The sequence below is a fragment of the Castor canadensis genome, chromosome 5, assembly GCF_047511655.1.
Source record: "Castor canadensis chromosome 5, mCasCan1.hap1v2, whole genome shotgun sequence".
Classification (NCBI taxonomy): domain Eukaryota; kingdom Metazoa; phylum Chordata; class Mammalia; order Rodentia; family Castoridae; genus Castor; species Castor canadensis.
Window position 1 is genome coordinate 40,685,293 of NC_133390.1, and position 144,179 is coordinate 40,829,471.

A 144,179-nucleotide genomic window follows, 5' to 3' on the forward strand; every position below is an offset into this window, starting at 1 on the left:
AAAAGAGCTACCTGTAACTATGATGTTAATCTGGTTTGACAGAATATATGTTTTTACACTGGTCATAAGGACTAAAGGAAGATACAACTGGTAGAAAACTAAAACTCAATTTGTAAAGTTCTTTTGATATTTTAAAATTACCAAATATGTCACTGGCTTACAAAGTAGGATGTGCTTTCAAAAACTTCTGAAACAACTTTCTGAAATTTATTTCTAAAAGTCACAAACTCTTAAAAGCCACACATACTAAACATACATGCATGAACAACAAAAAATCAGCACAGGAATACAAAAATGAACATAATAAAATTTTAATTATTAATACAGTATTCTGGATACAGGTAGAATAACCACTAGATAAGAACTGCATTTACCTCAGAAATCTATGATAGTATGGGTTCAGATAAACCAAGGTTTAAGATAGCCACTTCACTATTCACATTTTAATCAGTGCTGACCAGAAAGTAAGCAATTTTTTAGGTGAAGATTTTCAATGAAATTATAGTACTAATTTTCCATGTAAATGAATCAAATTAACATGCTCTAAGATGTTCTTTCCTCAATGGCAGTTGGAGCAAGTCAGCCCTTACAAAGTCAAATCTTTACAAAGAGTAAGCATCAAATTACAAATTGTGGCTTTTGTTTTGGGCCACCTTAAATTTTATTTTGCTTATATGTATTTCCATTAACGTTCATGTACAAATTCTTTCAGGCAGGTTTTAACATGGTACTTTCAGCTTGGAAATCTTGCCAACTGTACTTATAATAGTTTTTATGCAAATAATACTACAGAACAATATCAAGCTGACACTTAATGGTTATGAGAAGATGCAAAACATTTTCTTCAAAGTTTTCTGGTCCCTGAAAATTCTATAGGGCCAAAGGCATTAAATGGAAGTAGCATTTGTTTAAAAAAAGAAAAAAAATTAATCAAAGACGATAATGGATAAAGTAACTATATAGGCTCTCATACACAATCTTTCTAACTTTTCACCCTGTAAAAAAATGATTACAATGTCCTTCAGGCTTGCTATATGCTCAATATAATCAAAAAGAAACCAACAAGAAATTCAACATTTCAACAATCTAGAACTACTTACTGTAAGCACACAGTGAAATTCTGGAAGACATACTACCATACTTGGAGAAAACACTATTAACAGGTAAGCATGTGTTGAAGGCAGTTTATAAATGAAACATTACAAATCTTATGTTTATGCATACAACTTATAAAATAGAAAAAACCCCTATTTTTCAATAGTATAGCATCACACTAACACTATATAGTTAAGACTGAGAGCTTCTGCACACTTGTTCACTCTACCTCCAAAGCAGCACATGCCTCTTGGACACTCTAATTTGTTATCTAACATATGCTAACCATGGATCCACAAATTTGTACCAGTTTAAGCAGGCTAAAACAATCATTCTGTCTTTAGTTTATGAGACAAAGTTAACCGGTTTCAGGGAACAAAAATTTTATAATCAGCAAAGAAACATTAATATCAACTGCCACAAGATGGAAAGCTCATTCTGAGGACATGATACAACCCTAACAGAATGACTTATGCCCCTAGATATGGTCAAGGTGGGAACAGTTAGGAGCCTGGAAAAATACATTTATATAGAACTTAAATGTCCATCAGATCAGTAATACCTACCAGAAACTCAACTGTGAATTACTGAAGTTTTTCTGGTGTATTATCAACCAGTTTACTGTGCCACTAAAAGCTGTTTCTCCACTATATATTTATTGATAGTGCAAATTAAAAGGAAACAATAGGGATCAGTCTGAATTTTGCAGAATTCTAAAAAATCAGAATGATTGCATATCTTTTTAAAATTCTGAAAATTGTTCTATACAACTCAATTACTTTTCTAGCTTCTTAGATTTCCCACTACCTTGGATAATTCAAATTGAACATAGTTGCCTGCAAATTTTTTCCAAGAGGAAAAGCAAAATGGGTTTTGGTTGTTTTGCTGCTGGTCTCCTCATGTGTATGCTTACCAATGACTGCGATACTGTAGGCATTTATTGTGTAACTTTAACATAACCAAACATGAGAAAAATTCAAACTTCAAATTCTGACAAGTGATTTTCTTTTTGGTAGCAGGCTTTTTAAAATTAAAAACCAAAATCTAAACTCAAATGGTCACACTGACAACCTAAATTAGGAACTTGTCTATAAGACATTTGAGAGAATATTTTCTCTTAAAAATATGAATTGTATTATTTTTCTTATTCACTTTGGCTTTTTTTTTTTTTTAATGAAGGTTTGTGGCAAAATGACCTCAAAGATAACTCCCTCTGTGTCACATAGGGCATCACATCAGTTTCATAATAGAAATGTATCTTACAAATATTTCCAACTTGAGTGTTTTCAAATAATGTAAGATTTCTCATTAAAGCTGTAGTCTGAGTTTTTAGCTGTTAAATTTTTAAAGAATATAGTTTTGACCTCCGATGGGAGAGAACTTAGCTGGGCCAAACTATTACGATACTCTTCCTGGATAGTGATGTTCAGATACATGTAATTTACTGAACACGTATGACCTTTAACAGAACTGATTATTTCTTCACCCAAACAGCCAAGCAAGATACTGCTATATCTCCACAACAAAAATACAGCCAGATTTTCTGACAACTGTTACCATCCAAGTCCAAAAACCTTGTACCACAAGAGGCAAAGCATTGAAAAGTGAAAGTAAGTTGACTTGTTTCTAGTCTAGTCTATTTACCTAAATAAAACTCTTATAAAATCTTATGGAAAAGTTAATGTATAGAAAGCAATTTCCTTATTATATGATCTGTCAGCTGAAAAGTAACTAATTCTCTGTAAAAAGAAACTCAACCATAAAATGTCTACTTGCTTAAATTGTCAGTCCTGAAGGTTTCTTTTAAATACCAAGGTATAAAAAAGTTTGCAAATTTAAGATAATGCTTAAAATGAAAGCTATAGTTCAAAAATTTGTTCATAGTAGAGACTAAAATCTTGTCACTGCAAAATTCCCTATGGATTTTGACAAAGTAAGATTTTAGTCTTTTGGTCACTTGAAGCTGCTACTAAATACAATTGTCTTTAAAAAGGTGGAGACAGTGAGGAACTCAAGGGTTCATTATTTCATATACAAATAAAACAGTTTGAAATGAACTGTCATTTCTGTTAGATCTCAAGATATAGGAACAGTTTCCACCTTCTTTTCCATTTTGAAGAGGCTCCTCTACTCAGAAACAATTCCTTGAAGTTACTATGAATGGTGTTGTCTGGCAGCAGCTTCAATCTCATAGGCTACTTTTCAATACAGATAATTAAGTAATCTCACAAGAAATAATCATACATGGCAACAGGATTTAAAAAAGCAAGGTAGTTTTTCCATGCACAAACATCTTAGGAGAAAAACCATCAATAAAGATAACCATGAGGTTTCAGGCACCCTATACTCTATATACCTAAATTTTGCTTTATACCATTGGTGACTAAAATCATTAAGTTTTGCAGTGAGATTTTTTTTTTTTTGCCTGCAACTATATACACATTGCAAAACTATTCTGTATCACATGATTTTAAATGAAATAAATATAAAAATGAACCACACAATCAACACATAACTTTAATACTCCACATTATTTGTCTTGATTACAATGGTGATAACCTCCTTGTCAACAATCTTGTGAGTTGAGGAGCTGATTCTCATTCTCATATCCATCAGGCAGGTATGCTCTCCTCAGCTGGTCTGACTTAGGTATGGAGCCTCCATTCTTCACATGGCGAGACAGGAAAGCACGAACTGCTGGGTGATCAGCCTTCTCAAGAGGGATGTTGGCTTCCAGGCACATTTTCACAAAATCCTGGATAACACTGACTTTCTCTGTTTGCGCAGTACTGTTGCACTGAAGAGATGCAGTTAGGGGCCTCTGCTTCTTTCTCACATTCTGCTCTTCAAATTCTGCCTTCCTCTTCGTATGTGTCTTTGACTTGAGGTGGTCACTAATGGCAGACTTGCGAACATGATTCAGAACCACATTGCAAGAAGTGCAGAAGAGTTTTCCTCCATCTTCATGCAGCTCACCTCCAAACTCAGTGACTCGATCCAGGGGTGTCACATACAAAGCAGTCTTAGATCTGTTTCGAGCAGGTGGTGCTGTTACTACAAATCGTTCCATTCTGACTTTGAATAAGGTTCTTTCAAGACAAGAGAAACAAAGATAAGTATTATGACAATAGTTCATTCTGAAGTAGTTAATAGAAGACACTGTATAAGCATCTTAAGACTAAACACCTCACATAAGCTAATTCATTTAATCCCAAATACCTCTCTCTCTTACACACACACACAAATAAAACCTTAATTGGTAGGGGTGTGTTTATGAAATCTTATCTGAAATATTTAAGGGAAAGCAAAACTTTTTAGGGCAAGTGAAAGATCTTTAATTCAGAGGCAATGGATTTCAGGAACTCAAGTGCATAGTTTAACATGTGGGCCACTGAACTAGCCTAACTCTATATGAACATGGATGTAACTTCTAAAATTATTCTGAGAAGAAAAACAAGTAAAAACTAAAAAATAACATACACAAAACTAACAGCAACAAGGACATTAAATTTTATGGCCAATAGATCTCAAAATAAGTTATTTTTTCAAGCATGTATACCTTTTCTGTTTTCTGAAAGGTGATAATCAAGATATGCAAAGTGTTCTTTCTTCAATACTGGTTTTCTTTTTCCATAAAACTTATTTGCTAATAATTTTCTCACTATTAAGTTAGACAAAAAATCAAGAACTAATATGGTGCTATGCGACAATGATTAAAACCTGTTGATGGAAAAAAATAAATGAAGTGCTGGGGGATATAGCCCAGTGGTATAGTGTGCTTGCCCACCATGAGCTAAGCCCTGGGTTAATCCCCAGGACTGCCAAGAAAAAAAAAAAAAAAAGGAAAGATGCATCTAAAGAGCTTAATACTTTCTCAATTTACCATAATAACAAACTTATGATCATTGGACTGTCAATTTCATATCATTATGGATACTGAAAACCTGAGACAATGAATAAATAAGTCTGAATTTTTTCCCTAGTGCTTTGCCTTTGAGCTAAGCTCTTAAAGTAACCAAGATTTAAGATATCAACATGAATCTAACAGAATTCAAATGGAATTCTATTTTCTACAAATATGTTAAAGATGCTTGTTCTGAAGAATTATGCTTTACAAGTGTAATCACAAACAATGGAGCATTCCATTGCATTAACCCATAGAAAAGAATTAACTGCTGGGTAACATGAAATTTCTCTCAAAAGAACTTTAAATTGTCAACATGTTACACATCTGCGTACTCAAACCAAAAAGACTTAACAATTTATGAGAATTCTGGAAAGTATGAAATTTTAATAGGTTAGAATTCTGTTTATTCCATTACAATTTCTTTTGGTGAATGGCTCCCATTTACCAGATATTGTGTTAGTCTATAAATTTGCAATGGCAGAGAAAACATCTATGATTCCTCCCTAGTAGTGAATTATCATTACAGATGGTTGCACTTAAAGTTAATGGTATACACCTTATACTCCTGTAATAAGCCAGTCCTGATTATGACTAATGGCTCTAAGGTGGTTATGACAAACATTAGCTATCTGCATCCAGTAACGCTTAAGTTTTACTTTCTATGAGAAAAGTCTTTTATGCTTAAATATTTGAATTTCAAACTTTGAGACAATAAATATGTAATTTTTTGTAGGATAAAAGCTCAATCACTTCTGCTAATGGGAAAGGCCTATACTTTCCAACGTCTTGTAACGTGCATAAAGTCTGTTCATGTTAACTGCAGAGGGAATATCTACCCATGAGAGGAGTAGATACCAGTTTACATATCCAGAGAACGAAAGTGTTTTCAATAAAAGACAAAGATATTTTAAACAAATGAGGAAGTTAAAAAGTTGAGAGCAGGAACTTCCTAGCTAACAAAACAGAAGCAGCAAATAATTTACTAGAACAAAACAAAGCTTAAACAGAAGTTTTCAAGTTTAAATGTTTACCGGATTAGTTTCCAGTTTTTTTCTTGATACTTAGTGAAGGGTCTCCAGTGCAAAACCAGAGACTCATCAAATCCTGGCACTTGCTGTTAGTTCAAACCCTCAGACGCGTTCAAATCAGTTTTTCAACAAGTGGTGGTGGGAAAATAATTTCTGGGTTTGCACCCCGTTTTCCCTGAGGTGCCGGGAAGTCATGCCTTTACTGTAAAACACGAAAAAACAAATGGGAAAAATGGAGGAGGGGAAGGAGAGGGGAGTTGAGAAAAATTGTAAGAACATCAACAGCTACCACGCAGGTGTCTGTAAACTCGCTCTCGAGGTAACTGCACACCACAACCCGGCCCAACGTTTACCGCGTCCCACTTCCCGCCCCAGCACTTCTGGCTGCCCGCGCCGCCGAGCCCCCGCGCTCCGCAGGCCCGGGCTGGGGGCGGGGAGGGCGGGGCGCGGGACTTTCTGGCATCTCGACTCCCTCCTCCCGCGCCAAGCCCAGCAAGGCAGCGCCCCACCACCTCGACCCCGCTAGCCGGGGAGGGCCGCGTCCCAGGTGCCGGCAGTGGGCCCGGGAACTCGACAGCCAAGTTGGCGACAATCTCAGGGGATGAGGCGGCAGGCGCCTGGCGGGGGCGGCCTCTGTCAGGCGTCCCGTCTCCTCCCTCTTCCTCCCGCCGACAACGGCGCCCCGCCCCGCCTCCGGCTCCCACTTGGGGACTGTAGGCCCAGGGCCCACAGCCCCACTGCAACCGCCAGGCCCACCCTCCATCTCCCTAGCTCCTTGGTACCATAGGATCGGGGCCGCTGTTAGAGGAAGTGGTCGAGGCCCGGTTGGAAAGGAAAGAGAAAGGAAGAAAAGGAGGAGCAATGGTGTAAGGGAGGAGGAAGAGGACCGTCGCCGCCGCAGCCGCCGCCGCCGTCGTCGTCGGATCAAGCCCCGCGGCGGCCGCCGTGTCCCCCGCCGCGCCCCGTCCTCTTGCACCGCCTATGGCAGAGCCCGTAGGCAGTCCTCAGCAACCGCCGAGCAGCATTGACCAACAGAAGGCCGGCCTCGCAAACAGACGGCTGCATTGGCCAATAGTGCTGGAAAGGCGGGTATGAGTATGATTGGCAGTTAGGTTCTTCAATAAAAACTGGGGGCGTGGGTGGGCGGAGCCGGAAGTAGAGCCCAGCCGAGTGGCCCGTCCGGCTGGGGCGGAGGGAAGGGGGAGGGAACTAGAGGAGGAGGAGGTTAGCCGAGGCAGCTACAGCGGCGGCGGCGCAGGGGCTGGTACGCGCTGGGCGGCGAGAGCCTCATGGCGGAGGAAGAGAGCGACCAAGAGGCCGAGCGCCTCGGAGAAGAGCTCGTGGCCATTGTGGAGTCCCCGCCGGGCCCTGCAGGGCTTAGAGCTTCGTGCGATGGCAGAGGCGACGCTGGCCGTGGCAGCTGCGGTGGCGGAGTCGGGATCAGCAGTCGGGACTACTGCCGACGCTTCTGTCAGGTGAGGCGCCCGTCGGCCGCCCGGACTTGTCACCCGGGTCCTGGGCCTCTCTGCGTCTCTTGGCCTTCTGGTCCACGAATCTGGGCTGTGTCCGGGCTCCGATCCTGCAGCCCAACAAGGAGGGTGAGGGGGAAGCCCTCGTTGCCCCCCTGCCTGCACCTTCCCGGCTTGGGGAGGGGGCGGGGAGCCGGACGGGGGTGATTACGGACTTAGGGTTGCAGAGAAAGTGAGTTTGTTGGGGTAGAGAGGCTAGAGAGCCAGGGAGTCAGCTGGCCAGAACGCTGTCCTGACATGCCTCCCCTAGCCCAAACAGACCCCTTCCTGCCCGAGGGTCCCGCCTTTCCCGTTTCCTACCCTGCTCCTTCTCACTTCATTTGGAAGCTCTGGTAACATTTTCTGCGTTCCCTCCCCGCCTCTTCCCTCCTCCTCGCCCGGTATTTTGATTTTTTTCGGGGATTGGAGGCGTGCCCTGTCTCTACCGCCTCCTCTCCTGTCATCGCCACCTCTTCTGTGCTAGGGTCTCCTGTCAAGCTCTCCCAAGATGCTATTGGGCCCTTTTCCCATTGGCTTTGGCGCTGACCCATGGTTAGTTACTTTTTCTTGGCGCGGGGGGGTGGGGTGGGGTTAAGGGATTGCGATTGTCATCTTTTCTTTACCCCCTTCCCTTGATACATGCATTGTTTCCTAATTAACTGCTAAGAGAGAAGTCGTTTTCCTTAACTGTTGCTCCTGTTACAGCACTCCACCCATTCTTTAAATTACAATGTATTTTGTTTAGCATTTAAGATTCAGTGGTGGAGCAGTGGCGGTAGTAAATTACTTCCTTTACTGCCATTAGGATTGGATGTAGTTCCGTACCAGCCTTTTTTAGGGATAAAGTTTGAGTGTTCTTATCTACATACATTTGTAACTTAAGTGTTTTGTTTTCATTCACAACACTGTTGCTTTTTGCAAACTGCTTTGGAAAAAAATTCTTTTTTCATCCTACCCTTTTTAAAACTTGTGTATCTCAGATGTATAGGGTTCAAATTCTTCCAACCACTTTTTAGCTGGTTACACTCTTTGCCTTAATACAGGTTACATACACTCTTTGCCTTAATTTGCACTTCTATCAGTAAGGACAGTAGTTAAATGAGTAAATATAAAGTGTTTGTTTCAGTTAGCTATTAATTTCATTCTGGTAACAAGTATGAAATAAAGCTAGCAAGAAATAACCATCATATTTGCTGACATTTGGTTTTATGCTACTATAAGCATTGAAAGAAAAAGGATGAAGTTGATATTTTTAAGTTAGTTTTTAATGCTTAAATTTGTCTTGCTTTTACTTTTTTCACTTACGTCACAGATAAATTGGTTTGAAAGTTGAAACTGTCTTGGCATAAAGGATGTATGAATTTCTTCAGCATCGAGACACCATACTTTTGGTAGACTTTGTATCTACAGGAATTTTAAACTTATGAAAATTAGAATACAATTGGTATTTTGAATGTATTCAGTGGCAAAAATGTTTTTGCGTTTTTCTGTTTTGCTTTTTTATATCACTAAGGAAAAACTTGGCTCTGTTTACACTTTTCTTTCTTTCCTCTTTCTGCTGGGGATTGAAGTCACAATCTAAGCTGCACCTTTAGCCTGGTTTTGGTTACATTAGTTTTGTTAATTTATTGGATCAGGTAGCCCTTTTTGCTGAGAATTTGAAGTATTATTTGCTTACCAGAACATTTTTGGAGAACTTTTAACTACTCTTGTTTTGTTTGTTGAAATCAATTTTAAGGACAAATTTAGCCAGTGAAAAACAGTGTCTGCACTTGGGGAGACAGAGGCACTGGATGGTGAGGTCACCCTGGGCTACACTGCAAGACCCAGAACTCCCCCGCCCCCCAAGAAAGTCTGATTATCAGCAGTGAAATATTTTAAGAACAAATGAAACTGAAGATGTCATAAAATTCTGTCTCCTGAATATCCAAGGAAGTAAAACTGAACTTTTACTAACGTTTACCTGAAACCTCATTACACATTTTATAATACTCTAAATTAAATTATCTGTTATTTGTGTTCCTATTCTGGTTCCACCTTGCAGGTGAGCTTTGTGAAGTTCTTTTTTACATTTAGGATATATTTGTTGTACATTCGGGATTCGTTGTGACAATTCCAAATAGGCTTGTATTTATACATTGGTTAGATTGCCCTCACATTCAAACTTCTAGATGGAATAAAAGAATCATTTTTATCTATCACTTACTAGAATTCTACTGTAGTAATTGTTTTATTTATCAGTGAGGAAAACAGTGGGTTATATAGCCTAATTACCATCGATTGTCTCTTTTTAAAGACTGTTTTCTTAATATTTATGGAAGCTAATATTAAGTAACTTGCTTTCATTAGTAAACTACTTAATCATGAATAATCCTTAAAATGGGTAATATACACTTGGATAGGTGACAGTTAACTATATGAATTATATATACAGCCCATGGAATTGAAAAGAAAGGCTACAATTTTTGGAGTGAAGTATGAATCAAAGTTTCTTAGTAGTTGAATGAGTAAAGGGATAGAGTTAGGAAGTCTTCTTTTGAAGAGTTTCTTTCGTCTTTTATCAGAAGACACAGTGTGAAGTTGGATAACTGCCCCTATCACACCCTCTCTTAGCCCTTGACAGTAGTAGACTCTCGATAAATGCTTAAGTGTATTGTTCCTTAACTCATAGTTAATTTGCTTTGATGATGAAAGAGAAAGGAAGTAACTTTTATTGAGAGCCTATTAACTCTTAACCTTGAGGTATCAGTTTACATAGTTAAAAGTGAGGGGTGAACAAGTTAACTTGTCTTAGATTCCAGAGGGTAAACAAGCTGGGATCTGAACCCAACCTTCAATAGCTATTGAAAGCCAAACTGAAATTACAAATAAATCCTCTAATAATTATACAGTGAATTTTTTTGAGGGGGAGGACAAGTTGGTACAAAAGAAACAAGAACAATGTTCCTGAAAGTATTCAAGGAATCACAGCTAAAAAGTTTAGAAAGTACTCTTTCATTATGCCATAGTGGTTTAAAAAAAAATAATTTGAGAAACAGAGCATCCTTGTGTCTTTTGACTTGCTAGTTGCTGTAAACATTTCCTCAATTCCTGCAGGTAACAATAAATTGAAAAATATTTGTTGTCATAACTTGTAAACTAAGCAAATTAAGATACTTTATTCTTAGTTTGGTGCCAGAATGAATATAGTGAGTAAATAAATATTTCTGGAAACACTGTGATATGTTAATGAAAATAGACTTGAAAATTACTATGTACTACAACTGGTGCAATAGCCATCCCATTAGGATGTATAAAATGGGAGAATGACCATAAAGTTCTTAGTACTGTACCTAGCACATAGAGAGGCTTAAATAGATAGAAGCTATTAATATGTCAGTCATGTGAAATCTTCTGAGGGTTTAAGAGAAGCATTAGAGATACTCTAATCTGTAATTTATAGATTGTATCCCACACTAAACTTTAAAGAAAAATTAGAATGTAACAATTCTTAAAAATTCTATTCTGTTAATAAACATTCTGTTTATAACCCAGTGCTCCTGATGAAGCACAATGGTTTGCAAAACAACTACATTTTCTTTATGGCAAGTGTTTTTGAAAAGGAAAGATTTCCTTTCCTGAAGGGGACACTTTTCACCCTTGAAATATATATGGTTGTCATGACCAGCAGCTGGAGCATAAGAGGTCAGAGATGCTGTTGAACACCCTATAGGGCACAGGGTAGCTCCAAGAACAAAGACCTGTCTGGTCTAAAGTAACAGTAGTACCTAGTTGAGAAACTCCACTAAACCTTTACTTTAGGACTCTGAGTTCTTTATGTGTGTAATGCTATTTGTGGCAAAATTTAATGTTTCTTAAATTTTATGCAAGTATTGTGTAAGAGACAGTTTTAACAGAAAAAAAGGGTCTGCCTCACTGTTTTGTAAAAGATATGTGAATGTTTCTTACTTTGGAGAAATTTAAATTTAATTGTCTTAGAAAACAACTTATCTTTTGGTCTTTGTATAGAATTAATATATTTCTAGCCTTATAAATAGGCTATATAGTACATTTTCACCAATTTTGGCTGTTAATTGGAGTTACCTTTTAACTTAATTTTATCAGTGCACATAGTCTAAAAAAGTCACATAAGGCCTAAATATCACAAATTCTTTTTGACTAATAGAGACCTGACTTAACTGGCTTAAACACGGTAGGGATTTATTTCTCAGGTAAAGAGTATTGTTAATAAACAGTCAGGGATTATATGTTGACCCTGCCATTATTGTATTATCATTTACTCTTTCTTATCAATCATCCTTGTCTTCTAGACTTAAATTTGTTTCATGATCCAAGATAGTTGCTGCAATTCTAGCTATTACATCTGACTTCCAGTTGATTGGAACAGGGCATCCCTGTGGTGTAAGTGAAAAGGAGCTTACCCTAAGTCTTGCTCCTTCTAGCTTGTTTCGTTATGTCCATGTGAAAAGAACGTTAGGATGTTTTCTTTCCAAATTTTTAGGTTTTCCTGATCAATTCTTGCCTATGATTCTGTTAGTAAGGAAGGACGAAAACGGATATTACAGCAACAACCAGTTTTTGTTTTTTTTTTTGCTACAGCTTCTAAAAAGTACCAGTCATGTCCTATCCCTTTCCTTCTCTATTTATTCTTCATAGGCAATCACTCTTTTAGTTCTATTGATAATTTAGTTCCACTTAAAATGTTTTTTTTAATTGTACAAGTGATCAGTTGCCCTAGTTGAGAGAAAAGGTAGGGACTCTGTTACCACGTAGCTACTCAGCATACCCTTTGATTTTACCCTATTTTCTCTGTAAGATCTTTCCCCTCAAGTCTCCCTTCTCCAAGTTGTTTCTTAGTCTCTTACTGTTCAGTCTCTCTCTCTAGAGAATTAGGAGTTGTCATTTTGCTACAGGAGGGAATCTGAGGGAGAGTCTTAGCTGGTTTTTCTGATGTAGACTCTGCTTTCACTTCCAGTTTTAGAGGTATGTAGTGCATCAAATTTCTGAGATTTTCTGAGTTCTGAGGCCCTTTGAGCACAAATCAGTTGGTTCCTCAACTCTTTACACTGATGATTTGGGTTTCAGTTTCTCAGGTCTGTTCAATTAGTTACCACTCATCTATTTGATTTCTCGCTACCTAAATGATGGTCATCAAGCTTCCTTTTCCGTTCCTTTTGTCCTTTCCATTTGGGTCTTTCAAGTAAAAGCTTTTATGTTACTTTAGTGGAGTTTGCAGGTGGGAGCAGAAATATGCGTTCAGTCTGTCACATTTAGCTAGATGTTTGAAATTTGTATTCTAGCTAGTAAAGAATAATAGATATGGAACAGAAAAGTGTTAAAAGTAATTTACAGTGGTTTGTTTACTTTTGTAAAAAAGTATCCTAGTTCTCTATTTTGTAGTGAATATTCAGAGCTAGAAATAATTTCATTGCATTGATTTACTTTATTGCAAATTAAAATTTTTAGCTTTTGAAAGTTTTTTTTTTAAATAGTTTCCAAAATTTGGCACATTTAGGACATTTCCTGTGTTCATAAAAGGTGGACTTCATCAAAGAACATTAACTTATTATAATTAGAAAAAGAAAACAAAGTGAACTTTAGACCCTTTTTTTTTTTTTTCTTTTTGTATTACTAGGGTTTGAACTTAGGGTCTTGCTCTTGCTAGGGAAGCACAGTGTCTCTTGAGTCATACCCCAACCAATTTTGCTTTAGTTGATTTTCAGATGGTGTCTCTTGATTTTGCCAGGCCAGTCTAAGACCTCAGTCCTCCTACATCTTCTCACATAGGTGGGAATATGAGGATGGACCACCATGTCTGGCTTGTGTTTTTGAGATGGGATCTCCTAGCTAAATCTTCCCCCATCAGACTGGCCGTTGCCTGTGTCCTCCTTGGACTTTAGATCTTGATGGTCATCTTTGGGCAACTAAATGTTGGTCTTTAATGCTTTTTTAGGTTGACTTTCAGAGCTGAATTCTAATTGTCCATGATAATACTATTTGTAATAGCAAATCACTGAGAACTTCAATGACAGATGACAGAGGAGTTCTCATATATAATGGAATCCTATGATACCTCCCCTAAATCATGTTTATAAAGAGTATTCATATGGGAAGCTTTTTACAGGTTGAATATCTCTTATCCAAAATGTTTGGAACCCGATACAAATGTTTTTAAATTTGGAATATTGGTATATACATAAGATATACTGGTGGTGGGACCCAAGTCTTAACACAGAATTTATTTTATATTTCATATATACCTCCTATGCATAGCCTGAAAGTAATTACATATAATTTTTTTAGTGCACCTTCTATTTTGATTTTGACCTGCCATGTCGCCTGAGGCCAAATGTGGAATTTTCTACTCATAGCATCATGTCATTATTCAAAAAGTGTACTATTTTGGAGCATCAGATTTTGGATTTTTGGGTTAGGAATATTCAACCTATAGTTATAAAAACTGAGAAGACAGGAAAAAGATAGATTCCACTTTTGTAAATAAGAAAGACTGAAAATAAATATACACAATTACAAGCAATGAAAGATTTCTTGGTATGTTTATGGCAGAATTTTATAATGTTCTCTTATACCTGTTTACTTCTTTAGATTTTTTTTTATTAAACCTATACTATTGTAATCAATAGAAAAATAAAGTATAATTTTCATGTCCTTGCCTTACAGATTATTTTCAACAGTGAAATGCAGAGTTGCTTTGGGTATGATGAAATTTTTATTCCCTCCACCCAATGCTTTTTTTTAAGACAGTTGGTTAAGTGAATTTAATAAAGGTCATTTTAGGTTAACCAATGAGATCTTAAGCTTATTTATACAAAGTTCATTAGATATTTACTCTTGCTTACTAAATAACCACACATTACCTTGCTTAAAAAAACTATCTCAAGGGACGGGGCATAGTGGCACTGGCCTGTGATCCCAGTTACGCTGAGTAGGAGATCTGTAAACAGAGATCCAAAGCATTGAGATTTGAGGTCACCCTGGGCAAAAAAGTAAAGGCAGTGAGACCACCATCTCAAATAACAAACTAGGCATGGTGCAGCTTCCCTTTTAATTCCATTTACACAAGAGGCATAGTAGGAAGATCATAGTCTGAGTCTTGTCCCTGAGAAAAACTTGAGACCCTATTGGAAAAATAATACCAAAAGCCATATACATGTTCAACACAATTCCCATCAAAATCACAATGACATTCATCACAAAGATTGAAAAATCAACCTTAAAGTTCGTATGAAAGCACAAAAGACCGTGAATAGCCAAGTCAATACTGAGCATAAAGAGCAATGCTGGAGGTATCACAATACCTGACTTCAAATTATACTACATAGCCATAGCAATAAGAACAGCATGGTACTGGCACAAACAGGTATGAAGACCAGTAAAACAGAATAGAAGACCCAGATGTGAATGAACACAGCTAGACCCACCTAATTTTTGACAAAAGTGCCAAAAACATAGGATGGAGAAAAAGACAGCCTCTTCTGGGAATACAGGGTATCTGCCTGCAGAAAACTGAAACTAGATGCATGCCTGTTACACTGTAAAGTTTCAACTCAAAATGAATTAAGGACCTTAATATAAAACCCAAAACCCTGAAGCTAGTACAGTAAAGAGCAGGGAATACAATGGAAGCAAAAGACATAGGCAGTGACTTCCTCATTATAACTCAACTGGCTCAGCAACTAGGAGAAAGGATCAACAAATAGGATTACATGAAATTAAAAAGCTTCTGCACAACAAAAGACATGGCTTCTAAATTGAAGAGGCTATCCACAGAATGGGAAAATTTTTTTTCCAGCTATACATCAGACAAGGCACTGATACCAGAATACACAAGGAGCTCAAAAACTAAACTCCCCCAAAATTCAATGGCCCAATGAAGAAATGGGCAAATGAACTGAACTGAGTCTTTTCAAAGGAAGAAGTCCAAATGGCTAAAAAGACACCTGCAAAAATGCTCACCATCTCTGGCCAAGTCAAAACCACACTAAAATTCCACCTCACTCCTGTCAGAATAGCTACCATCAAGAACACAAATAACAATAAATGTTGGCGAGGATATGGGGAAAAAGGAACCCTCATACACTGCTGGTGGGAATGTAAGCTAGTACAACCACTATGGAAAACAGTATGGAGGTTCCTTAAAAAACTAAGAATATATCTGCCATATGCCCAGCAATACCACTCCTAGAGATATTCCCAGAGGAATGTGAATCAGGTTACTACAAAGGCAACTGCGCACCCATATTCACTGCAGCGCTATTCACAACAGCTAGCTATGGAAGCATAGCTAGATGCCCCACTTCTGATGAATGTATTAAGAAAATGTGATATTTATACATGATGGAATTTTACTCAGCCACTAAGAAGAGTGAAATTTTGTTATTTGCAGGTAAATGGATGGAACTGGAAAACATCATCTTAAGTGAATTTCACCAGGCTCAGAAGGCCAAAAGCTGCATGTTCTCTCTCATAAGTGGAATACAGACAATATAAATGCAGCAATATTAGTGAAATTATGAAACACTGGTCACATTAAGGAGAAGTCACATATGGGAGGGGTAGGGTATAGGAAGGAAACTAAGAAATTGAATATGGTTTATATATTCTCTATACAAGAATGAATATAGAAATCTTAAACCAGCTGAAGCCACCACAAGAAAGGACTAAGGTAGAATGAAGAAAATTCTAGGAGATAAACCAAATGGGGTTATAATACATATCACAAGGAAACTCCCTATTGTTTATCTCAAACAAGCAAAAATGTTATTTTTTTTTCTTTTTTCCTTCTACAAATTCAAAGAACAGGAGGGCAGAAGAGGTCCTGCCTGGGCGGGGAGGGAGTGTTGGTACAGTGGGAAAGAGGAGATGTGGGGGAGGAGGAAGAGGGTAAGATGGTGAATAAGGTACAACAAAATGTGTACCTACTGAGACAATTCCAGGAACTGGGGGAGGGGACAAATGAAAGCCATGAGGTGGTGAATTCAAGTATGATATATTTGATACGTTGTAAGAACCTCTGTAAATGCCACAATGTACCCCCATCCAGTACAACAAAGGAAAAAAAAAAGCACTGGGGGCGTGGCTTAAGTTGTAGAGTGGCTGCCTAGCATTTATGAGGTACTGGGTTTACTCTTCAATTTTAGTTTTGTACATAAAATGACAGAAGAAAATGTCTTGAAGTGGAGTTCATTGCTTTTAAGTTTTTAATGATAGCATCACTTCACAGTCCTGCCAAAAAGAAGGCCATTTAAAAAAGTTTTCCTTCCAAAATTTGATAAGCTATACCTTAACAATTACAAAGAAAAAAAGAGCATTTTAAATCAAATTTCAGAAATCTGTGTTAAAATATGTATCTGGCAAAGCATTTTAAAAATATGACCAATAAAATCTAGCCAATTGAATACCACTTTAAATGTGTATCAATATGAAATGGTAAGGACTTTAGGGAATGGTGAGACCCTAGTAACCACTTAAATATGAAAGGTGTTGATTTGTGTAGTATGTTATAAAGTGTACTACATTAATACTTTGTACCATGAACTCCAAAGTAGCTGTGCATAGGAAATTAACCGAAAGACTCCATCTGAACAGTAGAAAAATGACTGATGAATATACTGAAGCTAGTCACTGACAAAGACTCTGGGGATCTAGTGCTAAGCAAACAGCCATTGCCCCTATTTTTTGTGTACAGTTAAAACTTTGATTATTGCTATGAAGAAAAGATATACAATACTATAATGGTGGCTAATAGGCTTGACTATTTTGAAATTCTTAGGTAAGTTGAGCTATGTTGAAATTCTTTAGTTTGAACATGCTGAATTAAGATACTTTTGCCTTATCTAAGGAGAGCTCAGAGATAGCCGAATTTAAAGAAACCATAGCTCAGAAGGGAGGTTTCATTATTAGAGCAGTGTGAATATAAGCTCTCAAAAGAGAAAATAACAGAGTAGGAAAAAGAAGAGAGCTTAGAATTGAAGCTTGAGGAACTCCAGTTAAGTGGCTTAATAGCAAAAGATGGTACTTAAAATGAAGTTTGAGAGGCTTATAGAGATTGTAGAAAACCAGGAAACTGGTGTCACAGAAGGCAAGGTAAAAGAATGTTTCAGGATGGGGTGAGTGGTCACCAGCAGGAGAAAAAGTCATCTGTTGAAAGTGCATGTAAGTAGCTGTAAATAAAGAAGGGAGGTCTAAAATGGTAGCTGCTTAGAAAGGTAGGTTAAATTGATCTGCACGGCCCCTTGACTTGCCTGATTATGAATGTAAAGTGATCTCTAGTCTGCACCTTTGTTTATCCATGCTTATCTGCCTAGGTGAAGGCATGGAAAACATGATTCATTCATTCAGGACTGGGTGATACGCTATCTTTGAGAAAGAAGGGGACCTGTTCATTTTCTGGCTCCATTTGTGGCAAACAGCACAGGGAGGTAAAAGGAGAAGACACAGAAGGAAGAGAAGTGATTATATCAGTGGCTATTACTACACAGATGAACATCGTTGCTCTGTATTCTCTGAAAATATGGGCATATCTGTACTATCCCAAAAAGTATGTACTCAGTTTATTAATACATGTATTTTTACAATTAGAGTTTACTCACATTACCAGTATGTTTTGGGTATTCTTAAGTTTAAATTGTCTACATTCTCACTACCTACCATTACCTATTGTCTTAGTCTATTTTCTGTTGCTAAAATAGAACACTGCAGACAGGATAATTTATTAAGACAAGAAATTTCTTATAGTTGTGGAGGCTAGGAAGACCAAGGTTCAGGGGCTGAATCTGATGAGGGCTGAGTCAAATGTGGTAGAAAGCATTATGTGACAAGAGCAAGTTAGCATGTTTACTCAGGTCTCTTTTCCTCATAAAACCACTAATTCCATCATGATTGCCCCATCCCGGGAACCTCATCTAATATTCTTTATCTCCCAAAGGCTCCGCCTCTAAATACCATTAACATATGAATTTGGGAATTAAGTTTCCAACACATGAACTTTGGCACCACTAGTCAAACTATGGCACCACTAATTTTATATGTATGTATGTAATTTTTTAATATCAGGAAAACTTTTATAGGAATGTTCTATATATGTATATTACTCATCTTTTCAGTGTGTTCCATGGATCAGAGAGATCATAAGTGCTTTGCCTGTTTTATCTCATTTAATCTGCCACCCCATAGGGTATGTACCCTAATTCTCATTTTACAGATCTAAAATGAGACTAAGCCTGGGAGATTAAATGGCTTGACTAAGTCCTGTACCTGGTATGATCAGAGTGGAACCTCCCCAGTCTGTCAAAAGTCAGTCAGTTATTGCAGTAGACACAGCCATTTATTACACCTTATAATATGCATTTGATAGGTATTATAGTACATGTGGGTATGTATTTGTTATTTAGTCATTAAGATATATTGTAAGCACACATGTAATTGTCACAATATATCCCTCTTGTAGAATTATTACATGTTAACAAAAAAGCAATATTGAGTAGAAGTAATAGACACCAGTCAAAAAAAAAAAGGACAAAGGCAGTAAAAGAAAAAGATGTTCATGAATGTGAAAGAGAGAAAATGGAAAAAAATTAAATTTAAGCTCTCAGAAGTTCCTCAACTTATTTTCCTCCTAACCCATGTGAATGGGATATACTTATCTCAGAGAAGCAGTTCTCAAAATAAAAAAAGTTACCATACCTATCCTCACCCCTCCCTTGTGTGCTCTCGCTTTTATCATGTGCTCATAGTACAATCCCCTTGTTGTGTTTGCCCTTGATCTAATGTCCACATATGAGGGAGAACATACGATTTTTGGTCTTTTGGGCCAGGCTAACCTCACTCAGAATGATGTTCTCCAATTCCATCCATTTACCAACGAATGATAACATCTCGTTCTTCTTCATGGCTGCATAAAATTCCATTGTGTATAGATACCACATTTTCTTAATCCATTCGTCAGTGGTGGGACATCTTGGCTGTTTCCATAACTTGGCTATTGTGAATAGTGCTGCAATAAACATGGGTGTGCAGGTGCCTCTGGAGTAACAGTCTTTTGGGTATATCCCCAAGAGTGGTATTGCTGGATCAAATGGTAGATCGATGTCCAGCTTTTTAAGATTAGCCTCCAAATTTTTTTCCAGAGTGGTTGTACTAGTCTACATTCCCACCAACAGTGTAAGAGGGTTCCTTTTTCCCCGCATCCTCGCCAACACCTGTTGTTGGTGGTGTTGCTGATGATGGCTATTCTAACAGGGGTGAGGTGGAATCTTAGTGTGGTTTTAATTTGCCCTTAATGCAGAGAAACTAAAGCAGATACCTTAAAAGCAACTGAGGCCAATAGGAAAAGGGGACCAGGTACTAGAGAAAAGGTTAGATCAAAAAGAATTAACCTAGAAGGTAACACACACTCACAGGAAATCAATGTGAGTCAATGCCCTGTATAGCTATCCTTATCTCAACCAGCAAAACCCCTTGTTCCTTCCTATTATTGTTTACACTCTCTCTACAACAAAATTAGAGATAAGGGCAATAGTTTCTGCTGGGTATTGAGGGGGGGGGAGCGGGAGGGGGTGGAGTGGGTGGTAAGGGAGGGGGTGGGGGCAGGGGGGAGAAATGAACCAAGCCTTGTATGCACATATGAATAATAAAAGAAAAATGAAAAAAAAAAAAAAGTTACCATGATGAATACGAACCTGTTGTTTTATGTTTATTTCTTGTATTTTTAAAGCAGGAGGTATGGGGTTTGTTTTAAATATTGTTTATAAATGATTAAATTTAAAGTTTCAGTCTCCATGTTATTATTTTTGGTGACACTGGTGTTTGAACTAAGTGTCTCGAGCTTACAAGGGCAGGCAATCATACTGTTTGAGGCACTCCCTCCAGCCTTCTCCATATTATTTTGATTTAATCTTGGGAAATTCTGCCAACTTAAAATTGAAATGCATTTTTGGACTTTATTATCTGTCAATTTACCATCCTTTGAAAACTTTTGCCAAAGATTTCTCACATTATAGATCAGCACCTAAAATTTAGAGTAATATTTATTTAGAGTAGCATCTAAAATTTGTGCGTACTCCATGCTCATGAGGATGTGGTGAAACTGGTACCTCATTTTCATCTGGAAGAGAACCACAACCTTTGGATCACAAATCACCTGAAAAATAACTTGTGCCTTTTGACTTAGTCATTTTTCTTATACCATTCATTTCTTCGAAAATATAAACTTGGATATAAAGATAATCATAGCATTAATTATAATTAGTGAAATAGTTGAAAATTCAAAAATAAACAAACCCTTGAAAATAATGGAGTATTTTTTAACTCTCATAAATTAAAATATTTCAGCCCTAAAATGATGTTTTCAGCAACTATGTAATGACCTAGAAAAATATAATTCCAAAATTATGTGACAAAATTTGTAACAGGAATTACATAGTTTGACTATAGGCCAGTCCATTTCCACTGTACTTACATTTGAAATTTGGAGGGAGAAAAATCAGATGAACTGTTTCACTAGAGAATATCTATCTATCTGTCTATCTGTGTCATCCATTTGGCTGTACTGGCGTTTGAACTCAGGACTTTGTACTTGTTAGGCAGGTGCTCTACTTGAGCCACATCTCCAGCCTGAAGGAGGATTTCTTGATGATAATCCTTTAAGACCATTTGCATTTTTTAGGACAACTTTGAACTCTATTGTTTGTAAAAAGTTATATTTGCATTTTCTTTGTGAATAGGTCCAAGGTGTTTTAATCAGATTCCCTTAAATATTTCAGAACTTGACATAAAAATAAATACACCAATAATAATAAAAATACACCAAAATTATGAACTTTTGCTGTAAACCATTGTGACACAAATAGCACTGCCTGATTTTACCTTGTAAGTAAGCATTCGTGTAGTCTGCAGATTCATTTATTTTATGTGACTTCTTCCATGAAATAGCAGGGTTGAGTTAAGATGAAGGCTGTATGGCCCATAAGCTACTTCCTTGCACTTTAAGAAAAAAAAAAAAAAAGAAAGAAATCTCAGTCCCTGCCCTAGATTCTCATTTATTCTTTGTAACAACTTTATAAATACAATTTTTATCTTCATTTTATGAATGATATAGCTGAGACTCAGAAATGTTAAGCATCTACTCTCAAGACATCTAGCTAGAAAAGTGAAAATGTTAATTTGATGTTAATAATGGTTATATGGATGATTTTTTTCTTCAAATATTATGCAAATTTACATATTTATAATTTGTAATCGAGGCGAAGAAGGTATAAAATTGGAACAGAATTGTAAGAATGTTAAAACTCATTTGTTTTTTCTTAATTTATTTGATTTCCATGTGTCATCCTGTGTTTACAAACTTCGAGTAAATAAGGAATTTTACTTCTGATCCTGGCACATAATGAACCAGTGAGGATAGGGTCTAGCAATCTATGTTTTGCATAAACCTTGCATATTTATATATGCACTAAAGTTTGAGAACCACCGTACTAAACATCGTCTCAGAAACTATTTTGTTATGTGTTAAGTATATGTTAAGACTGGAAAATGTACTAGTCCAGATCTTGGCTTAGGAGTTTGAATTCTGTGAACATTTAAAGAGCTTAAGCTCAAAGCAGTCCTATTATAAGTCTTAAAATGTTATTTTTAAGACAGATGAGGGGAGATAAGGACTGAAAGCCTACACCAAAAAGGAAGCTATAGGGAGTATTTAGAAAATGCATAATTGAGAGCTTATCTGGGTGGTGGCAATGAAAAGGGAGAGCTAAGAACAATTATTCGAAATGTAGTGGAAATAAAGTACTTAGCATCTTATTGAATGTGGAGACAAGGCCCAAAAGAATTCTATGAAATTGCATTGGATTCTGATTATAAACATCTGGGAATATAGTGGCAGTTTTTAAAAATAAATAGTAAAAGAAACAATTAAGGGAGCTATATAAACAGTATACTTTTGGTTCTGTTGATTTAAAGAATTGGTACATTTTTTTCAACTGCCAAATTGATACATCCTTAAAAAAGGAGAGACAGAAATTGTTAATCATTAGTTTAAGGGTACAGTTTCATTGAAGATACCCATCCCCATTTAAAAGTAATGGATTTTTGAATCACTGATAATTTTTACTGAAATGTAGAACTTACTTGCTTTCTCCTTTTAGCAGTGCTTCAATCTGTAGCGTATAAGTTCTTTTAAAGGAGGCTGCTTCTGTGCTTCTGTGACTTAGCTACGATTTTTTTGTTGTTGTTTATTTTTGTGCTTCTGGGGATATCAAATCATCAGACATAATTTTGTTGAGCTTGTGCTCTATCACTGAATATATCCCCACCCCTGCCATGATAGTTTTTAAGTTTAAATTTCCTTTCAGGTCTTAATTTAGGAAATGAGCAGCTTTGATACAGGGGATTAAATGTATAAAATTCAATCACCTAATAATGTATCAAATTTGAACAACTGAATTATCTCCTATTACCAAATTTAAAGTCTAGAGTCCAAAATGGTTAAGACCCAGACTTCTTTCTTCCTAGAATATACGTTTATCTGAACCAAAATGTCTATTGTATTCCTCTATTATTTAGAGCTGAAGATTTTTCCAGCTAAGGCTTGGGTTATCTTCTTCTGATTGGGAATGGTCCTATTAAAGATAATTACTTAATCCCCAATCCTTTTTTGTTTTATATTTTTTAAAAGTTCAGAAGGTCAGTAGGCGAAGCATTTATTACTGAACCTAGTCCCATACTTACTAAGTTTAGAAACAGTAGTATTTCCCTGAATTTAGTACATAGAACAGTTGGCTCACAGTACTTTTGCCAATAGGATTTAACAATATCAGAGGGAAAATATAGGATACATAATGTATTAGCTAGCTATTTCATTGTGGTAACAAATACTTGAGAAAACAACTTAAAGAGAAGAAAGACTTATTTTGGCTCATGGTTTCTAAGATTTCAGTCTATTATTGGATGACTCCATTGCTTTGAGTCTGAAACAAAGCAGAATCATCATGGTAAGGAACACATGGCAGAACAGAGCTGCTCACTTCATGGCAGCAAGGATGGAAATGGGCCCAGGACATGATGCAGCTCCTAAGAATACACTCTAAGTGATCTACTTCTTTCAGCTCAGCCCTGCTTCTGAAAGTTTCCATTCCCTCCCAATCATGCCATCAAATCAGTGGATTAATCTATTGGTTTGGTCCAAGTCTTCATTATCCAGTCACCTCCCAATGATTGGATTCACCAGTTGGGGATCAAGCTTTCAATACATAAGCCTTTTGGGGGACACTTCATATATTAAGCATTACATACAGAAAATACTTTACGAAGTCATTTGGTTTTCTCAGCAGGGTGCCAGTCTGTTGTGTCTACTGCCAGCATCCATAACTTGTATTTAAATTTTACTAGAAAACCTAATCAAGTTGTTAATTGTGCCAAAATGTTGTAATTTTGACTAGGAGAGCTTACCAACAAACATTTCTTCCTTCTTAGAAGTAGTATCTATTGTGTTTTTTTTTTTTTTTTAACAAAGTTTTACAAATTTCCATGGATAGCAACCTTAGACACCAGTTCTTAATTGGTATTTCCTACTTTAGATTTCCTTCATATTAAAATCTTTGTTTTATCTCTTCTATATTATATTGGCACTCTTGTACTGAAAATAAATACTATATCCATGCAGTGGCATAGCTTCTTCTTTCTCTTGCAAAGTATGCACCACTTGTGGTGTATAAAGTTCCAAGCATAGTCATTGCCCTATAGTCTCCTCAGCCCCAATGTTTTGCCTTTCTTTCTGTATTTCTCTGTTACCTGGACTGTTGCCACTCTCCTGAAATTCTAAGGCCTACTGAATGAATTGTAAAAGCACTCTTCTTGTTCCCCACACTTGTGTCACTTATATAATAACCATCAGCAGTTACCTGAAAAGAAGTTGCTTTTGGTGTTTCTAAAGTTTGTTTTGAAGTCCAGTGAAGACAGTATCTCTTCTACTCCATGTAATTTTAGACCTTTTCTTTTACTGTTTTTAGTTGTTCTAGGTCTTACTTAATTTGAGTTCTTTCTTTTTTTTTTTTTTTTTTTTGTAGTACTTAGGTTTGAACTCAGGGCCTACACCTTGAGCCACTCCACCAGCCCTTTTGTTGTGATTGTTTTTTTTTGAGATTGGGGCTTAACTATTTGCCTGGGCTGGCTTCGAACCACAATCCTCCTGATCCTGAGTAGCTAGGATTATAGGTGTGAGCCACAGGCATTCAGCAATTTGTTTGATTTATTGACAGTATAAACATTCTTTTTGTCACATTTCTTTCAGCAATAGTAGGATATGTCATTTTAGAGATACACAGCTGTGTTTTATTTTTTAGGCTATTAAAATTTTGTCCACCCCTCTTATGTTCCTTTTCCTTTCTCTTTGCTTTTTGCTCCTTCAATTTTCTCTCGTTATTTTCTACAATTCAAGTCAAGGAGTTCTGAATTCATCAAAAAGCATTCAGTATCAAACAGATTTTACAACCTTCATCCTTCTGACTTAAGAAAAATCTTAACTAGCCCAAACATGAAACCCCGGACTGACCATCTACTTTGTTTCTGTTCAGTGCTGTTTCTTGTTTACTCCCCTGAGGCCTAGTTGAGTTCCTGGAATACTTTATTGGCACCAGGCTATACCACATATTACTGTTTGCATTACCTATAAATTTGAAATGCTTAAGATATTTTAAGATAATCTTCCTGCTTTATTATTTTTCAGATCTGTGCAGATTTTGAAAAATCTGTTACCTTGTACAGATTTTATGTTACCAATCTTAGTCTTCAAGGTATGGCTTTTCATCTGCTCTTATCAATTTTCCATCTTTTTTTAAAGAAGCATTTTCCATAGTTGGATTTCTAGTGTGGTTTATTCTTCAAATTTCTATCCTACAGTTAGCTTCTATGCCTCAGGTATCTTTGGAACCAGTCATCCTTTCTTTCTAGTAAGTAACAACTATCTACTTCTTTTGTCCTCCAATTCCATCTTTCTGAACAGTTAGTTCTGGAATATATCTCCTTTTTTCTCTCTTAATGTCTAGTCTGACTTTTTAAAAAAATTTCTTTTATTCATATGTGCATACAATGTTTGGGTCATTTCTCCCCCCTTCCCTCTACCCCCTCCCTTTCCCTCTGCCCCCTTCCTCTCCCCTCCTACCCCCTCACTACCAGGCAGAAACTATTTTGCCCTTATCTCTAATTTTGTTGAAGAGAGAGTATAAGCAATAATAGGAAGGACCAAGGGTTTTTGCTAGTTGAGATAAGGATAGCTATACAGGGAGTTTACTTGCATTGCTTTCCTGTACATATGTGTTACATTCTAAATTAATTTTTCTCGAACTAACCTTTTCTCTAGTTCCTGGTCTCCTTCTCCTATTGGCCTCTGTTTCCTTAAAGGTTCTGCATTAGTTTCTCTACATTGAGGGCAACAAATGCTATCTAGTTTTTTGGTGTCTTACCTATCTTCATACCTCCCTTGTGTGCTCTTGCCTTATCATGTGATCAAAGTCCAATCCCCTTGTTGTGTTTACCCTTGATCTAAAGTGTGCATATGAGGGAGGACATACGATTTTTGGTCTTTTGGGCCAGGCTAACCTCGCTCAGAATGATGTTTTCCAGTTCTAGTCTGACTTTTAAGAATTTTTTAATTAATTTTTTTGTGTGGGACTGCGGTTGAATTCAGGGCTTCATACTTGCAAATCAGGCATTCTACCTCTTGAGCAACACCTTCAGTCTATTTTGTTCTGGTTATTTTGGTGATGAGGTCTTGTGAACTATTTGTATGGGCTGGCCTCCAAACACAATCCTCCCAATTTCAGCCTCCCAAATAGCTACTAGCATTATAGGAATAAGAGTTTAGAGTGAATGCTTATTCTTCAGGAAGTCCCTGGTTTTTTTTTAATATATTTTAATCCTCATGTTCTCTTTTTATTAATTCTGCCACTGTTATTTTAATATAAGTGCATCATTTTTTTTTTTTAAAAAACAAATTTAGTTCATCTTGAAACTGAGCAAACCTGGTACCTCGTGTTAGTGTTTATTCATCTCTCAATTTTGTCTTCATCTGTTTCTCTCCATGCATATATTTTGGGGTTCCATTATCCAGGCACTTTAATGCTTATGAAGGAAGTGTTTCATGTATTATTCTCCCTTCTGACTTCAGAAATGAAAATTGACAAAACTGACAGAGATGGACATTTATTTAAATTTTAAAATTACTTTTTTTTATATAAGAGGAGATCTTAAGCTATTTCCAGGCTCTGACCTCACTCAAATGCAGTGAATGCTGAAAATTCAAGGTGAAGAGAACCAAAACTGTACATTAGCCTTGACCTTGAGCTGGTGGTTCTAAGTTTTGTTAACTTCACTTCTATAAAGTAAGTGAATTTTAGAGGAGGATGAAATTTGTCCTCACAGAGGTATTTTTTTAGGACTAAATTCCTACTTTACAAACAAGAATGGGGAGTAAAGAGAAAAAGTTTGCTCTAAACTCACAATATCCAGAATTTAGGTAAAGGACACAGATCGAAGAATCAAAATGGAAGAGGGGAATTCTGAATGAATTTTTGCTGTTTACCCTTCTCACCTCTATTTCATTCACCAATATACACATCCTGTTTTCTGACTCCATTTTCTGGCATGCAGAAAATGTTGTGGCTACAAAAAGAAGAAAAAAAAAGTTGTGCCATTAAAGTATATTGGAAATAAAATGTTCCTCATTTTATTTGAAAAACTTTCTATTGTGGGAATGCAAAAAAAAAATTACTTCTGTGATAAGGATTTGAAGTAACACATAGGAAAGATAAATGAAAATGCTATATACTGTTCATGTAAAAACTAGTAGAATGCAATTTAACAGAATATTTTAAAAAACTGAAGAAGTCGTAACTGATTTTAAATAATAACAAATATTTCAGCTCAAAGAGTTTCTTTATGGTGTGATTAATGGCAATCATCTGTCAAGCCAAGGCTGGTTTTAAGTATGGAGATAATTCTTTATCATCTGTATTATAATTTCCCCATATTCTTTCTTGACTCACAAGAGCTCCTTTATTTTGTATTTGTGTTTGTTTTGAGGTGAGTTTTGTAACTGTAAAAACTATTTGATAGCTCAGTTGCTTTTATGAAATGTATTTGAACTTAATATGATAGTGTTAAATGTGGAATCCTTTTATTAGCAAGTATAATACTCTGCATGTTTTAAACTTTTATGTATTTTTGTGTTGAACTAGTTTAGTATGATTTTGATATATTTTCTTTCCTCTTGGATGGGATGAATTCTTAAGACTTCATTTAATTTCATTCTTTTCTGTGAAAGTTTTTATCTTCTGTTAAAGTAGCAAATATGAGTGAAGGGGGTCAGTTTTCTGCTTAGGTAGAAAATAGAACTACTTCACTAAAAATATCTTTTCTAACAAGAGGATTTTCAAGTTAGGAATGAAATGTGGTTAAAAGAACTAAAGCCCTAAATAGATAAGGAATGCTTATAGGGTCTTTTTTAAAGTAAGTTTAAATTTTATCCTGGTATACTGTAGGGAACACTTTGCATAGAACCATAGTAATGTTTGAAGAATCAGAGAACTGAAGAATTGATGTTAGTCTAGATATGGGCAAGTATACCATTTTCCAAAATGGTGTGTTATGGGACCATCAACCACTAAAAGTAATATAATGTCAATTAAAATTACTAAGGTTTATTAAGTAAATGGTTGAGAATAGTAAGAAAAGCATATCAATCTCTAACTTTCACTATGGGTTCATTAAACCAGATTGTTGCAACTATTAATTTCTACTTTTTAAAAAATAGGTAATAGAAAAATCTGGCAGTAACATGGGAGATGTGGCAGACTTACCATATGTGGTTTTCAACTTTCATTTTTCTTCTTTGTTTAGCAAATTTTCTTATTATGAACAAATAGAGAAATGGGGAGTGGGTTTAATATGAGCAGCTGATTACACGTCCTTACTAAAAGGATATTGATTAATGGCCCGTAATGTATTATTGAAAGACCTGAACTTGGCCCTATAATCAGTCTGTGTGTGAATTATTTTTTTGTAAAATAAAAATGATGATAATAACTTTGATAAACCTCCCTCTTAGATTTATAGGTGACATGAACTGAGAGTAAATGCTAAATTAGGTAGAAATGCAGGAATGATGATTTGGGTTGACACTAAGAATAGGAAAAATGAAACTTAAGTTATGTAGAACTCGTTTAATAGCAATTTGTGTGAAAAAGATACAGCATTTTTGCTGACCCAAAATCAATAAAATAAACCCTCAAGCTGCATTAATATAATCATAGAGCCCCAAACAGGGATGTGATAGTGTCATTGATTCTGACTGAATTCAGCCTAGAGTCTTATGTTCCATTCTGGGATCTATGTTTGAAAGGAATATGGATGATAATTTAGAGCATGAACAGGATATGCTATTGAAAACTATGAAAATTTTAGAGACTACTGAGTAATATTTGAAATAGTTGAAAGGATGGAAGATACTTAATCTAGAGAATAAAGTATAATGAAGTATATGATAGCTGACATATAATATTTTATGAGACTTGCATATTTTTGTATCATTTTAGAAATCCAAACTAGAACTGATACATAGATGTCACAGTTTTTGCTTTGTAATGAATTTCTGATAAATGAGTATGTAAACTTAAATTGTCTTGAGGTGGTGAATTATGTATCAGTAGCAATTATTTATATTGTTAAACCCTCTGGGAATGATACATAATAGGTATTCATGTTCTAATAGGTTGACTAGATAATCTTCAAGATTCTTTTTAGCAGTCAGATATGAAATATGATTTAGATTTATAGTGCTTACTCCATTTTCCTTTTTGAAAAGGTTTAGCCTTACCTTATTCATAGAAACTATTAAAGACCTTCATATTGTAAAAATAGCAACTTTAAGGAGTAGTGAATTTCAAAGAGTTTTGCATACTTTATTAAGCACCCAAAGTACTGGGTTTCAGGCTGCTTGCTAGTACAGATTATGTCTTTTGCAGATACCAAGCAACTTTTAACTTACCAGAATCTATTTCTAAATCATTTTCGTGTTTTTAAAGTATGACTTTTAATTTTACAGTCTATCTACAAAATTATCCTGATGAGAAGGTCAAAATGACAAATGAGTTTTATTAAGAATTTTTCTTTAACTTCATTCACTGTTGAGAATTGTAAGAAAAATGAATCCTCAGGTATCTGTTCAGGCGGGTGTTCTTTTGGACTCTTTCCCATAGTATGGTATAGGTTAAATATTCATAATCAGAGCACTCATACTACTCTGTCTTAACGCTCATTTACTGACAGAATGCTTTGAGCTTTATAAATAATGAAATTAATAATGCATGATTATTTCTAGTTATTACTATATTCTATTGCTTAGCTATTTTAATTTTAATCATTGACATTTTCATAAAAGCTGGATGTGGGAAGTGAAAGACATTTGTTACAAAGATTGGTAAAGATGTGGTAGTTGAAGAGTACTGTTATTGATATACTGCATTTTTTTCATGTTTTCAAAGATAATTTTAGTTTCAGATGTATACCAAGAAAATGAAAATAGCACAGGACTTTTCCCTATAGAGATAGGATAGAGATAAGTCATCTGTATTTATGGTGAATTAATGTTTTAGAGTATCTCATAAATTACAAACACATTTTTAAACTTGAAAAGTTGGGAACATTTTCTATTCTAATTACTTTTTTGTATTGCTTCCCTATCAGGTAGTTGAAGATTATGCTGGAAGATGGCAGGTTCCTTTGCCGCAGCTTCAAGTTCTTCAGACTGCACTTTGTTGTTTTACATCAGCCAGTGTGTCATTTCCAGATGAATGTGAGCACGTTCAATATGTTTTGAGTAGTCTTGCTGTGTAAGTACTCTTTATTTCTTATAAATACATTGCTTTTTTTGTTGTGTTTGAGGATTGATTTTTTATTATTTTGTTTGAGGAAGAAACTTTTCCTTCAAAAAGAAATTTTCATTTCTTCACTTAAGTATTTAGATTTAATTTTGGACATATATAACAATTTTACTTTTAGCCTTAGGGATAAATGGAATTGTGATACATAGATTCTCTGGTCACTACAAGCACTTTATTTTTTATAGAATAGAAGTAAATGAGAGAAATAAAGCTAAAAGAGAATAGAGAACGATAATTGGTGAATAAAAGATGCCTACAATTTTCTGGAGCTCAGAAGGGAGAAAGGAGTGGTAACTGAAGCACAGGAGAGCAAGCCACAGATTCATCTGTTTATATTTATTTAGTGGATACTATTGTATCCACAATCCACTAAATTGTGGATTGTGAAACTATTTATCATCACTGCAAAATGCAAAGGAAATATCTGAATATGTTTCATTGAATAACTATTGTGAAACTCTTATCTTTAAATACATACGTAATTGATTATTTGCAAAACATTTCTAAAAAGCTATGTAACAGTTAATATAAGATTATCCTTTATTGTATAAGATAGGAGGAAACCTTTCTGCTTTGTCTTCTACTTTCCAACAGCAGCTATAGAATTTGAACATGCAAGATAGGAAACTGTGAGTAGGAACTGCAATAATTTCGGAGTGTATAGATAAAGTAGTTACTTGAAGATTTCTCACTCAGGCCATTCATCAGGCTTTAGGGCCACGGTGGAATTGGGGATTAGTATTACTGCTTTCTTTTCCTCTAAAAAACGATGTTGTAGCAGTAACATTTGCATTTAAAGATTCCTTCTAAAGTATCCAGTTACTTATTTGATTACCTTAAAAAAAAATCTCGTCAAGGAATTCCAGAAATGCTCACAAGGCTTCCGATTAACTGCTTATGTCCTTATTTTTAAATACTAATAGAGATTAAGGAATAATCAGACATATGAAGAACTCTTTCAACATGGAAAAAATATAGTGGAAGAAAACTGAAAAAGTTCTGAAAGAAGTATTATTGATTTTGGAAACCAAAAATTTTAAATGAAATAAAATTTATAATTAGCATTTTCATAGAGATTTGAGAATATCTTTGAAGGATGGAGAAGATATCTAACATTAAAACATCAACATTGTTCACATGCCCACAGCAGTATTGTGCTGTGTGAAAGGAATACTGAGATACCAAAAATGAGACTGAAGTTTAAAAAAATAGGATGGTTCAAATTTAAAGCTCTGTAGGAAGGTCGGAAAGTATAAAGCTGAAGAAATAAACTAGGATGTAAAACAAAAAAGAGTACATGTACATAGTGCCTCTTTAAAAATTGACTTTTATACATCTAAAATTGTAGGAGGGAAGAAGAGTTTAGAATATAGTATCATTTTTAGATTTATAAGTTATGCAGTATTTTTAAACTATTATTTTTTTTTAAAAATTGACATTCATTTTTGTGATGCCTAGAATATGGATCTATATTAGGACTTTTTGATTATACGTGAAAATTTTTACTCAAGCTAGCTAGAACAGGGAGAGATTTATTACATACCTAAACCACAGAAAAGCAAGAATTGTAGATTTAGGATCTTCTGAATCCAGGGAGTAAAAATTCATGTCTTCTCTTTTGGTTTCTCTCAGAGCTGCTGGTCTAGACTGAGCTTAGTAAACTAACTAAGGATGGAATAAGCTCCCTATTCCTATTTGCAATCCCAAAAATATCTTGGGAAGATCTCTGGCCTAGCCTGGGCAAATATCCACCACTTGGATTAGTCACTTGTGTTAGGAGAATGTGGTAAGATTTTTGACTGGCTGATGACAAGCCAACTGCACGGCTAGGGATGAAGCAGATACTACATGAACAGCCACATCAGAACCATAGTGATGTTGAAGAGCTGAGCTGTTGCCTTAAAAAAGCATGTGAGGGGACTGGGGGCATGGTCCAAATGGTAGAGTTTCTGCCTGGCAAGTGTGAGACCCTAAGTTCAAACCCTAGTACCACACAAAAAAAACATATGAGGAGGTAGTGTCAAAGAAAGATAGCTGGGGCACCAAAACCATTTTATTCTCTACTGATTTTTGAGGAAAATAAGTATTAAAAGACATAAATTATTTGTAAGCATAAGTATTCCTTTTTCCTTTTGAGATTTTCCCTGTATTCCTCCTCTGTATCATCTTTGTTAACTGTACTGTTGTGATGTAAAAGTGCTTTTAACTTTCAAAAGTATTTTTATTTAAAATGTTGCATATTGACTTATTTCATTGCTTGCTAACTTATTACTGCTGCTGCTCATATAAAAATAATATTAAGAAGAATCAAATCTTATATAACATGGACAATGCTAAGTGAAAGAAATTAGTTGTCTGGATTACTTAAGTAGTAATGTTTCTTAAAAGGAATACTTTCTAAGGCAGATGCAGTAGCTCACACCTAGGAAGATTGGGATTTGAAGCCAGCCCACGCCAAAAAAAATTTTGAGATGCCATTTCAACCAATAAAAGCTGAGTGTGGTGGCATGTGCCCATCATCCTAGCTATGTGGAAGGAGTAAACAGGAGGGTCTCATTCCAGGCCAGCCTGAACAAAAACACAAGACCATATCTCCAAAACATAAAGTAAAAAGGACTGGAGGTGTGGCTCACGTGACAGAGCACCTGCCTAGCAAGCATGAGGCTCTGAGGTCAGCCCCAGTAATGCCAAAAGGGTAATTTTCTGTCTTATTTGAATTTACCTTAAGAGAAAAGTGAAATATATTTTCCATACCAGAAGAAAAATGAGCAGATAGAAATATGGTGGTTCTATTAAAAAAAACAGGGAGTGTGTAATAGTATTTTATTTTACTTAAATATTTAACCAGAAAATTCTTTTAACAGTTAATCCATAATTATTTGTTCATTGATTTTTTTTTTTTTTTGTAAAAGTCTGTGCTTAGTTCTAAGAATAAAATAGGAAATGAGATTGATAGGTTCTGTTCTCAAAAACCTTACAGAGCTAAGAGACACTAAATAAGTAGTTATGCTACTATGTAATTGCAATTTTGTGAGATAATTTCAGTGTGTAATGAGAGAGCATAACAAAGGACTTGATCTGGTCTGGTATGCCAGCAAAAATTTTCTGGGTGAGCTAACACTTGCAGACCTCTGAAGGAGTAATAAGAAATAACTCGGGTGAAGGAGCAGAAAATCTTTCTGTGGAGATAGACATTCAAGGTACTTAGACAGGAAGTCAGAATTTAACAGACTTTATTATGTTTGCAAAATACATTATTTCTATCATGTATTTTTAAATTTTATTCATTTGACAAACTAAAATTATATATATAGGTTACCTATATAGTGTCTAAGATTCTGTCTTATACAAATATATAATTATTATATACATATAAAATGTTTAATGTAAAGTATGTACTTTACTATATTTTCATCACTATCATCTGGTATATATGTCTATCTTCATAAAAATCCTATACCCATGTTGTAATTACACATTTGTGAAGATCTGCCTTCTACAGTTTGGGAGGCTCTGAAAACTCTGGTTTTGTTAAGCTGATCTTTACAGGGAAAACTGATTCTATTTTTATTCATCCCTCAGTGTTTTTTCAAATGAAGAGTCTTATTGAGAGTTATCTTAAATCAGCTAATTATAATATTATCTAACTCTACCTGAGTTGACTCTTTTTAAGCTTTATTTTCTAAAGACATGAAGATTTGCTGTATGTATATATGTATGTATTTGAACAAAATGGACCTCAAATTCATTCCTCCCCTAGAAAAGAAAACAGAATTGAGAAGTTGGGAGACTTACATATATCTAAGTTAATTAAATTCTGACTGATCTTTTTCTGTTGTCTTCTTTTAGACTGGTTAAATACTGATACCTACATTTCACAGGTAACAAAGCCAAAACATCTCTCTTGGGAAGAGAGTATGGAGCTTGTTTTATGTAAAATAAAAGCAGATTTTAATGGTGCCTTCTCAACCTTCTTTTACACAAAGGAAAGTAAATGTTCATATATTTCAGCATGTCAGGCAAAGATGAGTGATGGGACAGTAGGTATTTGCCTAATAGCCATTAAGCCAACAAGGATCACTGAAGGAGTGAACTAGTTCTGCTAGTAGCATTTGCATTAGAATAAAAAGTATATGTGCAAATATGTCAATTTTCCTAGAAGGCCAACTCTTCTCTTTCATGGAACTAAGTGGGTCTAGAGTTTCAGAGAATTTGAGAGAATGCACACATATGTAATAGTAGATCACTAATCATTTCTGATTACGTTGCTTTATTGTACTATATTATAAACACAGCATTTGTACCTAACTTCGCATTCCACTATATTACAACCAAGTTGTTTTCCTTTTTATTGTGTTTGTAACTTAGATTTCAACCAAAAGGAAGAAAAGCTAATTATGAAGGTACATTTTGGGGGGGGGGCAGTAATCAGTATAACCGTTCTCTACAACATATAGCACTCTTACTGCTTCTTGACTCTTAATTATGTTGGTCAACTCTTACTTAATACCTTTTCCAATATTCCATCCATTATCTTTACCAATCTGTGACAGGGAAGCGTATTTATTTTAGAAAGAAATGTAGACTATTTAGTTTTCTATTTCTTTTTCTTTTCTCTGAGGAAGAGAGAGATGTTCTTCCTTTTTGGGGCAATTGGTGGTCTTAATTTTATTCCTTAAATCTCATCAGCACTGTTTTGCTCCTTACCATTTTATTAGAATACTTTGTTGTCAGGATCTGTACTTAAAGGCAAATATGTACATTTGTTTATATTGATTGTGGTTAGAAACTCAGCATTTCATTTGGTACTATTTATGAATAGCATCTTTTTCTCTAATTGTGATATTTATTGTACCTTTTGTTAGTTTTGTGAAGTAGTTGAAACTGTTGTCATTTTATGGGGAAAGAGAGAGGTTTAAGCTGTTGGCAAATTTATGTTGGCAGGGATGGAAAGTGATCAAGTGATGATATATTCTATTCCACCCACATTGGTATATATCAGAATGTAGAGGAATGTGAATGTATAATTTTGAAAAATATTATTTTTCTTGTACAACTATAAAGGAAAGAAAGCTTAACAATTCTCTTGGTCAGTGTAGATGCACACAAATGAGAGTGTAAAAAGAAGTAGACTAAAAATTACTGGTATTAGGAAGAACGGTTACTTTTTAAAAGAGATACTAGATGTATGTATGTACACACACATTTATTATCAAGGGTATAAATTCATATTTGAAATTTCTGCTATTTAAAAGGCTTAATCTTGTGCTGTCAGATCACTGAAAAACATAGAACTGAACCTTTTAACTTTTCTCATTAATATTTTTGGTTCACAGAACAATAACATACTGTCAGGTTTCACTGGAATGAAGAAAAATGAAAAAAAAATTGAAATTTTTTGTAATTGTTACAATATTTTGCTCATATCAAGGCATCAAATCATATATTTCTTAATATTTAATTTGTTGGTTTAAGCCTATAATCTATAGTTTTCCTAAATCTTGCTACCTTGAAAAAGTTTTCCCTGCTAATTTTGAAAGTGAGAAAAGTAGTAATTTTTTCTTTGCTCTGTAGCAATTAATCTTCAATAAATTCACTGTTGTTTCCTTTTTTTGTTGTTGTTCTGTTGGTACTGAAGTTTGAACTCAGGGCCTTGCACTTGCTGGGTATGTGCCAGCCCTTTTCTATTTGATTAAGATACAGTTCAATTAAGGTCTAGTTAGGTAAATGTAAACCATGCTAGTTAATTCAATAGACAGAATATAATTCATAGAACTACTTTGAAAGGTATTAGAAGATCTGTATACATAGTGTGATAAACCCATATATTAGCAGTTAAAGCAAGGGAAATGGGAGGACAAAGAAGAATTACTACTGGCTACATCCTGAAGATGATTGATGAGGGGAAGAAGCACCAAGTAGTGTGAGAGAGGATCTGTAGTGCTATGGGATGTCGTGAAACAGAGGGGCAAGGGAGGTAAACCTTCCTTTCTCCCTCCCTCCTGACTTCCAGTTTTCCACAATTTCTTCCCTTTAGTCAAATCTAACAAAGCAAGCTGTATTCTGCTTAACTGACAAAGACCATTGTTTTGAAAGATAGTTTCACTAATATTGAATTCTAGGTTGACAAGTTGTTTTGTTTTCCTTCCAGAACTTTAAAGATCGCCATACACTTACATTTTTTTTTTCTGATGAAAAATCAACTGTCATTCATTTTTTTCCCTCCTACCTCAGCCTCCCAGGCATTATAACACTCAGCTGCTGCATGTGGCTGTAATGTGTTCATGTTCACTTCTATATAGTATTGTATTGTGTGATGCCATTATTTACCCACTTGTCAACAGACATTATACTTATTTCTAGTTTTTGCCATTATTTACAAGGCTTCTATGAAAATTCTTGTGTATATTTCCTGGTGTACATGAGTGAAACTTCATCTAGGGTATATGTCAGGTTCATTGCTTGTTGGATAAGGGTAATACTGAATCTGTAGACATCAGCTTTCATTCTTAGCTGCTTCCCTGTATATAATATGACCATTTATTGGGGTCTTTATTTTTTAATTTAAATTTTGAGTAGGTAATATATGATCATGGTTCAAAATTCAAAAAGAATGATTAGTATGCAGTGAGATACCCTTACCACATATCTACCTGTTCCTAGTTTGCATTACAGTAGTAAACCAAAGTAATTTTTTTGTTTCTTTCCAGAGATATTTTATGCATGTCCAAGAAAAAAATTCTATTTTTTTCTTCATTTTACACAAAGCCTAATGTACTATACATTACTAAATACTGTGTACTATAACTATTTCACTGTTTTATAACTCCTTTTTTTTCACTTGGCTATCTTTTGCCAGTGGCAAAGAAAGGGCTTCATCACTCAATAAATTGGCTGTAGAGTATCTGAGTCTTGAGAGAGACATCAAAATTTAACCAGTGCCTAACTAATGAGCATTTCGTTTTTGTTCCAATATTTTGCTATTATCAATAATCCTTTAATAAATTACCATGTATGAATAGTTTTTGGAATATGCAGAAGGATATTTCTATACATTAGAGGGGTAGAATAACTAGATCAAAGAAGACAAAGGTTTGCCATTTTGCTAGAAATTGCCAAATTTTCTCTAGAGAGATTGAACCAGTTTACATTCTTGCTAGCAATATAAGAGAATATTGGTTCCCTCATACCTTTGTATAGTGGCTTTAAAAAAAAAACAACACACTATCATGACAATTTTCAAACATACACAAAAGTAGAAGGAACAGTATAAAGAACCATCCTTAACCTATCACTGAACTTCTACAATATACTGTCAGTCATGCTTCATTTGTACTCCTACTTATCCATTATTAGTTATCTTTTTATTTGAACTTTAATGGGTGAATTTAATTATATTTCTTGATGTACGATTTTTAGTAAATTACAGTTTTTGCAACTATCAATACAATCTAGATGTATGTCATTTTCACCCCAAAAAGTTTCTTCATGTTTATTTGTAGTCATCACTAGTACCTACCCCACCTAAGGCAACCACTGATCTACTTTTTCTCTCTAGAATTACTATTTCTGCACGACACATAAATAACAACACAAAATGTAGTCTTCTATATACTGCAATGTATACAATATGTGAAACTATTTAAAATGGTTTTGTAAAACAATATTTTATGTGACTACTTTCATTTAGAGGGTTTTTTCTTTGGGGAGGGTATGTGTGCTGGGGATCAAACCCCATGCCATGCACATGCTAGGCTAGTGCTCTACCACTAACCAACATCCTCAGCCCTAGAATAATGTCTTTTGAGGTTCATCCATGTTGCATTATATATCATTAGATCATTTCTGTTTGTACTAAGTATTTTATATGAATAGATCATAGTTTATTCATGCACTTACTAGTTGATGGCTATTTGGATCATTTTCAGTTTTAGGTTATGAATATTTATGTCTACATCTTATGTAGACACATCATTTCTCTTAGGTAGATATGTAGGAGTGGAATTGCTAGATGTTTATGTTTAACATTTTATAAAACTGCTAAACTGTTTCCAAAGTGACTGTGCCTTTTAAAATTTTAACCAATTACTATAGGACACTTAGTTTTTCCGCATCTACACTAACACCTATTATTCATTTTTTTCATTAATAACTATTCTGGTAGGTTGTGTAGTGATACCCACAACTTTCAATGTTGATTAATAGAAATTACCCAAAGTAAAAGGCAAAGAGAAAAAAGAAAATAGAGTATCTAGGAGCACTGGGAAATAAAACACTGTATATTATATGTATATTAGAATCACAGAATGAAAAGAAGTAAAAGAAACATTGAAAAAATAATGGCTATAAATTTTCCAAAAATAAGGAGAGAAAACAATCCATACATCTAGAAATTCAGAGAACGCCAAACAGCATAATTTTAAACACACTCTTTCTCTCTCTCTCTCACATGTACTTACCTATACTTAATACCTACCTAGATCACATAGGTGCACCATATTCAAACTGAAAATCAGAAAACTTTGAAAGCAACTGGAGAAGAACACTACCCAAAGAAAAATAAAGACAAGAAATACTGCAGACATTTCTTCAGGAACTATGTGAGCCATAACAAAATGAGTGACAACTTCAGAATGATGAAAGAAAACTTTTAACTAAAATATATTTCTATTTTTTGGCAGTCCTGGGGTTTGAATAAAATAAATTTCTAAAATAAAGGAGGAATAAAGATTTTTTCAGTTACGCAAAACTAAGATTAATTCCTAGCAATAATAAAAACAACCAACCAACCAACCCAGTAAAATTCTTTAAGCAGCACAAATGCTGGACAATAATTTGGATGTACTTAAAGAGATGAAGAGGGCTGGAAGTGTAAAAATTGAAGAAACATAAAATTCAAATCTACTTATTCTTAAGCAAAGTAAAACATAATGGATGGTCTAAAGCAGGGGTTCACAAAACTTTTTTTTTTTAGACTTATGGACCCTAGTATGTCTTTTGTAACTACTAAACGGTTAGTATAAAAACAGCCACAGATTGTATTTAAATGAAGATGTGGCTATGTTCTAATAAATGTTTTACAAAAACTGGCAGGCAGCCCATGGGTGATATTTTCTAAATCTGAAGGAAAAGTAAAATTGTAGTTTAGTATTATTGGTTTAAAACAACTATACTTAAAATTAGATAAATGACAAAATAGCACATGAGTTATTATATTGTTCCTACAACAGCATATTATTACTCAAGGCTGAGATTTTTAAATTTGTGTATTTGTAGACCCTAGGGTAACCACTAAAATTTAGTGGGGATATCAAGCCAAGGAGGAGACGAGGAATCATGGAATTACTCAATCTTAGGGAAGGTAGAGAAATAATCTGTAAATTCATACAGATAGACAGAATAACCAGAAAATAGCTATTAAGATTATAGGGTTAAATCCAAACATATCAAAAATTTGATTTATGCTTATTAAGAAAGAGAAGATCCAACTCACACATGGTAAATGTGTAAGTTGCTTTTTTCACTTTTATGTTTTGGAGATTATACATAGTGATATAGACTACTACAAATTCATTTTTACAACTCAATATTTTACAGTAGATTTATTCAATTTGTCTTCTAATGATAATAGGTTGTCTCCATCCTTTTCCTATTATAAATAGCACTATGATTCATATCCTTTTGCATACATCTTTTTGCATTTTTGTCAGTAGATTTGAGAGGTGGGTTACTAGAATCTGAGTATAAGGATGAACAGATTGTAATTTTGCTAAATAGTCCCAAGGTTCTTTCATTGGATTTACACCATTTTACATTCCCATCAGAAAATGGGCTTTGCTTGCCCTGACCTCAACAGTTTTATATTTTCAGCCTTTTAATTTCTTTTTATCTGTTCTATCAGATAAGAAATGGCGTATCAGGTGTAGTTTAATTTGTATTTTTTTTATTGTGAGTGAAGTTGGATGTTTTTTTCATATCCTTTGTTGCAGTTTGAATATTTGTCTCCCAAACTCATTTTAGTTTAATTGTCATTGTAACACTATTAATAGGTGGGGTCTTTGAGAGGTGACTAGGCAATGAGAGCTCTGCAGTCGTCGGACTAGCCATTGTACAAACATGAGTTTGGTCCCCATGTGCTTCTTGGCCTTTCTGCCCTCTGCCTGGAAAGGAACAAAGCTTCCTCTTTTCCAGAAGATACAGTGTACAAGTGTGCCATCTTGAAAGTAGAGAATGGCCTCACCAGACACAAACTGACTTGCCTTAAACTTGCTGCCTCCAGAACTGTAAGCCAAAAAAAAAAGTCTATTAATTATAAATCACCCAGTCTCAGGTATTCTGTTATGGTGATGTATTTCCTTGTTGTGGTTTTGTTGTTGCTATCATTGTTATTGACATGAGTCTGTATTTTTCTTGGAATGACTGTATTGGTTATCAAAGCCTGGATGGAAGTTGGACTGTATAGAAAGTTTTGTTTTTGTCAGATTCCTGATTCCTCAGGAATATTTAGCTAAATTCTTGGCTTGTGAATTTCTGGATCACATAAGGTAATATAAATTCGAGTCAGACTTACAGGAGAGGATTTTCAGAATAGTGGAGTTTTTTTGTTTGTTTGTTTTTCATTTTTTCTACCTAGTTGTAAGGTCGACTGGCAGTTTTCCTTACTGGCCTAAAAATGTGATGAGGCAGTAGAAAAGAATATATTGGGTAGCTGTTTGAAATTGTAGTCAAGGCAAAACCAGCTAATAATGTAATCAACATTTTAATTATTCTAAGAAATACAGTCATCAAAGGCACCTAGTATATTATACTATTGAAAAAACAATGTAGTTTCTTTAACTTTGTTACCATATGTATGATCAGAACTGCAAGTCTTTTCCTTTCTTAGTATAGACATGTTACTGAAAAACATATTTTAGAGAACATTGGAGGTAGAACACATCCAAGTAAGTGCTGTTTGTTAAATGTTAAGTAGCACTAAGTACACATTTCTATAAGATGCCAAAGATTTAATTACTATGGAAGAAATTCTTAAGAAATACTTTAAATAGTGTGGGTAGTAAAATTTTATTATATTATTTGATTTACAAATAGACCTAATTTTCTTTGACTTAAATTGAGAAGTAGAATTCCTGTGTTGGAATAGTTAAGTATCATAATTTAACAGAATTTCCTATGGTAGGTAAATGTACAAATCCACATTCTTGTATTTCAGTGTGAAAGTTACTGATGTGCTACAGAGATCCAAAAAAGAAAAGCAATTCTGTGTATATCCAATGAACACTTTATGTATGTGTGGCTGTGTATTTTAAGGAAGTCTAGTACCTTATTGCCATTTGAGAAAATATGGTATGAATTACAAGCATCAAAATGACAGAAAAGAATTTGTTTCATAAAAAGGGACTCCAGTAGTAACATTAGTTGAGCTTGTGTAGCTCATAAGAATATAATGATTGATGAAAGACAAGTAAGTAAATATGGTTTTATATATATATTCAAATGGCATACCATTTATAGTACATTTGTTTGACTACAAATTATTTTTGTTAAATTTTTGTTTAGGTAATTTTATTTTGGTTGATTATTCCAATTTAGGTAAATGAACTAAAATAACTCATAATTTTGCCCAAGATTATAAATTAATGTATACTCTATTAACATATTAAAAATCAAACATTTAATTAAATGTAACATTAAAAACTGATATAAAGATTAATGGTAATACATTTTTGATAAGTAATCTTTTGATGAATTTAATCAACTATTTAAAAAAATCTTCATAGTTTCAGAAGAATAATTGGTATATTTCATATGTGTCACTGATAAGAACAAGTCTGAAGATCTTGCTTCCTTATACTTGGATAATAATGTAAGTAGTAATAATACTAGTATTATAATGATTATTTTGTTGTGGTTTGCAGATACTACTCTTTTTGTGTGTGATAGTAGGGATTGAACCCAGGGCCTCCTGCTTCCTAGGCATTTAAGTCACAGCCCCAGCTTGACTTTTTTTTTTCCTAACAAATTGAATTTTTGCGGTAGCCCTGTGTTAAGCACCATTTTCTCAGCAGCATGTGTTCATTTCGTGTCTCTATTACACTTTGGTAATTCTTACAATATTTAAAACTTGTCATTATCATTTTGTCTGTAATCAGTGATCTTTGATGTTACTGTTACAACTGTTTTGGGGAGTTAGAAACAATGCCTACATAAGACAGAAAACTTAATAAATGCTGTATGTCTCCAGTGACTCATTGTTCTACTCTCCACCCTTGAGACAGAATAATATAGAAATTAGGCCAACTAATAACCCTACATTTCTAAAGCTAGAAATGATTAAGGTTAGTGAAGAAGGAAAATCAAGGTAGGTCAAAAGCTAGGTCCACTGCTCCAGTTTGCCAATGGCAAATGCAAAGGAAAAGTTCCAGAAGGAAAAGTGCTACTCAAGAGCTGGGCATGATTATTCATGCCTGTAACTTCAGCACTCCAGAGGTAAAGGCAGGAGGATTGTGAATTTGAGGTCAACCTGGGATTCATAGCAAAATTCCAGGTAAGCCTGAATTAGATAGTGAGGCCCTGTCTCAAGAACCAACCCCCCCCCCAAAAAAAAAAAGAAAGAAAGAAAAAAGTGTTACTCTGGTGAACCCAGGAATGATAAAATAAAAAGTTTTATATGTGGAGAAAGTTTTAGTGGTTTGCCAGTAAAACCATACATCTACAAGATTTCCTTAAGCTCAAACTGAATCCTAATCCAGAGCAAACCCCTAATTCTTTTCAATTCTCCAAAGACTTAGACAAGTAAGGAAGCTGCAGAAGAGAAGTATGATTCTAGATGAAGTTAGCTCATGAGTATTATGGAAAGAAGCCTTTTTTCCATGACATAAAAGTGCAAGGTACTGATGTAGAAAATGTAGCTAGGATAACTGATAAAGGTGGCTGTGTTAGACAACTTTCTGTTACTACAAAAAAATGCCTGAAATAATCAACTTAAAACGAAGGGAGGCTTACTTTGTTTCATACTTTTGGAGGTCTTTGTCTGTGGTTAGTTGGCTCCACTGCTTTTAGGCCTCTGCAAGGAAGTACATCATGAAAGGAGTGTGCATGGCAGAGGAAGCTGTTCACCTAATGGCATCAGGGAAGCAAAGAGAGAGGGAGACACCAGGGCTTATAGTCCCCTTCAATGTATGCCCCCAGTGACTTATAGGTTTCATCACCTCATAACTGTGCCACTGGTTGGAGACCAAGTTTTTAATACATTACCTTTGGAGGACATTTAAGATGTGAACTACACTGGCTATAATAAATAGATTTTCAGTGTAGGTGGAACAACCTCTTATTAGAAGATGCCATCTAGAGCTTTCAAAGATCAAGAAAAGTCAGTACTAGGCTTAAAAGCTTCAAAGGATAGGCTGACTTTTGTAAGGGGTTAATGTGGCTGATGACTTTAAGTTGAAGCTCATTCACCATTCTGAAAAGTCTAGGGTCGTTAAATATTATACTAAATCTACTCTGCCAGAGTGCTGTTAGTGGAGCAACAATGCTTGGATAACAGCAGGTGTGTCTGTTTACAACATGCTGTACTGAATATTTTAAGACCTAGTGCTTAGGGTAAAAAAAGAAAATTCCTTTCAAAATGTTTCTGCACCTGATCATACAAGAGCTTTGATGGATGTTTACAATAAGATTAAAGTTATTTTCATGCATTTCATGGTAACATAACATCCAGTCTGCAGCTTATGGTTCAAGAAGAAATTTAGACTTTCAAGTCTTATTATTTAAGAGATATTTTGTAAGGCTATAGCTACCATTAGGTAGTGATTCCGCTGATGGATTGGGCAAAATAAATTGAAAACCTCTGGAAAGGATTCACAATTCTAGAATGTTACTAAAAACATCTGTGATTCAGGGATGGCAGAGTTGCTCAAATGGCAAAATGCTATCAAACAGCATCACATGCTACAAAGAAATCTTTCCTTAAAAGGAGGCATAACTGATACAGCAAATTTTGTTGCTGCCTTATTTTAAGAGATTACCAGATCCATCTCACCTTCAGTAACCACCAACCTCATCAGCCAGCAGCCATCAACACTGAGACATGAGGCAAGCACATGTAGCACTAAATACCAGGGATTGTTTCAAGTGCTTTTTGAGAGGCAGCTACTGTTATTTCTGTTATATAAGGAGGCACTGAAATAGCAAACAACTTACCCAGGGTTATCTACCAAATTACAATGTATCTCTATACTATTGGTCAGTAAAGGGAGAGATAGTAAATATTTTAGGCTTTCATCCCATTAAGTCTCTGTTGCCAGTACTTAATTTTGCCATTGCAGTATGAAAGCCATCATGGTCAGTATGTAAATAAATGAGTGCAGCTGTGTTCCAGAAATAACTTATTTAGTAACATTGGAATGTCATGTAACATTCATTTATCATGAAATAATTCTTTAGCCTTTTTAACTATTCTTATCTTGTGCCTAGTACCAAAACTTGCCTTCCTTGGGTCAGATTTGGCCTCTAGGCAGAAGTTTTCCAGCCCTTCTCTAGGTTGCTCCTTATATTTTGGGGTCTTACTTTGTTCTATTTTGGATTTATTTACTCTGCAGAGTTTTCTCTCACGAGGACTAGACAACTTGATCTCAAAGCATTTAGTTGATTATTTATACCAGTCAATAAATGACACCAGCATAATGTTGCTACATTGGTATCTAGAGTGTTCTCCTTTAGTGATTTCATACTTCCCTGAATGTTCCCTAAAGCAGAGTGAGCTAGACCATGTTGTTTTATTTATTGACTCTGGTTTTTTGTGTATTATCAGAAAATTGGGCCTTATTTTTGAGGTAGCTAGTAATGGATACTACACAGGTCACTTTGTGTTGGCTCCCCTCTTTCATGTTCACAAAACTCAAACAGTAATTTTATATTCTTACTGTGGTTGAGATATAGTTTAAGTGTACACCAAGTCTTCATGTGTTGAAATTTAATCTCCATTATACAGAATTAAGAGGGTAGAAACAATTCAACTATGGTGATTAGATGTGGGGCCTTTGGAAAAGTGATTTGGATTAGATAAGGTCATTAAGATTGATTCTGCATGATTAAACCCTGTTAGCTTTATAAGAAGAGGAAGAGAGACCACCCAGACACATACACAGGCATGCTCCCTGTGTGTTCATATGTGATAACCTGGGCTGCCTTGGTTCTCTGCCAGCAAAAATACATTCACCAGATGAGGACCCTAGTGTATCTCCAGAATCATGAGCCAAAATACATCTGTAGCCTGTTTCAGTGTATTTCATGATAGTAACAAAAAACTGATACACTTCTATGTTTTCTTTGGTTCTTTGCAATCTAATTATTAAATATATTACCATAGGACATTTTATTTCCATTAATAACGTACGTATTTCTCTCTCCTTCAATGTAGTTAATTGTTCCATTTGTCCATGCTATCTACTCAGCATTAGGAAGTCTCACTCTTTTGTACCTAGTATAAATTTAACTTCTCCATATAATAGACATAACATGCAAGAAGAATCAAAGTACATAAAAATTGGATGTATGTTTCTCTAGAGAGAAGGGAGATTTAGGCCAAGTTTTAGGTGAAATTATGTAAGCAGGTCTTGACAAAGCAACAGACTGAAAGATCTGAAGATCATCTGTGGTTTAGTAAATGGGGAGAAACTTCCTGTGACTGAACAGCATGGGACTCATGATAAAAGCTTTGTGTTTATTTGGATCAAATGGAAAGGTTCTATGTCACAATAAGAAATGTGGATTTTCTGCTCTAGTCAAATACCTAAATGGAGCAGAAAAGGAATCTAAGTAATAAATAAATTAAGCAGGTAATATATTGGAGAAATGAGAGGTGGGTGGGGACTGGCAAATCAGACGAGGAGAGTGCATGCCCTATTTAAAGGCAGTAGCTGCTCAGCTTATTCTGTAATGTAGAAATTCAAGTCTTCTGTAATGGGGAATTTGTTTTTTAAGAGCATAGAAAAATCTAAATTTAACCTGAAATACCACAAATTTAAAATATTTACAATCAGTTAAAATGATTTTAAAAAAATAATGTATTGTTCATACAAAACATATTAGCTAAAGCTCGGTGCTTTACATTGTGCAATTCTAAAAGCAGTTTGTAAAGTTTCTAAGTAATGAGATCATTTTCATGTTTTAGGAAAATAGCCGTGTCAGCTGGGCTAAACACAAATTTTGTGTGTAAAAAGGCAAGAATGAAGACAGGTCTATTAGAAGTTTAAAGATGAGATGGATGTAAATTACTAGTGCTTTGTAAATAAGAAGAAAAAATTGCAGAGGCACATTTGATGTTTTTTTCAGACATACTGATTAATTGTAAAATAAATGCAAAAATGCTAATAATGAAAAGTAATCATCTCTTTCATTCCTGATTCCCAGGTTTTATTTACTCTACAGAGAGGCAACTCCTTTTACTAGTTTGATTGCTATTCCTCTAGGTACTTTGACAATATATAAACGAATGTGGTGCTGTGCATGCGCCCACCACCACTTCACAAAAAATAATGTTCAGTGTCCCCCCTTATCCAGGAGGGATACATTCCAAGGGCCCCATAGATGCCTGAAACCTCAGATAGTAACTAGCTTCATATATACTACGTTTTTGTGCATGTCCTGTAGTACTGTCACATCGTACCAGAGCTAATCTGGCCTTCTATGTTTTATCTTGTACCTCCTTTGCATCACTACTTTTGTGCTTTAGAGACATTATTAAGTAAAATAAGGCTTACTTGACCACAAACACTGAAATACAGTTGATGTGATAACCAAGACAGCTACTAAGTGTCTAAGGGGCAGGTAGCGTATACAATGTGTATATAGTGGATATAGAGATGATTTGTGTCCTGTTTGGGACAGTGCAAGATTATAATATACTACTAAGAACAACACATGATTTCAAATTTATGAATTGTTTATTACTGAAACTTTCTAATTAACATTTTTGGGCTGCATTTGACCAAAAAAAAGCAAAACTGTGGACAAGGGGAACTAGTGTACTGAATATGTCTGCATCTTTTCATTTTTCATATAGATATAGTTATGTTGTCACCAATATTTTCATTATTATTTGCATTATAATTCAGCATATGGATATATCTGTGATTAATTTACTCTGTCCCATATATTAGACATTTAGATTTCTAGTCTTTTGTTTTTGAAAATCTGTGGTGCATAGCTTTGTATGTATGTCATTGAAACTTATGTGTGTTTATCTGGAAAATGAAATTCATATAAGTGAAACTGTTAGGTCATGTGGCATGTATGCATCTTAAATTTTGATGACCATTAATATAGTAACCTTAAAAGAGGTAATACCATTTATAATCCTTCCAACAAGATATTATGCATGGTCTGTTTCTGTACTCTAGAATGATCATAAAATACATCAACTGTTTTTTTTTTTTAGTATGATAGGAGAAATGGTTAAAGTTTTTGCTTAATTATGAATAAGGTCGGGCATCTTTTATATTTGAAAAAACCCACTCGCCTTTTCTATATAACAATCTTCTCTCCCATGTTTCTACTGGGTTGTTGACTTAAAAAAATTATTCATGGAAGCCTTTTAATTAAGGAACTCAACAAATATTATTTCTCAATGTATCTTTTTGTTTTAAAAATAATTTTTAAACTATAGCTCTGCATTTAAAATTTATTAGTGATTTATTTTGGTTAAAGGCAAACTCATTTTTAAAAGTACAAAAAATTTTAGGTAGGTATTCCTAGTTGAATATATTTTAAATGAATTAAAATTTGAGATTTGGGGGAATTTGTCATTTGCATTATTTTTGGATTTCTAAAAAATAATAATTTTATGATTTTCCATGCTCACGATTTAGAAATAGTACATACTCCTTCATGAACTCTTTAACTATTAAATGCACATGAAGTATTTAGAAACAGTATTTTCCAAATAGTTTATTTAAAAAGGAGAAACCACAGAATTTGAGCAGTCCTGTTGTGAGTGGGATAATTAAGGTAAGCATAGTGCTTGAGGAAATGTGTCATTTATTAGATATATTCTTGAATATAAAAATTTCATGGTAATTTTCTACCTTTCTGGATTTGTGTTAATTTTACCCATCCCTTCCCTTATATCCTTCCAAAAGAATTAGATTTTGGATTTTCTCTGGGGGCCCACTGTACTGAGGTTTTTGTGCCTATTTTAGATCATCCTTTTATATAAGACCACCATTTATTAATTCTAGGAGTTTCTTCGAGTTGCTGCTGTTCTTTGGAAGAGATGAGTTTTATGAAGAACCCTTAAAGGATATTCTTGGATCATTCCAGGTAAAACAGTTCACTATTTTTGCCTGCATTTAATACAGTTTTATTCTCCTAAAAATATACTTTACTGGTTATTTAAAAGTTTTGCTTAGAAGTTTTTATGGTCGCTAAGGTTGCAGTGTTTAAGGGCCTATTCTACTAGCAGATAATTAAGTATCTTAAAGTTAATTTTTAACTATATTCCCAAGCAGTTCATAGTCACAATTCCAATTTCACATTTGCTAGACCAGAGCTGCTACCACACATATAAATTCCTAAGCACATCTGGGCATATAGCCGCTTTTTATTGCTGTAATATAGAACTTTACATTGATGAAAAAAAACCTTTCTTTTTGCCTAGACTAGAAGCAGGCTGTTTATCCCATGCTACTTTTCCTTTGTCTGTACCCTGATCTCCCATCACAATAGCCTTGTGAATCTAGGAGGTAGAAGGGTTTTTTGTTGTTTTGCTTCTGAGTTTTCCATCTGGTGTAGGAGAAAGGAGAATAAATCAAAAAGGACAAAAGATCAAAACCTCTCTTGTAGAATCTTTTACTATTTACTTGTATCCTGGGATCACTCATCTGTCTTTAGCAGTATCTTATCAGGACTTTTCTGGGATAAAATAAAGGAAAACATTTTGAGCTCCTGCAGGAGCTCATTTCTAACATATCATGTATTTATCACTATGGTGTGAGGAAAAAAAAGGCTTATGGTCAATCAGTATTGAAATGAAAAATAATGTAAAATGAGGAACAAAATTCACTGTGAATGCTAGAAACTAGGATGAGTGCCTTATGCCAAGTACCCAGACAAGAAACCAGATTGAGGGATAGGCCACATAATTGGTTGACTGCATGTGATGAAAAAATTAAATACATGAGAAAAAGAGATAAAGACCCTCCAGTGGTATCTAGTAAGCTCTGTTCCATCAACAGCAGGTTAGAAAAAATAGTGGATGGTAGGGATTAGTCTTCATGTCTTTCGGGTGAGTGGGAGGAGGTAAGGGGATACCACATTCCAAGCAGGAAGACGCCAAGGCTATATTACTGCAAAAGCACTGTAAGAGGAAAGTAAAAAGTAATCAAAGGTAAAAGCCACCCATAAGAGCAGAGGTTTTTTTTTTTTTAAAGTTTAAGCCTACCCTGCTCACTGGGGTAAGTGTTGATTTTTCCTAGGCCTATAGATTTGCCACTAAAACCTTCCCAAAACCTAGACCATGGTCCCTTTTTAGAGTACTTAGAAACTTTTTTCCAAAGATTTACTTTGGCAAAGCCTAATATTGGTAAGCAAAACAACGTTTGGAGTGGTGGTTAAAGGAATACAACCATATCAGCTTTATAGCAAGGCACTTGTGAGGAAAGTTTCAAAATTGTATTTTCTGCTCAAAATATCTCTTCTTTCTTTGCTCTATTCCTTTTTGACTGCATATGACTTCTCCCTGTAAGTTTTTCTACCATTACCAAGGTACTAACCCTCCATATTCTATCTCTCCCTAAACTGTTTATCTGGTGGGTCAGAAACTGACTTTCATCACTGTCTTTCTAACAATTTAGTCTTAATCCCTTAATAAATGTTTGCAGTACATTTATTACAGTTAAATTATTTAAAATAAGTAAATTCACAGTTCATTTTCTGGAGCTGTCATTTTAATCACAGCATACAGAAGAGAACCTGTAGACATTAGCCAAACACATTTTCCCTTATAACAGACTTATTTCTTCTATTTAACAGTAGTAGCTCACACAGCCTGAAACCTGGAGTTTGTTTTATTGAGGACTGTTTGGAACTAAATAGTTGCTTCATTGTCTCCTTCAAGTGATTTTCTAAAGACAGGGGAATTCAATTAAAATAAAATAGCATGAGTCCATTCTGGTCTTCCTTCTGTCTATTCCTTTGTTAGTCTGCAGTTGTTTCTGATGTCTAGTCATTCTTTCTTAAAAAGTTCTTTCAGAGATGTATTGTTCTTACTATACTTTAATGAACAGAACAATTAGATGTATTTTCTGAAACTGTCTACTTATAGTCCATTAATTACCACCGTGAAATGGTGGACAGATCAATAATCTGTTCATGGGATGAAAACATCTAATATTTATGGACTTTGCTTTGACAATGTGTAGAAAAAAGGGAAATTGATATACACTTACTTGTGAGACAGGTATAAGGGAATGATTTCACTGCTATGAACAAAACATTTGACAAGTAATATACTTACCAAAGGAAATAAGAAGGATTGATAGTAAAATTAAGTTTAGAGCCTTAAATTGTTTTGTGAAGATTATATTGCTCAGGTAAATTTTATTGGAATGGGTAAAGCTCTGATAGTTTTCCATTGGCATTTATCTGTTTGAAATGCCTAATCCTACTTAATAGTACTCACATATTCTCCCTCAAAAATATTTGTACCTTCTGTTTCTTTAAAATAATCTTTTATTTGAGAAAGAAACTTACTTCAACTATTGAACTTGTACAACTTGAAGAAGTATAAGAGGAAGAGCTATTTGAGCCCACCAGGCCAAGAGTAAGCTTCCAAAAGGTAGGACAGTTGGTATCAATAGCTTGTATATATCTCAGGAAAAGCCAGTGTAATACATAGAATATCAGTCATTTCAATAGAGAGTACTAAGCACTATACATTGATAGTTATTCATGTATAGTATCCAATTATAAACAAAAACTTTTGTTCTGAGCACCTTGCTGTCTATCTAGTATTGTCAAGAGCAGGCATGTAAACACCTTTAAAATCAATGATAGGGTTAACTTTTGGAAACTAGCTTTAAGAACACACCATAGTTGAGGCATTCATTGTTTACTGAAAACAGATTGTATAGAGTATCCTAGCATAACAACTAGAACTTCAGAATATTAGTGCTTAAAGCAGTTTATGTTTTCCCAGAAAAAACATATCATAGAAAATGTAATCTGTTAGAAACAGTATTGGGCATTAAGTCTAGCCTCATCTTTACATTAATAATGAAATAAAGGACCAGGAAAATTCAGTTACTCATTTGTTCAAATAACTCATTGGAAGTTAAGTAACTTGTCTTATTTGTAGCATAGGTGGCAATGTGACCTGTCTCTTGACTGACTCCAGTGCTTTTTTTTTGCTAAGTTATTTTGTGTGTGTGCCTGTGTTCAAAAAAAAAAAAAAATCTTGCATATGTCTTGACTCAGGGCCCATAGTATTATAAATTAATCCTGTGATAATAGCATTTCTCTGGTAACTACATTAATTCATTATTTATTTAAAAATAATGGGCATGGTGGAGTATACAGTAAGCCCAACACTTAGTGAAGCACTTAATTTCAAGGAGAACACCCTTGAAATCTCAAGAGCTAATGGTAGGGCTAATTTTGCTTTAGTGTAGTGGTCACTAACCCATTTTGAAATTTGATTATGTTTTTAGTTGGTGGTTTTACTATAGTTATGATGGGCTTCTCATTCAGACAAAGCTAAGTAACATTTACATGTTACTCAAAGTTTTAAAACATGAATATTAAGTAGGGAATAGTTATACTTAAATACTATTTTTTTTCAAAAGTCCCCAAAAGGCATATCTTAAATAGTTCACTATGATGCTAAGTATTTTTAAAAAATCAAGTGTTTGTGTAACTTATATGCATTCATATATTTTTTATAATTTTGAGACTAGGAGTTACCTTTTAAATTATTTAATCTAATCCCTTTAATTTATAGGTCTGAAAATTGAGCTCCAGGGGTGTGAAGGCTTATAGAAGCAGAACAAAGGCCTAAGTATTTTCTCAACCCAATGCCACATTCCCTAATGTATTCTATGTAATGACACAACCATGTATTTGCAATAATAATGTACACTGGAAAAAGAAAAGGTTTAATGAAGTGGTTTGTGGTTATTACTATCTGAAGAGATTGGTGATCTAACTAACATTTTAAAACCTTCTGAAGACTACCTTATTGGGGAGACAGGAGATGAAAAAAGTTCAGTTTGCTGATCTGAGTAATGAGTGATAGTGGATAAAGACCTCGACCAGAGTGGTAACTGAAAAATGACAAGGGAGAAACAGATAGGAGATGTTAAGGAAAATTGATGTAACGTTAGAATCAATAGAAGACAAAGACAAGTTTTTAGTCACAAATACCAGTATAAAAGCAAATAATGCCTAAGACCAAGGGTAATCTCCAGACTTAAATATAGTACTTTACAGGTTTCTTTTTTAAAACTTTGGGCACATATATTCACAATTATTTATTATTTATGGGATGTTTACATCGTGAAACAAATTTACATTAAAAATGATAAAATACTGATCCTAATTTAACTGTAAATATTGTTTGGTAGCAGTATCATTGAAATATGCTTTGATTTGGAAATTTAATGCATTACCATACAGTGATTCAAAGTCTAATTTCATGTTCTGTTTACTTTGATGCTTGGTTTTTAACTTCTGTAATAGGTGAAGAGGATACCTTTGGTATATCCAGGTGAAAACAATGATCTTTTCTAAATCATGATATTCAGTTTAAAATGTCTTTCACCAATTATGCAGTTTTGCTGAAATTTGACTACTAAATTTTTATTATTCCTAAAGTCAGTTAGTGACTAGGTTTTGAATTCAGGGCTTCATGCTTGCAAAGTAGGTGCTCTACCACTTGAGCCACACCTCTAGTCTGTTTTACTCTGGTTATTTTGGAGATGGAATCTTTGAACTATTTGCCTGGGATGGTCTCAAACAGCAATCTTCTCAATCTTAGCCTCCCAACTAGCTAGGATTACAGGCATAAGCCACTGGTGCCTGGCTAATACTAACCATTTTTTTTAATTACTTAAAATGCTTCAAATGAAAATTTTTCAATAGAAGATGTGGTTTCAATCTATATAGCCACATATTGTTTGTTGGTAACAACAGTCAGGTAATGATGCAATTATTTTCTCCATAAAAACTTTAATTTGAAAAACAGTAACTTTTTCATTGTTATAAATGTTCCCTTTATTTTATACAGGCAAACTCAGAATGTTTATGTTTTTCAAAAACATAAGATAAATACTCAGGCACTTATCATGGAAAAGAACAGCCAATTAGGGATAGCTTTCTTCTTATAAAACATGTAACATCTTTAAATTTGAAAACTTATTAAAAGTGTTTTACTGTTAGATAACCATGATTAGAGGACACCATGATCATTCTCATTTCATTTCAAAGTATTGTAAAGACTTGACTGTATTTTTAAGGGAATGTTTTCATAAAATTAACCATATTGAAGACCTTTTACATTTTTGCTTCAATTTGTGATAGTAACTTACTTTTGAATGAATTTGATACATGGTATTCTATAACTTTACTCTGGAATCTATAATTCATTTAAAGTAAGACAGATATCCCATAGTGCCTTAACTTACAGAGATTCCCCCAAAACTCTCTTTTGATCAAAAAGTTATTATTTAAATAATGTGGGTTTTTTTTTTTTTTTACATACCTTTCCTATCTCTTTTTGAAAAAGCTTTTAACTATCTAGGAAAGTAAGATTTTAAAATGTTAATGTAAGGTCTTCTTATATAAGTATTAGAAGAGTTGAGTGATAAAGATTTTTAAGACTATAGGAGAGTAATTAAGTTATGAATTGAAGTAGCTAGTGGCTTGTCGGGGGAAATGAATGGGACAGTGGAAACGTAGATTTTAGCCAGGGGTGTTATAGTACACCTATAAATCCTAGCATTTGGATGGCTGAGACAAGGATGAAGAGTTTGAGTCCAGTCTGGGTTACATAAGCCAGACCTTTCTCACACACGCACACATACAGAAAGTTTTTTGTTCTTGTTCTTAAAGATAAAATTTAGATAGGTTTATGGAAGTTGTAGGCGAAAGAAAGTGACATGAGAAAAAGGCACAGGAAAGAGAATAGCAAGGTGAATTTTGTCAATGTGGCAGAGACTAGGTTGGAGAAAAGAATTTGATGTGTGATAAGTGAATGAATAAATGTTTAGACATAAGGAATTTTATCCTACAATAAACTGCTGTAGGGATCAAACCAATATGTAGAAGCATGCAAACTGATCTACAGCTTTATAGACATGTTGTCTTCTTTAAAATGGCTACCAGGGATGGGGGAAGTGGCTCAAGTGGTAGAGCATTTGCCTAGCAAGAGCAAGTCCTGAGTTCAAGCCACAGTACAGCAAAATAAATAAAATAAAGTAAAATAAAATGGCAAACAGTTTAGGGAAAAGAAATCTTCCTTCTTGAAGAAAACATTAAGCCCACTCTACAGAGGATTCTGAAAAGAAAAGTGAGATGTAACAGCTGTGATTTCTCCCTATCATTGTGAAAGACACAGATTGAATAGAAGTAATGGAGGGAATTGTATTTACCACACTGCAGCGGGTAGCAATAAGTTGATGACTTAACAAAGGATTAAGTTAATGTACATGCCGAATCTATCACTGAAAACATTCTAAAAAAATCCACTATGCATGTATCGGAGAGATAAAGTTGTCAATACTACAGTGGTTTACATGCTTCCTTACTTACTTTGGAGGTATTAAATTCAGTATCATACAAAAAAAGCCATCATACTATTTAAGGAAGGAGTGAAAAGTATTTTCAAACTTATTTGTTCTCTGACTTTTTAGGAAACCACAATGAAATATTTATTTCAGTTCTACTTCCTTTTTAGAGTGATTTCCCATAGGTGCTTCTTCAAAATATGTTCTAAGACCTAACAAGTAGATACAAAAAATAAAACTTCATATATATAGATATAGGTCTAGATAACTATATCTATATATATCTCCATATTTAGATTTTTTTTGAGACAGTGTCTCACTACCTATCCTAGATGGGCCTGGAACTTTTGATCCTTCTGCCTTAGGCTCCCTACAAGGGCTGGGTTTGTAGACATGTACCACCATGCCTGGCCCATTTATAATTTTTGTCTTTGAAAATTTACTTAGTTTACTAGTTTATAATAGGACTGGCAGGAGTATAAGTATATAATTTATAATCACATGTATAGAATACACATTAAGTATAGGAGGTGCAGTCAAAAACACACTCCACTTGATGCCGTGGCATGCACCTATAGTCTCAGCCAACTGGAGAGTGAGATAGGATGGCAGGATTGTTTGAGGCCAGTCTGAACAACATAGTGAAACCCAGAGTTGCCTGTGGGTGGGAGTGGTTTAATATACAGATTGTCTGGGCTTTCTCCTAGAAATTCTGATTGGGTGGTATAGATGGAGGCCTGGGAATCTGTTTAGCACAATTTCCATGTGTTTCTTATTTTTAGTGAAGTTTGTGGGAATTGGCAGTATACCTTGACTTCGACTTGAATCTACTTCTAAATCCCTCAGCACAGATGGCTGTATTATTGATACCTATCTATCCTTAAACAGTTAGAAAGACGGGCTGTCAGCAGCAGAACTATATTTAACAGTGACGTTTAGGTGTCCAGCTTAGCTTATTTCTTATGGTTTGATTGAGTGAAAAGCCAGCAGATAATAATTGAGTTTTAGGGGCAGTAATATATATGTGTAGAATAATTTACAATTTTGTTTATTTTGTGAAGTTTGATATTGTTTTTAATCAAGAAGTTGCTGCTACAGATCATTACTATGTTCTACCTAAACTAAAAAAAAAAAGGCTGATCAATAACTTTATATTTGCCTTATTTGTTATGAACGATCTAACATGCTGACATGTGGAAATGCAGAAATTATGTATATATGTATTTATGGTACTCAGGATTGAACACAGGGCCTCCCCCTTGTTAGACAAGTATTCTACCACTTGAGTCACACCCCCAGTCCTGAAATGTAGAATTTTTTTTAATAATAAGGCTGCTGGGTGTCCTTAAATAAAATATTTATTCAAAATGTTAAAAAGTGGTATAAGAAATAAAGCTAACATTTATTGAGTGCTTACTGTGAGCCAGGCACTGCTACAAGTAGTTTTTAATACTATATATTATTATTTAATCTTTACAACAATCCTATGAAGTTGAGTTTTTTTAGTAACCACTTGCAGAGGAATTAACTGATGGAGCACAGATTAAGTAACTTACCCATTGTTTATAGGATTTTTGTTTGCCTACTTGTTTTAATTTGGGAACACCCTTATATAACCAATAATCATTATGTTTGGATTTAATGATCCTTCCACTTATTTGACTGAATGATTCCTTTCCTTAAAATTTGATGTCTTCGAGTGTGGTGGCACATGTCTGTAGTTCCAGCTACCCTGCCCAGGAGCCCACGAGTTTAAGATCACCCTGGGCAATATAGTGACACCCTTTTTTCCTTATTTCTTCTTTGTTCATTTGTAAAACAAATAAAATCTCTTACTTTATTAACCAGGAAGTAAAAGTGGAATATAGAAATCGGTTTTTTAGTCTAAAAATGGGATGTTCAAATGTGGGAAAATATGCCATTTTAATACAAGTAAAATATTACTAATCACTTCAAATAAACATGCTGTCTGATGATTCATCTGATAAGTAAAATTTTTGAAGATTTTTTTTTTAACTTAAAGCATTGCTTATAGGATATAATTTTTTAGTGTCTGAGGTATTTTGTAAGCTTAGAAAGAAATGCTGGCAATTATTTGTGTTTTAATTGTTATACAGATAACACAGCCAGTTTCAATGTCTAGTTTTTTCTTAAGGCTTTAAGCTCAACTTAGTGTTTATAAATGTAATAATTTCACTAGGTTAGGTAACTAACCTTTTAAGATTGGCAAATTAAATTTCCTGAAATTTTTAAAATTTTATTTACTTTTTACAACTCTGGGGTTTGAACTCAGGGACTACAACTTGAGCCACTCCACTAGCCCTTTTTTATGATGTGTTTCTTTTTGAGATAGGGTCTTGCAAACTATTTTGCCTGGGTTGGCTTCAAACCGCAATCCTCATGATCTCTGCCTCCTGATTAGCTAGGATACAGGTATGAGCCACCAGCACCCGGCGAAATTGTTTTTTAATAAACAATGTGCATAATGAATCTATCAACTAAACAAATCTCATAAATCTAAATCTAGTAAGTCAAATTATTACAATCAAATTCAGTAAACCAAGTTTTCCTAAATATTGAACATTTTACAAACTTAACTTCTGTTACAAGTTTCATGTTGCAATGAAAGCTGATTCTCTGAAAGCATCTCTTGTATCTTATTACTGACCTTATCAACACATCTTTATCTTAAACTTGGCAAACTATAAATCTAAGTATTCAACAAAGGGGAGTAGAATTTTCCATCTTCTAGACTTCTACCACAACTTAGATTATGTATTTAGCATAAATAGAGGACAGAAGGGTACATGTGTCTACTGGTCAACCAAAGTGTGGTTACTAATTAGTGTTCTTTCTGCACCTTATCCCCAGCTTCTTATTACTAGATTCTTGGTCACCATTTTTAAGTGGAACTTAAGAACACTCATGTAAATTTAACTGAACATTTTTGGTTTTTTTGCAACCTGGTTCTCTTCCTTCCTAGAAGTGATGCATCCTGTTTTTCCCTTCAGTTCCACTTCATCCCTGTTTTAGTGGGATTTTCTAAGTCTAATTATGTACATACTGTGTAACCTTTGGCATTAAAGCCTATTTGTGGCTAAATTAGGTTACAATAATATTCCTCTCTCTTTTAAAACTTAATAGTTGTCTTCTCTGGCCATTATTCATTTAAGTGATAATGATGATCAAGTTTAGAGTCATTTTACTGACGATGATGAAATTTAGTTTTTAATCCCTTTAAATTCATAAAGCCAAAATGATTTTTCTCTCCTAGGAATGCCAGAATCACCTCCGCAGATATGGAAATGTGAATCTGGAACTGGTGACTCGAATCATTAGAGATGGTGGCCCATGGGAAGATCCAGTGTTGCAAGCTGTTCTTAAAGCCCAGCCAGCACCTCAGGAAATAGGTACTTCAGGAGAATGAAAATGAAAACAAACATTCGTGAGATATAAACATAATTTTGTTTTCTAACTGGAACAGTAATAGTTTTCTTTATTTAGTAATACTGAATAGTGGAATAACATATTTTCAAATGAAAAATGTTTAATTTGTTCCTCTAACTTTGCACAAAATAATTTTTGACACCAGATTAGGTACATTAATTTATAGTAATGGGAATTGAGAGTGTTAACATATTTATGAAATGTTGATTAGAGGAGTTAGTTTTTGTCATTTGAGGCATATTATTAAAATATGTTTAAGTAGGAACATCTAAAAAAAAAAAAACTAAACTTTTCACATTATATGGACGGAGTCCCTCCATAAGGGCTAGAACTTTTACTTTACTGACTCCACTATTGTGGTATATATATTACTGCAGTTAATTCAGTGACTGATGCAGAGTAGATGCTTAATGTGAGTATGTGGTGATTGGATGCATGAATGAATTACTTAAGTAAGTTTCAATTATAAATACTACAGAGAAGAATTTCTCAAACATCCTCCACTGATAAAAGTTGTTTCATCCCCTTACTACCTGCATCCTTCATTGACATTGGCTCCTGTCAAACAATGAGCCAAAATTTCTTTTTGAGGCAGGAAGCTCTGTTGGGTGTTCTGATCTAGTTACTCTTTTTGTTTACCATATTGTTAAAATGCTCTAAGCAGACTGTGTGACACCAAAAGAGAAGAGAAAAGACCTCCCAACCCAGGAACTAGTTAGATGTTGGTCTGGCAACAAACACACTTCACATCCCTAGAATGTGCTGGGCAGGTTAGAATATTTGCATTTGTCCCAGTTAATGAGTAGAATAGGTTATGAGTAGACCTGAGAAGAGAAGGGGCTGACTCTCAGGATGAAGAGCAAGCATGCAATAGACACAAGTGTGGAGTTATGATGCTGAGAAAAGATAAAGCAGTAAGACAAGAGAAGCAGTGCAAAATGGTGGAGTAGGATGGGAAATAGGAGGAGACTACAAAAAAGGCTGTGGAGAACCCAAGGGATATAAAGGAGACTAGTACTTGGTGTATGGATCTTGGAAAGGGATTAAAGAAAAAGGAAAACCCACGAAGGGAGACGGTTGAAGCTAAGGAGGAACAGTTGGGTTATTTGGGAGAATCATTAGTTAAATATAAAAAAGGCAAGGGTCACAACTGGAGAAAATGGAAAATGTTGCCAAAGGAGAAAATGGGTAGAGAAACACAAAACTTCAAAATGAGTGAGAACAAGGGAAAAGAAAGTTTGGGCTTTTAGGGGAGCTTTTAGGCTTCTCCAAGTAGTAGCTAGAACAAACCTATTACTGGTTGGTCTGAGGGTTGATGCAGCTTTAGACTGGGAATGACATTAAAATAATAAATATTCCTTTTAAAACTTCAGTAGCATACCTAAGTTTGTGAAAAGTTGCTCTACAGTCTCATTAATATGGATGACTTTAGTTAGTGATCATTAGGGCAAAGATCAGACTGAAGTTTATTTCTGTAAGAACTCTAAGTCAGTGTTTGCTTATCATACTGTTGTACAGTTATAAGGCAAATGTTTAAGCTAAAATAAAACATTAGTCAGTTGCACTTTGATAGCTACCGATTAAACATATATAAGTAATTTAAAAACTTTTATATTCAAAATCATAAAACAGGGATTCCAGTTTTGGCTTTGCTACTTAACTTTTTTTTTTGTCCTTGGGAAAGTCATTTGACCTCTCTTAGACTCTGTTTTGTGATCTCTAAAATAGATATCATAATACCTATCGTAAGGTTGTTGTTAGCTCTAAATAAATTTGCATAGGTAAGTTGCTGTGTGAAAGCATAAGTCAGTAATTATCCTTAGTGATATATTGAACTTACATTAATAAGCCAGTCCTATTGACATTTTAGATTAATTTTATAAAAAGTAGTAAAATAAATACATCTTATGACCCAAATTTTCATTATTTTAGATTACATTTCTCTTTAATTAATCAGAATTAATATGATTTTAATGTGCTAATTTGGATTCAGTCTTTTAATCATGTAGAAATGAAATACTAGGCCTAAAGAAGATAAAGTACATAATCTTAAACAAGAAAGGCATCATAGACTCTGCTACTTGAAAAATATTTTTAACATATTCATGAACTAAAAAAAGAAAACTTAATTTCTTCCCTTTTTAGAATTTTATTTTTTTATTATTTTTTAGACTGAGAAGAATTCAACTAGTATTTCCCTTATTTTCATTTTTCTAACTATGCAATTGAATGTTCTTTGCACAAATACAGTTCTACAAAAGACAATATTATTGAATTAAATAACCGGTTAATCTACTAAAATGCCATATTTAAATGTCAAAGTTTGAATCTTTTTAAAGTAATAATCTGTTTTCTTTTCAATACAGTAAACAAGTACTTAAGTTCTGAAAATCCACTGTTCTTTGAGCTACGAGCAAGATACCTAATTGCTTGTGAACGCATACCTGAAGCAATGGCTCTTATTAAATCATGTATAAATCACCCCGAAATCAGTAAAGACTTATACTTCCACCAAGCACTCTTCACATGTCTGTTTATGTCACCTGTAGAAGATCAGCTTTTCCGGGAGGTATTGTTGGAGACTGTTTTTACCTATTAACAATTTTAACCCTATCAAGAAATAAAAAAGATAGACTATTGTAGAATTCCTTTTGATGTAATACCAAAGATTTAAAGATTATATTATCTAGCATCACCTAAATACGTTTTCTTTGGTCACCATTCTTTAAGTTCATGGTAAATAGACTCTGATATTATCAAATGATGAAATTCATAAATAAACTGACTAATAACTATTATTTCAACTTTTGGTGTGACAAAAGAGGATTATGGTTTTGCCTTTTAAATAAAGTACTAAGAATTTAAATGCTTTTATTTTTCATCTTAAAAAAATAAAATAAATACATCTTTCCTAAAATGGATCCTACTTACCCATAGGTCATGGACATTAATACAATTTCAAGTGGGGGTGGCAGGGAGGTGGCCCATGTGAGTAAATGTAAAAATGATTTAAAAAAAAAGATTACAAGTACTTACTGTAAAATGTATGTAGGTACAATACAGTGAAACTATGAAACCATGAAAATATTTCTATGGTTCATAATTGTCTTTGTAGAAGAAAACTAGAAATCTAAGTATTTTCTTCTGAGTATTTAAACATTCACTGATCGGTTTTAGACATTCTTAGTGGTATGAACTGATCTTTCTTTTCTTACAGCATTTACTGAAAACTGATTGTAAGAGTGGAATTGATATCATCTGTAACACTGAAAAAGAAGGAAAGACTATGTTAGCCTTGCAACTCTGTGAATCCTTTCTTATTCCACAGCTCCAGAATGGGGATATGTACTATATATGGTAAGTGTTCCTAATACAGAAATTGAAATGGTAAAGAGAGGAACAGAAGGAGAATTGATTAGGAAAGTTTGCAGTTTATATTTTCATTAAAATTGTGTGAAACGTTAAGCTACTATTTAAAAAAGTTAGTTGTGCAAAAGCCAGTATTTGTAAGAAGGAACTAGATATTTCAAAAAGAAAAAGATCACGTCACTAATTGTTTTGTAATTGAAAGTTTTAGTTCACTTTTACAAAGTACATTCCCTAAAAAATGTTTACATTATAAGTAATTTTCATATAATTACATGTATACTCTTATTTCACACTCATTCCCTAAGAATCCATAACTCAGTTTTATTAAACTAAGTGATCACAAAATCAGAAAGTGCAATGTAAGCATTTTGTCACATGCCACTAATTGACAGTTTAAATGTTTAAGATATTTGTTATAATGAAACAATTATGCTTAAAATTAAATTTGAGCATGAGTTATTAAAAACATATTAAACTATTTATAAAAGTTATTGGTAGGATATTTGAAATAGCAAGTTGCCTTGCAATCATGTAATTTAAAATGTGGTTTCAGTACCTTTTCTTCAAGTGCTACTAGGTGAAGTCATGCTTGTAATTTTTAAGATATTCTCTCTCCTCCAGGACACACATAACCACCCCAAAAAAAAAATAATCCTACCAGTTTGCCATATCATTAATTCTTAAGAGAAAATTTAGCTTCATTTGCTAGACATAATCTTCTAAAATGATCATGGGCTATAAACATTTTTTAATCAATGCTTTTGAATTTTAAATTCTTAAATACTGAAGATAATTCTTTGAAGGCATATAGCTTCAAAGCATACTTGAACATTCTTGTTTTATAGATTAAAATGTTCAGACATAGAGACAGACTCAAATAACTAATTAGTAGTGGGACTTGGACTAGAAACAAGTACAGTTCGAAGGGAGTATACTTTTAGTTAGATTACGCTAATGTTATTCAAAAGTATAGGATACAAATGAAGAGAGAAGGAGGCAGTAGTTAGACATTTTTAAGTAGTCTTGAAAGTATTGTCATTTTTAATATACAGGTACTCCAAAATGAATTCTAGTCAAAACTGTTAATAATAAAACTTTTCTGATAGGAATAAGAATGTTCTCTGCCCTTAGTTCTACAAAACTATTTAAACAGGGTATCTTTAGTCTTTTACCAATAAGTAACAAACATATGCAAATGAAACAAAAACAGGAAAATTCATTTTCTTCTCCTCTTGGCTAACAAATTTCTGCTTTTTAGGGAGGGTCCTTAAATTGGAACAATGCCTATTTTCTGGCTACAGGCCAAGGTAGCCTCTAAGGATAGAATATCCAGAAAGATGTTTTACCTGCGTGTTTTGACCCTTCTGTTTTGAAAGCCTGAATTTTGATGTCCTGCCCTCCTGTGTCTTCTATCCTCTATAATTTTTGAATACCAGAACCATTTTTCTTACTTCTAAAAGTTTTTAACTGTAATTTAAAGGACAGAGTTTTCTTTAGCCTTTTTTGTCTGTTTTATACTGGCCTGCTCTATATTTACCCACTCAGTGAACAGAACTGAACCCATTATTCATTCTTGCTGTATCTCATTTAAGACAATGGGTCAAGCTCCTACCCCCATTTATCTTTTTACTATTACTAGTAACAATAACAATGATGATAAAAAGAGCAGCTGCTGGGAGGGGGTGGAGTGGGTGGTAAGGGAGGGGGTGGGGGCAGGGGGGAGAAATGAACCAAGCCTTGTATGCACATATGAATAATAAAAGAAAAAAAAAGAAGAAGGAACAAGAAAAAAAAAAAAAAAGAGCAGCTGCTAAAAATTAGTGGATACCTATACTCTATTCTTTATATATGCATTTATCTCATTTAATCCAGCAACAATATAGAATAAATAATAATGTGTTTAAGCCATTCACTTAGTAAATAGTGATGCCAGGATTCAAATAAGCAACTTAACAGTATCTGCTGCCAAACATTATGTACTATAAATGGGTCAAGTTTAAAAAAAAAAACCTCAATGGTATAAAGGTGAACATAGACCCTGTTATAAGTCTTTACTTTAGACACTAGATAGCCCAATGATTTTTTTAGTATTTCAAAGGGTCCTTTATTACCTGGGAAGTATGTTTGTACACTGAACGGGCACTGTGTTTTCTAAATGATCCTCTGACCAAAAGAATATGTAAGCTTCATTTAAGTTGCCCTTTTGGATTTCTGAATGAAGTTTTTGGGCAGGTTTTCCTTGTTTATTTTTGATCTGCTTCCAAAATCCAGTGTCCAAGAAAAACCTAAGATCCCATTTAATAAATGCATTTAAAATGGAGTTTTATAACCATATTCTGAGATTTCTGCATTGCCTGCTAGAAAGCTGAGCTCTATCTGATAGACCTCTTCTGGCTTTTGTTTTACGAAGTTTTCTGCTGATTTAACAGAGACAAATGGAAATGAGATGTTTGTCTTAAAAATTATTTTGTTCCTTAAGAATAAAGGACTAAATTAGAAAGTAAGTATGTATGTTCACTTATGTAATTGTCTCTCCCTTGATTTCCAGTTACAATTTTTTTTAAAAATATGTTGTTGATATTCCATATCTTCTTAAATATAGTTTATCTGTTTACCTTCTCCATCCATATCCCTTTTTTCATAAAAATACTTCTGATTGAAAATGTTCTTCATCATCCTTTATCTCAGTCCATGTATATACATCTTACTATTTTTCCCTCAGGAGACTTCAGCATTTAGGAATACAGTAGTTACCAGATTACCAGGACAGGACAGATTATAGGTCAGTAGTACTAGCATGTTTGAAACCATGGGTTCCAAAAGCACACACACACAAAAAAACCTTATCAGGCAACAGATATTTATTGAATAAACCCACTGCTTGGTATTAGGGAGGTTGTAAAACAAGGAATGAATATACAAAACTAGTGATTAATTAAACACCAGTATATGTTAGATATTTCATTTGTCTCTCTTGATTCTTTCATTAAAGAGTTAAGTTAAATAGAATAAGGAAAAAGATTTTAAAGAAAATAAATTGAGCATTGACTTTTTAACTTTATTTTTAAAATACCAGTCACTATATCCACATCAATAAATAGCTCTCTTTCCCTAATCATGTCTCTGTAGATAACTTCTGAAACCAAAGAATTTAATGAAATAAGTGTATCTTTAAAATCATTGTTTTCAAACATTAAAACAAAACAAATGAAACCCAAAAACTCAAGATGCTGAATAGCAATAATCTCATATTATGTGTAAGAAAACTGTAGATTAAAGAGATAAAAATCACACAGCTAGTATAAAACAAAATGGGAATTTAGACGAGATCCAGGGGCATTCAGGGTGGTATGGCGGTAGATTATAGTTGGAATTTAGACAGTTTGCAAGTAACAGAACTATATCTAACTAGTATAGAGAAATGTTAATATTTTTTGAAAGCATGCTGGAGTATGATATGAACGAGAAGAACATGGACACAATTGATCCTTAAAGATAATTGCTACCAGGGACACTTGAGTTTGCATGTATTTTTCAAAAATCTGTTTGCTCCACTCTTGGCCTCATTTTCTCCTACTGCAGACCAGCAGTAACACAAACAGTTCTCAGGCTTCATAGTTTAGAGCTGAGAACACCCCAAGGACTCTGGCCTGACCTGGGTTAGTTTCCTACTCTTGAATTAATATCTTAAGTTGGGAGGAAGGATCACATAGGAGACATGGTCACAGGGTTCCACTTTTGTATGTTAGGGTATTCTCAGAAGAGCTTGGCTCACTGTGAATGCAGTAGTACCACTCCATTTACTGCATAATGCTATACTGAAATCTAGGTCTCTCTTATTCCCAGGTCCATGTTCTCCACTAAATAATGTATCACTGGAAATATTTACAGTGTAATAATAGACCCTACATATATATGGGAGCATATGAAAGATATAAATGTTCTCCCTCATATGCGGACTTTAGATCTAGGGCAAATGCAGCAATGTGGTTGGACTTGGGACACAGACAAGGGGAGAGCACATATGGGAGATACAGGAATAGGTAGAAAACCCAAAACATGAAAGCATTTGATGTCCCCACTCCAGAGGAACTCATACAGAAACCTTAAAGCGAGAGAGGTTAACATGAGAAGGGGATCAGGAACCAGTGTAAAGATCAGTTAGAGATGAATCAACTTGGGTTGTAACACATTTGTACATGAAAGCAATGCTAGGAATCTCTCTGTATAGCTGTCCTTATCTCAACTAGCAAAAATGCTTTGTCTTCCTTATTATGCTTATGTCTTCTCTTCAACAAAATTAGAGGTAAGGGCAGAACAGGTTCTGCCTGGAAGTGAGGGAGGAGGGGGAGTAGGGGGGAGAGATGACCCAAACAATGTACGCACATGTGAATAAATGAATAATAAAATTTTTTTTTTAATTTCAAAAAAAATCAGTATGAAGGATAAGATGTATTCTGAACTAGGCAACCCTTTAGTTTGGGGTGTTCATGAAAGTTTATGTGAAGACACACTTTGACATGGTCATTGCAGAACAAATCATCTTAGAAATGAAGAATTACTTTCCAAGTAAAGCAAAAATGAGAAGAAAGGATATAGTCTTTCTGTTGCTATCAATACTAAATAACATATTGAAAAAGCACTAAATAAAATGATCAAGGAAGCTAGAAACATCAGCATAGCAACCACTATAGAAATATAAGTGTAAAATTAAAGGGCATAAGGTGGCACTGGGAAGGGGGACATAGGTGAGAGCAAAAAATGTAATTCAAATACAGACACCAGAAAATAAACAAGATCTAACAGGAATGTTTACTATTAATGGTTGTTCTAGAAAAGATCAAAAGCATACTGCATACCTGTCTGAATTCCTAAATTGGGAACAGCAGAAGATCATGATGGACCATTGGAAAGCCCTATCTCTAAAGGACCCTTAAGTGTAACTCAAGCAAGCAACAGTCTTAATATACTACCAAGGATGCTGCTGTTTGCAGCTACTGCATACTGGACCCCCATGTGGAAAGGAGTCCAGCCAGCCTAAATATGTCCACAGATTTAATACTTGTATGTGCTGGACTCAAAGTACATACTCAATGAATCACATTTTTACACATTTCATTAATTATTTTAGTACTTTTATGTTATGATGCTGTGTATAACTTTATGACAAGTTCTAAAGAATACTAATTTGCTAAAAAATGATATTCAGATATATCAATTATGTCAAATGATTTGCCTCAAAACCCGCTGCTCTTAGCTATGTTCATCCAATACTTGGCTAGATATTAGAAAATAATCTACCTATGAAGTACACTAAATAGTGTATGCCTTGTCTGTTTTAAAGTACTACGTTATTAGAAACCAAATGATCTAAAGTATAAAACTTCAGAATCAATACAATATACTTAAAACTGTTAATCTGTATTATTTTTGGTATCTTGATAGACTGAAAATAGTCTACAACACTGGTTTCTAAATTTTCAAGTAAGATATTGAAAACCAAAGTTTATGGTTAAGTTCTATCATTGATATTGGTACAGTGGGATTAGAACTTCTGTTTTGATCCAGTACTATCGATGTCTTAGGTATGCCAGTATATCATGGAAATTCATTCCTTATTAAGAAATTTCTGATCTCCTTTCCTCCCAACCTTTTTTAATCTCATATAGGTAGCCCAAGTAGCCTAGGGGTTAATATAATACACATTTACAACCACTTTGTATATATCCCAGCTAGGGTAATATGGAATCAGGGAAATGTACTAATGCCTGTTTTTTAATAAACTGTATTTTTGATATTTCTCTTTTTTTCTCATTTGCAGGGAGTTGATTTTCATATGGAGTAAACTACAGCTAAAATCTAATCCTTCAAAACAAGTTTTTGTAGATCAATGCTACCAGCTTTTAAGAACAGCAACTAATGTGAGAGTCATATTTCCTTTCATGAAAATCATTAAAGATGAGGTAAATAGGATATATTTATCCCTCGAATTTTAAATTAAACTTAAATGACAACTTACTGAAACTTGAATATATTATAAAATTTATTTGATTATAAAATTCAAGGTAACGAGAATTTTAAGGCCACATTCTCCATGTATTACATCCTCCTCTCCCTCAGCTCCAAATCTCCTATATATTATGAAGGGTATGCATAAAGAGAAGAACTGAAATAAGATAAAAAGCCAATTTATTGTTGCTTAAAATTTAACATGGGGACAATTGCTTCCATAAGAACCTATTATTTCTTTTCTTGTAACTAAAATAAGTTTGTCACTTTTAAATATTATCCTGAGTCCCACTTGTAGAATCATAATTTGCAAATGAATTTTATTATCTATAGGTAATGTCTGTTCCCTGTCACAGAGAAACTTAGTTAATAGTTTTAACTGGTGTTTATGTCAACAGGAACAATAATTCAAAGATGTTTTTGAGACTTAAGGACAAGTTTTAAAGTATTTATTTGAAGTAATTGTAAGAACACATTACCTGTTTTTAAAAATAGACCTGAATCAAACTTTTCTTGGTCCATTTGCCAATTTGTATAATTCTACATATGAATCTTACATTGACATTTCTCCCTCAAATATTAACAAGACCTGAATGCAAAGAGGAAAGATAAAATCACCCTACAGTTTTAGCTCCATTAAATTGACTCTTTATGTGAGTTACTTATAAGTATATAAGGAGGCATCAATTATATAATGTGTTTTAATTTTTTCCTCTAAACCTCCCCCTCTCCCCAATGTTAACAAGACTTTCAATAGAAAAACAGGAAAGATAAAGCCAATCATTTTGAGGGTTACTTTTTAAATATGTAAGGAGGCAGCCATTAAATAATACAATTTTTTTCTTATGCTTTTATTACATTCATTATTATATCACTCATTAGATATGAGTGTGTAGTGATCACATTCCCATGATATAAAGTTGGCAGCAAAGTATCAAAGGATTTTTTTCCCTTTTTAGTTCTAATTTATTTTGCTAACTGTATTCATAACATCCTTACTATATAGTGAAATATCATTCAGATGTTATTGTCAATGGTCAACCCTTCCCACCACCAAAAATGAGAAATAAACTATGGCACAGAATATTTGTTCACATTTCATGTCTATCAGAATCATCTGTAGAACTTTATTTTTTAAAATAAAGATGTATCCATAAATATGTATATGTGTGTGTGTGTGTGTGTATATATATATATATATATATATATATATAGAGAGAGAGAGAGAGAGAGAGAGAGAGAGAGAGAGAGAGAGAGAGAGATACACATATATGTATGACTGTCATTGAACCAAAAGCTGAGAAAAGTTATGGCAAGTTTATGTTCTGCTGCTTATTACAGAACTTTCTTCTTTTCACGTATCTAGTCAGCCTAAGAATACATCATATGAGGAAAAAAATCAAAGATGAAGTAAGCATTAAAATATGATGCCTAAAAATTTATATTCTACTAAAAACACTTTTGTTTGATGTAACGATCATTCATTTCCCTCAGTTTTGTGAAAAAGTGTAGTTACACTGCTGTGTGAGTTCAGGAGACATTACAGACAGTATTATCTGAAAAGGCTTCACAGAGAAAGAGACTTTAACCTGGGGTTTGAGTAATAAGACGAAGGTACTAACATTTGTAGAAGATTTTATAGTTTACAGTGCACTTTTCCCTCATTTTGTCATTTGTTTTTCATGTTCTGTGACATTAATAAGAATAGTAGAGAAACTTGGTCAAGTAGGTTAGATGGGAGATGAGACAAATCTGAATGACTGTGGTGGTGTTGGGGTGGGGGCGCATACTTCTTGAAGATCCTAAAGGGATCTAACACTTCACTAAATGTTGTCACTACAGTTCATAAATACTCTGAAACTATTAAAAGATACCAGATAAGGAACTAGTCTGATCCCATTTTTGATGATCTTAGAATTTTTAAGCTTGAGCATCTGAACATAGTATATAATCATAAGAGACAAGAAAGAGGATGTATATATAGAACTTAGGAGAAAGTGAAGAATTCTGTTTTGAACCAATGAATTTAGAATTTGTTATACCTGGAAAATCTAGATGGGAAAATTAATTGTAATAGACATAAGAATTTGAAGTCAGAAAGGATTCTAAGCCTGAGATGATGGGTTTATAAGGGGAAACTAAAATCAGTTGAATAAATCTCATTTCTATTCATTCTGCAAACATTTATTCAGTTAATTTATTATTATATACAAACTTCTATACTAACCATACAGGAATACAAAAAATTAAACACTGTACCCAAGGATGTAGGAAAATTCAAAGTCAAGGGGTAGGGGCATATATAAATAGTTACAAAACATTATGTAAATGCCCTTAATAAATAAATATATTATTCTTAGTGGGACCATCATGGAGTATTTAACTGTACCTAGTGAGGGGTGGTCAGAAAAGATATGTAAAGAAAACCTGCAGAGTAGAACTAGTTACCAAATAATGAATAGGAGATGTAAGAAATTACTGGCTGCATAACTGGAGACATTTTTGCAAGTTAAGGCCTGCTTGTGGAACTGTAAGTTATTAAGCAGGGTTACACAACACATAAGAGACTAAGAGGACATAAAATAGTCTTCCTCTCTATAATCTATAGCCATATACAGGCAGTATGACACATAACATTTTATATATATTTATGATTTTCAAGACATATTATGGTGTCCTGTCCTATTAAAACAAGTATTTAGATTATTCCAAACCATTAGAGACCTTTATGACTCGAACTAAAATGAATCAACAAAGCTGATAGTTATCTTTGAGACATTAGAAAAAGCTTGAGTAATTTTCAGATAATTTCCAGTAGGCTTATTATTCTGATACTTGATTTGATTTGGAAAGATTATAATTAACTTCTTCATTCGTGCTGTATTTTCTTCCTTATTTGGATAATTAATATTAGTTGGGGTGAGAGGCCGTAGCTCAGTGAAGAGTGCTTGCATAACACGCATGAGGTTCTGGGTTTGGTCCCCAGCACCAAGATAATAATACTTAATCAGTAAAATAAATAACATTTAATATAGCATTATAAGTATTTCCATAGACGTCTTTTAACTATTTTAGTTATTTCTTAACATGGAAAATTGATATTATCTATTTAAAATTATATATTAGCCCTCTGTCAAAGAATGTGAGACTATTACCTATAATAATAAAGTAAGTCTATAGTTGTAAGAAAGAAATCTTAATCATCATAAGTTTATGAAAGATTTTACAGTTAATAAGTCTTGTCAAACTTGAAAATTAAAAAAGTGGAAGTTAAAATGTCTATTTCAGATTATTCTTGTTTTTTTTTTTAAATTGCACATTGGAATACTGTATGCTGAAAGTTTTCTTTTCAGGGTTGCATTTTAAAAAGATAAAGTGGGTAATATAATCACTGTTTTTCTTTTTTGTTGTTGTTGTTACAAAGTATTCACTAGTAATATTTTTCTTTTTACAGGTTGAAGAAGAGGGCTTGCAAATTTGTGTCGAAATATGTGGTTGTGCTCTACAACTTGACCTTCATGATGATCCTAAAACTAAGTGTCTAATTTATAAAACAATTGCACATTTTTTGCCAAATGATTTGGAGATCCTCAGGATTTGTGCACTCTCAATATTTTTTCTTGAGCGTTCCTTAGAAGCTTATCATACTGTTGAAGAGCTTTACAAACGACCAGATGAAGAATATAATGAAGGCACAAGTAGTGTTCAAAATCGTGTTCGTTTTGAATTACTTCCAATTTTGAAAAAGGGATTATTTTTTGATCCTGAATTTTGGAACTTTGTAATGATTAAGAAAAATTGTGTGGCATTACTGAGTGATAAGTCAGCAGTAAGATTTCTAAGTGAAAGTACACTGGAAAATTCCACAGGTATTCTAAAAAAGACAGAACAGCAAGTTTTGGATGAAGGGCTTGACTCTCTTACAGATCAGAGCACTGGAGAGACTGATCCTGATGATACATCTGGGATGCAACCTAAAGGTCATGTTAATACCAAGAAAAACCTTACAGCTCTTAATACCTCCAAAGTAGATCACAATGTCCCAAGGCATCGGTGTATGTTATGTAACAAGGAATTTCTTGGTGGTCACATTGTAAGGCACGCCCAGGCTCATCAGAAAAAAGGCAGTTTTTCATGTGTAATATGTGGTAGGAAATTTAGAAACAGAGGACTTATGCAAAAACATTTAAAGAATCATGTTAAGAAGATACAGAGACAGCAAATTGCTGCAGTGCAACAGGATGATCAGGAAATCACAGCTTTGGAAGAAATAAATTGTTCCAGTTCTTCCATTTCATTTGAAAATGGAAATTCTGATAAGGATTTGGAAGTAGACACTTTGACTGCTTCCAGTGACAGAGACAAAGAAGTCATCCCTGAGCACGTGGCAGAATTCATTGAAATTCCCATAGGTGTATCAGAACATGTTATTGAAAACATTATTGAAAATGGCAGTTCTGATACTTCTTTAAATAACATCTCAGAGCCTTTACCTCAATGTGAGAATGACTATGAAGAGGAAGAAAATGAAGTTGATTATGAAGAAGATGATTATGACCTGAATCAAGAAACCTCAGTACTTCATAAAATCAATGGAACTGTAAGCCATCCGAAAGACGTATATGCTACAGACCAAGAAGGAAACTTTAAGTGTCCTGCTCTTGGCTGTGTCAGAATATTTAAAAGAATTGGATTTCTAAATACACATGCAAGGACTGTACATCCAACTGATTTAAATGTGCGACAAACAGTAATGAAGTGGAGCAAAGGAAAATGTAAATTTTGTCAAAGGCAATTTGAAGATTCTCAGCATTTCATAGATCACCTTAACAGACACAGCTATCCAAATGTGTACTTTTGTTTGCATTTTAATTGCAACGAGTCCTTTAAGCTGCCATTCCAGCTTGCTCAGCACACAAAAAGTCACAGAATCTTTCAAGCTCAGTGTAGTTTTCCAGAATGCCATGAGCTTTTTGAAGATCTTCCTCTGCTATATGAACATGAAGCTCAGCACTATTTAAGTAAGACACCAGAGTCCTCTGTACACCCAAGTGAAGCAATTCTTTTGGATGTTTGTACAGACTCAAATCCTACTCATCAGGAAAAAAACTCATCTAGTAATGATAAACAAACTATTAGTCTGCCAGTTTCTACTAGCAAATCTAGGAAAGATTTTACAGAACCAAAGACATGTATGGAAAGTATGGAAAAGAAAACAGACAGTTTAGTTCAGAATGGAAATGAACATTCTGATGACGCTGTTTCAAATATAAGCTTGACAGACCAAAAGATGCCTGACATAGAGCCAAATTCTGAAAATAGTCATAGCATTAGTGATTTAGTCAATGGACACAGAGAAATAGAGCAAACATCTTTAGTTTCATCAGATCCTGGTTTGAAAACTGATACAAGCAGAATCAGGACAGAAAATGGTTCTGCTTTACCCAGTGTCGTACCACAAGAACACAATGCTCTGCCAGTATCTCAGGCACCATCCAAACCAAATGTTACAAGTGAACATACTTCATATGGCTTAATTTTAACAAAGCCGTATGTCAGACCATTGCCTCCCAGTTACCTTGATGAACGGTACCTTAGTATGCCAAAACGCAGAAAATTTCTGACTGATAGAGTAGATGCCTGCTCTGATCAAGAAAACCTTTATAAAAAATCAGTGAAAAGATTAAGATGTGGCAAATGCCTGACCACCTACTGTAATGCAGAAGCACTTGAGGCTCACCTTGCACAAAAGAAATGTCAGACACTCTTTGGATTTGATTCAGATGATGAAAGTAAGTCTTCTATGTTCTCAGTAGATATATCTGTAGAAATACAAATGGAAAATATAGCTATAATAGATCTTCATGAGACTAAAAAAATTAATATCTGTATACAATAGATGGTAAAGCACTACCCCACACATTATTTCCTTTAAAGTATAATTGCTATAAGGTGTTCCTGCTTTATAAACAACTGAAATTCACAAGTTAAGTAATTTGCATAGACATAGGCCTTATCAGCTTGTGGAAGCCAGAACTTAAACACAGGTTTTTCATATTCTTTGGTCCTACTCTTTCTTCATTCCAAATTTCATGTAGTAAAAATTATATTAACAAAGTTAGGCAACATTTTTCATCTGCATGGCAGAATGAAACTGAGTCTTGTTACAAAAATAGAAGTAAAAAAAAGAATAAGAAAATAACTGAAAAACAAAAGGAGCAAAAGAAGAGCCTGCCTTTCTACTAATATCATATCCTAACTTTAAGTGAAGGTATAAATTAAGCAGGAATCTGACTCAGAATTCCAGTTGAACATGTATAATACTTGAATTAACAGACACGTTCTGTTTTACAGGTGCCTGATAAAAACGTTTCAGAAAGATCTGTCGATCAAGCAGTAGTGTGAAAAAAGCACTACGAGAAAATGCATCATCAGTTTGCTATTTCCCTGATGGCCTTAATTTTAGAGTGGTCTCAGATTTCTAAAAATAAAGCACATTTTCTGGAATGAACTCAGAGGAGATGTGCTGGCTTAGACTCCAGATGGGTTATTATTAAACTCCCAAAGTACCAGTTATCCAGAAAAACCACATTTTATAAAAGCTTATGGTGATTAATAGCAGCATGTTCAGTTTTGCTTATGTGAAAACATGTTCAGGCAACTAGTCAGAAAAACCAGCTATGGCCTTATGGAAGGAGAAAAAGTGGAAGGGGAGCGGCTCACAATAATAAACAATGTAAAGCATTCTGCAAATGGGATCTGTTTACTTGTCATGCATAATCACATTACATCTTCCCTTTTGGTCAAACTTGTTTTAAGGTATCATTGCTGTTTGGTTTGTACATAATTTAGAAACTGATACATAGCTTGATTATCACCATGCTATGTTAAAGATTGTAACTTGTTTCCAAATGATTACTTTGACAGGTTCGGTGAGAGGCATGCCAGCATTGAAAATTTAAAAAAACAAAACAAAAAAAACCAGTGCTTTGCCAATAAACTCTTGATAAAACCTTCAACTTTCCACTTTTGTAATGCAAATTAATTATATTTGAAAGGCTACAGAGTAGAAATTAAAGAGAAAAGTACCATCAGCAACTTTGGGGGAGATATGGGAGGAATGTAAGACCATTACTGGCTATACAGTTGAAGGAAAACACTGAATTGCAAATTCTTCAATGTGAATAATGGTAAAAACACACTGGGATATTTCTATCTGTATATAGTGTTAGGACATTGCTTGATGATTCATAATAAGGTCCTTTAGACATTAGTGTGAGTTATCTAAGTAAAATCCTATGGAAATAATTGGCTTAAAAATATGTGGGCTAAGAATCACGTGGAGAATTCATTTTATTCAGCTAAGAGAGTTAATTCCAAAGTAAGCCATACTAATATATTTTATTCATTAGTGATGAATTTGGTCTGAATAGTAATTTTTTTATATATGGAAGTATTTATGCCAAAATTTGCACAGCAGGAACACAGTAAGAGATATATAAATACATTATTTCCCTTGGTAACCAGTACTTTTCCTAAGGAAGATTTTAACTTAATAAATTATTAAAACAATAAGTGTTTTACAAATGTTTTTTAAAATACCTTATGTTTCCCATTTGTCCATTATTAAAAGGATGCCTAAGATCTTTTATCTACTTTGTATAAAGCAGAAATAGAAAAATGTAAAGGCAAATTCTTTAAAAAACAGTCAAATATGCCAGTGTCAACCAAATATTCCAGTTGTTCCAATTGGTGAGGTTTTATTCAAAGCAGATAATCTCATAAATTATAATAATATACTCAACTATTATAAATTTTAGAACTTTTTGAATGAAATTACTAGGGAAATGGGAGAGTTCTTCCAGGGTGGCATCCAACTTTACCAAGTTATGACTTCTAGGTCATGTTATATCAGATATCTCAATTTTATTATTTATCATGGGCATTCACTACTATGCAATGATGGTCATAAATCCATTCCAATAAATTTTAAGTTTGTTTTTGTTTTATGATGTAGCCTATATTAGGCTCTGGCATTTACATATAGGTAACAAATAAAAACTCATAATCAAGTTTCTAAATCCTTTATGATTAACTGAATGTTTTCCACACTTACTAATACTAAAAGTGTAATAAATGAAGTTTATTTCAGTTCATTCTAAAAAGTACATCTTGTAATAAAAAGTCTGTTTGGAAACTGGTTCATTTGGACAATGAAGTTTTTGAAATATAATTTCTGCTTAGATTTTCCAGAAGTTTAAAATTACCTTTTATTACATTTTAACTTATTTTTTACCAGTTGTAACACCACTGACATAAATGTGTTCACAAAGTATGAAATTTTCATTAATTTTGAAGTTTATGCTAAGGTGTTTTAACCATATTGCACCTGTTACTTACATTTTTACTTTTGTGTTACTAGGAAAACTTTCTGACACATCAAATTGGTTTATATATACCTAAATCAAGAAATGTCTTATAAAATTCTATTTGATCATATTGTTTTAATCTCTTTATATACTTCTCAAATAATGGCTATTGAGAGAATGTGTATACTTGATTATGTCTGTCTTCTACAGTGCAAACCTATATCATTTTGCTTTTGTGGGTGCATAAACTTCCAGCCGTCCTAACTTAGGATTCAGAAGAAAAGTAACCTTTCTTATTATTCCTCAGATTCTTTTCCTTCTCTTCTTTTCCAGTTCTATTTTGAGGATATGTTTATCTTATGTGGACCAAATTTCAAATCTTTGTTTTTAAATAAAAACTTCCTTTGGAAAATTAAATATTAAATTTCTACTATGTGTGAGTGAGGTCAAGAAAAGAGCAAATCTGAATGTTTGCTGCTTAGATATTATAGAAAAGGGGAACTCCATCGTGGACAAGGACACTGGTACTTTGGGCTTTAGCCATATTAATTTTTTTAAAAACCACCAATGCATACATAATTTACATCACTGAACTTGTGATTCTTTTCAAATCACTGAAAGTTCAGTCGTATTCCTTTCATGTTTGGTTTAATACTGTTGTATGAATGAAAAACCGAAAAGGGATGATAGTGTTTATTTTTTAATTTATTTGGTACTGTAAAACACCTTTCCAGAATGAGTAATGCTGCATATGCATTTTGGAATTGTTAATATGTGAAAGATATTACAGATTCAGCAAGAAAGGAAATTTGTGCTTCCTTGTTGAACATTAAATTATTTTACTTTGCATTTTATAAAAGTACAAATTAAAACTGAGCCATTGAATTGCAATAAATCAACGATAGTGTCTCATTTCAAGAAATTTTTGTACTGTACATAGATTTGTTCAATAAAACATTGTCCTTGATAATGCAAGTGTTTAGTTTTATGTAGTACAACTGTTTTCAAAAATAATTTAGCTTATTTAGGCAGATATTAAATGAGAAAATTTTACTATATCATAAAAGAATGGGATATTTTAGTTAATGTCATTACCATATTGAATGATTTTAAGGAACACTGCAGAAAAATTTAACAGTTTCTATAAGTAGACATTTTTGGGCATCATTATAACTAATGTCCATATGTAGGAATAATTTGATAGAATTCTGGTTATTAGAATCATTTGGGGTAAATGGTTTCAGTGTAATGGAATTTACAGACTTAGTAGGTGTAAAAGAAAGAACTATCAGAACTCTCCAAAATCAAGAAAGTGGATGGATTTGTCTACATTTGTAATTCTTTAAAGAACTTCTTGTGGCACTTAAATAACCAAATAAAAAAAAATGAAAGACTGAAAATGGCCCCTAAAACCCAATAAAATATTAGGATATACCCTATGTGGGACATATCTTGTAACCCCAGCTACTCTGTAGAGCTTAAGGTAGAGGGAACACTTGAGTTTAGACTAGGGAACATAAGCAGACCCCATTTATTTAAAAAGAAAGGAGAGGGGCTCTAGGAATGTAGATCAGTGCTTAGCATGTGTGATATCTCGCTTAAATCCCCAGCATGCAAAAAAAGTATATAAATCATTATTACTTCCTACACAAGTATTCACATGGGGAAATGTAAGTCAATAATTTGTAACCAAAAGTGATGTTCTTGGTCATGAGGGTTTTCTTTTGGTTCACTAACAAATTATCTGCTATAATTTGCAACTAGAAAAATTGAGGCATTAGGTAGAAAAATAACTTTTTTTTTAATGCAAGTGAAAAGAAAAGTAATAGGTTAAAATGATTTACATTATCTTACAAACATGCTTTTAAACATTGAGAAAGTTACTGAATCACTGTAATATTGAGATCTAAAATTCCCAGTATGATTTTTGGTCATATGATCTTAGATTAAATGTGATTCTTTTTCAGAATAATGAACAAATGAAGATATTCAGGCAAGCTACTGGGGTTTCAATAACTTCTCATTTTCTTTTTCTTGTACTTGAATTCTGGGAAGAATATTACTAAGACAGCTTCCAACATAATCAAATTAATTTGCTTGTCATAGAGTTTTGTATTGCTATGGCAAAATATCTGATGCTGGGCAATGTATTTAGAAAGATTTGTTCAGCTCACAATTCTGGTGGCTAGAAACTCCAAACAATCTGGTGCCACCTTCTGGCTGCATTACAACATGGCGGAAAAGTTGTAATGCAACCAGTGTACAGAAGAGGCATGTTGGTGAACAAGGAAGCAAGAGCAAAGGGAGTGGCTAGGCTTTCTTCTAACAAGCTTTCTGGAACCAATCCCATCCTCTGAAAACTACATTCATCTCTCAATATAATATTGGAAAGTAAGCTCCCAGGACATGAATTTGGAGGGAGGGGACACATTCAAACCATATCCACACCAAAGCACATAAGATCCATACTTATTTCAAAATCAATGGGTAACAAGAACAGAAGCTTGCACTACATATCAAGATTTTAATTACTATTACAGAGAATAAAAATAAAAAATCAAAGGTTCTTCCCTTAGAGATGGGTGCTGCACACTGGGAAGAAATGACTTTTGTTTTACTAAATTACTGTGTACCAACTACTTTACACATATCAGCTTCAACTGGTCAAAAACCTGAAGGGTAAATATGAAAACTGATTTCCAGATACAAAGACTCAGGTTAACTGAGTCACAAAATTAGTGAATGGAGAGGTGGGACAGAAAAATCCATTTGTCCTCAAATCATGTTTCCATTCTACCATGCAATTTTCCTTACAAATGTATGATATGAATAGGTAAAATATATCAAAGTAGGGCCACATTTGCCTGATAATCAGTGAGTTCAGAACAGGATGAAGTCTGTACAGATATACCTGGTAAATATTTCATTATCTTCTAGCAGTGATTCTTCAAAGTATGGTTCCTAGAGCATAAGCATCACCTGGGAACTTGCTGGAAATGGTAAATGTTGGTCATGTTAAAGACCAATCTTTCATTTGACAGATTTTCCAAGTCTTACGCAAACTAAGGTTTAAAAACCATAGATCTAAAGTAATACAGTTCATTATACTTCCCTAGAAGTTACACTATTTGCCTTAAATTTCATAGTCTCAGAAACTGTTTCCAGGATATTTAAAGTCCCCCACTAGAAGGTACTTAAATAACTACTGTTGAGTGAATGGGTATTTTGGTAGTAAGAGCTAATGCCCTAAACTGCTCTAACTATCCAATGTAGAGTTTACTGGAAACAGCAAAAAAGGTATGAAAGAAAAAGAACAACAAATGAACCCAGAGGTACATGCTCAAATTCCAGCATGGTAGTTTTATAGTTATGGAGCCCTAGGCAATTATGAATATACCATTGCTGTTCTTGCAAGGTTCCAAAAATTAAGTCTGTTAAGTGCCTGGTGCTGAGCCTTTTTTGTTACACTGTTGTTAAATTTCTCTTCATATTACAGCTACTGTTTTTTGTCTTGTTCCAGCCATATTGAAAATTCCACCTGCTCACATCATGTTGTCATCCTCTGCATTTTTTCACTATAGCTCCCTTTACTAGTAATTTTTCACCTCCTTCCTGCCTCAGTTGTGGTGTTATCTATCTTTCTCCTCTTGCTCTCCTCCATCCTCCTCCTCCCTTGTCCTTCTTCTCCTTCTTCCTTAATTCTTCTTCATTGTCTTCTTCTTTCTCTCTCTCTCCCCTCCTTCTTCCCTCCTTCTCCTCTCTGTCCATTTATTGGCACTATGAGGGTTTGAACTCAAGGCTTTGTGCTTGTTAGGCAGGCATTCTACCACTTAATCCAAGTTTGTGTTCACTCTTTGATTTAATCTTAATTACACATCACCACTTGCTCCAGAAAGCCTAATCTTGATTACTTATATTTTCACATTAAAAACTCCTTTCCCAATGATCCTTTTCTCAGTAAACGGCAAGCCTGGTTATCTCAAACTATCACATCCTCCACTCTAACTCAAGCCACCATCTTCTCACCACCCTGACTATTGCAGCAGTCTCCTTATTGGGTTCCCTTCTCTCCCTTGTCTTCCTTCAGACTTCTCTTCATACCACCAACCAAAGTGATCTGGTTTGAAACAAGTCAGATAACTCTATTGCTCAACTTAAAACCCTTCAGTGGCCTTACAACTCATTTATTCAACAAATATTCATTACATATCGACTCTATGCTAGGTTTGTATTGGGAAATGAAAAATCAAAACCAAAACTCTTGCCTCACAGAGATCAGAGATCACTGTCTACAGGGGGAGGGGGAGGCAACAAACAATATATTATAAATGCTATGGAGGATAATGAAGTGGGTAGAAGACATAAATAAGCAGGTTGTTGGTGGTAGCTGTAAACAGGATGATGCAGAAAGATGTCCGATAAGGTAACTTTTGAGCAGGGACCTGAATAGAGTGGGGAAAGAACTATTCAGATATCTGAGACAGTAGTATGTCAAGCAAAATAGTAAAAACAAAAGTTCTGAGGCAAGGACCTGCAAGACAAGTTGAATGTACCAATGACAAGGAAACCATTGAGACTAGTCTGGGGTAAGAGACTAAGAGAATAACAAGTGAAGTTAGAGGTCAAAGATAAAACCCAAAATCTATATAATATCCTACAAATATCTAGAGCTGCAGCTGCACAATCCAACACAGTACCAACTAGCCACATGTGGCTATTAAAATTTAATCGAAATTCAATAAAATCTGAAATTCAGTTCCTCAATAGCATTAGCCACATTACAAGATCTCAAAAGCCAAATGTGGCTAATAGCTACTGGACTGGGCAGTAAACACAAAGAACATTTTCATCACCTAAGAGAGCCCTTTGACAGACGGTTCCAAAAGTGTCTCTCAAATGGGGATAAACACTTGTCATGTCTAGAGGAATCCTGGGTTGCCTGAACTGAGAGGAAGTGGCACTACTAGCACCTAGTGGAGAGAAGGCAGGGACACTATTAAACTACAAAGCACAGATCAATCCCCACAACAAAGAATCATCCTGCTCTATTTAGGACAAACTCAGACTCAGATTTAGCTTCTACCATACTTACAACACAGATCACTTTTGACAGCAGACGTGGACTTTTTCTCCCCCATACCAATTAATCCTGTATTGACAGACACCAGCCAGGTATCCAACTACCTGGAAATAGCATCAGATGCCACAGGTTGAGGCACAGTCTGGAGTTGTTGCATCCTCCTGGATTTTTTTAGATGTTAGTCTGAAGCCCCAGGTGGTTTCACCTGTCATTCTGACCAAACAATTATAAATCAGTTAACACAAGCTCCTTTTTGGGTTCAATTACTTTGCTCAATCTGATCACAAAACTCAGGGAAACAAATTTACCAGTTTATTATACAGAATACTATAAGACACAAATAGTTGCATAGGTCTACCTTTGAGAGAAGGGGCATGGAACTTCCATGCCCTTTCCATATGTGACAGCCTCCAGGAACTTCTATGTGTTCAATAATCCAAGAACTCCCTAGACCTTGTTCTTCTGAGTACGTATAAGATCTTCATTGCATAGACATGACTGAAGCATGGACAACCATGTCTAAATGTGATTGGACAAAATGGATATGACCTAATGCTAACTGACTGAGTAGGGAAAGCCACAGCAAGTCCCAGAATTCTTTTTGGTCTGTCTCTCTGTGCAGCATTCTTCCCTCTAGGGTATGGGTCAGAATCAACCTAGAATGAGGAGTCTTAAGATGAACTATGAGACAGCGGTAGCTACATCAGAGAATTTCTTTATGGCCACCTCTAAGACAGAAAGGCAAGGGAAGATTAGAATTTTTATCACCCACATTGGAGAAGAGGAATTCTAGTTTCTATGACATGCTTAGAGAGGGAATTATGAAGCATAAATAAACACACACACATATATATGTGATATGTCATATACAATATATACAAGTGCCATAGCTGAGAAAACCTGCTTTAGGTTAGTTTTGACTGCAACTCTAACCACACCGTTCTTTTCCCCTTAATCAAGGTGCTTCAGCCTCCTGGCTTCCTTCCTATGCGTTACACACATCCCTCCATGATCAAAACCTCTACTTTTTCTTCTTCCATAACACTCTTCAGTGGTTCTTGCTCTCATATATTTCTGACTTTTTTTTCCACTGTCACTTTGAAGCCTTTCTTTACAATCTGCGTAAGACAGTATCACCCTATCCACCCTCCTTCTTGATTTTTTTCATAGCATCTCCCGGCAGATAGTTTCTTACATGTGTACTGTGTTTCCTCCCACTAGAAGATAAGCATCAGAAGATTTGTACTTTTTCCCAGGACAAAAAATTATGACTGGCCAGTAGTTATGCAGGGGCTTCATAAACACATTTTTTCAAATGAAGCAATGAATGAATTAAAAGAGACAAAAGTCAGGCATCATTCCCATGCGGTCCCATGCCAGTATGCTTAAACATTTACTGTTTCTTTACTTGCGAAACTCCCAAAAGTTCCTTGGAGAAGAGTGACATTTTTCAGACCCTTCAATACCTATAATAGGCATTCATCAATGTTTAATGAAAAATTGGCAGCTGTTTAGTGAACAGTACCGCAAATAACATCCATTGGTAAGCTAATTTGACCACGCCTTTGGATGGCTTGTTTTTAAAAACTGTGTCTGAAGTATATTTTATGACATATTTAGCTATATATAGCTCACTGGTGCCTATACATACACTGCAGGTAGTAAATGCCAATACTCTAATTAAAATGTTAACTCATCTCCAATACAGCTAAAAAACAGAAGCCGACAGCACAAGTAAAAATGTGTTTTACTTGAGCCTTCATTCTACCAGAGCAGGACTGTTTTTTTCTGGGTATCCACGGGTTTCTGTCACACAAAAATATTAACAGCGAATTATGCATATCTTGGGCCCCTACAAGGTGCCAGGCTCGGTCTTTCACGGCGCCCCTACCTCTACTATATCCCAAGAAACCGAGGTACAAAAAGGCTGAGCTTTGCTCGGTTTCAGTTAGTAAATGGCGAAGCAAACGCCTAACAATGTGGCTTCCAGAACCCCAACCTTAAAGTGCGAACGATACAGCCTCCCCTGCGGCAGAGCCCGCGAAGAGAGGAAAGGCTCCCAGAGCTGGAGGGGAAATTCAGCTGAACGCGGGCCGGCGAGGGACAAGCAGACGATTATCTTTCTTCAAACTTTTCACGGCATAACATTAAACAAAGTTATTTTAGTTACTGTAACTTAAGAACACTAAACTACCGGCTCACCTAACTCAGAAGCAGCCACAGAGGGCTTTCAAGCGCTCCCGGGGGCCGGGCCGGTGGGCGGGGAGGAGCCGCCTCCATTGGCCCGCCCCACGGCATCACGGGAACTCGTTCAGCGTCCAGACGTCTCCCACTTTCCACGCACCTGCACCTGCACAGCCCTCAAGGCATTCTTGGAAGAGGGGCTTCCGGTAAGTTCTGGGGTTTTTCTAATAACCAGCTCTCTTGTGGAAGGTAGATGTTCACGGTTTAAACACTGCACGCACTTTAAGTGAGATACGTGTGGAACTTTGCTTCTACACAGCCCGGAACTCTAAGTAGGGTGCACAGGGTTTCCTCCTTGGCTTCCTCAATGATCACTTCCGCCCAGGAGTCTGAAATACCCGAGCCCTTTGGCTGCAGCGAACTACTGGAGAGGCACTTCCGGTGTCTGTTGCCAAGGCGCCGGCCCCAGGGGCCTTCAGGCGACATTATTGGCGTCGTCCTCTCCCCCCTTCCCGGGGGTCGAGATGTCGGGGCTCAGTCCCTTAGAGAAGGAGGGCTGTCGTAACCTGCTCGGCCTACTGGACAACGACGAGATCATGGCCCTGTGTGACACCGTCACCAACCGCCTAGTGCAGCCTAAGGACCGCCAAGGTAAGGGCCGACTCCTCCCCAGGCCTCACCCGACCCCACGTTGCGGGAGCGTGGGAGCGGGGTGTTTGGAGTCCTAGCTTCCAGGGGCCCCATGGAGCGCTCGGGCAGAATCCTGCGGAGTGGCCGCTGCTGCTCCGCGGCCGCTGCTGCTCCGCGGCTGAATACGGAACCACCACACCGAACCCGCGGGCGTCCAAGGGCGGTGGTGGCGTAGGCAATGGCGCAGCCCCGGGAGTTCCCTGAGGGTTACGGGGAGATGCTGTCTGTTCCGGCGTCCCGAGTGCGTGGAGAGTCGTGTTTCACGGTTTCCGCCGAACCTGACTTTCCCGTTTTGAGTCTGCATCGGTTGATTACAGAGGAGGATCAGCTGCTCCGCCGGCTGTTTTCCTCCCGCCCGCGGGAGGAAGGAGGTCATAAACACTTTTTATCCGTCTCTCAGGCACCATGGCCCCAGTAATACCAAGGCATGTGGTGTGAATCCATGCCGCTCTTTGGACCCAGGATTTTTCTGAGATGATTTTTAATGCATTACTTTCAGAGCCGAATATAGATTATGGGGGAGGGGATTTCAAGGATTACTAAATCGAACGTATATACCTTTTTACATTTTAGAAAACCAGCCATTTGTCATGTTGAAGAACGGGAGCGGAAGATAGTCCTAAGAATTTAGACTGAAAATAACCTTTGGCTAATGTAGTTCTTCAGCATAAATAGCCCTTCTTACAATCATGGCGAGTGTAGATTTAACAGATAAAAGTGCTGGATTTAAATAGGAGTCAATCTAAAAACGAGAAAAGTAAAAACTCCCGATAAGTCATTTGAAGAGACATTTCTCATAAAAAAATAAGCATATGAAAAGATAACGTCTTTAGGAAGCAATAAAACAAAAAACAAAACAAAGTATCTTTTATGTATCAGATTGGCAGAACATTAAAGTACAAGCTTCAAGTGTTTGGTGATCAGTTGAAGCAATTCTTTTGACAACTATGGAAGGGATCTATTATAAGAACTTTTGTAAATGTCACAATGTGCCCCCAGTACAACTATAATATAATATAATATAAAAAGGAACTACCCTTTGGAAAACCAAGTTTTGTAGACCCCAAAGTGACCACGCCCAGAGGAGTGATCTGGCCAAGAGATTATTGTGGGGTGGGAGAGGGAGAGAGCCAAGAGAGCGACTAGGCATGATCTGATTGGTTAGGATCTTATGGTTCATGCTGATTGGAGGTTGGGGCGGAAGGGGAATTCAAGCTAGACTTGAGGCAGGAACCTGACCCTGGGAAACAGAAACTTAAGGGTGCAGTAAGAACCGAACCCTATTGGCGCCATTATTGCCAACAAATTTGACATTACCTGCTTTAATGAAACATCAGACTCAAACGCTGGACCTGGGCTTAATAAACTTACTTGTGTGCCTTTAAATCCTTCAGGGATTGTATTAGTTAATTTCGCATTCCTGTGACCAAAATACTCTAGAGAACAAAGGAGGAAAGATTTTTTTTACTTACGGTTTTAAGAGGTCTCCATGGTTGCTTGGACGGAGTGTAAGGAGCTCTGGGGGAGTTTTTAAAGCATATTCTGATTCAGTAAATTTTGAAAGGACCAAATTTCTGTATTACTCACTAACGTCCAGGTGATGCTTATTCCTGTGGGCACTGGAAATAGTAGAATGTTCAAAGTACCAGTGTTTGTAGTAGGACAGGCACAAAAGAAGTGTATAAAGGAGTAGAATCCTTATAGTACTACAATTATATAGCTAAGTATGGTACAACAGTGAAAATAAATTAAAGCTACATGTATCCACATAGATTAATCTCAAACAAAGAAAAGGCTGATTAGAGAACACTAAATAAATGGATTGAATTTATATGCATACATTGTTTAGGGATACATACTTATGCTATACAACTGTGAAAAAAGTAAAATGGTAACATCTAGGATAGTAGTTACTCCGAGATTGCAAAAAAAGAGAGTAATATAGCTTTAGAAAGGGAGAAACTGGAGGCCTCAAAGATACTAATAATTTTTTATGTGTTAAGGTCCTTAGGAGGTTTGTTTAAGGGAGTGCATCTTACTGCCATTCTGTATATCTCATACATGTGAAATATTCTGTGATGTTTTATATACAGTGTTTTATGGAGGAAACTGTGGGATTTGAACTCAGGACTTTGCACTTGCTAGGTAGTTACTCTACCACTTGAGCCACACCCTCAGCCCACAGACACAGGTTTTTTAAATTTTAAAAGTCCTGGTTTTGCCACTTCCTAGAAGTGATTGTTAATATACTGCATTTATCTTCAACTTTGCTTATCTGTAGAATGAGAGGATTGAACTAACATTCCTTACTATCTAAAATGCCGTAATTTTAGTGATTTTTAGAGATTGTATATGAATTTAAATTTTTTGGCTTTATTAGAAAAATAATTTTTCCTGGTTTAAATTTTTTCTTAAAAGAATACTTTAAAAGAATATGCTAGTATTTTACTATTGCTTTTGGTAAGTGAAAGACAAGGGGAATTTTTTTAAGTAAAGGAAGTTTAAAGCATAAAGGAATTAGGAGTTGTGACTCAAGTGGCAGAGCGTCTGCTCTGCAAGTGTGAGGCACTGAGTTCAAACCACACTACCACCAAAAGAAACAAAATAATGCCTGGCTAGCATAAAGGAATTAAAAATGAATCTGACAACTTTCTTCTGTGTTTTTAGGAGTAATAACCATCTCACACAAAAGCAAATATCATGACAAGAACTTAAACATTTTTCAGTAGAAATTATGATGGTGTTGAACAAATTTACCAGTACTTCATGATGTTCTACTAATCATTGCAATTTTCTTTTTAGATGCTATTCATGCAATATTAGTGTATAGTCAAAGTGTAGAAGAACTTCTAAAGCGTAAAAAAGTCCGCCGAGAAGTCATATTTAAGTACTTAGCAACACAGGGAGTAATTATACCTCCAGCTACCGAAAAACATAGTATTATTCAGCATGCAAAAGTTTATTGGAAAAAGCAGTCTCAACTGAAACTGAAGGAAACAGCAGAGCCCGTTACAAAGACAGAAGACATCCAACTCTTTCAACAGGTAAACTGGTTATATTTTGAATATTTTGAATCATTGTTCTGTCTGAAACTGAAGGTAATCTTATATTTGAGGGCACATGGTTAATAATATTTGTATTTTCTAGTTTTACCTTTATGCCATTTGCATCCTAAAGAAAGATCAGTAAAGCAACTTAGAGACAAAATATTTCTGACATTTAATGTAGTAGTGTATATGATACTATGTTGATTATGAGGGGAATAATGTTTTTTCAATTATATCAAATGAAGACTTTTAAAGTAAACTGTAAGATTAATTTCATTTTATTTTGGACTCTAGTTCTCTATACTTTCTCACTTTTAAAAAAGCTATTATAAATTTCTCATTTTTAAGACTTTGATAGTGTAAAAATTCTATGAAAGAAACTTAAGTATTTAACTAGAAAAAATCCTGTTAGCTTTCTGCAGCTGACATTGGCTATTTGTATATCCACTGTACGTTTTAATTATTAAATATTTAAATGTTGATTGAATGCTGGGTAATTACTTTGCCTTCACATTAGGAAAGGATCTTCTAAGATCTTTATTTATTTAATGTGCTGAAAAGAAAATGAACTTTGAAATCATGTATATGTTACTTCAAGTTACATTCTGCTATATACTAAGTTTGTGAGCTTGAGCAACTAATTTGACCTTTCTGAGTCCTGCTTTCTTTATCTATAAAATAATCATAATAGGTTTGCTGGGGGTATAGGTCAGTGATAGAGAGTAGCATCCATAAGGGTGTAGCTCAGTAGTAGCAGTAATGCCCTGGGTTTGAGCCCTAACACGGGAAAGGAAAAAAAGAATTTGCCAAGACTGGTCCTGGAACTTCTGGGCTCAAGTGAACTTCCTACTTTAGACTCCTGAGTCTATAGACGTGTGCCACTGCGGCCAGCTAGGGCCTTCTTAAACTTTACTTACCCACTAGAATTTTAAGCCAGTAAATTCTTTGAAAAAAATTTTTTTATGCAGAAGGGTTCGGTGAATTCATATGTGGTTCCATTCCCTTTGCTGAAATCAATACTTTAAAACTTAGCAGCTATGAGAGTTAAGCCTTAATTTTATTTTTTATTTATTTTAATCAGCAGGCAAAAGAAGATAAAAAAGCTGAAAAAGTTGATTTTCGTTGTTTAGGAGAAGAATTCTGCCACTGGTTCTTTGAACTTCTAAATTCTCAGAATCCTTTTCTGGGACCGCCTCAAGATGAATGGGGGCCACAGCACTTCTGGCATGATGTCAAGCTTAGGTTTTTTTACAATACCTCAGAGCAAAATGTGATAGACTACCATGGAGCAGAAATTGTGAGCCTTCGTCTGCTGTCACTAGTGAAAGAAGAATTTCTTTTTCTCAGCCCCAACCTGGATTCCCGAGGACTGAAATGTGCTTCATCTCCCCATGGATTAGTTATGGTTGGAGTTGCAGGGACTGTCCACAGAGGAAACAGTTGTTTGGGAATTTTTGAACAAATTTTTGGACTTATTCGCTGTCCTTTTGTGGAGAATACTTGGAAAATCAAATTTATTAACCTAAGAATTGTTGGGGAAAGTTCCCTTGCTCCTGGAGCATCAATGAAACCAGCTGTTACATTTGAACAGAGTGATCTGGAGGCCTTTTATAATGTAATTACTTTGTGTGGCAACAGTGAAGTAAGACTTAATGTAATGCAGGCATTGGATAGTGGGACTGGAGACCAGGTTTTATGTAGTGGAAATGAGACATTGTTGAACAAAAGAGAACCGAGTTTGCCTAACACTGTAAAGCATTGAGCACTGTATGTCAGCCTAAAATTTCTCTATAGAAACTTCCAAGCATGACAGCAGTAATTTCTAAGTGATTACAGATGTGACAATTGACATATTTTAGTTGAAATACCTTTCTGGACTAGAAACGGATATATTATGTGAATACTTGCCTATTTCTACCTGAGTACAGCAAATGTTCTGAGAGCTTATTGCAGTGCATCAAATAAATCACACTTTAGATGCTGTAGCTAATCGTGTGCCTTAGAAACCAGGTAATATTTTCATTTTACTTAGTGAATATTCTAGTAATATCTATACCTTCTATGTGGCAAATGATTGACAGTGTTCAGGCTTACTGAATATTTTACAAATGCGTCTCACTGCCATACCTTTAAAAAAATTCAAATATTTTAGAGACATTAAATGTAGACTCAGAGTTTTCATTTTAGAAAATTCAAATGACATTGCTATCCAGAAAGGCCAATATTTTATCAAGGAGAGAAAAATTTGCTGCCCTTTTAATGTATTTGAGGAACACTTTTTAAACTACTCTAGTTCAAATGAACATCTCTTACAATCTGTAACATTTAACTATCTTGAGCAATGATAAATACTGTCCTCAAAACAGATGTTATTCTTATCTAGGCTTCAGCTAGCAGTTTTATGGAACATTTATCTTAACACCATATAACTAATACATACTTTTGAAATTTTAAAGGTATGCCCAGTTTCTAATCTTTCAGTGAATATCTATTCTTTCTCTTGATTGATGTGGCAGAACTGACTACCTCCAAACCCAAAGCAAAAAAAAAAAACCCATACAAAACCCATATACATACACACACACACATACACTTCATCATAACTTATTAGGAGTTTTCCTTATCTAATTTGAATTATTAGGTTTCAGTTACAAAGTTAAGTTCCCAAATTAATTAGATAGTTGTTTTAAAGTTCCTCACCACCCAGCAGCCATTTCTGATCCTAGATTTAATTAGGAATTTCTGTTTGTAAAAGTACTATTTGTACAAAAAAGTTCAACTGGAAAATATGATGACATTGTACATGTTGATTTTTACATTTAACTGTGCTTATGACCATCTAAGGAGACTGATAATGATCTTGGAAGTAGAAGACATAAACATTCATCTTTTTTTTTTTATGACATGCCTCCTACTAGAAGTATAGTAGATTATCAATTATCCTAAAAAACTTAATAAAAGAGGGATGTCCATTTTGCTGTGAAAGAGTAATACATTTAATTTACAGTTGTCTTGCTCTTAAAGTTTTAGCCAATTAGTAAAAATAAAACATCTTTTCCTTGCTGTTTACACTATCAGTGTAATATAATTGGTATAAGTGACACAACTAGCTGGGCGTGGTACCTCGTAATGTCATCTCCTCAGGAGGGAGACAGAGAATTACTGTTTGAGACCAGCTCTGGCAAAAATAAAAAAGGTAGTGTGACTCCCACCTCAATAAATAAACCAGGCCTGGTGGTTTACCCCTACCAGCTATGGTAGACAGAGTAGGAGGATCATGGTCAGAGGTAAAAGCAGGAGACACTATTAAAAAATAACTAAAGCAAAAAAAGGTAAGAAGCTTAAGACCTGAGTTCAAATACCAGCATAGAAAAAAAGGAAAGACTTTAAAAAAGTGAACATAGCAATTTACAAAATAATTACCTCATACTTTTGCATGGTAGACAGTCAAGTTACACAAGTCCATCTTTACCCATCCTGTAGCTCTGCTTAGCTTTTGAAAACTTGTTCTGTTTGTTAGGTTGTTAATGGTCATTTAAAAAAAATAGTAAATATCCTAAGGATAAAATTAAAAACCAATGATGTCTTTTTGCTGTGCTATTTATGTCAAGTACTGCAGAAATACTGTAGATGCTCAGAATAGACTGGGATTTCCTCTGCTATCTTCATTACTGAATTTTTAAATTTTTATACAGCCCAAGTAAGGCTGTAAATTCTACACATGGTTTTAATTAATCTTACAAATCGAAGTCTTGATAAACTAATACAATTGGACTGGTTTATTTCAGGCGAATTTCCACATCTGAGCACAAGGTAGAGCCTTAGCCTTATGTTTGAGTTAAGAGGTAAATGAATGAGCCAATGAGATTTACATAATGAAAAAAAACAAGACTTTATGTTTGATTCTGCTCTTTGGTGCTGGTGTTTTGATTACATCATCTGAATATCATATGTGGCTACACAGAAACTTAGACCCCCAAATAACTAAGATTTGGGAGCAAAACAGTACTGACTTGAAAGCTTGGTCAATGACATATTCTTGAGCCCTAAGGCTATCTTAAAAAAATTATCTATCTATAAATAGATAGATAGATACATGAAATATTCAGAGGAAGAAGAAGCCTGGAAGAGTTGAAATTTATTCACGAGGATTAGAGCTTAATTTAAGCCTGAGAATGGCCAAATGCAAAGTGTAAGAATTAAATTTTGCTTTTCTGCGATCACCTCCCAAATGTGTTTGTGTTAGGAATGGCAGGGATCTTAGCTTTAGTATTCTTGCTTTCTTATTCTCAGCTTGTATTTGGAAAGTCTGGGGTAGGTAATAAAGAAGACTATGCCACTACATTGTCATGGAGAAATAATTGGTGGTCAAAGTAGGGGAATCTCATGAACTTTTATTTGATGTAGGCTAATTTGCCATAGCCTTATAATAGGGTATCTGTGGTTAAATACCCCTTTTTATTAAAAGTAACTTACTAAATAAAAATTTTTAAATCTTTTACTAAAACTGTAACTAATAGCTAATATATTTTATTGGTACCTAAAATGCAACACATTTCTTATGTTTTATAAACTAAAATTCCAAACTAGGAAAAAGGCCATCTCTACTAAATCATCTTACAAATGAAAAATACAATAGCAGGTAATGAAAATATTCCTAGGATTTCCAAAAGGTAATGTTTTTCTGTTAAAGAAGGGCTAATCTCATTAAGAAATTACGGAATCACCAGAAAATGGGATAGCTGTTTTGTTTTTTTAAAAAAGGTAATTGGAAACTGTTCTAACAAAATGGCTCTCATGCCTAAGCAGGTCATTAAAATCAATGAAAATCATATCATAATGTTTTTCTTAGGATCTATATTTGCACAAATGCAGATGCCCTTTTCAACTTTTATTGGGGGTATAGGGTTTGCTGGAATTGAACTCAGGAACTTCACACACACGTGCTGAACACATTCTACCACTGAGCTAAATTCCTGGCTCTTAATTTGGGTTGTAGGAGTTAGTCATCAACCTTTTGAAAAATAAAATGAGACCTGTGTTCTTTGTCTTCAGAAAAAATATGCTTGCTTTTGTAGCATTAGATGTTCTGAATATTTTGGTGAAAGCATGAGCTTCTCCAAAGCAGAGCTGAGTCCTGTGGAAATCATGTTAGAAAAATCTGCCATGATGTTATATTTCCCAAGACTGCTCCTCTAACAAATGGGGTTTTTTTTTGTTGTTTTTTTTTTTTGGTGTCTGTCTCTACTGTAGAGGACTAAATCTTTTTTTCTTTTTTTATTTTGTTTTTACATTTATTTACATGTGTATACATTGTTTGTGCCACCTCCCCTCTCCCTCCCTCCCTGCCCCCCAGGCAAAACCTGTTCCTCCCTCTTCTCCAGTTTTGTTGAAGAGAAAACAAGAGATAATAAGAAACAGAGATAATAAGAGACATAAGTTTTTGCTAGTTTGGGACAAAGATAGCTATACAGAGATTCCAGTCTTCGCTTCCAGGCAATTATGTATTGCAACCACATTGTTTCGTTTCTGCCAGACCTCTTCACTGCTTCCTGGTCCCCTTTCCATAGTGGCGTCTGCCAATTTAAGATTACTTTATTTGCTTCTCTACAGTGAGCACATCAACCACATTCAGGTTTTAGGTTTCCTTCCTTTACCCTATTCCTCCCGTGTGTGATCTCGCCTTAGTGTGTGACCCATGTCCAATAATACTACTTCATTTGTTTTGGGTCTATAATCCGCATTTGAGGTAGAGCATGCGATTTTTGGCCTTCTGAGCCTGGCTAAGTTCGCTTAAGTTGATGTTCTCTAGTTCCATCCATTTACTTGAGAATGACAAAATTTCATTCTTTGTGGCTGAGTAAAATTCCATTGTGTATAAATACCAAATTTTCTTGATCCATTCGTTGGTTGGTCTTGGCTATTTCCATAGCTTGGCTGTTGTAAACAGTGCTGCAATAAACGTGGGTGTGCAGGTGCTTTTGTAATAACTTGAGTTGCATTCCTTCAGGTATATCCCTAGGAGTAGTATTGCTGGATCATAGGGCAGATCTATGTTTAGATTTTTAAGATGCCCCCATATTTTGCAGAGTGGTTACATTCCCACCAGCAGTGTATGAGGGTTCCTTTCTCCCCACTCCTCGCCAGCATTTGGTGGTGGTGGTGGTCTTGACGATAGCCATTCTAACAGGTGAGGTGGAATCTTAGCAGTTTTGATTTGTATTTCCTTTATGGCAAGGGTTGGTGAGTATTTTTTCATGTGTTTTTTGGCCATATGGATTTTTTTTCCTTAGAAAACATTCTTGTTTAGTTCAGTTGCCCACTTTATTGGTTCACTGATTTTTGGGGAGTTTAGTTTTTTGAGCTCTCTGTATTCTGGCAGAGGACTAAATCTTATAAATGAAAGGATAATTTCTAGGAAGTTTCTTGGTTTACAATAGTCCTTATGACTTGTTTTTCAAATGGTGTTAGGTAGGCAAAAACCTACTGAAATACAAGCAAGTTAAGCATAAAATTTATCAGAACTTATTTTGACATGATAAATTGGCAGTGAGCACGTTTTGGGGAAAGTGATAAACGTGAAAAAGATATTTTCAAGATGTTAACCAAAACTTTTTTCTAAGAAGATTTATGTTTTATGTAGTAGTAAATTGTATATTTGTAATTGTTTCCATCTGTACTGTTCCATCCTGCCTCTCCTTCCTACTGTCCTATTTGTAAGCGTCACATCTACCCAGTTCGAATGGATGCAGACAGTGTAGTTGGCATGCTAGGAAACAAGGACTTTCTAGATCTGTGTTCACAAGTTTATTTGGCACATGTTTATTAAATATCTACTATTAGAAACTCACTGAATAAAGCACATGACAAAATAATACATCACTAGGTTATTTGCCTAAACTTAGGTTGAATTCAGATATCATTCTCTGAGTTTAGGTTGTCTAAACTCAGAGAGATTGTCTAAACTCAAAGACATAAGTCACTGAGTTATGCCTTTGGTAGAATGCTTCAGATCATTAACTTTTATATGATCTTGAAAGAAAAGAAAAAAAATGAAATTTTTGAATGGTTCTAGTTAAGCTACGTAGATTTTATTGATACAGAATATTGGGTGTTTTGATAGACCACTTAATTTGGAATTGGAAGGAAAAGTTGCCAAAGTTTATCAGAATGTACTAAATGCATTTAGCTTTACTTTTCTAACATCTTTTTCAAGTCTTTCAGTGAAATGCTGATATTAAAATTGCCATATTTATCCTTCATTTACTGTGATGAACCAGAAATCCAGAACCATTTGTGTTAGTCATGAAATCACTGGCCTAAAATTTAGTACCTTCTAAATTCTATTCACAGTACTACTAAATATTACTCTTTGTATTGAGTTACTTAGTGAAGTTTTTCATCTTTGGTTTGTTGATATTCTGAATCTCAAGTTTAAAATTAGTTACATTTGAATTATTAAATTTAAGGATTGAAAAGAAAATCACCCACTTCCAACTATGTTACTTGTCTGATTTCTAAACAAAAAACTATTGAGGAAAGCCTTATAATTGAAGGCTTAATTTATAAATTTGCATTAATTTTTCACAGCTTTCATATTTTACTATATTAGTGATTAGTTTTACATGTAATTGTTTTTACAATGTTACGTGTAAGAAACATTTGTCTCCCAAATTGTAAATTCCTAGAACTGGTTAATTCTCATTTCATAATCTTCCCCCCCATTCCTTGCACAGGACAACAGCTGAATTTGTAGTGTTTATTATGTATCAGTTACTTTTGTATGTACATTGAGCATATTAACTGGTTCAGTCCTTCCAACAGCTAGATGAGGTAGATACCATTATGCCTCTTTTATCAGAAACAAGGTTGAGTAACTTACAAGCTGTGACAACTCATGATAGAGCCTAGGTTTAAACCCAGACATTGAAACTCAGCAACCATACTGTCACTATCTTGCCCCTCTCATATATAGTAGTTTTTTTGTTTAACCCTTTTAGACTAATTATTCTCAGTATGAAGGTTGTCCTTTGCTGATTGTCATTGTTCCACAGCAAAATTGCCTTTATATTGTCTATATAAAAAATATCTCTTCAATAAGGCAAGCACTTTTTTCTCTTTAGTTTTGAGTACATTTCCTGACTAGAATAACCTTTCTCAAGCTTTTTGCATGGCTGCTTCATTTTCATCATTGATGACTTGGCTTAAGTGTTCTTTACTCTCTTAACTAAGTAAACAATTCATTAGTATAGAACATCCCTTTTGGTTTAGTATTAACACTTCATATATTACTTGTTTGCTTACTAATTATCTTTCCTACTCAATTTTAAGCCATTTTTCTCTAGATTTTAAGCTGTTTCACTTACATTGTATTTCTAGTACCTGCACAGAGACTAGATATTCAACAGGTATTTATTAAAGATAGAAATAAGGAAATGAATGCTATATTGTATTCAGAGGCTTATATAGTCCTAGGTCTTTGCCTGTCAAAGACAGGGCCTAGCATATATAGTAGATGATGATGTATGAGCTCCAGTACAACCAACCAAAACAAAAATTTTTTGAGACAGTCTCACTATTGTAGCCCAGGTGGGGTATAATCTTTCTGCCCGTTTCCAAGAACTGGGATTATAGGCATGTACCACACACCTAGCTAACAGCACTAATAGAATTATCAAGAACATCTTTTGTAAAGATGAAGAAACTGAAGCTGAACTTCTTATCATTTTGTTGTTATGGAGATCACAGCATCTAACTCTTCCTCCCCCCTACCCCCAAGGTTATTTTTAAACTATAAAATGAGTATTCTTTCTTACACTTTGTTTGCAGTCTGACAACTGCTACCTTATTTTGAAATAATTTAAATGAATCATCAGTTTCTTCACATGGAAAAATGAGCCAGATGAGACAATTTCTGAGTTCTGCTATGATTTTAAAGTTTGTGGTGTGATTGTGTACCTTCTCAAAAACTGAATATTACTTTTCAAGGTATTTATAGTTTATTGTGGAAATTCTTTATTATCTTGCCTCCTTACAAGTAATGCTCATTGAAAACAATGAAATTCATTCTTAGGAAGAAGTGAATGTATACATTTTTGAGTACATGTGTGGGTAGTATGTATTTCTATCCACAGTGGGAAAAAAAAAGTTTCTGTATCATAACAGAAACTTGAAGAAAGTTTGAAGTTTCTAATTTTACTAAAATTTTCTGATCACTAGAAATTCTAAAGCTATTTAAAACTAAAACTTTTCTTAAACTTTTTTTTGCCTTGTTACATATTTTCAGTATGTATTTCCAAGTTTTTGTTAAGAAAAATGCAAAGTGGTTGGGCAGCCAAATTAAAGACTGCTGTTACAGATAGTCCCCAACTTCTCTTTGTTTGACTCAGTTTTATTGTGTGAAAGGAATTCATAATAGAAAATGTACTCAAATTTTGAGTTTTTATATTTTCCCAGACTAATGACCCAAACCAACCCATTCTGTTCACTTTCTGTACAGTATTCAATAAATTCATAAGGTGTTCAACATTTCATTATAAAATAGGATTTGTGTTAGGTGATTTTGCCCAACTGTGGGCTATCATAAATGTTCTGAGCATGTTTAAGGTAGGGTAGGCTAATCTATGTTGTTTATTAGGCTAGGTTATTAAATGCTTTCTTAAGATATGTCCAATGTATGGTGACTTTATCAGGATTTAACCCTGTTCTAAGTTGAAGAAAATAAAGATTAATGAAATAACCAAATACAGAGATTTCTTTGAAAGAAAATGAGAAGCAGAAGTTGGCAAATATTTAAGAGTGACTTTATGGACAAATAGCGGACTAGGATAGGCATTTTCTGTAGGAAGCATGGCCAGTGATATGTGCTACTCATAAAGATATCATTAAAAGCCATTCCAGGAAGTTTAGTGGAAACATTTGTTCAACAAAACAGAAGGTTTTGCAGTATTTAGTGCACTGTTTTGAGCATTCAGATTTATGATAGAACCTGGGGTACAGAAACAAGATAACAATAGAAAATTTAAGCATGTCAAGGACTACAGTTGTAAAATCACTAGAAATCATTGGACTCCCAGGAATTAGGAGAAATTAATGAATAGGTCATATTTTTTTTTTTTTTGTGGGACTGGGGTTTGAACTCAGCTTCAAGCTTGCAATGTGGTACTTGCACAGCAGACAGTCTGCTTCCTGAGCTATGCCTCCAGCCCACTTTTGCTCTGGTTATTTTGGAGATAGGGTCTTACAAAATATTTGCCTGGGTTGCCTTTGGATTTCTTCCCAATCTCAGCCTCCCAAGTAGCTAAGATTATGGGCGTGAGCCACCAGCACTCAGCCAATAATTTTAAGAATAATTTTGGGCTAGAATAAGATTAATCCTTTAGGATTAAGGAAAGAGTTGATTTTAAAGAATGCATTAGTGTTTTCTTTCGATGCAGTAGACATTTATTTGTCACTTAGTATTTTTCATAGAAGGCACTTATACATGAAGTAGCTCGTTTCTTCTACCGTTTTCTAACTTGTACAAAGTAATTTTTACTGTCTAATAAAAAGTTTATTTTATTACAAAGTGTTTCTTTGTGATCTCTCATTGATGTCCTTTTAATTAGGTTAACTATTGTCATCTTTTGATGCTTATCTGAAATCATAGGTAAAACTAATCTCTGGACTAGACTAATGCTACCATAGGAATTGTGATTCTTGGTACTCTGTTAGTTTGACAGTTTCAGAGAGAAAGAAAATGCACTGAAACACATTTTCCAGATCATATGCATATAATTCACATATCTTTCTAATTTTAAATGAAAGATAATTTTCATAAAAATTCCATGAAGTTAGCTGTGTGCCAGTGGCTCACGCCTATAATCCTAGCTACTTCCGGGACAGACATCAGGAAAATGGTGTTTGAAACCAGCCCGGGCAAACAGCTCATGAGACCCTATCAAAAATATCCAACAAGGAAAAGGGCTGGTGGACTGGTTGAAGTGGTAGAGCACCTGCCTAGCAAGCATGAGGCCCTGAGTTAACATCTCAGTACCACCAACAAAAAGTTTAAGAACATCGTTGTACATGTGTATATGCACAATGAGGATTGTGTTAATTGACACTTAACTTCAGGCAAGAGGAAGTTAACAGGGTACTCATCATCACTAATGTTCTTTCCTGTAATTTTAATGCTTACTAAGTTTTCATTTTATGGCCGATGCTGTTTTTAGGTTTATAATTCACAAGACTAGTTTATTGAAAAGTGGTACAGATAGTTACAAGTATAATCATTCATAAAAATTCCATTCCAATAATGGGAAGAACGTGTGAATACAGAATTAGAGTATATATGTGCTGTGCCGTGCAAGAGATTCCCTGCGTGCAGTGTTTTCAAACAGCTGAAAAAGACAAAGTCATGGAGGCCATCTGAAGTCTTTTTGGTCTGTAATCCATTCACTTATTGCCAAATATCCACCTGATGTCATGACAGTTTGATTTCACTGGTAAATGAATTTAGTTAGATAATCATTTTTTCCTGGTAAGTGTTAAATATATCCCTGTACGTCATGCAAGACAGAGTAATCAAAAATTACAGAGGCATCACCCAGAGTTGTATTAAACCAAGAATAAGATGTTTGTTGAGAAGCTTGTACTAAAAAAATCTAAATACAATAAGAAAACAAAAGCTACTGGGAAAGTTCATTCAAAAAGAAAAATAGCATTATTCAGTCACAGTGTGGAAGAAAAATTCCCATTGTGTTGTAGATGATACTTACTTTTCATTTTATTTTCTTTTATTATTCATATGTGCATACAAGGCTTGGGTCATTTCTACCCCCTGCCCCCACCCCCTCCCTTACCACCCACTCCGCCCCCTCCCCTCACCCCACTCCCTCAATACCCAGCAGAAACTATTTTGCCCTTATTTCTAATTTTGTTGTAGAGAGAGTATAAGCAATAATAGGAAGGAACAAGGGTTTTGGCTGGTTGAGATAAGGATAGCTATACAGGGCATTGACTCACATTGATTTCCTGTGCGTGGGTGTTACCTTCTAGGTTAATTCTTTTTGATCTAACCTTTTCTCTAGTACCTGTTCCCCTTTTCCTATTGGCCTCAGTTGCTTTTAAGGTATCTGCTTTAGTTTCTCTGCGTTAAGGGCAACAAATGCTAGCTAATTTTTTAGGTGTCTTACCTATCCTCACCCCTCCCTTGTATGCTCTCACTTTTATCATGTGCTCAATGTCCAATCCCATTGTTGTGTTTGCCCTTGATCTAACGTCCACATATGAGGGAGAACATACGATTTTTGGTCTTTTGGGCCAGGCTAACCTCACTCAGAATGATGTTCTCCAATTCCATCCATTTACCAGCGAATGATAACATTTCGTTCTTCTTCATGGCTGCATAAAATTCCATTGTGTATAGATACCACATTTTCTTAATCCATTCGTCAGTGCTGGGGCATCTTGGCTGTTTCCATAAGTTGGCTATTGTGAATAGTGCCGCAATAAACATGGATGTGCAGGTGCCTCTGGAGTAACCTGTGTCCCCAGTCTTTTGGGTATATCCCCAAGAGTGGTATTGCTGGATCAAATGGTAGATCAATGTCTAGCTTTTTAAGTAGCCTCCAAATTTTTTTCCAGAGTGGTTGTACTAGTTTACATTCCCACCAACAGTGTAAGAGGGTTTCTTTTTCCCCCGCATCCTTGCCAACACCTGTTGTTGGGGGTGTTGCTGATGATGGCTATTCTAACCGGGGTGAGGTGGAATCTTAGCATGGTTTTAATTTGCATTTCCTTTATTGCTAGGGATGGTGAGCATTTTTTCATGTGTTTTTTGGCCATTTGAATTTCTTCTTTTGAGAAAGTTCTGTTTGGTTCACTTGCCTATTTCTTTATTAGTTCATTAGTTTTCGGAGAATTTAGTTTTTTAAGTTCCCTATATATTCTGGTTATCAGCCTTTGTCTGATGTGTAGCTGGCAAATATTTTCTCCCATTCTGTGGCTGTTCTCTTCAGTTTAGAGACCATTTCTTTTGATGAACAGAAGCTTTTTAGCTTTATGAGGTCCCATTTACCTATGCTATCTCTTAGTTGCTGTGCTGCTGGGGTTTCGTTGAGATAGTTCTTACCTATACCTACTAACTCCAGAGTATTTCCTACTCTTCCCTGTATCAACTTTAGAGTTTGTGGTCTGATATTAAGATCCTTGATCCATTTTGAGTTAATCTTGGTATAGGGTGATATACATGGATCTATTTTCAGTTTTTTGCAGACTGCTAACCAGTTTTCCCAGCAGTTTTTGTTGAAGAGGCTGCTATTTCTCCATTGTATATTTTTAGCTCCTTTGTCAAAGACAAGTTGGTTATAGTTGTGTGGCTTCATATCTGGGTCCTCTATTCTGTTCCACTGGTCTTCATGTCTGTTTTTGTGCCAGTACCATGCTGTTTTTATTGTTACTGCTTTGTAATATAGTTTGAAGTCAGGTATTGTGATACCTCCTGCATTGTTCTTTTGACTGAGTATTGCCTTGGCTATTCGTGGCCTCTTGTGTTTCCATATAAATTTAACAATACTTACTTTTCAAACGAAACTACTGACATGTGTGACCATTGTTTGGCACAAGCATATTTTATGTGTGAATGAAAAGGCCGTAATTTCTTACTGGATTTATCCCTGAAAGCCCATGAATTTGGAAAAAAAGACTACATTGGGAAATGAGTTTTGATAGGGACTAAAAAGGATGGATTGTGACCTGTGGGGCAGTCCTTAAAGTGATAGGAAAATAAAAGCACCTAAAGGCCTTTTCGGGGATTCTAAGTACCTGGCTTAAGTGACATACCAACCAATCCACTGCCCTAAGAGCCATTTCTCCAAGTCGATAATGTGGATTTTAATGTCAAGGCATCAGATTATTTTAAGATTATGTAACTCTTGTGCAGGTAGCTTGGTTACAAGCTTCATTTTTCCACCACCATCTTACTGTTTTGCAGAAGCTATATTTGGGGGCTTATGTAAAACCACATTCACACACTGTGACTAACATGAAAGAATACCTTTTCCCTGAGGTGAATACCAAGAACAGAGTGAGAACAATATCTAATCATGTATCATTATTTACAAGTAGATTTTTCTTTTGGTGATCATAGGTAAAAAGATTAAGAGAAACTGAGAGAAAGTATATGGCTGTAAAAGAATTGTACAAGTGAATCAAAAAGAAAAACTTTCTGAATATAGTAACAGCAGAATTATGTGAAAAATAAACCTGCTTATATATCATTTTTATAAAGGCACAAAAGTTGTACATTAAAAGCTTATGCTGATCTGACTTTATATACTGTTAAAATCAGTAAGTCACTTTTCACACAAGCAATTGAACTGAAATCATCACCTGTGTTTTAGCAATCTTTCAATTCTCATTTTCTATCTTTTCATAACCTCAGAACTCTGTCAATTCAGCCAGTGATCACAATCTCCTTTTACTTTCCACCCAATCAAGACTCAGTTTGAAAGGTTTCCATATAGAAGTGAAGAAACTTTTAATTTTATCTTTACATTTTATTTATTAGCATATAATAGCTGTACAGTGGGGGATACATCCTAACATTTACATATATGCTTACAATGTATCTTAATTAGATCCACCTCTTCTGTCATTCTCCTTCGCTGTCCCCTCTTCCTTTTCTTAGAACAGTATCACCAAGTTTCATTGTTCTGTTTTCATACACAATTACAAAATACATCCGCCCTATTTACCCTCCTCCATCCTCTCCATTTACCCTCCCCTCTCCCACTGGAACCCACTCCCAGACAGGTCCTGTTTTGCCTTATGTCCTTCATTTTTTTTAAGTGTATATTGATTATTCAAGGGGTTTCTGCTTTGATATTTCACACATGCAAATATTATACTTTAATCCAATTAGTCCCCCTTATTATTTACTCTGTTTGTATTGCCCTACTTCTGTTATTCAACAGCTTTGGGGTTGTAGGTGTAGTGCAGTGGTAGAGTACTCTGTACTTAGCATGCGTGAGATCCTAGATTTGATCTCCAGTACTATGAACTACAATTAACATTTTCAGAATGACACAACTTATCAGTAGTCAAGACTTTCTTCTAGACGTGCATAGAGTAAGGACATGTTTTGGACAGCTTATTTTGGAGAATGGGAGAGTTTCATTGATGAATTTTATATTATTTATTTCCTTACCAAAATAAAGCATTTATTCACTATCGGTATTGGCAAATGTGTAAGTATATCATACTTCTGTGCCTAAGTTCTTAGCCTTATTAATTTTGTACGTCAGTCTTTTGTTTAAGCTGGTACTTTTGAAGCTCTTGGACTTGCATATTAGGAAAAGTCCCAAGAATTGCATACAAATAACTTTAAAATAGACTTCAGGTCTCAATTGCTAGATTTTGTATAGTGATGGCGAAGTCAGACAAAGAGATCAACATGTTTTTCCATTAAGTGTTTTGCTTTTACTTTTATAAGTTCATTTTTAAGAATTAAAAATGTTTTCAGGGGCTGGTGGAGTGGCTTAAGTAGCAGGGCGCCTCCCTAAGCAAGCATGAGGCCCTCAGTTCAAACCCCAGGACTACTAAAAACAACATTTTCAGAAAATTTTGTGTAATACAAATTTTTATAATAAATATGACTTCTTACAGGTAAAACATTTTTATGTGAGAAAGAATGTACATATATATATATATATATATGCACCTTTTGAATTTTATGCCATGTGCATGAGTTATCTAGTCAAGACAGATGCAGATGTGAACAAAAATAATAAACAGCTGTTAGTGAAGCTTAGCCTTGGCCCTTGGCTACTAGGATATCTCTATGCTCTTGTCATTTCTGGGATCTTTGGTCATGGGATAGTCTAACAATACAATTTATAATGGGGTATTGGACCAGGCCCTATCAGTTCCAGTTTCTTTCAAAGAAACTGAAGATAAAAAATATTAGCCCTGGGGCTGGAGGTGTAGCTCAAGTGGTAGAGTGCCTGCTTTGCCATCATGAAACCCCTGAGTTCATGATTGTTTGTTGTTCAAACAAAAAACCACAAAGCAAAAATTATCCCAACTCCTGGGAGGAACTGCAGACTAAAGGTCAAAGACACAAGCAATAATCAAGTCCTAGAAAAAATCAACCAACGATTAAGCCCTAGCAAAAACTTTGAAACCAAAGGCTGGGGTAAATATTGTCACAAATTGTGACTGGGAAGAGATATTGCCATCCCTAGAAGCACAGTGTTTGGATCCCTTCTTGTACTCTGTCCTGTCCTCCTATCATGGCTAATTTTAGGTATTGACTTGACTGAATTAAAGGATGCCCAAATAGCTGGTGAAGCATTATTTCTGGGTGTGTCTGTGAAGGGGTTTCCAGAAGAGATTGGCTTTTGAGTTAGTAGCTGGAGTAAGGAAGTTCCACCTTCACCCAGCACCTTTCATTTGGCTGGCTGGTGGTCCAGATAAAACACAAAGGCAGAGGAAAATGAATTTGATTTCTCTCTCCTAAAGCTGGTATATCCACTTGTCTTCTCCTGCACTTGAACATCAGAACTCCAGGTGGACTCCAGTACTAGTACCAGCGGCCCTCTCATTTTCTCAGGCTTTTGGCCTCAGATAGAGAGAGTTACACCATTTGCTCCTCTGGTTCCTGTCTACTGGTTTTTTGATTCTCCAGTGTGCAGATGACATATCCGTGGACTTTTCAACCATGATGATCATGTCAACCAATTCCCCTAATAAGTTGCCTGTTGTACCTATCTATTTATGCTATTGACTCAGCTTCTTTGGAGAACTTTAATAGAGATTTTTGTACCAAGAGTAGCATAATTTTAAGGATGAGTTTTTAAAATTGATTTTGATGTTCCTGGAATTGGCTCACTAATCTAATAAGACTTAAAAATGCTAAGAACTGTTATTTCCAATAGTACACTGATCATCCATGACATGAACTGTCTTTTAAAAGTATACAAAATTTCTGTTTGAACACTTCTAGTCAGATACTCAAGTGAATCAAATTCCTGATCAAGCAACACATATGTGGTCTTGAAGCATTTGGTATACACTGAGGGAAAACGTTGTTGTCCTGTAGCCACAGTATTGAAATTATTGAAAATGAAACACAAATCTTCATTGTGAAATTAGCTGAATTACACAAAAGTTGAACTCACTTTCACTTTGCAGAAGTGAAAATATTGGTTGGAAGGGAAATTGTGAAAGATACTGAAGAAGTTGGGAAGCTCAAGCTCCTAAATTCTGATGACTCTTTTTTTGTTCTTGCAATCATTTTATTAATACCTTTCTGCTTCTCCTTTTTTTATTTTTGTGCTGGGTGGGGGTACATTGTGGCATTTACAAAAGTTCTTACAATGTATCAAATATATCATACTTTAATTCATCCCCTCCACAGCTCTCCTTTATCACCCTGGCCCCATTCCTAGAATAGTTTCAACAGGTATCATTTGCATTTATATACATGTGTACATAGTTTTTGTACTGTATTCACCCTCCCCTATCCCCTTTCCCCTGTTATGGTGCCAGCCTCCACCCTCCACACACACCGGGTAGAACCTGTTACATCCTCCCATTCTCTGATTTTGTAGGAGAGAAAAGAAAAAATGACATTTTTCCCTGTTTGTGATAAAGGTACCTGCACAGGGAGTTCCCTTTTAACCCCAGTTGATTCATTGCCTCTACTTTTCTTCATTCTACCTTAGTCCCTTTCTGCTTTTCTTTTTAAGTATATATTGTTTGTACAAATTAATGAATTTCAGTTCTTCTAATGCATACTTATCCATGTGAGTTTAACTTTCATCAATAATAAATGCAACATGCCAATAAACAACTCTTCAAGATAAATACAGTACAGTAAATAACAATAAATATTTAATGACTAAGAAGTATTTTTTCAAGACTAATCAAACTTAATAAAGAATTCTAGTAGCTGCATAGAGCTATATTAAGTAAATGTACATTTTATTCTCCAAAGTAAATTCACTCAAATGTATAGATTTGTTCATATTGACAAAATTTATGGATTTTCTGAGGACTCTAATAAAAATTCATTTTTACACTTTTCCAATTTTAGAGTACCAACTTTAAATTATTAAATTTTATTATCACTTAAACATCCTTACTGGATTACATTTTTCTATAAATAAATTTTTAAAGGCCCATATAGCATGATACTGCAAAATGATTTTGTCTTTCATTCCTTCTTTCTCTTAAGACTAAGCAAGAATAAAAGTACTTTATCCTCCCTTTGTTCAGAACCTAAGTGCTGTGGTTGATTGTTTTGAAGGAAAGAAGCTTGTAATAGCATCTTAAAGTAGAATGTGGAAATTTAATGACATCTGGTGGCCAAGACATTTCTGAGTGATCTACATCTGTGTTGTTTGATAGTCCACTCTCTAAAAGTCGACTTGGAACTGGAAAACAAACTTCTGAATGTACCTGAAGACTTTTGGAAAATTAAACTCAACTGAAGGGCTGTAAGGCAATCATCTTCCTAATCCTGAAACTCCTTTGCACTCTCCCTAACTATGTGGATTTTACCTGTGGTCTAGGAGCCATTTCTTTTCTTTTTTCAAGGTTTTAGTAGCATTCTCCCACTGTACAAAAGAAAGATCTCTTACCCATCCTAAGGGTCACATAGTGCATTGCCCTGTAGCGTAAAAACCTTTGAGTGCTAAGAAAACAGAATTTTAAATATTGATGTTTGTATTAGTTTTACATTATTAGGGTCCCACAGTCCCTTTCCAAGACAAGCCCCAAGAACCTAAGGACTTCCACTAGACCCTATATACTGAAAGCTCTACAGTACCATCCTGTGGACCAAGCCTTTAACACATGGACCTTTGGTGGACTCTATCCATAATCAAACTGAAGAGGAAGATAGCCTTGAAGCAGGACCATAAAATAAAGAGGAAGACAGCCTTAAAACAGAGCTGTAAAGCATGTCAGAGGTGTAGAGCATGAGGAATTACTCATTAAAGCCATGCAAAAAGTTCAGGAGCGAGATAAAGGGCACCATGCAGAGATAAGCACCAATTCCTGCCTTCTTTGTCTACACTTTTAAATAAACTTTCCTAAGCAGGTCTCCCCTGCTGACCTTATCTAAACAACCTTAGGTCTCTAGCTCACTACCAGCCCCAATTAACCTAAACAACCTTAGGTCTCTAACTCAATCTCAGGTCTCTAACTCAATCTCAGGTCTCTAACTCAACCTTAGGTCTCTTACTCACTGTTAGCCCCAATAACCTATGTGTGTCTGAGCACATTTTTGTAATTTGATGCCCTGTACTGCTTTTTAAATATCCTGTGAATCCTTTGTTCAGGGCTCAGACATGGTATACATCCGGGCCCGCAGGAGTTCTCCACTCCTCCAAGTGTCTCTTGGTTTCTCGTCTGTCAAACTATTCCCTCAACATTTTTGGAGGCCCCAGCGAGATCCCAACTGTCTGGCTCCTTGAACCACCAGATGGTGGCTGGGCTGCATCGGAGTAGGGAGGGACACAGGACCAAAGGAGGTGGCACGCCACGCGATGGTATTCCGGGTCATCCTTCACCCTGGAGCTCCATCTCTCTGAGTAGTCTTGACCTGGCTTGGACTCCAAGGAGAAGTGGACCAACTCATCTGGCAGTCTCGTCTGGACTCGGTAAGCACCACCCCCGGGAAATTAGTCCTAAGTCAGGTCCCATCCCTCTGGACGGAAGGAGAACTTGATCCACTCCCAGGAACCTGGGAGAGGAGTTTCGCAGGTCAGGGAATCTGCCAAGAAGAGGGGAAGGAAAACTGTAATAACTTCAGAGTGAGTGAGTCTGTGAATGAGCGGCCTGATTCATCTTCGCTTAAGGCTCGAGTTTGTGGCCCCGTGGCTGAAAAGCTACAGGGTCCGAGTGGGTCTGTTCTGTGGTACTGTGGTGAACCTCATATGGCTTAGGGCAGCGTCAGGGAACCCCCGATCCAGAATCAAAAGGCTGGCCCCACCATCAATGCTAAGAGGCACCAAAAGTTCCTCCGGGATGTGGCCAGACAGACATCTGATTGGCCCCCTCTCCTGAAGGGGCACTCACCCTTGTTTGTCTTTGTGCCACTGATGCAGGGGGGGAATACACACGGTGGAAATAGGGGATACTTCTAATTGCCATGGGTGGAAGTTCCTCAAAACCCACAGTCCTGGAGTGTATGCTTAAACATTTTAAGAAGGGATTCTCAGGGGATTATGGGATCAAAATGTCTCCCAGAAGGCTGTGCACACTATGCGAGTCAGAATGGCCCACTTTTGGGTCAACTGCCCCATGAAGGCACTCTAGATTTGCCCACTCTCAGGGTCATTTATCAGATCATAATAAGAAACCCTGGGTATCCCAACCAGTTTCCATATATTGACTCCTGGCTCCAGGTGGCTCAGACTGTGTCCTCTTGTGTCTGATTCTGTGCTAATAAAAAGGACAGAGCAGAGTTTTTGTGGCCCAGGCAATAAAGCCTAAAGACCAGAATCTGACCAAACTTGCTCTGCAAGGGGAACCAGAAGATGAGCTGCCAGTGCCCCCACCATACATTCCCAGCATACCTCCACCATCAGAGCAACCAGTGCCACTCTCAGTGAGCCCTTCTCAGCCCTGCCAGCAGCCTCCTATTCCCAGCAATGTCCCACACCTGTCCCCAGCTTAGAGTCCGAGTCCACAGCCCCTGAGCCACCGCCTTCACTTGTCTCAGGCACCAGCCTCTCAAGCCAGGGCCTTGCAGATGCCTCTCCGTGAGATGCAAGGGCCCCAGTGGGTTGATGCTGACAGCACGGTCCAGCCTGGATCCTCTATCCTTTATTACCAGCCTTTCAGTTCAACTGACCTCCTAAATTGGAGGAATCATACACTGTCATATTCAGAAAAACCTCAGGCCATGGTTGGCATCTAGAATCCATATTCTAGACCCATCAACCTGACTGCCGGCAGATCCTCCTGACATTTTTCAGTATGGAAGAACGGCGGCGAATTCTGACAGAGGCCCGCCGCTGGCTCCAAGGGCAGGCCCCAGAAGGAACCCTAGATGCAGAAGCATGGGCAAGAGAGGCAGTCCCTGAAGCTCGACCCACTCAGGACTTCAATACAGCAGAGGGATGAGGAGACCTTACTCAAAATCGTGCGGCCCTCCTACACAGGCTCAGGGTTGGCGCTAAGAGACCTGCCGACATGTCCAAAACTGCAGCAGTTATTCAGAAGTCAGAGGAAACCCCGACTGATTTTTATGAGAGACTCTGTGAGGCCTTCCAAATATTCACTCCCTTCAACCTGGAAGTGGCAGAAAACCAACGAATGGACAATACGGCATTTGTGACTCAATCATATGCTGACATTCACAGAAAACTTCAAAAACTTGAAGGTTTCACTGGGATGAATGCCACCCAGATGTTAGAAGTGGCAAATAAAGTCTTCATAAACCGAGAAAATGAAGAAAAACGGGAAGCTGATAAAAAAATGAAAGCCAAGGTGTTCTTGTTGGCTGCAACACTGGAGAAGCTGGACCCAACTCAGCAGTTAGCTCCACCACGGAAGGGGAGACCCAATGGGAGAACCCCACTCCGGCGAGACCAATGTGCCTACTGCAAGGAGACTGGACACTGGAAAAATGAATGCCCCCACCACAAGGGAACAACATTGGAGCCCAAAAAAATTGCTCCAGGAAAGAAGACAAGATGGCAGCCTGAATCAGAGCCTGAATCAGGATCTCATTGGCCTAGCAGGAATTGGATCAGACTAGGAAAGACCGGGCTCCTTACTACTAGGCCTCCGAGAGCCCGTGGTCGAAATGAAAGTGGGGAGCCAACCAATGATTTTCATGTTGGACTTGGGTGCTGAGCATTCCGTGGTCACTAAGCTGGTGACCCCACTCGCTCAGCACAGAGCCACAATAGTCAGAGCCACTGGTACCCAAACCACCCGGCAGTTCTGCCAATCCCGGACATGCCAACTCTAAGGGCATGAGGTGACTCATGAGTTCCTGTATTTACCAGAATGCCCAATTCCTCTGCTGGGAAGGGACTTACTAATAAATCTTGGAGCCCAAATCACCTTCAACCAGGGAGGGCCTGCAAATCTTACCATGAGGGGACCAAACACCCTCCTCATGGCAGTAACCATGCCTATGGAAGACGAATGGCAACTCTACCACCAGGAAAAGGGGGACCTGGTGAAGCCCATCTGTGCTGGAGGAGTTTCCTGACGTCTGGGCTGAGAACGGGCCCCCCCATGGCCTGGCTCGCAATCATGAGCCTGTAATAGTAGAACTCAAGTCCAGTACCATGGGAAGCATGCCTAGGAATTCAGACCCACCTACAGCGACTGCAGGATGCAGGAATATTAATCGACTGCCAATCGCCATGGAACACCCCATTGTTGCCCATCAAGAAGGCAAGGGGAGAAGATTACCGGCCCGTCCAAGACCTGTGGGTAGTCAACAATGCCATTATCACACTGCACCAAGTAGTTCCTAATCCCTACACACTTCTGAGCCTTCTACCACCACAAGCAAGATGATTCACTTGCCTGGACCTAAAAGACGCTTTTTTCTGCCTTCACCTGGCACCAGTTAGTCAGCCCCTGTTTGCCTTTGAATATTAAGAGACCCATACTGCAAGAAAAACGCAATGACCTGGACTAGAATGCCTCAGGGATTCAAGAACTCACGTAACCTGTTTGGGGAAGCCCTAGCAGCAGATTTGTCAACTTTCCTGGAAGAAAATCCAAGCTGCACTTTGCTTCAATACATGGATGATCTTCTCCTGGCAAGCTGCAACCAGGAGAAGTGCTGGGAAAGGACAAATGCATTGCTAGCCTGACTGTATGAGGCAGGCTACAAAGTCTCCTGGAAAAAGGCCCAAGTTTGCCAACAAGAGGTCCAATACCTTGGATTCATCATCTCAGAAGGGACAGTGTGCCCTGGGTCCAGAGAGGAAGCAGGTTGTCTGCTCCATCCCTCAATCAAAGACCAAGAAGGAGGTCTGAGAATTTCTAGGAGTGGCAGGATTCTGTCACATACAGATACCTGGATACTCAAGCCTGGCCAAACCACTTTATGAGGCCAGAGCAGGCTCTGGAAAAGACCCTCTAAACTGGGGACCTGACCAAGAAAAGGATTTCCAGGAAAAAAAGGCTGTTAACCAGCGCCCCTGCATTAGGGCTGCCAGATGTAAAATGACCTTTCAATCTCTTTGTGAGAAAAATCACACAGCTCTGGGGTCCTCACCCAAACAGTGGGTCCATGGCAATGGCCAATGGCTTACCTGTCAAAGCACTTGGACCCAGTGGCCTCAGGGTGGACTCCATGTCTCCAGACCCTGGTGGCTACAGTAACCCTAATCAGGGACAAGCTCATCCTGGGACATGATGTTAATATCAAAGTTCCTCATGCAGTCATAGCTCTAATGAATGGGCAGGGTCATAAATGGCTGACCAGCTCCTCCTGCCTTCCTTTGTCTCCATTTGTAAGTAAACTTTCCTAAGCAGGTCTCCCCTGCTGACCTTATTAAACAACCTTAGGTCTCTAGCTCACTACCAGTCCCAATTAACCTAAACAACCTTAGGTCTCTAACTCAATCTTAGGTCTCTAACTCACTGTTAGCCCCCAATAACCTGAGCACATTTTTGTAATTTGATGCCCTGCATTGCCTTTTAAATATCCTGTGAATCCGTTGTTCAGGGCTCAGATATGGTATACGTCTGGGCCCACTGGCATAAAATAAAATCTGAGTTCTCCACTCCTCCGAGTGTCACTTGGTTTCTCATCTGTCAAAATATTCCCCCAACAAGATCATATGGTATATGATATAGCCAAAGGATATCACTACAAGGATTGCTCAAAAATAGGCCAAACTTTGTTAAAAATTATTTGATTTTAATAAAATTATAGAAAAACAATTCAATTTTCATCTGATAGACTATTCATTAAAAACATTTTAGCAACAAATTATCTGATTTTTTATACAGTAGAATGTACAAGCCTGTGGGGAGTGGATTAAAGCCTATGAAAACTGGACACAAGCAAGGCTAGATGCAGTTAATTGCTTTTACCTGTAGACTGAGATAGGCACAGCCCTCAGGCATGAAACAGGGAAAGGCAGAACAGATGTGTCTCCTAAGTTGGGTTCAGAGGAGCAGGAACACAGGTTTCTCCTGTTGCAATATCACGCCCCTCCTTATGACTCCACCTTGTTTGCTGCTATAAAAGACCCCTGAAGGAGGAAGAGGGGCTTTTGGACTTTTTGCTTGGCTTTTGGCATTTTGCCTTTGAGCCTTTGACTATTGGGAAGAAGCTTTTACCTTGGGACTTTTGGTGTGGGAAGCTTTTGGAAGGGAACAGAATTGTTGAAGGGAAAACGCTAAAGAGGGGTTGACAGAAAGTCTGCACGGAGAACTTTAACATAGGCTTCAGAGGGCAAAGCTGAGAAAGAACTTCATACACAGGCCTTAGGAAAGCTAAAGCTAAAGAAAAGCCAAAGAGAACACGGGACAGTGCACAGTGCAAGTCTAAGGACAAAGACCTCAAGAGTTATGCATGTGCAGGTTGTAGGCCCAGCTGTTTGCAAGTTTGAGAACCGAACTAAAGAGAGATGGGACAGTGCAAGTCTGGGGGGCAAAAGACTTTAAGAACAATTAAGCTAAAGATAAGCTAAGAGCAAACATGGGACAGTGGGAGCCTAAGGAAACAGGTTTTAAGCAAGGTTTTAAAGAACTATAAAGAGTAAGGCCTTAAAGAATCAAGATAGAGAAGAGAAGCAATGAGTGTTGTGCATCTCAACCCAAGCTTACAACACACCTGATCCCAAATTTCTTTCTGTCTATCCTGTGTCTTTTCTAGAATCTGCAGTCACCCCCCAGTTAAGCCCAGTTAGGTCCAGGAAGTACCAGAGAGTGAGAGAAAACCTTGTTCCAACAAGGCAGGGAGCTTGAGAAACAGCGCCCCCTTATGCATTTTGAATATTGGCTGGTACTATAATTTCACTCCTCTCTACTTGTTAATGTAAATATGACTTTTCATGATTATATAAAAACAATAAAAAGTAGGAACAGAATGAAAGATAGTCAAGTAATAAAACTGACTTAGTTTTATTATATTTTACTATTTTAATGGTTATAGTTTAATGGTTATATTTTAATTATTCAATGTATTTTAAATGTACAGCATGATACTTTGATATACATATGCATGGTGAATAATTATGTCAGTCAAGAAAATTGACATATTGGATGCATTTACTAATATTAGATACATTTTTTGATGGGAGATAGTGTCTTACTCTGTAGTTCAGGCTAGCCTTGAACTCACAATCCTGCCTCACACTTTCTAGTTCTGGGATTACAGAACTAGAAACCATGCCCAGCTAACACTGAATATATTTTAAAGAGTTAATACCTAAATTTTAAATGAAAATTATTCCTTTCAACTACTTAGTAATATAGTGAAATATTTCAGATGTCAAGAGGCAATTTGTGAAGAATTTGTAAATATTCTTTTAGGAGATATACAAGCAAGCATGTTTGAAAGGTACAACATTATATCATTTAACTTGGTCTTTCAGGTCATCTACCCAGATACAGATAGTGTCTGAATGCTCCATAGAGTATTTTAATGAAAACTATATTCTTAAATTCAGGAAGTTGTGGTTCTAGCACAAGCCAGATATCAATACAAAATAAAAATTTCCAGGAGAGAATATTTTCTGTTTAGAATTTACACATGCAGTTTTTGTCTGATAGTAAGATTTTGTAAGCTGCACCATTGATTCAGTTACTTTTTGGTGCTAAAAATAGCATCAAGCTTGGTAGGTATCTAGAATTAAGAAACCTTCACAAATGTTAAGAGTGTGGGGTAGGACAGTAAGTTTAAGATTAATAAAATAAGCTACATATACACAACAGGTTTTTTTTTTTAACTGGAAAACTGGAATGACTTTTTTTTTCATTTATTCATATGTGCATACATTGTTTGGGCTATTTCTCCTCCTGATTCCCCCTCTCTCTACCGCTCCACCCACCTCACTTCCACGCAGAACCTGTTCTGCCCTCTTCTCCAATTTTGTTGAAGAGAAGACATAAGCAAGAAAGACATAGTGTTTTTGCTAGTTTGAGATAAGGATAGCTACACAGAGAGATTCCTAGCATTGCTTTCATGCACATGTGTATTACAATACGAATTGATTCATCTCTACCAGTCCTCTTTACTATTTCCTGGTCACCTTCCCATAGTAACCGCTGTCGTTTTAAGGTTACTGCATTAGTCCTCTGCAGTGGGCACATCAAACACTTTCAAGTTTTGGGTTTCCTATCTTTCCCTATTCCTCCTGTATGTGTCCTCCCGTTAGTGTGTGACCAGTGTCTAATAATATTACTGCATTTGTTGAAGTTCTAAAGTCCTCATATGAGGGAGAACATATGATTTTTGGCTTTCTGAGCCTGGCTGACTTTGCTTAAGATGATGTTCTCTAGTTCCATCCATTTACTTGCAAGTGATAAGATTTCATTCTTCTTCATGGCTGAGTAAAATTCCATTGTGTATAACTACCACATTTTCTTAATCCATTCATCAGTAGTGGGCATCTTGGCTGTTTCCATAACTTGGCTATTGTGAATAGTGCTGCAATAAACATGGGTGTGCAGGTGCCTCTGGAGTAACCTGTGTTGCATCCCTTTGGGTATATCCCCAAGAGTGGTATTGGTGGATCATATGGCAGATCTATGTTTAGTTTTTTAAGAAGCCTCCATATTGTTTTCCAGAGTGGTTGTACTAGCTTGCATTCCCACCAGCAGTGTATGAGGGCTCCTTTTCCCCCCACATCCTTGTAGCTTGCATTCCCACCAGCAGTGTAAGAGGGCTCCTTCCCCCCCCCCCATCCTCGCCAACATTTGTTGTTGATGGTGTTTTTGATGATAGCTGTTCTAAACAGGGGTGAGGTGGAATCTTAGTGTAGTTTTGATTTGCATTTTCATTATGGCCAGAGATGGTGAGCATTTTTTCATGTGTTTTTTTGCCATTTGAATTTCTTCTTTTGAAAAACTTCTGTTTAGTTCCACAACAGGTTTTTAAGCAACTGCTTTTAAATATTTTTATGTGGCAAGGTTTTTAGTGTGATGTGACTAACACTCTTTAATATCACTATCAGCAAACAACAAATATTGAGTATTATTGGCATGACATTTTGATGGATATTAGAGTTGCACAGAGGTACAGAATATGATAATTTTTGTATAGACAGAATGAAATTTAATAAGGAGAACATAGCTCTATTGAAAGTAATATATTGGAAGCATTCAGAGAATAGATTGAACTATAAAATAAGAGCAGGACTTAGATATATGTAGAACCAAAGTCAGAAAACTGTGACCTAAAAATCAAAGACTATCTAACCTCTATCTTTATATGACACCTCGTGTTATATATGGTTTCTAGATTTTAAATATTTAAAAATTAAGGAATAATATTTGTAACACTTGAAAATTACATAAAATTTAAATTTTATTGAAGTACACCCATGTTCATTTATTATTTCAAATAATTGTTTAATATAAAGAACAGATGAGCAGTTATGACAGACCCTTTATCTCCTACACAGCCTTTAAGATATATATTATCTGATCTTTGACACACAAGTTTGCCTTTTTCTAATGTAGAAGATCAACTTTGCAGCAGGAGAGGTGACAGGTGGCAGGAATGCAGTGGGATAAAGTAGTAGTAGCAGAAATATGGTAGAGGTGAGGTAGGGCCAGCTAGAGAACTTCACATTTAGGCATTGAAAGGCAACAATGGAGGCTGGAGGTGTGGCTCAAGTGGTAGAGGGTCTCAAGTGGTGAGTGCAAGGCCTTGAGTTCAAACTCCAGAACCACCAAAAAAAAAAAAAAAAAAAAAAAAAGGAAATGCAACAACGCTTTTCTGAACCAGAGAATGATTTCTATAGTGCTCTTCAGGAAGACTAATTTGGCCACAGTAAAAAAATAGATCAGATTATAGCATTAACAGCTGGTGTGGAGAATTGGTTTAGAAAATGTGGCAGTGATGCACAAATTAAACTACATGTATCTGGAATTTGGTGTTTATTGGGGAGTAAAAAGAAAGGATGCGAGCTAATAAACATTAATATTTATTAGTGCCTAATAGAAACATGTTTTTAAAGACCTGTTAAGAAGAGTTAATAAACATGATTTGGCCCTATGTTTTTTCCACAGAGCCATAAAAATAGTGGGACTCAAGCCCAAATGTTAAACCAATCAGTCAAAATCCTCTACTGTATAAAATATTACCTAGTCATGTATTAAATTATTTATTTATTTATTTGATTGGGGTACATTGAGGCATTTACAAAAGTTCATACAATAATATCAAACATATCATAGTTGAAGTCACCCCCCTGTTCTGCCCTCCAGTTCTCAAATTTTGTACAAAAAAGAGACATTTTTTTTGTTTAAGATAGTTATGCAGGGGGTTTCCTTGTGATATTCCCATGTTTCTATGTATTATAACCTGAATTGGTTCATCTCTGCTTTTCTTCTTTCTACCTTAGTCCTCTTCTCATGGTGATTTCAACAGCTTTTAAAGTTCTGTATTCATTTTTGTATAGAAAGCATATCAACCACATTCACCTTAACTTCCTTCTTTAGAGAGAGGGGGAGAAAGAAGAAGAAGAAGAAGAAGAAGAAGGAGGAGGAGGAGGAGGAGGAGGAGGAGGAGGAAGAAGAAGAAGAAGAAGAAGAAGAAGAAGAAGAAGAAGAAGAAGAAGAAGAAGAAGAAAGAGAGAGAGAGAGAGAATACTAAGAAGAAAATAATACATACATTATGATGTAGTGGTATTTAGAGTGAAATTTTATTGAAGGAAAGTTAATGAAAAGTGCTTATAAACAAATGGAAAGATAGAAAAGAGAAAGTAAGGTTTAGAGTATATGTTATTGAATGAAGGAATAAACAAAATAAGAATTTATTAACAAGTGCAAAGAATGTTTCTGAAATAATAGTAAAATAGTCAGGCATCTAGGGGTCATTGATTTTTTTGAGGATTTTATTTTTTGAGCTCCCTGAATACTCTGGTTATTAATCCCTTGTCAGATGTATAGCTGGCAAAGATTTTCTCCCATTCTGAGACCAGACTCTTCAATTTGGTGACCATTTCTTTTTCTGTGAGAAGATTTTTAATTTTATGTACTCCCATTTGTTGATCCTTTCTCTTACTTGATGAGCCATTTGAGTTTTACTTAGGAATTCATTGCTTATGCCTATTATTTCCAGTATATTCCCTGCTCTTTCCTGCACTAGCTTCAAAGATTCAGGTCTTATATTAAAGTTCTCAATAAACTTTGAGTTGATACTCATACAGGATGAAAGTCATGAATCTAGTCTTAGTTTTCTGCATACAGGTATCCAGTGTTCCCAGCAACATTGCTGAAGAGGCTATCATTTCTCCATTGTATGTTTTTGGCACCTTTGTAAAAAATCAGGTGAGTGTGGCTGTATGGATTCATACTGGGTCTTCTATTCTGTTTCACTCATCTTCATATATGTTTTTGCACCATGATGTTTTTATTGCTATGACTCTGTAGTATAGTTTGAAGTAAGGTACTGTGATACCTCCAGCATTGCTGTTTTTGCTCAGTATTGCTTTAGCTATTCATGGTCTTTTATGCTTCCAAATGAAATTTAGGGTTGAGTTTTCAACTTCTGTGATATAAATGTCATTGGATTTTTGATGGGGACTCATTGAATATGCTTTTGGTAATATAGCCATTTTTACTATATTGATTCTGTCAATCCTTGAGCATGGGAAATTTTTCTATCTTCTGTAGTCTATTTCTTTCTTCAGTGGCTTATGGTTTTCAATGCAGAGTACTTTCACATCCTTTGTTAAGTACACCAATAGACCCCAATACAGTGGTGTTGGAAGACTTCAGTACTCTTCTATCACCAATACATAGGTCATCCAGACAAAAAAATCAATAAAGAAACTCTAGAATTGAATGACATCATAGATCAAATGAACCTGACAGATGTCTGCAGAGTATTCCATTCTCAAACAGCACAATATACATTCTTCTCAGCAGCTCATGGAATTTTGTCCCAAATAAACCATATTTTAGGTCAAAAATCAAGTCTTAATAAAAATAAGAAAACTGAAATAACCCCCCACATACTATCTGACTACAACTCAATAAAACTAGAACTCAACAACAAAGGAAATAGCAGAGAATACTCAAAAACCTGGAGGTGGAACAACACATTGCTCCATGGTCATTGAAGAAATAAGGGAAGAAATAAAAAAGTTCCAGGAATTTAGTGAGAATGAAAGCACAACCTATCAGAACCTATGGGACACAGCAAAGGCAGTGGTAAGGGGAAGGTATATAGCCAAGAATTCTTATATTAAAAACACAGAAAGATTTCAAGTATATAACCTAATGCTGCATCTCAAACTCCTAGAAAAACAAGAACAAGCTAAACCCAAAGCTAGCAGAAGGACAGTAACAATAAAAATAAGGGTCAAAATCAATGAAACAGAGATCAAAAAATAAATAAATAAAATAAACCATACAAAGAATCGAAACAAAAAGCTGGTTCTTTGAAAACATAAATAAGGTTGACAAACTTCTGGCAAATCTGACTAAAATGAGGATGGAAAAGACTCAAATTAATAAATTAGAAATGAAAAGGGGGAGAAGACAACAAACATCAAGGAATCTAGGGAAGCATTAGGAAAAACTTTGAAAATCTATATTCAAATACATTGGAAAATCTAGAAGGGATGGACAAATTTATAGACACATATGATCATCCAGAATTGAACTAAGAAGATATAAACCACCTATACAGATCCATAACAAGCAATGAAATTGAAGCAGCAGTAGACTCCCAGGAAAGAAAAGTCCAGGACCTAACCATTTCACTGCTGAATTCTACCAGACCTTTAAAGAACTAATACCAACAGGCCTCAAATTTTTCCATGATAAAAAGGGAAGGAACATTGCCAACTCATTCTATGAAGCCAGTTTTACACTTACCCCAAACTGGCAAGGACACAACAAAAAAAGAGAATTACAGGCCAATCTCTTAAATGAACTTAGATGAAAAAATGCTCAATAAAATGTTGGCAAACTGAATTCAACAGCAAATCAAAAAGATCATACACCAAGATCAAGTTGGTTTCATCCCAGTTATTCAGGGATGGTTGAATATATGCAAATCACTAAATGTAATACACCATATTAACAGAAGCAAAGACCAAAACCATTTGATCATCTCAATAGATGCAGAAAAAAATTTCAACAAAATTATTTAGTAGGGATTTATTCTCTGTGTATATTGTTCTAAGCACTATTCTTGATGGTTAGTAAAAGAACAGTGAACAAAATACACACACATATGTACACACACGCACACACAAATCCCTTTAGTCCTCATGGTGCTTTCTAGTAGGGGAAGAAAGACAATAGACATGTAAAATATAACTAGGTTAGATGGTGGTGAAACTGGTTTTAAATAGGGGTGTGGCTGGGTATGGTGGTTCACATCTGTAGTCCCAGCTACTAGAAATGTTGAGGTGGCTAGATCACTTGAACCCATGAATTCAAGACCATCCTTGTCCATGTAGCAATACTCTATCTCAAAAAAAAACAAAAGGGAGGGGGAGGGACTATATAAGCTGATAGAAGTGCATATTGCTTTAGACATCCTGGGCTGACATAATAAAATATTACAGACTGCCTGGCTTAATGAACAGGAATTTATTTCTCATATTTCTTGAGACTGGAATTTTTAGATCAAGGTGCCAACAGGGTCAAAATCTAATAAGGGCTTGTTCTTTGGGCTGCAAATGGCTACCTTCTTAATTTATTATATATTTTTTTTGGCAATACTGGAAATTAAACTCAGGGTTTATACTTGCTGGACAAGTGCTCTACCATTTGAGCCACATCCTTAGTTCTTTTGGTTTTAGTTTGTTTTTCAGAATCTCTCTCTCACTTTTGCCTTAGATGGTAATTCTATCTCTGTTTCCTGAGTAGTTGGGCACACACCAGCATGCTCAGCCTGCCTTCCTGCTGCCTTTCCTTGGTGAATGCTAGTGGAGGGAGAAAGACAGGGGAAGGAATTTCTTCAGTACTTATTTATTAGGGCACAATCCTTTCATGAGGGCCCCCACTCTCATAACCTCATCTAAATAGTTAACTCCCAAAGGCCATATCTCCAAGTACTGTCATATTAGAATTTAGAGCTTCAGCATATAAATGGTACAGGAATATAATTTCAGTTCATGGCAAAGGGGAAGGAAAAGTGGCATCTAGATCCCTGGAGTAGAAAAGCACAAGGAATTCCATAGTTCTTGTTTATTGGAGTGATGATCTATAAAGTCATAGGAACAATCTTATAGAAAGTAACACTTAAGGCTGGGTGAGGTGGCTTAAACCTGTAATCCTAGCTACTCTGGAGGTGAGATCAGGAAGATCATGGTTCAAGGACAGGACAGGCAAAAAAAGATTAAGAGATTCCATCTCAACCAATAAAATCTGGGTGTCTTGGTATGTGTCTGTCATCTCAGCTACATGGGAAGTGTACATAAAAAAGGATCATAGTCTAGGCTGGCCTGGGCATAAATATGAGATCCTATCTCAAAAAAGAACCAAATCAAAAAGGACTAGTGGCATAGCTGAAGTGGTAGAGTACCTGCCTAGCAAGCACAAGGCACTGAGTTCTAACCACAGTACCACCAAAAAAAAAAAAAAAAAGAGAGAGAAGAAAGAAAGTAACATTTAAAAAATTTTAAAGAAGGGGAATGAGCAAGGAAATATGACTGATAATAACAAGGAGGGTGTTGTTTGGGACAGATGGATGCTGTGAGATTCAGAGCTGAGTATTTTCAGGAAGGAGTGACGAAGTATGGTCACTTTCATGCTGATGGACAAGACTTGAGCAGTATGCAGAGAACAATTCCTAAGTTGGTGTCTGACTAAGAAGGTTGAGATACTTACATAGCAGAGATCTATTGGGATAGTTACCAAGAAAGATACTCTATTTACCTAAATGCAAAAAGATTTAGTGAGGTTGAGGGATCTGTTCAACTTTAACTTGGACAGGTCTTGACTTCGCTTTCACATCTAAGAATTGCCTTATGGTTAAATTTCTTTTTTATCAGTATATAAGTTCTTGGAAATTGTGTATAATTAAAATTTTAGTAAATAAAATAAGATATTAAGTACAGCAAATTAGTCCATTGGAAATCTATTTAAAGAAGTGCAATGGGAAATCTTTCTAAGAAGTTCCATGTTTTTATGGACCAGATGTTCTTGTTTTCTCTTTTGGAAGGGCCGGGGAATATAACTCCATGCTAGAGTCCTTTTGTAGATGCACAAGACCCTGGTTTCAATCCCCAGCACTGCAAAACAAAACAAAACACTTCATGTTCTCTTTTGAATGACGAGTCCTCCACAATGAATGACAATGACAGTGATGAATCTTCTATAACAGGAAAGGGGAGGGGCTGGCTGTGGGAGAACTAGAGGGTCAGTACCGAGATTGATGCCCTTAGTGGGAGTTAACAGCTATGCTCATGGCTGCCTCAAAGGAAATTTTAATCATCACACAAGAGGAGTCAAGGGGCACCATTGGGCCCAGGCAGGGGAAGAGACACTGAATCAGCATTTATTTATTTTTTTACTATAAATTTTTTTTTAGGATATAGTCATTATACAGGAGGGAATTCATAGTGACAATTCCAATTTGGCTTATAGTATACATTGGTTAGATTGCCCCATCCTCTAAAACACTGTTGTTATCTTTATCATTGTAGTTTCTCTTTTCCAAATAGATGTTTTCTGAGTTGGCCTTGCAATTTGGCTGGTCATTAATCTTATACTGATGATGGATGATGACTATCTGCTGAAATGAAATTCTGGAATGCCACTTTGTTATTTGCAAATCTGAGAAAAAGCGTTTTTGTCCACCCAAAATAACCATTACATTGTTGAAAGAGGAAGTATTCTGAAGGAACTGTTAACAATTTAAATATGAATAATTTTAAAGCCAGACAAGGTGGTAGATGTGTGTGGGGGGGTGTTGATTTTGTGAAGTGTAAATGTTTAATGACCAACAATAAGTTGGCAAACATTTGATCCCAAAACTCCTCCTCCCTCTTTTACCCCCAACTCATAGCAGACACCAATAATCAATCTTCTTATTCTTTCCCACTGAGCTCACAGGAGGTTACACATTCTTGAATACATTTTTTCAGGGCACCATTCCTAATCAATTGCCGTTAGGAAGGGAGAGAAAATCCAGCCAGCAAATCAGGTTTAAAAGTCTTCTGTGCTTCAGGAGAAATACAATTTCCTTGTTATGTTCTTGAAATGGGGCTATGTCCTTGGCCTAAAAAATTGCCATTTGTTACTCTAGTCAGTTAGTTATCCAATAAAATTTATTTGATATTCCAATTATGAATTTTATTTGTGTCCTGTTAATGTGAAATAGTTTGTAATACAGATATATTTACTTAATATGTCTTTTATTAGAAGATGATTAGTACAGCAGTAAATCTTCCATGTGATTATAGCAACTACATATAGATTTGGTTTCATAATTTGAAGCCGGTATTTGTAATATCATAATTATAATGAATAAATAGACTTTTAGCTTATTATTATTTACATCTAACACATTCTTCCCTACAACATAATGCAGAGATTGATCTACCATTTGCAAACTGGAGAGCTGGAAAAACAATGATAAAATTCATCAGAGGGCAGGATAAGATGAGATAAGTCCCAACTTGAATAGCAAGGCAGAGAAAAAATGGAGGGAGTTTCTCTTTCTCCTGCCTTTTGCTCTATTTAGGCCTTCAACAGACTGAATGATATCACCCACATTGGGGAGGAACATCTCCTATACCAGATCCACTGATTCATATTCTAACTTGTCCAAAAACATTTTCAAAGACAGACCTAGAAACAATGTTTAATCTGAGCACCACGAAGCCTACTCAAGTTGACACATAAAATTACCCACTACAGTCATCCAAATGTCTTAGAACACATTGGGTAATAGAGATGTCACTATTTCCCTTGACAGTTTATTTCATTTAGGGTCAACTAGAATTATTAAATGATCTTTCTTTGTAAAGTAAATCCAGGGCATCATATTATTTCATGCTTAAATATTTCAAGTACTTTTTTAATGAAAGAAGGATTTGCTGCAAAATAATCACACCATAGCCACAACTGAAAACGTTAAAAAGTAGAAAAAGAGATGAAATAATTTTTAAAAATATGATTGTTTCCAACAGTCAGTGGTAAAAGTTGAATATTGTGTTATTTACTTTTGAATTTTTTGGAAATTTCCCTAGTAAGTGATTTAGAAAGTATTGCTGGAAGTAACCAGAAAAATATGTGTATATTTCATATATATATGTTAGAGTATGAGGTGGCTGCATAAGAAATGTGCGGTGAGCCAGGCATGGTAGTTTATGCCTGTAATACCAACACTCAGGTAGCTGAAGTAGGAGGATCATGAGCTGTAAGCCAACTTGGGCTACAAAATCAGATTTCGTCTAAGAAGAAAGAAAAGAAAGGAAGGGAGGAAGGGAGGAAGGAAGGAAGGAAGGAAGGAAGCAAAGAAGGAATGAGACAGTGTACCTCTTTGTTTCCATATGTAGACACACAGGAGCTTTACCTGAATCAAGGTTTTGACTAAAAAAACTCAATATATAAGCTCTGATATGAGGATTGCATATATGAGCCTGAGACTTGTACCATGGTAAATGAAAGTGCAAAGTACTATTTGTGGTAGAGAAACAAAACCAAATATTCTGGTACCCGAAATTACCTGTGATAGATCAATAATTGTTGTGGAATAATAATATTCTCCCATATTGATAAAGTTGGCATTTTTCTAGGCCCAGTAATCATTGAAATTCCTATAACATGTTTTAATCCTGGAAGCTCATTTACCCAGCCTGGAAAACATAAATGAAAGTATAATTTAGAAATGATACATGATTTTTTTTCACTTTTCTATTACTCAAAGGATTGAGGGGAGTTTTTCTTTTATAGTAGACTCTGTTCAGAAACTTGAAAGAACTGAATTTACTCATAATTGGAAAAAGCTTATATAGTAGAGCTCAAGAATCATTTAGGATCAGGATATCTTGAAGAGTCTTTAATTCCTTCCTCAAATACATACTCAGTGCTGTTTGTGTAAGATACAGTTTTAGGGATATGGAGTGTGTAAAGATGAATAGTCACAAACCTTGTTTTCATAGTACCAGAGAGTAAGCAAGATACAATCTATACACAATTAACTTTGAATTATTTCCCATGCTTAGAGAGCTCCACAAAAGGGACTGGTTACTAAATTTAAAATGTACTCAACATCTGAAAGCAAAATTATTAGAAAGGCTCAATTTTACCTCCTTATTGTGTTCTGTCACATCTAAGCTGCTGAAGTGTCCTAGTATTTGTTTTTCTTTTCTTATCTCTTATTTACTTCTTAACCTATTGCACTTTGGCTCCTGTCTATATTATTTCACTGAAAATTCCTCTCAATGAGGTCATCACTATCCATTTGCATCACTGCAAATTAGAGAAAGATAAAAGTTCAGAGAGATTTTATCTCCCTAGATTTTTTTTTTTTTACTGACTTAATAGGCTTGGCATATTTTCCTCAAAACTTTTCACTCTATTGAAATCCATGACATCCTGCTCCCCCACTTCTTTTACTCTTAGTTAGCTGTTACTTAATGACAATCTGTTTTATTTTTATGTAACCCAAAGTCTGGCAAATTACAGGTTTGGTGTCTTCCATAAGAAGTTAGGACAGTCAGCCATGAATCTCTAGCAGAGAATGTATTTGGGATATTTTCTCAGAGCTAGTATTTTTTTTTTTCCATTTATTCACATGTGCATACATTGTTTGGGTCATTTCTCCCCCATCCTCCACTCTCAGCCTCTCCCTCCCACCCTGCTACCGCTCTCCCCCTCCCCCTCTTGCTTCCAGGCAGAACCTGTTCTGCCCTTGTCATTCTTTTGTTGAAGAGAAGACATAAGCATAATAAGAAAGACAAAGCGTTTTTGCTAGTTGAGATAAGGACAGCTACACAGAGATTCCTAGCATTGCTTCCATGTACAAATGTGTTACAACCCAAGTTGATTCATGTCTAACTGATCTTTGCACTGGTTCCTGATCCCCTTCTCGTGTTGACCTCTGTTGCTTTAAGGTTTATGTATTAGTTCCTCTGGAGTGGGGACATCAAACACTTTCATGGTTTGGGTTTTCTATCTATCCCCATACCTCCCATATGTGCTCTCTCTTTGTCATGTGAGCCATGTCCAACAACATTGCAGTATTTGCCCTAGATCTAAAGTCCACATATAAGGGAGAACATATGATTTTTCGTCTTCTGAGCCTGGCTAACCTCTCTCAGGATGATGTTTTCCAGTTCCATCCATTTACTTGCAAATGATAAGATTTCATTCTTCTTCATGGCTGAGCAAAATTTCATTGTGTATAAATACCACATTTTCTCGATACATTCGTCAGTAGTGGGGCATCTTGGTTGTTTCCATAACTTGGCTATTGTGAATAGCACTGCAATAAACATGGGTGTGGAAGTGCCTTTGGAGTAACCTGTGTTGCATTCCTTTGGGTATATCCCCAGGAGTGGGATTACTGGATCATATAGCAGATCTATGTTTAGATTTTTAAGAAGTCTCTGAATGTCTTTCCAGAGTGGTTGCACCAGCTTGCATTCCCACCAACAGTGTATGAGGGTTCCTTTTTCTCCACATGCTCACCAACATTTGTTGTTGGTGGTGTTTTTGATGATGGCTATTCTAATGGGGTGAGGTGGAATCTTAGTGTGGTTTTGATTCACATTTCCTTTATGGCTAGAGATGGTGAGCATTTTTTCTTGTGTTTTTTGCCATTTGAATTTCTTCTTTTGAGAAAGTTCTGTTTAGTTCAGTTGCCCATTTATTTGTTCATTGATTAGGGGAGAGTTTAGTTTCTTAAATTCCCTGTATAGTCTGGTTATCAGTCCTTTGTCTGATGTATAGTTGGCAAATATTTTATCCCACACTGTGGGTGGTCTCTTCAGTTTAGAGACCATTTCTTTTGTTGTGCAGAAGCTTTTTAATTTTATGAAGTCCCATTTATTCATTCTTTCTCTTAGTTGCTGGGCTGCTGGGGTTCTATTGAGGAAGTCCTTGCCTATACCTATTACTTCCAGAGTGTTTCCTGCTCCTTCCTGTACTAACTTCAGAGTTTCATGTCTGATATTAAGGTCCTTGATCCATTTTTAGTTGATACTAGTACAGGGTGATAAACATGGATCTAGTTTCAGTTTCTTGCAGATAGATAACCACTTTTCCCAGCAACATTTGTTGAAGAGGCTGTCTTTTCTCCATCATATGTTTTTGGCAACTTTGTCAAAAATAAGGTGGGTATAGTTGTGTAGATTCATATCCGAATCCTCTATTCTGTTCCACTGGTCTTCATGTCTGTTTTTGTGCCAGTACCATGCTGTTTTTATTGCTATTGCTTTATAATATAGTTTGAAATTGGGTATTGTGATACCTCCAATATTGCTGTTTTTGCTGAGTATTGCCTTGGCTATTCCCAGTCTCTTGTGTTTCCAAATGAAATTTAGAGTTTTTCAATCTCTGTGATGAATGTCATTGGGATTTTGATGGGAATTGCATTAAACATGTAGAATGCTTTTGGTAGTATAGCCATTTTTACTATGTGGATTCTACCAATCCATGAGCACAGGAGATCTTTCCACCTTCTGTAGTCTTCCTCAATCTCTTTCTTCAGGGGTTTGTAGTTCTCCTTGTGGAGGTCATTCACATCCTTTGTTAAGTTTACGCCTAGGTATTTTATTTTTTTTTGAGGCTATTGTAATTGGAATTGTTTCCATACATTCCTTCTCAGTTTGTTTGTTGTTGTTATATAGAAAAACTAATGATTTTTCTCAGTTGATTTTGTATCCTGCCACCTTGTTATAGCTATCTAGGAGTTTTTGGGTAGAGTTTTTTTGGTCTTTAAGGTATAGGATCATATTGTCTGCAAATAGGGATATTTTGACAGTTCTTTACCTATTTGTATTCCTTTTATTTCTTCTTCTTGCCTAATTTCTCTGGCTAGGAATTCCAGTACTATGTTGAATAGGAGTGGAGATAGTGGGCAACCTTGTCTCGTTCCTGATTTTAGGGGAAATGGTTTCAGTTTTTCACTGTTAAGTATGATATTGGCTGTAGGTTTGTCATATATAACCTTTAAAATGTTGAGGTACATTCCTTCTGTTCCTAGTTTTCTTAGAGCTTTTATCATGAAGTGGTGTTGGATCTTGTCGAAGGCTTTTTCTGCATCTATTGAAATGATCAAGTGGTTTTTGTCTTTGCTTCTGTTAATGTGCTGTATTAGATTTATAGATATGTATGTTGAACCACCCTTGCATTTCTGGGATGAAACCAATTTGGTCATTTCTGATGTGTTGTTGGATTTGGCTTATGCATTTCCTCACCCTTCTTGCTCTTGGTAACTGTTTTATTCTCTATCCCTGTTGTGTTTGACTTTTATTTTTTAAAGACTCTTTATATGATCATGTTGTGCTTGTTTCACTTAGTATAATATCTTCCAGTTCCATCCGTGTTCTGACAAGTAGTAGGATATCCCCCTTTTGAAGGATGAGTAATATTCCATTGTACATGTGCAGGTGGTCTTGACTATGACAGTTCAACTAATATTTTTCAAACTTATAGTGCGATTTTTCCCTTTTCTCATAATAGTGATATGTGTTCAATACTCTCATGATTCCGGACAGCATCAGGGAGATACAGCTCCCAGTCAGCCATGAGATGATGTGGGTAAACAACGGATACTCTACACTACACATATTGTTAAGTTATGGTTCTCAATAGGTTAGGTGTATTAAGTGCATTTTTGACTTACAATGGGTTTGTCAGAACATAACTCCATCCATTATAAGTAGAAACAGCAGTGGCAAGGCTGGCAGCAGCCCCTGGGATGGCAGTGGTATCACCAGTGAATAGTAGCAAGAGGGCATTTGAATTGTTGCAGAGAGCAGTTGAGGGCAGAAATGATGGGGAGCAGAGGTGGCAGAGCAAAGATGAGAAACTGTGGAAGAGTTATAGGGAGATGCTAAGCCTTATGGCCCCTGCAAAGGTCCTGACACTCTTGCACTGAGGATGAGCACCTGAAAGCTATAACATGACTCACTGTCAGAGCTGAGGGTTCCAACAACTGAGGCCTGCCCAGGAGCTATAACACTAACAGGTACTGTTTGCTTCTTCTGCTCACTGCTGCTGGAAGCTGAGGATTACAATAGCAGCCAAGCATAGGGATAGCTGATGGCAAAAGCCCAGAGCAATAAGCCTCTAACTTGAGTTCCTGGAGCCATATGTCTCTGGATTTAGAAGCCAGGAGCAATAATATTCTAGCTCTGAGGACTTGGAGCTCTAAGCTTCTGGGTCTGACAGTCCAGCCCCTAAGCCTTTGGGCACTCAAGGGTCTAGGACTACCAACACTAAAAGAGTTACACCTCACCTACTCATGATTTCAGTCTGGGTAGAAGATCAACTTTGACTGGAAGGAGTCAAGGAGGGTAATGATTTAGCTGGCCAAGGAAGCAATGGGGTGAAGGCAGATATGAAAGTAAAGAGGACACCGCTCATAGTAGAAAGATGCCATGAGCTTTTACAAGGAATAAAAAGAACATGAGAATGGTCCAGTTCATGTTGAACATAGAGATAGAGAACATGAGGAATGGAGAATGTATCAGGAAAATCTTGGGTCATTAGAATTTTTCATTTTGTTCACATATAATTAAAACAACTTAGGAATTATTTTAGCAGAAAATTATAAGATTTGGTCTGGAATTTCAGAATACTAAAACAATACAAAGTAAATCAATCCTTGAAATGTAAAAATGACTGATATTTGAGGCATTCTTAGGAAATTACTTCAATTTCTAAAGAAAATACTTCAATATTTTAGGCAAAGGATGATGATGAAGCAAAACCCATAGCTAGGATGGTGGTATTGGAAGTGGGGAAGAAAAGTAAGGGGTGAGGAATAGTATGGAGGTAAGAATGAGAAGTTTCAGGGTCTGATTAAGATATATAAGACTCATAGATAACTCAAAATTTTTAAGGTTAGATGGCAAAATAGTTATGACACTAATAAAAATCAATATCAGTATACAATAGTTTTGAAAAGAAGTTCTGGAAAAGCTTTGAAAAATGATTCAGTTTTACTCACATTGTGTCTGACATATTCCCTATAGAGACTTTGAGAGGACAGCTGAGAACTATGAATATTCTCAGGGATGCTGCTAGAATCCAAAGAATCCAAAGAGAACAAGTAATGAAAATATTGGTGGAAAGAGAATCTTCTGGAATGACTAATTTTAGAGTGCTGGAAGAGAACCAGAAATAGTTGCATAAGCAGTTCCTAAGAAAGAAACTAGCAGGTGGTCACACCATCATGCTGAAGTCACATGAATGTACTAGAATTGAATCTAGTGATTCATAGATCACTGGAGCTTATTGAAAGACTGGTTTTGATGGAATTTCTACTAAAAATGCAATGCATCATTAAAAAATTGCCATGTAGTTCTATTATAATTTAACTTTTATTTTATTTAGTTTTAATATTTTGGAGACAGGGTCTCAGTATGTAACTTAGGCTGACCTCAAACTCACTGTCTTATCTCAGCCTCTTGTGTGATGGGGTTTTACAGGTGGGCACCACCATACACTGTTCATAACTTACTTTTTGAACACATAAGATTGCTACAATAAAAACAAACAAAACCCCTGAAGGGGTGTGATGAGACTTTTAGAGATGATGGATGTGTTTATTTACATTGACATGGGGCTGATATCACAAGATGTGCATATGTTCAAATTCATAAAAGTATATACAGTAAATATATATAGTTTTTTAAATAAAAATAATAGAGTTGTTAGAAATAAAAAATCTAATGCTTTTAAAATTAACTGTGACATTTGATTGCAAATCCTTCATTGTTTCTTACTTCCTTTCCTATTTATCATTCTAGGGACTTTCTCACCCCTCCTGGACATTTGCCAAACAATACTTTCCAGAAATCATTTCAGGACAAATGCAGGGTAATGAAATAGTCCACTTTCATTTTTTTTCGTTGATGGAGGCATCATCCAAACTCCCATGGTTTTAAAAATGAGTTTCTCCGGTGACTTTATTAATAATGACTTATGTTTACCTATGTTTAATAACTCTTTGAACTAGTGGAATTAATTTACATTTCTTTTTATCTAATTTGTCAAGCACCTGACAAAACCTGTCCCATTTTGGGATTCAGTGTACTCAAGTTCCCTATCTAGAACATTTGTATGGTATAATTCCTATCTCTACAGACTCACAGTTGCTTTTACCTTAAAGTTCTTTAAAAAAGAGTCATAGTAAATTCTGAATGTTTGACATTTGGTTTATGTTTGTTCAGTTATTATTTTCTTTTTTTTTTTTCATTTTTCTTTTATTATTCATATGTGCATACAAGGCTTGGTTCATTTCTCCCCCCTGCCCCCACCCCCTCCCTTACCACCCACTCCACCCCCTCCCGCTCCCCCCCCTCAATACCCAGAAGAAACTATTTTGCCCTTATCTCTAATTTTGTTGTAGAGAGAGTATAAGCAATAATAGGAAGGAACAAGGGGTTTTGCTGGTTGAGATAAGGATAGCTATACAGGGCATTGACTCACATTGATTTCCTGTGCGTGGGTGTTACCTTCTAGGTTAATTCTTTTTTTTTTTTTTTTTCAAAGTTTAACTTCTTTAATATGTACAAAAATCCATTAAAAACCAATGTGAGCAAGGTACATGAATCATGTGAAAATAAATAATGTTTACCAAGTTGTTTGAAATCTTGTTACATTTATGATCATTCAAAATGATAGATTCTGAGATTGTGCCTTTGAATATCATGATAAATGTTTAGGTAGATTAATAGAACCTAGTCTTTTTTATTAAAGACAAGAGAACTATGTCCTTTCATGACTTTGAGTGCCAAGGTGATCTGAAATTATCAATGTTTTTTTTTTTTTTTTTTTTCATTTTTCTTTTATTATTCATATGTGCATACAAGGCTTGGTTTATTTCTCCCCCCTGCCCCCACCCCCTCCCTTACCACCCACTCCACCCCCTCCCGCTCCCCCCCTCAATACCCAGCAGAAACTATTTTGCCCTTATCTCTAATTTTGTTGTAGAGAGAGTATAAGCAATAATAGGAAGGAACAAGGGGTTTTGCTGGTTGAGATAAGGATAGCTATACAGGGCATTTTGATCTAACCTTTTCTCTAGTTCCTGGTCCCCTTTTCCTATTGGCCTCAGTTGCTTTAAGGTATCTGCTTTAGTTTCTCTGCATTAAGGGCAACAAATGCTAGCTAGTTTTTTAGGTGTCTTACCTATCCTCACCCCTCCCTTGTGTGCTCTCGCTTTTATCATGTGCTCATAGTCCAATCCCCTTGTTGTGTTTGCCCTTGATCTAATGTCCACATATGAGGGAGAACATATGATTTTTGGTCTTTTGGGCCAGGCTAACCTCACTCAGAATGATGTTCTCCAATTCCATCCATTTACCAGCGAATGATAACATTTCGTTCTTCTTCATGGCTGCATAAAATTCCATTGTGTATAGATACCACATTTTCTTAATCCATTCGTCAGTGCTGGGGCATCTTGGCTGTTTCCATAAGTTGGCTATTGTGAATAGTGCTGCAATAAACATGGATGTGCAGGTGCCTCTGGAGTAACAGTCTTTTGGGTATATCCCCAAGAGTGCTATTGCTGGATCAAATGGTAGATCGATGTCCAGCTTTTTAAGTAGCCTCCAAATTTTTTTCCAGAGTGGTTGTACTAGTCTACATTCCCACCAACAGTGTAAGAGGGTTCCTTTTTCCCCGCATCCTCGCCAACACCTGTTGTAGGTGGTGTTGCTGATGATGGCTATTCTAATAGGGGTGAGGTGGAATCTTAGTGTGGTTTTAATTTGCATTTCCTTTATTGCTAGAGATGGTGAGCATTTTTTCATGTGTTTTCTGGCCATTTGAATTTCTTCTTTTGAGAAAGTTCTGTTTAGTTCACATGCCCATTTCTTTATTGGTTCATTAGTTTTGGGAGAATTTAGTTTTTTAAGTTCCCTGTATATTCTGGTTATCAGTCCTTTGTCTGATGTATAATTGGCAAATATTTTCTCCCACTCTATGGGTGTTCTCTTCAGTTTAGAGACCATTTCTTTTGATGAACAGAAGCTTTTTAGTTTTATGAGGTCCCATTTATCTATGCTATCTCTTAGTTGCTGTGCTGCTGGGATTTCATTGAGAAAGTTCTTACCTATACCTACTAACTCCAGAGTATTTCCTACTCTTTCTTGTATCAACTTAAGAGTTTGTGGTCTGATATTAAGATCCTTGATCCATTTTGAGTTAATCTTGGTATAGGGTGATATACATGGATCTATTTTCAGTTTTTTGCAGACTGCTAACCAGTTTTCCCAGCAGTTTTTGTTGAAGAGGCTGCTATTTCTCCATCGTATATTTTTAGCTCCTTTGTCAAAGATAAGTTGCTCATAGTTGTGTGGCTTCATATCTGGATCCTCTATTCTGTTCCACTTGTCTTCATGTCTGTTTTTGTGCCAGTACCATGCTGTTTTTATTGTTATTGCTTTGTAATATAGTTTGAAGTCAGGTATTGTGATACCTCCTGCATTGTTCTTTTGACTGAGTATTGCCTTGGCTATTCGTGGCCTCTTGTGTTTCCATATAAATTTCACAGTAGATTTTTCAATCTCTTTAATGAATGTCATTGGAATTTTGATGGGAATTGCATTAAACATGTAGATTACTTTGGGGAGTATCGACATTTTTACTATGTTGATTCTACCAATCCATGAGCATGGGAGATCTCTCCACTTTCTATAGTCTTCCTCAATCTCTTTCTTCAGAAGTGTATAGTTTTCCTTGTAGAGGTCTTTCACATCTTTTGTTAGGTTTACACCTAGGTATTTGATTTTGTTTGAGGCTATTGTAAATGGAATTGTTTTCATACATTCTTTTTCCATTTGCTCATTGTTAGTGTATAGAAATGCCAATTATTTTTCTATGTTGATTTTATATCCTGCTACCTTGCTGTAGCTATTAATGATGTCTAGAAGCTTCTGAGTAGAGTTTTTTGGGTCTTTAAGGTATAGGATCATGTCGTCTGCAAATAGGGATATTTTGACAGTTTCTTTACCTATTTGTATTCCCTTTATTCCTTCTTCTTGCCTAATTGCTCTGTCTAGGAATTCCAGTACTATGTTGAATAAGAGTGGAGATAGTGGGCATCCTTGTCTGGTTCCTGATTTTAGAGGGAATGGTTTTAATTTTTCTCCATTAAGTATAATGCTGGCTGTAGGTTTGTCATATATAGCTTTTATAATGTTGAGGAACTTTCCTTCTATTCCTAGTTTTCTTAGAGCTTTTATCATGAAATGATGTTGGATCTTATCAAAGGCTTTTTCTGCATCTATTGAGATGATCAAGTGGTTTTTGTCTTTGCTTCTGTTAATGTGGTTTATTACGTTTATTGATTTTCGTATGTTGAACCACCCCTGTATCCCTGGGATGAAGCCTACCTGGTCATGGTGAATAATCTTTTTGATGTGTTGCTGAATTCGATTTGCCATTATTTTGTTGAGGATTTTTGCATCAATGTTCATTAAGGAGACTGGCCTATAGTTCTCCTTTTTGGAGGTGTCTTTGCCTGGTTTTGGGATAAGTGTAATACTGGCTTCATAAAATGTGTTTGGCAGTTTTCCTTCCCTTTCTATTTCATGTAACAGTTTAAGGAGGGTTGGTATCAGTTCTTCTTTAAAGGTCTGATAGAATTCAGCAGAGAATCCATCAGGTCCTGGACTTTTCTTTTTGGGGAGACTCTTGATTGCTGCTTCAATTTCATTTTGTGTTATAGGTCTATTCAGGTGATTAATTTCCTCTTGGTTCAGTTTTGGATGATCATATGTATCTAGAAATCTGTCCATTTCTTTTAGATTTTCAAATTTATTTGAATATAGGTTCTCAAAGTAGTCTCTGATGATTTCCTGGACTTCCATGGTGTTTGTTGTTATCTCCCCTTTTGCATTCCTAATTCTACTAATTTGGGTTTTTTTCTCTCCTCATTTTAGTCAGGTTTGCCAGGGGTCTATCGATCTTGTTTATTTTTTCAAAGAACCAACTTTTTGTTTCATTAATTCTTTGTATGGTTTTTTTGGTTTCTATTTCGTTGATTTCAGCTCTTATTTTTATTATTTCTCTCCTTCTATTTGTTTTGGGATTTGCTTGTTCTTGTTTTTCTAGGAGTTTGAGATGTATCATTAGGTCATTGATTTGGGATCTTTCAATCTTTTTAATATATGCACTCATGGCTATAAACTTTCCTCTCAAGACTGCCTTAGCTGTGTCCCATAGGTTCCGGTAGGTTGTGTTTTCATTTTCATTGACTTCTAGGAACTTTTTAATTTCCTCTTTTATTGCATCGATGATCCATTCTTCATTAAGTAATGAGTTATTTAGTTTCCAGCTGTTTGCATGTTTTTTGTCTTTACTTTTGTTGTTGAGTTCTACTTTTACTGCATTGTGGTCAGATAGTATGCATGGTATTATTTCTATTTTCTTATATTTGGTGAGGCTTGCTTTGTGCCCTAGGATATGATCCATTTTGGAGAAGGTTCCATGGGCTGCTGAGAAGAATGTATATTGTGTAGAGGTTGGATGAAATGTTCTGTAGACATCTACTAGGTCCACTTGATCTATTGCATATTTTAGATCTTCGATTTCTTTATTGAGTTTTTGTTCGGATGACCTATCTATTGATCAGTTATTATTTTCATTTGCAGAATGATCTCTTTCTTTAACCCAGAGAGGCCTGGAACTCTATCCTCTTGCCCCTGCCTCTTGAGTGCTGAGATTACAGGTATGCACCACCATGCCTGGCAGGAATGTTCTTTTTTAAAAATTATTTTTTTAATGTTCTGTTTTGGAGATCAATCCAAGATCACTGATCTACATCCTCAGCCTCATAGAATCTCAAGTGTGGAAGATAACTTAGAGAAATTCTCCTGCATCATTGCACTCATGAGGATTGAGAAAATGAGAAAAATTAGAAGACTAAGTAAAAGTCATGTGGCATGCTACAATGTAATACATAATGCAGTGTTAGATAATCACAAGTGCAAGTATATAATGTATTGATTAAAAATTACTTGCCTATTCCAGGCATTCTAAATGTTATTGGATTTCCATTGCAGATATCAAACTACATTAGCAACTGATGAGGAAATGTCATTGTGTGATGACATTGTCCTTGCCCTCTAAGAGATACATACATACTTGGGGGGAAAATCTTTGCTATGCCATCTGTAAAGTCTAACATGAAGGCTGTCAATGTTGGATGAAGGAAAAATGAATAAATGATTTTAGTTAACAAAATGCCTTTTCTCTATTATATGGTAAAATTCATAATAGACACACCTTGAATCAAGGGATTTCAAAAGTTAATACTTGTTAGGGTCTGAGAATGTAACTTAGTGGCTGAGTGCTTACCTAGCATGTGCTAGCCCCTGAGTTTGGTCTATAGCAAAACACACACACACACACACACACAGACACACACACACGCACACAGACATGCACACAGTTTTTTTTAAATAAAGACATCAAACCCATTATGAAGTGCCAGATGCTTTGTTCATTTTAACCAAAATAGCTGTGTTGTCAAAAAGGTTTGACATAGGAGGACTAGAAAATATACCAGGATTTTTTCTCCCCTTTCCCTGCACTTAGGACATTTATTTCTCACTTAATACTAGAAAAAAGTGTTATTCACAAAGGCACTTTTAAGTGAGTATGCATGAAAACACTAGATCTTAGGTCTTCAGCCTAATGGCTCAAGGTTTAGAAAAAACTGCACAATTTAAGCAAAACTCAGGTTCTCATTTCAGAGTTTTGAAGATCAGGTAAATTTTTGAGGAAAGGTAATGATTAATGAAGGAACTCATAGCCAGAATAGGGAGAGAGTATTCTATAAAAATGAGAAACTTTGATTCAAAAATCAAAATTTGATTTTTGAGTTTTTAGATAATAATGTCTTTAAATTAAAAAAACCTGCTTTGGGATATGTGTGGGATGAAAGGTTAGGACCATTAGAAAATAAAGCACAGTAAACTATGCCAACAGTATATTGAGCTATAACGATTAAAGGGTACTAACAAAATTTTGGACTAAGATTAATTTTCAAGATACTATTCAAATCAGTTCCCTTTTCAATTGAATAAACACTTAGGAGCATTACCCTTAGATCTGAAAAGCATGTGTTCCCACAGAATAGTAAGCAGTTCTGGATCTGGCCACAGTGTGGAGATGTTGCAACGTCGATTCACTTGCCATAAGGAAGGAATGCTGAGTTCTTGTTTGGAACATGGATTTTCCTTGCCTGCACGGATTTTCCTTTCTATTTTATCTTATCATAAACTAATGTTTCCTTCTTCTGTATAAGCGCACAAATATGTGTAGCACACTTTCTTTTTGTAGGGAAAATTAGAACTTTTATGCATCTGGTACCCCTAAAATGTTCAAATGTAATTTAAATGCTTTTAACTGTTTGAGTCTCTATACTACAACTAGGAATTCATGTAGCACTAAATAAATCTACCTCCCTATACAACGCTCTTGAAAGAGCCACTAGAGCATATGAAATAACAGCAAATACCACCACAGCTCATGGATTTCATTCAAGAATGAAAGGACACTCCTTGTAAATAGGATTCATGAGTTCACATGCAAATTTAGCTGTTCATTCATCCCATAAACGTGAAGTGCCTACTCTGTGGCAGTCACTGGTCCTGGATATTCAAAGAGAAACAAAATAGATTTGATACTTGCCTAGCAGAGCATGGTGATATTAAAATATATAATTGTAAATGCATAGTTACTGTGTGAGAGAACATAATGAAGACACAATAAAATCCTATGAGTTGATTCACATGGGAAGACAAGAAAACAGGAGAAAGGGAAATAAAAAAAGCCAGTTAAAGAGTGTCCCCACGTATTTCAGAAGTCCTTGAGGGGAAGAAGTTTGGCAAGTCAAGGAGCAGAAACAGTACTCACTGGTTTATAGTGCTTGAGCATATCCAAGAGGCTGAGGTGACTGTGATAGAAGATGATCTACCTAGCTACCAAATCATAGCATTAAGGCCTGGGAGTTAAAGCATTGTAGGTTTTCTTTCTTTCTTTCTTCTTCTTTCTTTTTCTTTCTTTCTTCTTTCTTTCCTTCCTTCCCCTTCCTTCCTTCCTTCCTTCCTTCCTTCCTTCCTTCCTTCCTTCCTTCCTTCCTTCCTTCCTTCCTTCCTTCCTTCTTCTCTCTCTCTTTCTCCCTTCTACTCCTCCTCCTCTTCTTCTCTTTTTCTCCTTCTCCTCCTGTCTTCATTTCTTTCTTTTTTTTCTTGGGCTTGAACTCAGGGCCTCACTCATATTCTACCAATGAGTTACATTCCTAACCCCAAGAATTGTAGATTTTTTTTTTCATTTGACTATCTGAAGGTTGGGGGATTAGTGGGAAGTGGGAGGGGGAAAGGAAAGGATACTGGGGGTGAAAAAGGTAGCAGTATGCAGTATATATACATATGAAGATAGCATCATGAAACGCACTGAACACTGTTTGAAAGAAGGGGAAGAGGGAGGAGGTGAACAGGAATATAATAGGAGTGAGCTTGTTCAAAGTACACTGTATGCATGTGTCAAATTACCACAATGATATCCCACCATATTATTAATATATGATAACTGAAAAGGAAAATGAAAAAATATTTTAATTAGCACATAAATATATAAAAATGTACATATTAATGGGGTTGTTATGATGTTTCACCTATATACATCATAAAATGGTTAAATCAGGTTAAACATAGCTGCCTCATCAAATATTTTATGGTGAAAACTTTATTTATTTAATTAATTAATTTTTATTGTGCTGGGTGGTAGTACATTGTGGCATTTTCAAAAGTTCTTACAATATATCAAATGTATCATTCTTTGGATTCACCCCCATGGTGAAACTTTCAATGAACTTTCTTATAGCTGTTTGAAATGTAGGGTTCATTGTTGTTATCTATAATCATCCTACTGTGCAATAGCATATAGGAACTTCTTGCTATCACTTGATCAATCTTTCCTCATTCCTCTTTCACTAAATTTTATTCTAAGCCTTGTGAAAAGCTATTGGGGTGGGGAGGAGGTTGTGAGGAGAGGGAGGTGAGATTTTTTTTCTTTCTGCTATGCTATGTAAATCCCAACCCTAAGTGTTAAAAACTTTAAGAATTATGGAACTTAGCTTCAGTTTTCCCTTTGATTTCTATTTGTTTTCCCAGAAAAGATCTTGAATGTGAGATTCTGAAGTTTGAGCTATAGAGCTCTTTTTGGGGGTTAAAAAACAAAGTAGAAAAACAAAAACAAGCCACCAAAATTCCCGTTGAAAATATGTTTGATTCTCATGATAATATTTTAGTCTTACATGACAACATAATTCTCAATTCAGCAATGAATTTTTGTAATTAATAGTTAGAAGTAGTTTTATTTTTTAAAAATGCACCATTAAACTATATTTTACCAATGTTCATTACATTAATTATTAGTGAGAAAAAAATCCCAAATATTGTGTTCGATACCTATTTGGAAGGAATGTAAGTCCTTTAAGCTGAACATTGTACCTCACACTGAGGAAGCCTAGGGCCTTATGTATCAACTGAATTTTCTGTATCATTCTGCACAGGTTGTTTGCCATCCTCATGCATGCTCTGATAATTCCAGCACCCTCTTTCAGTACACAGCATGTCCTGGGGAATAATAGTTATGTGTTGAAGTGACAAGAGATGCATCAAAATTGACTGCATGTTTTTTAGTGAGTTCAGTACATCCATAAACATCAGTTACAAAGCTGTAGCATAAGGATTAAATAAAGGAACTCATGATCGTCCTGTCTCCCAAGTTCTGGGATTATAGGCATGTACCACTATGCCACATTGGGATAATTTTTCTAAAAGAATTTCCTTTATCATTTTTGTCCTATTCTAGGTCTGCTCTGAATTTTATCAGCTTTTGCTTGCAAAGTTGTTCATTTCTCTTTCTGCTTTGAAAGATGTTTACTCTAGATACAGAATTTAGGTTGAATTTAGTTTTAGCATTTTAAAGACATGACTCCATTTTCCTATTTCTGAAGATGAGAAGTTTTAAGTCATTATTTTTGCTCTCTGTACAGAAAGTCTCTTCCCTGCCTCACACTGCTTTTTAAGATTTTTCCTTTGTCATTTGTTTTCAGCAATTTAATTATGATACTCTTAGTGTAGTTTCCTTCCTTCCTTCCTTCCTTTCTTCCTTCCTTCCATTTGTTAAGCTTCTTGAACCTCCAATTTTATCATTTTAATTAAATTTGGGAAACAATCTGCTATTATTTCTTCAGCTTATTTTCATTACACACTTCACTTCCATCTTTGATTTTATCTGGGACATAACCCATAACACATAGTCTAGGCTGCTTGACACTGTCCCACAAGACTGTGAGGCTCTGTTTTTACCCTACTGTACTTTATTGTGGATAGTGTTTTCTTTCCTTCTTTTTTGCTATATCCTCCAGTTCACTTTTTTCCTCTGTGAAGACTTTAATCTGCCTAATGCAGTGAAATTTACATTACAGGTAATGTATTTTTCTCATTTAATTATTTCTATATCTTCCATTTCTTTCCTCATTGTATTTGTGTTTTCTTTTACATTCTAAACATATTTATAATATTTATATAGCTCCTTCAAAGTCTGCATTCACTATTTTTGTCATCTCTGTCAGTCACTGTTCTCTATATATTGATTGATACCCCCATCTCACGCTGGCTAAGGTTTACGTTTTTCTGCGTCTTGGCATATTCAGTAATTTTTTATTAGATGCTGGACATTGGAAACTTGCCATCATTGAGTGCTGGATTCTGTCATATTCCCTTAATAAGTTCTGTTCTATTGTTCTATGCTCTGACAGGGAGTTGCACTACTTACAAACAAGTTGATCTTTTTTAGATTTGCTTGAGGTCATATTTTGGTTGGTAAATATAGACATTCTCTGGGACTAGTCTATCTACAGTAAGGACAGTCTTTCCTGAGGGTGCAACAGAGTGCAAAATGCATTAGTTTGCTTAGGCTACCATAATAAAATACTGTAGACTGAATGGATTAAACAACAAATGCTTGTTGAGTTGGTTCTGATAAAACTTCTCTTTCTGGTTTGCAGATAGACATCTTCTCATTTTCTCACTGTATTTTCACATGGACTTTTCTCTGTGCATATTCAAAGACAAAGTGGTGTAGGATAGGGAGAAGATGGGAGAAGGGGAGAGAGAGAGCTTGAGAGAGCTCTGCTGTCCATTCTTTTTCTAATCAGGAAACTAGTCCTATTACATGGTGAATAGCAAACAGAATTAGAACATTTTCTTACCTAAAATCTTTCAGTGGTTGCAGAGTATTTTATGAGCTAAAGTTCCATTTTTAAAAATGTGTTGTTTCGGTACCTTCAGAATAATCACATTCTTGTCCATCTCTTTAATCCAGTTTCATCTCCAACCCCATTCTTCTGCTGCTGCATTAATGACACAATGTTGTAAGAATTAAATATTAAATTGAGGCAAAGTTCTCTATAAATATTAATATTACCTTTATCATTCAAGACTCAGTTTAAAAGCTTCATTGAATGTTCAGCCTCTCAGATATGCCATCTGTAATGTCTTTTTCTTTTGACCATCACAGCACTGTAAATATATACTCTTACACAGTATTTGAGCTTGTGAATAATCTTTTCCAGAGGTTAAGAAATGATGATCCACAGGTCGAATCCCACCAGCTAACACTTTTTGTAAATAAAATTTTTTTGGAACACATCTGTGTTCATTTACCTATCCCAGAGTTGAATTGTTGGACAGAGATCATATGGTCAGCAAAACCAGAGAAAGTTTGCAAACCCGAGTCAGGTGGAAGTGTTATTAGTGAGGAGTTTAGACTCTACAATGCATATAATATATTATATATAGGCACAGTGGGCTTTTTTGTTTTTCTTTTTGAATTTTGAATTTTTTTTGTTTTTTTAATCTGTTTTTGTTTGTTTTTCTTTTTTCCTCCTATTTTGCATTTTTTCTTTTGTCTTTTGGCATCTTTTTCTTTTTTGTTTTGTATTAGTTTTTTCTATTTTGTATTACTTTTTTCTATTTTGTTTATATTAGTTTTTATTTTGTTTTTTCTATTTATTTATTTGTTTATTTATTTTGTATCATGTTTTTAACATATATTGCATTTCTCAATTCTTCACCCTACAGTGCATCATTTCTCCACCTCAGCGATATTGATGTTTATGGTTGAACAATTCTTTGGGGTGTGTGTGTGTGTGTGTGTGTGTGTGTGTGTGTGTGCAGGCACACATGTGTTTGGAGGTTCACATTCTGGGTGTTGTAGAATGCTTATCAGTATTCCTAGTCTTTTCCTTGTTGGATGCCAGTAGTATCCCTTCTCCAGTTATGCAAACAAAAATGTTTTCAGATAGTGTCAAATATTCCCTGGGGGATAAAATCATCCCCAGTTGAGAAAGACTGCTGTAATGTATCCTTAGATTGACTAGACATGAAAAAAGTGAAATTCTTTGTTAAGCAATTGAATTTCACTAATCTTCTGAACATTCTATAGTAATGTCACTTGACCTTTTATGCAAGTATGAACCACTGGGAATGGCATCTGAATTTTAAAAGTTGTACAGGTGGTACCAATTCATATCAAATGTTGAGAATTACTGTTCTAGAGTGAAAATGTTAGTGTGCATCAGAATCAGCTGGAGGTCTTGTTAAAACAGAATGCCAAAGCCCACTTCCCGAGACTTTGAGTTATCAAGGTTGGCTGGGGTCTAAGAATGGGCATAGCTAAAATTTCCCAGGTGATATCTCTGCAGTTGGTCCAGGAAGGACACCTCGAGATTCGCTATTTCAGGGCATAGTTATTTATGATGTTTAGTTCTGGCAATATTTTTAAGACAAAAGATTGCATTAATTTTGTGTACAATTTGAGATAACCATGTAGTATAATCAAAATATGGGAAGTAGAATTAAAATGAAAATGAAATAAAATATCTTGGTTCAGGTCTCACTCAACCCTTACTGAAAAGTCATTTTGGATCACGATCTTAGATTCATCATCTGGAGAAAGATAATTATAAGGTATAATTAGCTATCTTGCATAAGTAACATTTTAGTTAATTAATTTCCAATAATAAATACCAGTTTCATGCCACCTGTTTCCTCATACAGACTTTATGGAAAAATTATGCTGATAATAGTGTAGGGACTCTTTTTTGACTATAAAAGCCCCAAAGTAAGACAAAAGCCTTTAAAAGACCATTCACCAGGGTAATTGAAGCATAATAATCACCCTGATCTTCTTGATCAGTTCTGGAATAGTCTCTAGGAAGTACAGAGGGCCCTGAGATCTGGTTGGATAGATTACATTTTGGAGCTTTTAAATCTCTTCTTGAAATACACAAATTCTGGATTTACTTTTGAACTAATCCAAACTTTTGAGATTCTAGTAATTTGAAGCAGAATTATGAATACATACATCATGATTATTTCATAATGAATTTAAAACATATCTGCCTTACTGGCCTTTTAAATTTATTTTTGGTCATTTCTGAGAAACAAACATGACTTCTATAGAAAGTTTACTTGAAAGCTTTTGCTAGTAAGAAACATTGGTCATTAGAAGGTTGCTTCTCAAGACAGATGATTTGCACAATCTTCTTTAGTACGTTTTCCTGCTGGAAGGATGTGTAATGTATGTTACCACTTCTGTCATTATGGGTATGGATCTTGCTTAGCATGACATTTTGTGGGATCCTAGTTGTGTGGTATTTATAGGCATCTAACTGGATGAATAACATCTGATGAGTTCAAAGCACACACAGTTATGGTAGTATGGACATCTTTCTGTATAAACTACAAAAACAAATCCAAATTGTGTGGTAATGCTTCCATCTGTCCTGTGATATTCATTATTGTAGAATACCATGCCATGGTAGTGTCACAAACGTATGTCTCTGGAGCATCATGTAACCTTGGAAGAAGAAATGTCTGAAGAACCAAAGGAGAGTAAAGGCTATAATTAAAAATAAGCCCCAAGAAATAGTTTCCATGTGGTTGTGAGAAGCCCTTGAGCACAGCTGGAAAATTTCAGGCTGAAATATGTTGGAACAATAGTTTACAGAGGAAAGTAGCTGGGTTTGTGGTTACACTTGGAAGTGAAATTGCCTTGCTTGGTCATAATAGTAAACTAGCTATAAAGTCTGGAAGAATATTCCCTAAAGTAGATTTTTACTCCCTGAATTACAAAAAGAAACATAATAGATGGGCTCATAAATGAGAGCATGGGCTTAAACACACATTAGGAATAGTTATATTATATACAAATGAAAATAAGTTTCCATATATAAAGAAAAACATAGATTGATTTAATAATAATGGGTTGAGGAATCCAAAATGCAGGAGAGGAGATTAGGATTCTATGTAAAGTTGTAAAATAAGGTTATATTCTAAAGCTTCTGGTACAAATCTTTCCTTTTTGTGTTTGAACAAACATCTCAATCTATCCAAAATCAACTCAATTCCTTCCAGACTTGACTTCTACCGTATTTCCTTTGTTATTATTGTTACAAATCTTTTTCTTCTGTCAAGTTGCCTAATCTTGAAATTTTAGTGTATTTAAAAAAAATTTCTCCCTCTATGTGCAGTATTAAACCAATTTTTAAATTTCTTTCAATCCTACTGCAAATGAGTCATTCACATATAAATTTGTTTATTAAACTATTTTAACATGTCAGGTTTATTGAATATAGGTTTAAAAGAAATGGTATGGAAGCAGAGAAGTACTGCAACATGAAGTCTTCAGGTGTGGATAATCACTCGGAAATGGGAAGAGAGGATGTTAGCATGGTTAATTTGTGGTTGATGAAATTTTGAGAAATCAATGCCTTGAGAAGTTAGAGTGAAATCCAGAGGTAGAGAGAGAAAACCTAAAAACAGATGTGTGGCAAGCATATGTGGGTAATCATGAATAATATTTTGGACGATAAGGGTGTATTTTAGTACAAGAATGTGTACTGCTGCTGACAAGCAATATTATCAAACTATAAAAAATGACTCTAAATATGGGTCTTGGATAGAAATGAATCTCCTGTTAGAAGCCTAGTAACTTCAATCAATGTTTCTTCAACCTTCAGACATACTATTAGCAAGTTACTTAGTTGTTAGAAAGTAATGCTGGACTTTTGTTAAAGTTTTTTTTTTTTTCAAATAATGGTAAAATGTTTATTGTTACCAAAAAGGAAGGTTGAATCATGATCTACAGTTCTATAGTTTTATTATTATGTATGTTGATCAGTGGTTTGGATATCAACACATGATAAATTTAAGTAATTTTAGGCCTAAGTCACAATTGTAAGTTCAGTGGCTCAATGAATTCTTTTTTTTTTTTTTTTTCATTTTTTTTTATTATTCATATGTGCATACAAGGCTTGGTTCATTTCTCCCC

At 35.6% G+C, this 144,179-nt stretch overlaps 3 protein-coding genes and 1 non-coding gene across 8 annotated transcripts; 2 read left to right on the forward strand and 2 right to left on the reverse strand.

Annotated features, from left to right (window-relative positions):
• Nucleotides 1-295: 295 nt before the first annotated feature.
• Cggbp1 (CGG triplet repeat binding protein 1) lies at nucleotides 296-7,060 on the reverse strand. Of its 4 annotated transcripts, none has more exons than XM_074072940.1 (3): nucleotides 6,918-7,060; nucleotides 6,034-6,232; nucleotides 296-4,184 (listed from the first exon to the last, which is right to left on the reverse strand). In XM_074072940.1, exon 3 carries the CDS (start codon nucleotides 4,163-4,165, stop codon nucleotides 3,662-3,664), a length of 504 nt encoding a protein of 167 aa, XP_073929041.1. In that variant the 5' UTR covers nucleotides 4,166-4,184; nucleotides 6,034-6,232; nucleotides 6,918-7,060; the 3' UTR covers nucleotides 296-3,661. The 4 variants fall into 4 exon arrangements, with proteins under 4 accessions (XP_073929041.1, XP_020033909.1, XP_073929040.1 ...); XM_020178320.2 differs by having other exon boundaries at nucleotides 6,813-7,016; XM_074072939.1 differs by lacking the exon at nucleotides 6,918-7,060 and adding an exon at nucleotides 6,543-6,783.
• A 168-nt stretch (nucleotides 7,061-7,228) lies between these two features.
• Nucleotides 7,229-77,439, forward strand: Znf654 (zinc finger protein 654). Its single transcript, XM_020178322.2, has 9 exons — nucleotides 7,229-7,505; nucleotides 30,297-30,442; nucleotides 48,736-48,817; nucleotides 58,550-58,685; nucleotides 61,089-61,291; nucleotides 61,940-62,079; nucleotides 67,913-68,054; nucleotides 71,555-73,892; nucleotides 74,455-77,439. The coding sequence occupies exons 1-9, from the start codon at nucleotides 7,320-7,322 to the stop codon at nucleotides 74,460-74,462; spliced, it is 3,381 nt and encodes a 1,126-aa protein (XP_020033911.2). The 5' UTR covers nucleotides 7,229-7,319; the 3' UTR covers nucleotides 74,463-77,439.
• Nucleotides 67,006-67,142, reverse strand: LOC141423694 (small nucleolar RNA SNORA70). The gene has a single exon (XR_012448521.1). It is a non-coding gene; the product is annotated as a small nucleolar RNA SNORA70 (small nucleolar RNA).
• A 6,810-nt stretch (nucleotides 77,440-84,249) lies between the features above and the next one.
• Nucleotides 84,250-98,040, forward strand: C5H3orf38 (chromosome 5 C3orf38 homolog). Of its 2 annotated transcripts, none has more exons than XM_020178323.2 (3): nucleotides 84,250-84,384; nucleotides 87,226-87,467; nucleotides 88,552-98,040. In XM_020178323.2, exons 1-3 carry the CDS (start codon nucleotides 84,258-84,260, stop codon nucleotides 89,230-89,232), a joined length of 1,050 nt encoding a protein of 349 aa, XP_020033912.2. In that variant the 5' UTR covers nucleotides 84,250-84,257; the 3' UTR covers nucleotides 89,233-98,040. The 2 variants fall into 2 exon arrangements, with proteins under 2 accessions (XP_020033912.2, XP_020033913.2); XM_020178324.2 differs by having other exon boundaries at nucleotides 88,555-98,040.
• The last annotated feature ends 46,139 nt before the right edge of the window (nucleotides 98,041-144,179 follow it).

Excerpts from the sequence above, each read along its gene's own strand:
- Cggbp1 (XM_074072940.1), bottom strand. The coding sequence starts at position 4,165 with ATGGAACGATTTGTAGTAACAGCACCACCTGCTCGAAACAGATCTAAG.
- C5H3orf38 (XM_020178323.2), top strand. The coding sequence starts at position 84,258 with ATGTCGGGGCTCAGTCCCTTAGAGAAGGAGGGCTGTCGTAACCTGCTC. Across the intron at positions 84,385-87,225 it reads GCAGCCTAAGGACCGCCAAG|ATGCTATTCATGCAATATTA; the intron begins GTAAGGGCCGAC and ends TTTTCTTTTTAG. Across the intron at positions 87,468-88,551 it reads ACATCCAACTCTTTCAACAG|CAGGCAAAAGAAGATAAAAA; the intron begins GTAAACTGGTTA and ends TATTTTAATCAG.
- Znf654 (XM_020178322.2), top strand. The coding sequence starts at position 7,320 with ATGGCGGAGGAAGAGAGCGACCAAGAGGCCGAGCGCCTCGGAGAAGAG. Across the intron at positions 7,506-30,296 it reads ACTGCCGACGCTTCTGTCAG|GTAGTTGAAGATTATGCTGG; the intron begins GTGAGGCGCCCG and ends CTTCCCTATCAG. Across the intron at positions 62,080-67,912 it reads GGGGATATGTACTATATATG|GGAGTTGATTTTCATATGGA; the intron begins GTAAGTGTTCCT and ends TCTCATTTGCAG.